Source organism: Plectropomus leopardus, chromosome 1, assembly GCF_008729295.1.
Source record: "Plectropomus leopardus isolate mb chromosome 1, YSFRI_Pleo_2.0, whole genome shotgun sequence".
Taxonomy (NCBI): Eukaryota; Metazoa; Chordata; class Actinopteri; order Perciformes; family Serranidae; genus Plectropomus; species Plectropomus leopardus.
The window spans coordinates 11767479-11908783 of NC_056463.1; the positions used below are offsets into that span (position 1 = coordinate 11767479).

Sequence of the window (141305 nt, forward strand, 5' to 3'; positions counted from 1 at the left end):
CACACTTATAACTAACCCTTTCTATTGTGGCTTGTGCTATTTTTCAAGTACAAGCACACACCGTCACATACAATGTACATATGTGTATGGATATATATGATAGAGACAGAGAGCACTGAGTTGAGCAGATGGCGGATTGACATGTGCGAAGTTAATCCTGGTATTATGGGAAAAGAATACAATCTCTATGAGTAGTACATGAATCAAATTTTAGAAGAATGCATATGATTCTGTGTGTGGAAAGAACATCAATTCAACTTTATCTTTAATATATTCAACTCACATAACCTCCATGTTGATCCGATTTGTTATTTTTGAGTTGATTGTTTCCACCCTCCATTCTCAACACTGCATCTGTAGAAAATAAAAACACAGAGCATCAGAAATCATGCTGTAGGCTCGTAGTGGGGTTACAGAGACACTAATGAACAACACATGCAGGGAGTGCTTTCTCTATCTTTTCAGTGACACGAAAAACACAAACATTTATCCAAATTCTTTGATAATAAATGAGAAAAAAGACAACAAATTGATTATAGTTTATTCATTTTTTATGTTGAGACTCAGTTAAAATCTAGGGTTAGAGTTGATCTGCAGTTTCAATAATAATAGAAAATAGAATATATGTGTACTTAGCACTAGCACAGCCAAAATGAGACAGATATGAGCTAAAAAAAACTGCTTTTTGCCAGCAGGTGAAGCCACAAACCAGTAAAATACACAGCACAGTTTAGATGCAAAATCGGACACTAAGAAAACATTCTTGATTATGTTTGCTTGTTTTATTATCCAGACAGTCTGAAAGGAATTATGTGCCTACCAGGCTCTTTATGTGTCTTGTTTCATGGAGGATGACATATAATCATTCAAACCACTTGAATACATGGAAAAAAGAGCAATATTTTACAAAACAGATTCAAATGCGAGGTAGGTGTGACTGGTGCAAGCATCTACTCTTCAAAGGATGGATGTTTGCATGAAGACTTGTTTTGATAAACGTGTTTTAAAGGTAAATCATTAAACATATATGTCCATTATATTGTCCCTAAATATGATACAGAATCCATTAAGCAGCATTACAAACTTTGCTATGAATGACTTCAGATTAGTCAGCCCCAAAAAGCAAATGGCACATAGTCTGAGCTGGAGCAATGACACTAATTTTAGAATTATAGCACCACCTAGTGCGAGCTGATGGGACCCCAAGATTTACAGCATTTATATGGAGATAGTATTTTAGACCTGTCTATCGATTTATGCCAATCCTATTTCACTCTTAGACTAGTCTAATGCAAGTCAGAACTGTGAGCCATGTTTCTATGGTAACAGTCAGTGACATCTGTTGTCTGGTGACACCACATAAGAAGCACTTAGAGGAACATGAGAATTTCTGCCCCTTGATAAAAAAAACACTGAAGTAGCAAAGGACTTTTATTTTAATGAAATGTAACACATTTCTTCCACAACTAATGCATAAAAATTCCCCAAAATTCAGGAAATTAAGTATTTGATGCTCAAAAACGTTGTGTAGCAGGATCCCAAACCTAAACACAAACACAACACAACATATGCCACTGTTAAGAGGCATGGCAAGATATACGCCTTTTTTTTTTTTTTTTCTTGGTGAAAGTTTCACATTAAATTGTCCTTGTAACTGTTTATTCTTCCAGAAGGGGGCTTCAGTAAACGAAGCTCAGACTTTTTACATGGCTGTTCAGTCAGCAATGGTTTTCAGACAAAAAGTTTTAATTTATCCAGATACCATAGAAAATCAATTCTACTTAATCAAGATTTAAAAAAAAAAAAAAGATTAGAAAAAATAGACAGCTTTGTGCATCCAAAGAATTTAGATGGTTGCATGAAGTCTAACTATTAGAGCTATGCTGTGAATTAAGTTGATGTCAACAATTCCAAAAATATTGAAAATATAGACTAAGTTTCTTCTCTTTAACCATTTACAGTAACAGGTGAAGCTAAGCTAACAAGGAGAAATCAAACAATGTAAATGCTGACACTTAATCAGTCAGTGAAGTAAATCAGCTGTGTGTGCATTATCAAAAATGTGTAATGAGCAAACATTGCTTTCTAGGCTCTGATTATGTGCAAAGGATATCAGATTTACTGAACCCAAACACTGCTCTTTACATCTTCTTCATCTTCTTGCTTATTTTGTTCTTGAAGTTCAAAGACAGCAGACAGTGCATAATAGTGATTGATATCATGCAAATTGTGGGCAACAATTTAACAAGACAAGTTATTGACACATGGCCCTAACCTTTGATTAAATGCAGCGCTGCTTAAAGCAGGCATGTCCAGAGTTTGGTGCGAGGGCCAATCGTAGCCTTCCAGCCGATTTTAAACAGCCCCCCGGCTTGTCTCTTAAAATATACTAGCCTATATGTGGCTAACCACACAATTTTGTTTAATCAAGCGAGATCATTTTGCATTTTTTCCTTTCAGCTCATGTTGGCAAGACATGTACCGAGTAGGCACTGCACAGGCGAACTGATGTGTTTTCACAAACAAACTAATGGATCTAGCAGCAGAAGCCTAAAGGCAGCTTGAGTAGTGCCAGAGTACATTAAACAGCATCAAAATAGAGCTTGTTTATCAAAAAAAGGTACCAGCAGCGGATCCCCTGCACCCCCCGACAGAGGTCCTAAGTATGCCCCTAAAGTTCTAAAATCCTAGAAATGTCCTGAATTCCTAGAAACATCCTAAAATCCAACAAACTTCGTAAAATACTAGAAACATCCTAAAATTCAACAAACTTCCTAAATTCCTATAAAATGTCCTAAGATCCTAGAAAAGTGCTAAAATCCCAGAAAAATACTTAATCCTAGAAACGTCCTAAAATCCTGAAAACATCTTAAAATCCTAGAAACGTGCTCAAATCCCAGAAACACGCTACAATCCTAGAAATGTCCAAAATTCCAAAAAATGTCCTAAAATCCTAGAAATGTTCTAAAATCCTACCAACGTCCTAAAAAGAAACATGCATGTTTAAAAAAAAAACATGTTTGTGGCTGCTGCAACTGTCATTTTGGAAAAGTGGCCCCCAAGCAAAGCAAACTGAGTAACTGTGGTAAAGGACAACTTAGAGTCAGGCTTTTACTGATAGATAAGGCAGCCTGACAGGTATGATCAACAAAACTAAGTGATGATATGGTAGCTTAAACATCTTATACATAATACATCGTGTTAAATGGCCCGTTAAGTAACAGTTAGACGTGTCTTGCACTGCCCCTTTAAAGCGCTCTCCTCCCCGTCCCTCTCACCGTGTTGCTCTCTTCCCCATTTCGCTGCTTTGTTTTCATTGTCGCTCTTTTGATCATGGCTGCCCATTCTACCGAAGAACCGTTCCCCTTCCACGGGCTGCTCCCCAAAAAAGAAACTGGCGCCGCGTCTTATCTCACCAGGTTCCCCGAGTACGATGGCCGAGGAGTGCTCATCGCTATCCTCGACACCGGCGTGGATCCCGGGGCCCCCGGCATGCAGGTAAACCTTACCGGCTGTCTCACTGTTAGCTAGGAGCTAGCTGCTGTGAGCTAGCGAAGCTAAAGGCCCGACTCATTCACATTAACAAGTGACATAACGGCTAAACTAGCTACACTACAAGCATCGATAGATACACACAATAACTGTGACATTTATATGACAACCAAATTAACTCAAAGGATTTGGCAGCAAGTATTTTCTCCTGCTACCAAATTGTGTTTCGGTGCCAGACTGGTTAACTTATAAGTGACTAACGTTAGCTAGTTACTTGCTAGCATGTTAGCCTGGCAGCTAACAGCTGTCTGCTTCAGTTTTCCTTCAGTCTCTTTAGTACAGTTTGTCCTCTCAGTTGGTTTGGCTAAATACGCTTTGGTTGTGTCGACCTGTTAAGTAGTAGCAAAAACATTTGAGTATAATTAGTAAGTAAGTAAGTAAGTTAAGTTAACCGTAACTACATGTTTACTGTCAAGTCACACCGGAATTTAACGTTAGCTTATTTAATGTTAGCTAGCTACAAAGAGTTAACTCAGAGCTGTCACTTTTCATGCAGTTTTAAATATGTGACTATGTTATATGACAGACATTTATACTAACTTAAGTTCAACCATTTTTAACCACATGTCACCTTATTTCAGTCGTGCTTTTAAAGAACGCAGTCTGAATCTGATCCCTGTAATGTGTGTAAACAAATGTGTAAAAGGGACTGATTGCTGTTGCAAGGCATTGCAAGTTTATTTAACCAATCAATCAATCAAATTTTATTTAAATACGCTGCTTTGTTTTCATTTAAGCAAATCAAATGCAAGTCAAAGTGCTTTACAGTTTGTTTGAAGAAACAAAAACAAGAACTACATATGAAATCAGCAAAAATGGATCTTAAAAATGGATATTAAAGAAACAAGAAAAAAACAGAATGATAGTAAAATTCTACATAAAAGCAAGACTAAGAAGATGGGTTTGTAGTTTATGTTTGAAAGTATCATTAACTCATGGTGTGGTGGTTTTTATGTTACTCAGATTGAAGTTAAAATGTCCACAGTCCTCCCTGGTCAGGATTGTTACTAACTATGTACATCATTTTTTTCCCTTAATTTCCTCATTGATTGGTGATTGATTTCTTCATTACTGCTTCTTTAGGTCACAACTGAGGGGAAGCCAAAGATTGTCGACATCATTGATACAACAGGCAGCGGTGACGTGAACATGACCACAGTGGCAGAACCTAAAGATGGGACAGTCACTGGCCTCTCTGGTCGAACACTTAAGGTCAGTTGACGTCCCAAAACCTAAAAAAAAGAATGAATAACAGCTGTTACGGGGGAATATTCCATCACAGGTTTTGCCCTACATCTGAAATATTTTCTTTCATCTGCACATTTTTTGATAATCTGACTAGACTTTACTAGATTAACAGACCTACACTATGAAATTTTCTTCACATTTGTCTTACCCTGTGTCTTTTTATGTCCTCCAGATCCCTCCTGCCTGGGTCAATCCATCAGGGAAGTATCGCATTGGAGTTAAAAATGGCTATGAGTTCTTCCCTAAGGCTCTCAAAGAAAGAATACAGGTAGGAAGACATGGAATATTGCTGTGCTAGATCTGTCATGGGTTTGATTTTTGCAAAACTACGGTCAAGCACAGAGCTTAGTGCTCTGTTGACATATGCACAGGAAAGATAACCCAAACAAAAGCTTTAGAGATTTATTCCAGACTAGTTTAATTTGATGCATATTGTCAGAACTCTGTTGATAACTTGAATGGAAATTTGTTGGCTTGCAATTCTCTGTGTATGTTTTAAAGACACTTTTGTGGTTATTGTCCACTAGAAAGAGCGAAAGGAGAAGTTGTGGGACCCACCACACCGAGCAGCACTAGCAGAGGTGTCTCGCAAGACAGAAGAGTTTGACCTCTCTCATCCAACACCCTCACAGGTCAGATCTACAAATTTAAGGTCTTTGTATACTCATCAGTGTTCCTGTGTAGTTGCTAGCCACAGTAATGTGGTGTTTCCTAATCCAATTTCTTTCTGCTGTCACTCTCACACCTATCCCTTCCTCTGCTCCCCATCTATAGGTAGAGAAGTTGCAGAAAGAAGAGCTGCAGAGCCAGTCAGAGCTGCTGGCATCACTAGAAAAGAAGTACAGTGATCCTGGTCCTGTATATGATTGTGTGCTTTGGCACGATGGAGTCACATGGAGGCAAGCCATACTAACTTTTCTGGTCTTAATACATATCTTTTTTAACCTTTCATTTTCACTATCTTCTAGTGCTTACCGGTATTATTTTTATCCCTCACAATGTCTTGTTTGTTTTCTTTAGGGCTGTGGTCGACACTTCAGAAAGTGGAGAGCTGTCCCAGTGCACTGTGCTGAGCTCCTACAAAGAGTCACAAGAGTATGCCACATTAGGAAATGCTGAAATGCTTAACTACTCTGTTAATATTTACGATGAAGGAAACACACTCTGCATCGTCACGAGTGGAGGTGAGATCTCTTCAAAGCACCTCATCCATCTTCTCTGGAATGAAGCCTTCATTTGATTCAGTCAGTTAACACAAGAATATGCTCAGTGTAACAGTCAGTCATAGCAGGTTCACAGGTTAAGGCTGCATAATCTGTCAAAGTGTATTCTCCAGTCTAATTTGCTTGTGTGCTTTTAAAGGGGCTCATGGGACACACGTGGCAAGCATTGCAGCAGGTTACTTCCCAGAAGAGCCCGAGCGCAATGGTGTGGCCCCTGGTGCCCAAATCCTGGCTGTGAAGATTGGAGACACCCGCCTAAGCACCATGGAAACAGGCACAGGACTCATCCGCGCGGTATATTGCCTTGACAAATTTAGATTAACAATTTGCCTACTCTGTCTTTCATTTTTTCCATCATTTAATTTTTCCTGTCCCTTGTCTCTCAAAGATGATTGAAGTCATCAACTACAAGTGTGACCTGGTTAACTATAGCTATGGGGAAGCCACCCACTGGCCCAATACAGGGTAAGTATTTTAACAGTGGGTGTGATTATATCAGTTTGTTTTGGTTGCACACTGTCACTGATTTATGTCACTGATTTATGTCACTTTGTCTCTCAGGAGGATTTGTGAGGTGATCACAGAGGCTGTGCAGAAGCACAATGTAATATTTGTGTCAAGTGCAGGAAACAACGGCCCATGCCTCTCCACAGTCGGCTGCCCGGGGGGAACCACCAGCAGTGTCATAGGTACATTTAGGCTGATTACTTGAGTTTTTTTAATTAAACTTCCAATCAAGTGCTTGTCCTTCAAGTCTACATCTTTAGATTGCATTTAATCTAAAGAATGTAAAAAAAACAATATAGCAAAAACAAATTAAATATGTACAATGTTCTAACACCAACATTTTCTGGAAAACAGATACATGTAGCCATTATCACACAGGATCATCAAAACATGTGCTACAGTAAAAGGTCCAGTGTGTTGGGTGTGGGGGGATATATGGACACAAGTGCAATATAATATTCAGAATTATGGCTTTATTCACAACAAAAATATATAATCACATCTCATTTTTTAAAGAGCAGATAAAGCAAGTCTGTAAACTGTAGAGACAGATAGATATATTTAAGGTCCTGTGTTTAGGATTTAAAGGGGTATATTAGCAGAAATTGTATACATTATGTTTTCGTTTCTGGTGCTGTAACAAAGCTCACACTTGGCACATGAGAAAAGTTCCTGTTGCAATCTGAAACCTTAGTGCAAGATGCCACTAAATCCTACATGCTAGACTTTTAACAGTATAGTGTGTAAGTTAAAGGTTAATAACTACTTGTGTTAGTCAAGATGGCTGGATCATTTTTATTATTCACAGCAGGAAAGGTGGAAACACTTCGGCTTTAGGAATTGTTTGTAATGATTATGATGTTGCAGTATTTGCAGTATGTTATCAATGAAATCATCTGAATTCCCGCTTCCTTCTCGCCGTAGGAGTTGGAGCATATGTGACCCCGGACATGATGGTGGCAGAGTATTCCCTGAGGGAGAAGCTGCCTCCTAATCAGTACACCTGGTCGTCCAGAGGCCCCAGCACAGACGGGGCCCTGGGGGTCAGCATCAGTGCGCCTGGCGGTGCCATTGCGTCCGTACCCAACTGGACTCTTCGTGGCACCCAGCTGATGAACGGCACATCTATGTCATCCCCTAATGCCTGTGGAGGCATCGCACTAATCCTCTCAGGTGTGTTCAGAGTCATGGACTGATACAAGATGTGGGAATATCATGCATGTATGAAAGTGTGCATGAATGCAAATGTGATACTAGTGTGTGATTTAATGTGATCACAGGACTAAAGCAGAGTGGGATCCCTCCCTCTGTTCCTGCGGTGAGGAGGGCGCTGGAGCACACAGCTCTGAAGGTTGATGACATCGAGGTGTTTGCGCAGGGCCATGGAATAATCCAGGTAATTATAGCATAGCTGGTGTAGGGGATACCTTTCTTTTCTGTCTGTTGTAACAGCATGTTCTTTCAGTTTTATATTGTTTCTGTGTGCCATCCAGTAATCTGCTCTCTTTGTTCCTCTCAGGTGGACAAGGCATTAGACTACCTCATTCAACACGCCTCTTTACCCACAAGCCACCTAGGCTTCCAAGTAACTGTGGGATCACAGAGAGGCATCTACCTCAGGGACCCAGCCCACGTTCTTGCACCTTCAGATCACGGAGTAGGAATTGAACCCATCTTCCCGGAGAACACAGGTATTGTTCATACTTAGTAGCACAATCATCACATACAATCATCACGTACTTTTTTAATCTTTTACACCATTTTTCTTCTTCTGACGTCCACCACAGGAAACTCCGAGCGAATCTCCTTGCAGCTACACTTGGCGCTCACGTGTGCCGCCCCGTGGGTCCAGTGCCCCTCCCATCTAGAGCTGATGAACCAGTGTCGTCATGTCAATGTCCGCATCGATCCTGTGGGACTGAGAGAGGGTGTGCACTACACAGAGGTAGGAATTAGAGTTTGAAGACAAGATGGACTTTGTTTTGGTGTCCATTAATATTAATCTGGTCATTGTTAATGCATGTTTTTTTTTTCTGTTGTTTGTTGCCCTACCTCCCCCTTATTAGGTGTGTGGGTATGATACATCAGCACCGACCTGTGGCCCCCTATTCAGAGTTCCAATCACAGTTATTGTCCCCACCAAGTAAGTTCTTACATCATGTTGGGATTTTGTTTTTCTGTCAGAGTTTGTGTGTTTGTGTGTGTCTGACAGCTCTCTCTCTTCAATCTGACAGAGTGACAGACAGTCGGAATCAGGAGGTGAGTTTCACAGACGTCCACTTCAGACCAGGACAAATCAGACGCCACTTCATCACTGTTCCTCAGGGAGCCTCCTGGGCAGGTCTGTAAAGCATGTGCTTGAGAAAGTACCTCACATTTCCATTTTTATTTATCCAGCATTCAGCTTTAGTAAATTGCATTGTATTTTGCTTTCACGTTTGATCTCATGTATTTGTTAAGTTGGTTCTCTGTGGGGCTCAACACCAGTCTGTACCGGTAAATTAGGACCATTTTGGCCCTTCGGTTACGCTTGTTTGAAACCTCTATTCTTGAGTTTTAAAAAAACGTTTACGCTGCATCCATCAGTGGTAGTGTTGGTTGTTCCTCCCATGCTCCACCTGCCTTTATGACTGTCGACTGTCGAGACTGTCATTATGAAATTGATTTAATGCATTATGGCAAATTTTGAAGGTGATCTACTGTAACTTCTAAGTATTTTACACCCCTGTCCAGTAAGTGGTGTGTGCTTATTTATTATAAAATGTCTAGTCTTGTTTATGATCTCACTTGCAGGCCCTTATTGTCTTGCTGGCCATCGCATTAGGCTGTATCGCTACATGTCATTGCAAAATATCATAGCAGCTGAGTGTCTGAGGTTTCCTTGCACAGTCTGTTCATCTCCGCCACTGCACGCAAGAAAACATGCCACCTTAAAAGTAGCTGCTTGTGGTAGCCTTTGAGTGGCACAGTGAATTAAATTATTTTTTCTCAGTCTGTGGTTAAATGTTAAACCAGGAAGGATGAAAGGGCAGCAAAGGACAGTTTAATTTTCATAGTCACAGTTGACTCATATATGTAAACTTGCCATGGTAGGAACAGTGGCTACATGACCTTTTTAAATAAGCCACAACTTAACCACATGCTTGTTATAAGTATGTCACGACAAACAGTAAACAAACATGCTTTCTGTTGTCGTTCTGACTTGGCCAGCTGAATCACTAGAAGAGGACTGGCCGTTGAAAGAAGTGACAGGCCTTTTATTCCAAAACTAGCCGTGACAATTTTACAAGCTGAGTTACAGATGACACCATCAGTCAGCTTGAATTGAGCTTAGACCAGCTAGTTTGCACCACTTCCACTTTACTCTGCAACGTTTTAAAACCGGCTCATCTCGTCGCAAATCTTTGGTCTGAGCTGGGCATAACACAACCTCTGGTCCATACTCCTAATGCAATCTTTAACTCTATTTCTCTTCTCGTTATCATCTGTATTCTTTCCTCTCCTTGTTTTTCTGTTTCTTACCTCTCTGTCCACATCTCTCTCCTGCAGAGATCACGCTGACCTCTCATTCAGGAGATGTGTCGTCGAAGTTTGTTCTCCATGCGGTGCACCTGGTCAAACAGAGAGCGTACAGAGCGAATGAATTCTACAAGTTCTCTTCACTGTTGGAAAGAGGCTCGCTAACAGAGGCTTTCCCTGTGCTGGTACATAAATTTCATTCATAATATGGATTTATTTACCTGGGATATTGCACACAAGTCACTCTGTAAATATACCAGTATGCTAAAAAAGAAAAAGAAAAACTCCATAAGTACCTACTTAATTTCAAAGCTGTATACATATAACAGTGGACTAATTTCATGGTTTTTTTTTTGTCTCCTGTCCAGTCAGGAAGGGTAGTAGAGTTGTGCATTGCACGCTGGTGGGCGAGCCTGGGTGACGTCACAGTGGACTACAACATCTCGTTCCACGGACTCAACATTTCCCCTTCACCCCTGCACATAGTAAGAGGAGAGAAAACTTACAGATGAGAAACGCTGACAAGTAAGCTGCAATTCAGACCCTATCAGTTCTATTTTTGTGACTCTCTTTGTCTCTACCCAGCACGCCTCAGAGGGAGTGACGAGTTTTGACGTGTCGTCGCCTCTGAGGTACGAGGAGGTGTCCCCCACTATTACCCTCAAGTCGTGGGTTCAGCCTCTTAGGTAACGGCACACACACACACACACGTGTATTTTATTGTTTCACATCTGTGCAGTTCATTGTTTCACACCCATAATGTTGCTTTAGGCCCTTAAGTTCTAAGATAAAGGCTCTGGGACTGAGGGACGTTTTGCCGAACAACAGACAACTCTATGAGATTGTCCTCACCTACAGCTTTCACCAGGTACTGCCAACACGGTCAGCACTTTATATGAGAGATTTTTTTTTTCTTGTTTTTATCTGTGTGTATGATCTTCTTGTGCTTTGTCCTCAGCCTAAGAGCGGAGAGGTCACCCCCAGCTGTCCCATGCTGTGTGAGCTTCTGTATGAGTCTGAGTTTGACAGTCAGCTCTGGATGCTGTTTGATCAAAACAAGAGACTGCTGGGCTCAGGGGATGCCTACCCACACCAGGTACGCTTAGAGAATTAGCAGTGTTTTAGGAAAAGGTCACTTTTTAAGCAAAATGTTTGTATATGACAGATGTCCTCATTGGCTTTCTGTACATCTCGTGGGTCAGAAACTTACTTGCCCAAAGCAAATTTTTACTTGCCACTATACAAATTCTTTTATTTATCAGTGGTTATCAGATAACAACAAAAACCAGTCAACTGTCATAATAAAATGACCTTGTTTTATCCGCCTTGCTCTCAAACTTGCAGCAAACTGCACAATACAGTACTGAAATTTTGCCCACATCCTCTAACGCCACCCAGCTAATCTCCTGTTTCCAGAATAATTGAAATGCTGGCATGTACTTCAGCTCATGAACTTTGTCTTTACTGACATTTTCTCACGACTGCTCGATTAGCACTGCACCTGTACAAATCCTGATAGAGATGGGAAGGAAGTGAGATGGCTCACTCCTTAGCTGTTCCATTTAAAAAACAATGTGTTTAATTCCTTTTTAACACTTTCGACTAGTTTTAAGCTGAGTTATAAAAACTCACGGCATTGGTTGTTAGTTCATTATTTGATGCTCCAAAATCTAAACAAGGTCCGAGCAGGAGTGTCAGAGCACTTGTATCACTTTTGTTGAATGTTTTGCCATTTAAAATAAAAAAATGCATACATTTTGACCTAAAGATCGCATGCTGTTTTGTATCCTAGATGTTCATTTGTATCTGTAGTTGATAGATTTTTCAGAAAGAATGATTGTAGATCAAAGGAAAACCTGGTGGTGTGCAAGCCATAAGCTAACACATGCCCCATGTCTGTTTTATTCCTCCAGTATTCTCTGAAGCTGGAAAAGGGAGACTACACTGTGCGTCTGCAGGTCCGCCACGAGCAGTCCAGCGAGCTAGAGCGCCTCAAGGACCTACCGTTTGTGGTGTCACACCGTCTGTCCACCACACTCAGTCTTGATGTATACGAGTCGCACCGTGCTGCCCTCATGGCTAAGAAGAAGGCGAACTCTATCACCTTGTGCCCGGGTGCCACCCAGCCCTTTTACATAACAGCCCTGCCAGACGACAAGTGAGTTAGCTTGGGAGGAACTTTTAATTTGTATTGTACGATCTTAGAGAAAGACTTAACGTGCAAAAAAACAAAAAGCCTTACTTTTTTAAGAGTCAGTCAGCTAAACTTGATTAGTAGCTCTGTGTGGCTAAAAGTTGCATAATAGGTGGATGTTTTGATATTATATATTTTTATATTATATTATTTTTGTAGTTTTTTGGCATATATGGCTACATACTGTAGGTGTACAACATGGCTAGACACATGATTTGAAATGGTTAAAAGGGCATTTTTCATCTCTTGTTGACTTTCAACCTCAAAGTAGTCGAGGGTGGACGCTCAGACTTGAGAACACCTCTTATATAAGTGCACCTGTGGTCAGAAAAAGGCTTATATGAATAAATATTTCAATGTTCGTTATGTTATTGTGATGTCAGATTTAGTTTTATGTTCCTGTCTTTGTTCTTTCTATCACTGTCTTTCTGCCCCTGTTTTTCCTTTCTTTTCAGGATCCCAAAGGGGACGAGTCCAGGATGCTATCTTTCAGGCTCCCTGGTTGTTCCCAAGAGCGAGTATGGCAAGAAAGCAGTAAGTGACTGTATTTTTTTCACCTTCTGTCCTTGAGAGCAGTCATCAGTCCTGCCCCTCGGCATCTAAAGTCATGGGACTTCAAATCAAAGAGTTTTTCACATTGTTGAACTTAAAACAAACTACACAGCAGAATAATATGTGGTTATGATGGCCAGTCTGCTTATACTTTAGGTTAATCTAAAAAATGATGAAAATCTGAGATTCACTCATTAAATCTGTGATGCCCAAAAGTACTCATGGTCCTGAGGATCAGGGGTGATGACCACTGCTCTGATGCTTATTGCTTTTCCCTTTGTAAGGTTTGGCACAGTTTGTCTGTCATCACTTTCAGACTGATCGGAGTCTGGTGTGCTGCTTCTTAAATTGGTTTGGTTGCTGTCCTTTTGGTCAATGCATGCCTTTTTTTTTTCTTTTTCTCACTCATCGACTTTGCTTGTGCTTCTGCTGTCAGTCCAAAAACACAGTTATATGTTGCTTCTGCAGTCACCTCTGTCAGATCTGGACACGCTGGATCTGACTGTTGGCTCATTAGATTGCAGATTAGTAAGAATATTTTTAGTTGCAAACATGATCGGGTTAAAATAGCGATCAGTCTGTCTGCCAGTCTGCAGCCTCTGAGCTTTAGTTTTTACTTTGGGCCTTCAGGGACAATTTGAAAATGCAAAACAAAATAAATAAATAAAATGGTAATGATAGAAAGAAATCTTTCTAAAATGTGTTTGCCTCAGGTAATGTGCTCTATGTTTTCTAAGGCTGTGTATTAACTGCCATTTTTAAATATTAGTGCAGATATGATGCCTCAGTTTGCGCACCAGTACTTAAATTATTCATCTTTATAAGGCTGTTGCAGTAACCTCAATCTTGCAATACATTGAAAAGCCAACCACAGTGGGTGGCAAACAACTGCCATATTCATGTTTTTTTGTTGTTGCTTTTTCATGGGAGGCCGCGTACTTTCACTCTGCTACTGCGATCAGGCACAGAGCATATACTCTGCGCTGAGCACTGCACATTTGCCATTTTTTACTGGTCGCCAAAAGTTGAAAACTATTCAACTTTTAGTAAAATGCTGCAGGCGCTCGTCACTTTCACTTTTTACCCAGCTGCCCAATCACAGTGGATGGGGATTGGAGCAAATAACACAAAGACCAACCGTCACATTGTTGAACAACAACAACAATGAAGGAGAAATTGATACTGAATCACACAGACCGGCAGGTTAATTTCCCTCTCCCATCATGCTTTAGCCTTTCCTTCGTCCAGAGCAAGTACGTTTCGCAGACGGTTGTACTTGCATGGATATTCCTTATTACACTGACTGACGCAATGAACAAGTATTAAATTTGTTTAAAAACTGAGTAATCTTTGTCATTTACAAAGAAACAATGTATCTAATAATATGTATATTTTTTTTACATACAACATAAGTTCTGAAATGTTAAATGTATTAACACAAGCCGAAAATAAAGCAGCCAAAAAGGGGCAAAATTTTGATTTAATTGACAAACAGTCTGATGAGATATTGAGTGAATGAGATTACAAATCTGATTCGCCTCCTGTACTTGAACAATATTCAATATTTTGTGCTACAAAATACTCAGCCCTAATTATTTACGTGTTGTCCAAAAAACTGCACAAGAGAAAAAAGATTTTTACACAGTCAGCACAGCTAGTATGTGCTACTTACTGCTTTCTGTTGAGCCCACTCAGAGGAACATGTGCAAAAAGATGAGTGAAATATATTTTAAAGGGAATAAAAAAATATATTGGCCATATATACTGTGATATGTGCTGTACACTGGCAAACGTTTAATTTCTGGAGCTTATTTTCACTATCTCTGTGGGCTGCAGGTGCTCCTTCTTACACCACCAAAGGGCTGTTTCATCATACACACACATACACACATCTGAATACTTTGTCTGCACAGCTTTCGTGTGTCTTTGGCTGAACTCAGTGGCTCCAATGCGAAGATCTTCCTGCACCCATTTACAAATGCATATTTTTTTCAATGTTTTTCATATTGTTCCACATTGCATTGCATCTGTTTATATCAAGATTCACTGTGAACGCGCTTAATATTTTACTGCAGTTTTCAGTTCTGTGTGATGATGCAGTGCTTAACTCTTGTGGCAGAGCAGATGTAAGAAGAACAAGTCAATCAGATCTGTAAGATATTAACACAATATAGAAATCTGAACTTTTCAGCAACAAGGATTACACCACTGTTTATTTGAGTGTGAAAGGTAGGTGGATTAGACTCTGAATCTCTGAGTGAGTATGAAAGTCAAAACAAAACATGAAGACAGAGAGAATCCTTTTTGGTGTGTTTGTGTTGTCTCTTCCTTACTGTGTGTTATTCTGACCACCAGGGGCAGGCCTCTGCAAAACGACAAGGAAAGTTTAAAAAGGTACTGGATGAGCTAGAAACACTGTGCAACAGAGCGTCCACTGCTCTCCTACCATCAGGAAATGGCTTATTCCTTACCTTCAGATGGAATTTGTTATATTTGTATTAATTATGTCGAAGCATGTCATTATTGCTAGATTTAAATTAGGCTTGGGTGGTATCTGTTTTTCATACCATGTTCTCTACAGCTCGCGAGCTCTCTTAGCTTTTTTGTTTTTTAAACTCAATCACAGTCAAGAAAGGAAATATAGTTAGACCTGTTGTCCTTATTAAACAGAGAAATACAACAGTACACCTTTAGAATCCCAGTTTCTCTCACTGAACCAAGACTAGCTCAACTGCCTTGTTACTCATTGTAAAACACACGCCATTTAACCTTGACAGAAACTAAATAAAATTCACAAAAAACGGCTTATTTTGTGTTCCAACAATCAATATAGTCTCTGAATTCACTGAGTTAGATGCAAAAATATGCAGTTTATACCCACTTTTTTGCTCTCTGCTGCTAGTCGGCAAATCTCAAAAACATCTCAAATCCAATAATCTGAATTTTAGGCCTTAAAATGTCTTAAATATCCTTTTTACAGGTCTTATAGATTGGATTGTGAAGTTAATGTTACATTTATAAAGTTTCATTACCATAACAAAACCAAACAAACATGGAACCAGTAACAACTAATACAAACTATGAGCCCAGTCAGAATTTAATAAAGCACACTCAGCTAGTGTGATGTGTGGGCTGACAAGTGACAACCTCAGTGGGTGGAAATTGCAGTCAACACAGGAGTGCAAAAAACTGCAATTTGGCTCCAGAAGCCACTTAACCTCCATAGACCCCCACGTTAAAATGCACAAATGCACTTTACAGCAGAGATAAACGTGTTTACTGCCTGGTACAAAAAAACCCATTTTGGTCCCTATATAATAATTTCAACACTCATGTTAAATTCCTGGGGCCTATGGGTGAATTTTATATAACTCATCCATTTTTTTTAAATTAAGATTGAAAGTTACCCGTAATTAAGGGCGGGGCCGCTTTGAGTGACAGGCTGTCTGCGGGTAGTGTCCGCCGCTTCCAGTCAGATCCACCCCTTGCTCCTTCACAGCACCACCCTCTTGTCCAAATATGGTCACTTCTGGCTCCAAAAAAACAAGATGGTGACAGCCAAAATGACGAATTTTAGCCCTCAAAACGAAATCGCACAAAACAAGGGGTGAAGTCACAGTACCTACAGCCAGTCTTTGTGGCTAATGTAATGCCTTCTCTCATAAAAAAAGCTTCTTGGTAATACATCCAAACTGTTTCTTTCAACTTTCACTCTATTTTAATTCATAGCCTCTGAAGGAGCCTGCTGAGGAGCAAATACTCTGATGTACTATATTGTTGTGATACCACCCAAGCCTATTTGAAATATGCAGCAGGCATTTATTTTGTTTTAGAGTAGTTCAAGTTTTCTGGTGGTCAGTAAAATTACTAATAATTATCAACATCAAGTGATAATGAGTATTATTTTGACCTTGTGTCACGGGGTATTAAAAAGCATTTGTTAAATTTGATTTAAATTAGAGATCATCAGAAGGAGTTTGGCGTCTTAGGACATGATTTTAGTAAGAGAAGGGTGAGAGTTTGGGATGCTGATTCAGAGTAGTAAAAGAGGTCATGGATTTTATTGAATGTGTCAGTTATTAGTTTTTGACTAAACTATGTTTTTTTTGTGTTCACACAGGATATCGTTTCAGTCATCTACCACTTAATTCCCGCTCCCAACAAAACAAAGAACGGAGGGAAGGAGAAGGACAAGGAAGCAGACAAAGAGAAAGACATGAAGGAGGAGTTTGCAGAAGCCATGAGAGACTTAAAGATTCAGTGGATGACAAAGTGTGCACAGTTACACTTCTGTTTTTTTGCTCAGCATTTCCACTGCTAACTTTTCCTCATTTTTATTAAACCATTTGTCATGCTCTGTTTTTGCTGTTCAGATTGGACTCCAGCTCCATCTATGATGAACTGAGGGAGAACTACCAAGATTACCTCCCGCTACATGTGCAAAGACTGCACCAGCTGGACTCTGAAAAGGTAACGGTACACAGCTGCAAGAGGAAATGGTGGAAGCTTTGACGGGATTTAATCCCAGGAGAAATTAATTGACTTGCTCCAGATATTGGCTCTGCTCACAGTCATACTTTTTTCCTTCCATTTGTGTTCAGGAGCGTGTAAAACGTCTCAGGGAGGTGGCGTCAGCAGCCGACATTGTCATCTCCCACATCGACCAGACGGCCTTGGCGGTTTACCTCACCATGAAGACAGACCCTCGCCCTGATGCCGCCTCAATCAAGACGTATGTCACACTGAAGAATATTATCAGTAACAGAAATACAATAAAAGTGACTGTGTAATGGGGTGACTGTGTCTGCTAGTTTCAGGATACTTGGATGTGTATTCTAGCCATTTTTAAGTCCTGCGATTCTACAAGTATTGCAGTTAATAGAGATTTTTGTTTACTTTTTAAACACTAGACCAAGGGAAAAAGTTGAATTATCCACCTCTAGAGACTGTTTGACATACCATGCATTTCAATGTCTGTTCTTTAGTGACATGGAGAAGCAAAAGTCGTCTCTGCTGGACGCTCTGTGCAGAAAGGGCTCCGCTCTCGCCGACCAGCTCCTGCTGCCCCCGGCGCCGCAGGACGGCGCTGGTGCTGTCTCCACAGGACAATCTGCAGAGGAGGAAGTTGGAGAACAGGTGGCCAGCAGTTCTGACGACACCGTGCACAACGTGGTTAAAGCCCTGGCGGATACGTTTTGGGAGGTGCAGAAGTGGGCGGAGCTAACTGACTCCAAGGTGAACAAAAAGATCATCTCCTGTTTCATGCAGGAATTAAAAAGTACAGAATGTATATCACGGGACATATAATTTGTTTCTTTATTAGCATCCCCATTAGCTTCTGTATTAAATGGCCGAAGGTAGCTATATTAGTAATTTTTTAAACAAAGTTAAAAAAACGAAATTAGATTTGTCTTTGATCCTGCTACATCTTTAGAGTTGAAAGATGAGTTTATTAAAAACAGAAGCTACTATGAAGATTCCATCTTGTTGTTTGGGCATCATACAACTCCTGCAGTGCATTTATTTGAATTTGCATCAAAGTCTTGTGTCTTTACGGCACCCAACAAGGTCCGCCCATCCAGTGCAACAGCTTGATCCAGGATGGTAGGGGTTAACCATGTCTCTGTGAAGATGTGAGTAACTACTCTTCCTGGGGTTTCCATTATTTTTATCAACAATATTTCATAAACTAGATTACAAAAATAAACATCCGTAACATTACGGTCGGTAAGACTAAACACGTTACAACACACAACAATCAACACAAACTCAAATATTCACTGATACAAACAGAAGCTCTGCATAATGATTTTTCTCTTCAGTAGTTGAGAAAAGAAAGTTCCTGGAAACGTATTCACTAAATTACAAGAAAAATTGGATAGATAGCTTAAATCCATTTCATATCTGTAAGACCATCAAAAGTCTTTATCACATATAGTGTTCGACACTGTTCCTTGTGTTGTCACTCTCTTACCTGTGATATTTTTTTTCACTGTTTTTTACACTTTTGGAAGGTTGTACCCAAAAAATGTGCTTTTCTCTGGTTTCTGCCTGGAAACTGAATTTGTGTGGATGCAGTGTGTGTTTCCTTAAAGCTAGCTGCTTTGCTTTAATCTGGTAAACGTTAAGCTAATTTTGTTTGTCTTTTGTCCGTTTCACTGTGCAGGTGTTGATGTTTTCATACAAACACGCTCTCGTGAACAAGATGTATGGCCGAGCCTTAAAATACGCCTCAAAGATGCTGGAGGAGAAGCCCAGCAAAGACAACATGAAGAACTGCATCCAGGTATAAGACCAGCGACGGCTGATATCTGTTTCATTTAATAAGATGTGTACTAGATATTTTCTACAGCGCACTCTGCAGAAACTGAGCAGAATAATTTTTTAAAAATATGTTTATGATTAAACAAATGTATCTGAATGTCAGTTTCATTCCCTTGGAATCACTTTCTGTTTATTTTTTTGTGTTCCAGCTCATGCGACACCTCCGATGGACACACTGCGCCACCTTCAGTGAGAACTGGCTCCCCGTCATGTACCCTGCAGAATACACTCCATTCTAGGCACAGACGCACATGCATGCATGAGCAGCATGGCCGTACGTGGTTCATTACATGGTAACTTCGATATCATGTCCCTCAGGGTCACATGGTCTATGCATCTGGTTTTTCAAATTTCGATGTAGGTGGACACCAACATGGAGGACGATGCTTAGTGTGAGCAGTTTGAGGCACTCGACACCTTCAAAGATGAGAAGGGATCGTGTTCGTCTTTAAATGAACACGATGGTTCATTTGAATGCCGCCAACAGAAAACAAGTTTAAATTTTAAAATGATTCAGACTTTTGCCAAGGCTCGCTGACTGCAGCTCACTGCTTTCTTAGCTGGGTGTTGTCCTTTATTTTGGTGTCATCTACAAATTTGGACGCTTTCACATCTCCACTCACCCTCAGCTGTACAGACTCCATATCACAAAAATAACGTCCTTCTATCCTGTAAATACTCTAAAATGGCCAGTGCTCACTCCAGGGATTCAATGCATCCCAAGTCTTTGAAAAACAAACTGTGGCCCCATCTACTCACTTAAAAAAAAAAAACTGTCATGATGCTTCGGTGAGAAGACAGGAGGACTTGCTGCTGCACGATGTTCGGACACCCGAAGGCACGCAGAGTCTGCCTGATCCCTAAATTAAAAAAGGAGACAGAACTTAATATCTTTTTCTCTTTGTTTTTATGATTGTTCCAGCCAGGCCGGGTTTGTCTGTCGTTTGAGGCTCTGACTCGTGTACGCAGAACACAAAACAGTATTGAGGTGCCTTCCTACATGTACCTTACCTTTTTCTGATGGGATGAAAACCAGTGCGAGGCTGCAGAATCAGTAGTGTCAGCCAACATTGCGGTCATTTCACCCATCATCAGCCTTTGGTGTCAAATGTTGCTAAAAAGCTGGTATCTGCAGTATGACGTGTCCTACACTGTATGCAGGCCGTCAGTGATTTGTCAGGTAATAGTAAGCCACATACACACTTGCTCGGCTTCTGCTTACCTCCAGAGGTGTTGGCCACCCGCCTCATACTGCAGTTACCCATGCAGCACATTTGACGACCATCTCAACAGACCTCACTTACATACCAGATGCAGTCGTGGGCAGTGGAAGGATGTTCAGTTTTCATTGTAAAATGTTCGCGCAGTATTAGACGTCTCTCTGCAGCATTTAAAAATGCTGCGTTTGTACACAGTGTCATAAAATGTACATACACACATAACATAAAAGATATTAAGATGCAATAGGTATATAATACAAATATTATTCGAATTGATGTATTTTGCATATATGCATGTCTTTTAGGATGTAAGGAAGAGCAGTTTTATTTGGAAGCAGATTTTAGTGTGTTTCAATTTGAAAGATTTTTAATCCCAAACAAGATTATGACGATGATCCACTGTTGTTCTTTTCATGAGTGTGTGTTTGTGAACGACTTTAAGTGTCACTTGTGAGCATATTGTGTGTACGTGAACATTTTCTCCCTATAGAACTGAAACGAGAGCCAACTAGAGAGGGTTAAGCATGATTTATGTTTTCTTCTATACTTTTATTTACTTTAAAGGACCGTGCCAGTGGTTTTGTATTTTTATCTGATAAATCGAAAGAACTTTACAACAGCTAATCTTTTTGCATATGATGTTATTTTTTAATAGATTTTTCTAGGCAACTGTTTCATTTCAATAGAATATAAAGAAAGACCTCAATGGTGAACACCAAGTCTGAGAAATGTGTAAGGGCCTTTAATGTACTCATGTTTAAATATGGTAAAACTGTGGTTCTATATCAACACTTATTTCGGTTTGTGCAGTCTCAGTGAGTTGAGGTTGTACGGCACATTATTTCTGAGCACTAATCAGGATTAAACAATATTTCAGTCAAAAGGCAATGACAGTTTTGGGGTTGTATGTTGATGCTGCGACTGTCTATTAAAATCGACTGACTAAACAGCACCCTCACAGTCCAGACGAAGCAGGTTAGCTGAATTTTTTAAACTGGTAATAAATGATAAATAACATTTTCCAAAACTTAATTTTGATTAGTGCTTGTTTAGTCATGAATATTAAATGTCATAGATGTACCTCAGATTTGAAAGAATTTTCCTTTAATGTGGAAACAGTTAACTTCTCAGCGTCCCTGCCATGGCGTTTCTAAGTGGTATTATTGTTCACAAAGACAACCGGCTTGCTTTTTGTTTTCCTCAGAGCCAAACAGTTACCATAATTTCCACAGAAACTCCGGTTGTTCCACCATCAGCCTTTTCCACCACTGGGGACAGTAACCACAAAGAAAATAACTTGCATTGATACTCTTTTTAGGTAACTGGAGATAAAATGCTCCTCCTTTGTGCTTTGAATCTAGCTGTAATTTTCCCAGTGGCAGACAGAATTGCACAGTGAAAGGAAGGCTTAGAAGAAACCAATCTTAACACAGATAGTGTCTTTATTTTACAGTGTGCAAGCAGCATTTACTTCATAATGATAAGTTGAAGTAAAAAACTTTATTTTCACTTTAATCAGAATTGCAGCCTTGCAGTTTAGCGATGGGCCTTTCTCACAGCGAACATTTTGACTTGTAGGAAAAGCACAGGTGTTGCCAATAATGATAACAATGGCTCTGTTTAGTTCAAGTGCTTCAGTGAGAGAGACGCTGAGCCAGCATGCACAATACCTGGATCCTGAAATCAAAGGAGCCAAATGGAAGTAAGCCATCATTCATTTATTTATTTACACCTTTGTGTTTCCTTCTGTGACAAGTCAAAATGTACTCTGTGAAAAAGACCTACGCAGAGTAATTGCACATTCATGTTAAGTCTTTAATGCTTTACTCTGCAAAGATAATGCAACTTTGACAAAAATCAATGCAGACTTGATGTTCACTTTGACTTTATTTTATAATTTAGCATTGCACTCCTGTAGTATTGCAGATTTCATGATAAGCAGTTTTTCAAAAGTAAAAGAACAAAATCGATGTGGCAGCACCACAGACATCTGGTGCTTCTTTTATTTATTTATTTTTTTGACTTGTGAAGCCCCAACTCACAAAGACAGTTTATCAGACTTGGTACAGATCCCTGTGGAGCTACAAATGGCTTTATACGTTTTTTTTTCACATGTGCAGTAGTAGTTACTCTTTGAACAAGCCTGAAAGGTCAACCATTCTTTTCATGTATATGGAAATTAATGCAAAATGATGACTATACAGAACTAGGAAAAAATGCATCAATCTGTTGAACATAAAACTGCACTGCATGCATTTATAAATGGTTTAAAAAAAATTTGGTTCACAAAAATGTGCAAAAACACTGGTATTGTCCTTTAAAATGCCTCACCTGAATCATGCTGCTGTTTGTTTTCACAAACCACTGCAAGAGAGGAGAATGCTGAAGATAAAAACTACAGATTCACTTTTTATATTTATCAGTCTCAACCTTTCTAACTTGTAGACCTGTAAAAAAGTGGCTTCCTGTTACAGTTTGTAGTATTTCAGTTTAATCAAAGAATGATCTCCCCCATGTTAAGCTGGTTTAACTGTCAAAGAAAACAAGGCTGAAAATTGTACAATTGGACATAGTAATAACGAATAGAAGAAGGAAAAAGACTTATCCCTTTAACACCCTGTGTGAGGACCAGTGGTCTACATATCACGTCTCTAAATTATGTTTTACCTCCTCTCACAAGCAGAAGGTGCATGCCTAAGTGTAAAAGCAGCTGCTTTCAAGCCGAGGCCTTTTTTTCCTCCTGGGAGTAAACAATCTTTTATAGGATTGTGCAAACAGCGAATCAGTGGTCACAGCCCATGTTGACCCAGGGGTGAAGATGCCTTGTTTTTCTGTTTTTAGCTGTGACTCATATTCACCTTCTGCAGAGGCCTCTACAAACACACAGGGCTCTACTCGACTGGAGTCGTTTGGGTTTAACTGTATTAGAGCTCATCGTCTTTACATTTAGCATCTTTTGTTTTATTCTTCTTTGTCCTTTTTCTCCTTTTTCCTGTGTTTGGGGTTTTTGTTCAGGCGGATGTTGCGTTCAGGGTTCAGCTGTCAACAGTACGCGTTTGCCAATGACAGTCTCTCCAAAAATGGCCTTAACTTTCACCACAGGACTGTACCGTCCATTTCTGGCACCAAACAGACGTCTCTGTATCTGTTGCTCTCACTCTGCTGGTGTCAGGAAAGACTTCAGAAATGCTTCTTCTGGATGTGGAGTGTTTATATTTGTAGTCATAAAATCTAGTAAATGCCAATATTTTACAGAATGTTACAAGATAAGGTTGTATGCTCTTAGTATTATTTTATACCCATTCTTCCTCAATGAAGTGGGAAAGACCGGAGCTTCCGTCACACTATTTTGTGGTCACGTGGAATTAAGTCACAAACAAGGAAACCGACACTGAATAAAATGATTTGGAAGAATTCAAATGTGCTCTGGTCATCACTTTTACATACGTTAACAGGGTGCAAATTTCATTTTTTATTTTGGTTTTTTTAAGTGAACAATTTCACTCTTTTTAGTGCCCTCTACAGTTTAAATAGCCAGACAAGAAAAAAAGGAAAGAATTTAAGGAATAAAGGGGTTTTGTTCCATTGTCATTTTACTGTATTAAACAATAGAAATGTTTAAAAAATATTACAATTCATATGCCAGCAAAAACAGGACATTTCATGACTGTGAAAAGAACAGAGAGAAATACAGAGAAAAGGCTGCCACTAACAATAATTCTCTCAATTAACTGATCATCGTTTTTGTCTTTAAAGGTTGTGTATGCAACATTCAGAGCTTCGATAATTCAGCAACCTACAAGTATTTGCTATGTGAAGATATGGTGGCAGAGACTAAACTCACGCTACCTGTGTGTCTGTTGTAATCTGAGCTTCTCTGTGGTTTGTTGGGAAAAGCCGGTCTGGGTACGAGTGCATGTTAGTGGCTAGTTCATTACTGTCGCTTTGCACGCCACTCATACGGCAGTAGAATCTGATATTGAGACAGCGTTGTCGCAGAAGTGTAGCACCCAGCCTTCCCTGAGTTACACCATTAGCTATGTCAGCACTTTTGCAATTGTTTAGCGCAGCTTATGAAGTAAGCAACGCCTGCTGCTAGTCGCCGGCTCATTCACATTCATGTTGAGATATATAGAATAGTGAAACGCCCTGAATTTCTCATTAAAAATGTGATAAAGTCAAATTGCTCATTTTGTCCCACAGCTGTACAAAATGTAATGACTGTCAGGTTGCTATCATATATGACAATAAAAATCAGCACATTTGAGAGGCTCAGCCACCAAACGTTTGGCATTTGTTCCTTACGAAACTACTGTAAAGATCGTTTGAGTGCTGAGATATATTTGATTAGATTCTAATGAACTATCCTTGAAACTATTCTCATTTGACTTTTTCAGGCTAATTATGATGTTTCATAAAGTCATAAATATGGTATCAGAGTGTCCAGATAAGAACTAAACTAGAGCTGATGTTGTGCTGCCCTTCTTACTATTTTTTGTGTTGACAGGTTTAAAAAGTGCTGAGTGCATAATAACACAATGGGCCCCTGAGCGCTCACTGGTAAAGACCCTCATTTCTACATCGCATCAGTCCAGTAGAGAAATGTGGTTGTTCTTATCTTTAAAGAATTTTTTTTAGGGTTAATCATAACTCTACAGTTCTGATGATGGTTAAAATTCAGTATTTTGTTCATGCTTGACGTAAGGAGTAGCTATGGAAAAACTTCACCACAAATCCTGCTACTACAGATCCAGACTCCTCACTGATATTTTACAAATGAATACACAAAATATAGGAATTCAAAGGAAAGCTGTGATGTAGGATCAATTTTCTTAAAGCTGAGCTATTGTACTGCTGCTGTATTAAAAAATTAAACAGGGTAAAAGTCAAAAGTGGCAGATACTGACCTCCTAAAGAGCAATATTAATTAGTCACTTTTAACAGATACTCAGAGGCCCCTGGTCTGGTTGGGGCCATTGAATAATCCTTCCATATCTTTTCTGTCTCTCAGTGTTTGAACGTTCCCATGAAGATCTTCATCTCTGCATCTTCAGCCAGCAGACTCGTGTGAAAAGCCTTTTTAAAGTTCTCAGTGAAGGTCAGATCAGTCTCAAACCTCACCTTGTTGGCCCAGATCACCGTCGTTCCTCGTTTGCAAAAGTGCTTCATGGTGACCAGGAGCTCGTCCAGGTAGTCGTGATGGTAGACCACATCAGCAGCGAGCACATAGTCGTACCGGTAAAGGGACGGAGGGTACTTACGCTCCAGGTCGTGGCCCCAGGACAGAGCCTCCACCTGAGGTGTGTATTTGCATCGTCCCCTGGTGTTCCTCATCACGTTGGACCGGAGGTTACCCAACACGTCAGGTAAGTCTGTGGCTGTGACTGAAGCTCCTGAGGATGCAGAAACAGGAAGCCTGTCATTTACGAAACTACAATAACAGTAAAAAGACTAGTGGTGACCTTTGTTGAGGAGTTTTTGCTAAAGGTTATTGCTAAAGTAGGTACTGCAGTGTTTCACTTTTTCACATGTTGGGGTCATTCTAGGAATAGTCATCGAATTTCAAGGTGAGAAAAGATCATTCAGGGGGTTTTCTAGGCTGTTAAACATAGCAGCGGGTCATTTTTGACCCTTAAGATGACATAAGGGTTAAATGATTCCCAGCCCTTACTTACTTATACTTTGTGTTCTGTTTCAAAGTTTGTGCATTATATCATGGTGACTAACTCTTTTCAAACTTTTCATAACTATGATTGATTGTGATTTTTGTGTTTGTGCTCATGTGCATGTTATTGGAGACTACTCACCCAGCAGACTGGCCACAATGGTTACCAGTCCAGTTCCTGCACCCAGCTCCAGCACCTCCTTTCCCTGCAGGTTCACCCTCTTCCTGTTGTTTTCCAGGTAGGAGCAAAGAGCCAACGCCTGCAAAAAGATACATATCTCTTACGCTTCTCAAGAAAATAGTGGGAAACTTTAATCATGTATACATTTAGTGTTTTCTGTGGTACTCACTGCCGGCCACATCACTGCTCCAAAGGAGTCTATGGACTCGTGAATGACAATCTCGTGCCCTGCGTAATAGTAGACATCTTTACCAAAGTAGTTTTTAATGCTGGGAATCCAGGCTGCTGTCCTGTCCTGCTGTTCAGCTGTTTGGATGTACGCCTGATCTGTGAAGAAAGGGAGGATCCAAACTTTAACAGAAGTGAGTTTCCAGAAAGTGATGAGTCAGTAGTTTGATATGATGCACATAAAAAGACTCACATCATGTTGGATGTGAAATAACGATTCCTTGCTTCTCCTCCTTATAAGTTCAGACATTTTACACCGGAGTGCATCAGCGCCTCTGGTTTCACTGACGGCAGCTGGTAATAGTTTTGGCCTAACTACTTCCTGGTTTCACCACATTTTGGTTTTACCACGTCTCAAATGTTACTCTTGCTGCTGATCTTGCTAGATATATTAAAGTCCCAAAGCTGTTTGTTCACTTAAGAGAAAGCTGCCAAAACACAAGATGCCCCTCCCAATGTTCAGGAGGTCGTCCTGACTAATCTCAGCAGTCAGCTGACGGACATACTGTGAGGGTCGTTGGCTTGATGTAGTTCACCTGGGCTTTCCAGGCTATAAAAGGTGGTCCATGCGCTCACTCTGTCTCTCCTCTTCTGCAGCCGGCATCCACTCTGTATAACTGTCTGTTTCTCTGCACTGCAGCACCGCTGCAGCACACATTCATGCACTGCTTTCATTGCTGACCTCCCCCTCCACTCTTTCTTTTTAAATAACCTCAGAGGGAAACACCTCCTAAATTAGAATTACAATATGTTATTTCAATGGCCTCAGAAAGTTCAGCCAGTATTTGTGAACATGAGCTACCTCCTCTCAGAGCAAGAAACCTGAGAAGTAAGTTGCAAACTAGTGATGTCACAAAGTATAAAGTCTGGAGCTGCTCCAAAGACAATATAATGTGAGGAGGGATTCATGTCTGAACCAACTTTTTATAGACGCTTCACTCAAAACCATAAATGTCAACCGTATGCTGGTCCTGGAGTTTAAGTCAGGGGATCACCAAAGTTATTAGGATTCATTACCTGGGCACGATGATTGTGCAAAATCCTATCATAAACTCTATAAAGTCTATGGTTAAGATATTTCAGTCTGGAGCATATAGACTTTATATGAATGCAGTCTATGGTCTGGACCAACAGCCGTAATTGGCAGAATAATCGCATTGTACATTTCTGCATAAGTGGATATGTTACATTTGTATGTTTCATATGTATGCAGATATGTTGAAACCGAATGTTTCTTAACATTTTAATTGTATGTTGTGACAATGCTGTGGTTAATGTGTGGCTAGGTTTAGGCAAAAAAAAACCCCATTTGGTTAGGGGTAGAAAAATACGTTTTGGCTTAAAATACCTGCTTATGTCACAACAAACAGCTAGAAATGTCCTGAGACTAGGTTAAAAAGTACCTTCTTTAGCTGCAATAAAAGCAGCTGAAAATGTCCAGACATGTTGATAAAAAATACCAATTTTTTCACAACTAACCTGGATGGAAATGTCTCCTGTTGTTTGAAATAAACTGGCTCGAAATGTCACAATCTCTCAAAAAAAACCCCGCCTCCTTTTATTGCAGGAAAAGCAGCTGAAAATGTACATACTTGTCACAAAAAAATACTTGCAGTTGCAAAAAAAAACATGTTCAAATTTCCCCACGTCACATAAAAATATGTTAACTTTGGTTGCAACACAGCCAAAAAATTTCACCATGTTTTGTTAAAAAAATACCTGCTTTTGTTGCTACAAAGAACTGGAAATATCCCAAACTCTCATTAAAAGGCCAGCTTTTGTTGATTTCTAAACAGTGGTCTGCATTGCAAAAAATTCAATAACTCTTTTCTGAATCAGTTTTCCCATTACTCTAAATAATCCACAAACTGTTTTCATTCGAACTATTTTGTTCCAAAAAAAAAAGGTTCCTATGCTATTGAGGCAGATATCTAAAACCTGAGCAAACAAAAGTAAAACTGTCTACATTAGTATAAGAAAGTGAGATTCCTGTTTGTAATTTGGGTGAACTGACCCTTTAAACAGAAGGAAGTTTTGATTGTAGATTGATTTAACAGATATGTTTGATATTCATGTGTTGTTGTTCAGACTCACCTGTGACGTCTTCATCACTGGCTCTGCTGCTACAACTTGAATCTGGTTTATCCTCCTCATCCTCTTTATAGTCGTCATCTTTGTGGACCATCATCTGCTCCATCTCTTCCTCTCCATTATACTTTTCTTTTTCTTCCTTATCTTCACCTCTTTCAGGCTCTGACACCTGAGGTTCTTCTGTTACATTGTTTTCTTTCCTTTTTTCTAAACTGACGAGGTGAAGTTCAACATGTTTGTGTTTCTCCTCTACAAGCTCGTCTTTGCTCTCTGTCTCTTCCTCCCTTCCTTCTTCCTCCTCTCTCAGCAGATCTTGAATTTCCAGATCACCTTCTCCCTTGACTTGTTCTCTACACGTCGCCATGAAGATCTTCATCTCTGCATCTTCAGCCAACAGACTCGTGTGAAAAGCCTTTTTAAAGTTCTCAGTGAAGGTCAGATCAGTCTCAAACCTCACCTTGTTGGCCCAGATCACTGCCGTTCCCGGTTTGCAGAAATGCTTCATGGTGACCAGGAGCTCGTCCAGATAGTCATGATGGTAGACCACATCAGTTGCCAGCACGTAGTCGTACCGGTAGACGGACGTAGGGTAGGTGTGCTCCAGGTCGTAGCCCCAGGACAGAGCTGCCACCTGTGGTGTATATTTGCATTTCCCCCTGGTGTTTCTGAACAGGTTGGCTCTCAGGTTGTTAAGCTCCTCTGGGAGGTCTGTGGACGTCACCCAGGCACCTGAGGACAGTGAGACGTTCATGTTTGTTTTCATGCTTCATGTTTGTTTTCTTTCATGCTGAATAAAGACCCTGGGCCCACAGCCCACCTGTGTTTCACCTGACCCCCTAATACACACTGGGAAGAACTTGTAAATTACATAAATAAGGAATATTCTTACTTTGCTTGGGGGGAACTTTTGCAAAATGACAGGAGGCCAGGGGCCAGTTGCAGCAGCCTCCTAAACGTTTCAGGACATTTCTTTTTTGATGTTGTTTTATGCACTCTGACACTACTACAAATACAAAAATATTTCCCACTGTGAGACACTTTAGACACTGTGAGACACGCTATTGGGGGCCAGATTTGGCCCGTAAGTTGAGTATCACTGACCTAAAACACACGCACGTATAGATAATGCACTCTCTTAAAGTAAGTAAGAAAATTGATAAATTAATTGAGTTTCAATAAATTACAATATGGACCACAGTACCATCAGGGACAGACAAGACCAAAACAAAGACAAACATAACACATAGAGTTGTTATGAGAAGGTTTGCCTATAAAGGTGAGTTTTTAGTAGACGTTTAAAACAGTCCAAGGACTTTTAGACCTGCTGGTTTTTATACATTTATCTCAGTAGAGATTTACATCTATATTAAATTGTTTTTTATATTTTTTTCATTTGTCTGGTACTTATTTTTACCCTTTGTGTTTCTTCTCAGAGGGGGACTTTCACTCAGGATGTCATCCACTAATCTTAGGATCAGCGGTTTGATACCTGGCTCCTCCAGGCTGCATGTTGAAGTTCGCTTAGGCAAGATACCGAACCCCAAATTGCATCGGTGTGTAACTTTACATGAATGTTAGCCCTCGGGCACCTGCGTATGAATGTGTGTGTGACTGGGTGACTGTGACATCTAGTATAAAATCACTTTGAGTGGTCAAAAGACTAGAAAGGCGCTACACAAGTGCAAATCCATTTACTTGTCACTCCCCCATCCTATTTTTGTTTCTTATTTTCGGACTAACTTGAACCCTGTATGTGTGCAAATGACAAAGCTAAATGTGAACTTCTTACCAAGGAGCACAGCGACAATAGACACGAGGCCCGTTCCTGCCCCGATCTCCAGCACCGCCTTGTCCACGAGATTCAACTCTTCACGATGAGTATCCAAGTAGTGACAGAGAGACACAGCCTGTGAGGAATCAGCAAGACTTAGAGTTACAGGTGGGTAAAGATCATTTCGAGGCTTATTTCGGTTGCTCGGTTGTTCCATTTGGACTTCTGCTTCAGCCAGTACTGCATGAAAACAGAATATGATCACGCTGAACCTTCTGTAGACGGTTTTGTAGTTCTCATTTGCCAACAGTCTACAGAAGGATGGAGGAGTATTTGCATTTGTGTGTACTGTATGTCTTCGTTGTCCAAAAATTGCTGCACTTACTGATAATGGAATGAGTGCTATAGACACTAGAGTTTTCCAGTTCTTTGGTTCGTACCTTGTCAAAAGGAAAAACCTAGCATTGAGCAGCAAAGTCCTGAAACTAATTTAGCGACCTTTTAAAAATGTGTATTTCACTTCAGGAGGACTACAATTCAGTGTTTCATTTGCTGTTTTCGTGTGGGACTGGCTGTACTAAAAGTCTATTAGGAACAATGACATTGTTTCCTCGCAACCAAAAGACTCCTTAAAGTGGTCTATATATTGTTTTTCTAGACCAGTTCTGGGTCAGGGCTAATGAAGCATCACTGGAGCAGACTAAGTACTGTATGGGCCAAAGGGTCAGAGCAGCAAGGATGGGACATAAAATGGCAATTTACCAACAAGGCGTTTGTCGATGAATAAGTAGCAGTGGTTATATGGAGGCTCAGAATGGAGGCAGCAGCATGTCAATATCACACACACACACACACACACACACATAATCTAAAACTAACACTAATGCTGTTACATGTGATTGCATCAGTAAACAGAGCAATCCTACAAAATACAGTACTGACAAGTGATATGGTGCACACAGGTACTGTTGGTCATATTTTGCTTGATGAGGATGCAAAGCTATAAAAAAAGAGTGTTACTCACCGCCGGCCATATCATGCCAGCATATGAGTCAAGAGCACCTTCAATAACAATCTTCTGTCCGACAAAGCAGAACATCTCTCTATCTGTTTTGCAGAGAAACATGGAGTCCAGGCCGGTTTCTGCTGCTTCTGGACGACTGATTTATCTAATGGATACAAAAGTCAGACGCTCAGATCTCTGTGTTTTCTGCTCAGTGTGAATTTTGAAGTGTTTCCCTTCTTTTTATTCATCTTACCTTTGTTCTCCTTCTTTCTTTCTTCATGTCCATCTTCCTCCTCTTCCTCCTCCTCCTCCTCCTCCTCCTCCTCCCACCTCTCATATAACTGGTTTCCTCCACACAGCATGTGGACAGAGTATCCATATAAAATCTTGTGTTGGACCTGGACTCACAGATATATGAATTAGAGTAGAAATGTCCAGAGATGTCATTATTTATATCTTTTCAACCAACTTAATTGTCTGTCTCTGTAATTGGAGGTAGACATGGTTTATACAGGGAGTCACACTAAAGGTTCACTCACTTAATGCTCATTGGCAATGAAATTCAAATTGATTTAATAAGGCAGCTAATGAAATCCAAATCCTCATACTTTCCTTTCTCCTCTCTCTTCCTCACTCTTTTTCAGTTGTCTGAAAACCTACTACCTATGAAATACCACTTAAGTAATTACATAATTAATTAAATGTATTAAATGTAATTGTATGTCAGTGCATAAATATATATATATACCCATGAAATAACCCTTGAAATAAATAAATGGGGAAATAATGAATAAACAAGTTTAAATACAAATTTAGAAGCATCAGCATATTTTATAAATAAATTAACTTAAATTAAAAGACTTTTTATATTTTTGACATTTTACTTGAGAAAGCAATGCAACATTGCAGATACCGGCTGCCAGTAAACCCCAAAGAAGACGAAGAAGAAGATATTCTGCTTACTCATTTGCTACTGTAGTTTCAGCCTGTCTCTTCACAATTTTGCTGTTTATATATATATATATATATATATATATATATATGAGATATTGTAACTATAACAGCAATTATACAGTCTAGTCAGGCAAAATGAATCTTCCAATGTGATGTCACATATTTGACCATAAACAGATCACAATGGACATGTAGAAATCACTTTCAGTCAGACTATATAAGAGACACCATAACATACTTTCCAAATTCTTGTTAAAAAACCCTCTCTGTAAGTACTTCCCTCATATCATTTCTAAAACACAGTCAAAACCTCACATTCAAAGAGCCTACCTGTGACCTTTGACCTGCCTGCTGCTGCTTTGTGTTCCAGTGAAGGATCTCGGGAGCCGTCGCACTGCATCTGGAGACCTCTGACTTTGAGGTTATAGAGATTCAGCATCCTGTGGGTTACACCCATCACCATCACAAGGGCAGCGGGGTATTTTTAGAGCGGTGCCCAGGAGAGACGAACACAAGCAAGATACAAGATCAGTGTGCACGCTCTGCACATGCAAATGCACGTACACACACAACAACAACAAAGATGGGTCAGTGAGGTAGCCAAAAGGAGGGCGAGACTGACGGGAATGTCATGATACCAAGAGCCACGGATATTTGCTTCCAGTGTTGCTGATGGACTTCTCTGCTGGTGCTTTTTTGAAGGCTGCATGGTCTGTAACCTCATACTGGATATCATTTGAATGGATATAATTTGAAGGAATACTGTTTTAACTTTGCTGAGTGATTTCCAGCTGCTTGATAGTCTACAAATAGTTAGGAAAACAAGACAAATGCATGATTTGTGTCCAGCATGAGTGTCTTGGCTGAAAGCCTTTAAGTGTGTGTGTGTTTATTTGCTGTTAAGTTGCTTTCACTTCTTCTGCAACATTTTTATCAGACAGTAAAGATATCAGAAGATGAAAGTTTCATGCAAAAGTCTTTAAAGAGGGCACGCATAGTTTGGAAAGCCTCCATGCTGTCCTTGCTTGCACGTTTTTCCTGCAACGACCTCAATTGCTTCACCAAAGATGGGAGGTAACAGGATCAGGCTGGCATGCAACTCCTGCCACCCCCTTGAGAGAAGGAGTGGGCTCCTGTAATAGAAACCCCAATTAGACTTGCCTTGGTTACATTTTAACAGCGTTCAGTCATTACGTATTATCTCCTACTTTCAGATATCGTCAAACAAAATCCACTCATATCCCAAAATTTGAAATCCATCCAGGAATTGAGCATGGATGAAGAGTGCACAGTGGTTAGGTCATTGCTCAGCTGCGTGTTGTTGGTGTGGAGCAGCCTTATTTGGATTAAAAGATGAGTTTTTTAAGCTTGATGACAGGAGTTGTGTCTCTCAGTTTATCAAGAGACTGTTGAAAGAGTGATAAAGCTAACCGATACCTCTTCAAGGCCGCGGATAGTCTTCAGCTGTTGAGTATTTGTTTGTCTTGACAATGATACACGGTGCTTCGATAGCCTCTCTTGTTCCTCTTTAATTCGGCTTGTGTTACTGCAGCCAAACTCATATCCATTACACGGGCAAAAAGACAAAGAATGACCGGATAGGAAATGTTGGAGGATTTGGATTCATGAATCAGATATCAGATTTAATAGGTCACTTTAATAAGCAGTTGACTTTAACTCGATCTTTCCAAGATAATAAAGCTTAAGTGGTGGGTTTCCAAAACATGCAAAGTTTGTGTGTGACTCATTTTACTAAAGCAGTGCATACTGCCCAATATGGATGTGACCTTTAATTTGACCTCTTTCACTCCTTGAACCCTGAGTAAATCAATCTCAATTGTTACAAAACCATGGGGGGAAAAGGCATTGACCAAAATGGCAAGAAATGGTTTGGGGGCATGACATTGTGTAACAACAATGTATAAAAAACAACTGCATTTGGTGCCTCAAAAGCCATAGGAGAACCACGGTGGTTTGCAAAGAAAATGGAAACACAGTGATGATTCACCAAAAACACAACCAGCTTTGTTGTTTGTTGGTCTTCAACAGTGAGCTGCAGCTAGGCAGCTGTCTCGCCTAGGTGGCGTGCCACTCACCCTTCTTTCCTTCCACCTAAAATGCAGAGTATTAGTGGTTTGCAGAAATACCGCCATTTTCCTTTCCTTTCCTTTCCTTTGGTGACTGGGCTGTCATATTGTCCATGTGAAGTCACACAGCAACAGACCTCCCAAATAAAATCCACAGGGTCATCAGAATTCCACTGGAAAAATCCAGAGCCGTGTTTGCATCATCTGTGCTGTGTGAGCTGACCGGACCAAAACAACACCGGCAGCCAAGATTTGAAGTATGAGAATGTGTGACTGATGGATGACAACAAGCTTGTAAAAAAAATCCCTGAAAGTGATTCTGCAGCAGCGGCTCTCGAATAATGTGACCCAAAATGCCCACTTTCTAAATGCCCAACTAATAAAAGTTTTTTTCTGTATAGAATTGAATGTAATGTAAATTTTTTAAAGGTTCAGTGTCATTACATAGTACAGCATCACATGTAAATGATTCTAGTAGATAGACACCATTACTTACTGTGAATAATTTAATAAAATCTTGATATTGTGATATTATTGGCATATAAAACTACAAACATCATAAAGTCTTTATGTAGAAGACATTTGCATATTTGCAGCAGATTGATGAAAACATTTGACATTGCAGAATAAATAACAAATGTGACCTAATTCTCTCTCTCTCTCACACACACACACACACACTGACAGTTCTCTGGTCCTAGGTCCTTGTGTCCCTCCTCCAGGCTCGGTACAATTTGATACTGAGACTGGGGAGGTCGTACAGCTCCTCCAGGTTGAAGCGTTGTCGAAAGCGGTCAACAAAGCTATTCTCCGGGTCCAGGCGAAAGCGCATGGCCCACAGGATCTGTGTGTTTTCCTGGCACAGGTGGTCAAAGGTGTCCATCAGCTGCTCTAGATAAGGATGGGCGTACACCACGTCAGCTGCCATGATGTAGTCGAAACAATGTGTGTCACAAGGGAAACGCTTTTCTACATCCGGTCCCCAGATGAGTTCTGTGACCTAGAAACAGGGACGATATCTGGGTGATTAATACAATTTAAAACAATTTAGCATATTCCTTTCTTTTAAAAAGTTAAAGTTCACTTTTGCATACTTTTCTGGGTGTTTCATATCATCAGTTGATGATAGCTGCATAAGAAATATGATGGGATGATACAGCTGATTTTATAACTCATCCATGTCCCAAATATAGACCCCAGAAAGAAATCAAAATGCAATGCAACTAACATTGCTGACAGTTATTGTGTCAACAGTGCCTTGTCTGAATTTTTGAATATATCAGAATATATTTCATATGTTATCAACATGGGTGGATTGTGAGACAATAGGCTCTGATATGCAAAGGGCCCCACCAGCTCTCCTCCACAGAAGCAAGACACACAGACTTTATGGTGGTTTAAGTCACTTTGCAGTAGTTATGCGTCTTTTTGTGGTTTTTGTGTCTCTTTGTGGTCATTTTATGTGTTCTTATGTTTGTTTTGTGTCTTCTTATAGTTGTTTGTGTCTCTTCTACTTGTGTATTATCTGACTTGTGTTTCACTTATAGTCATTTTGTGCCTCTTGGTGGTTGTTTTGCCCATTTTTGTATTTATTTTGTGTCACTTTGCAGTACCTTTGCATCTGTTTCTGGTAATTTGTTTGTCCTTGTGGTTGTTTTGTGTCTTTTTGTTATTATTTGGGTCTCTTTAAATTAATGTTCTGTCTCTTTGGGGTAATATTGTTTCCTTTTTAACATTTTGTTTCATTTTGTGTTTGCTTTTGGTTGTTTTGTTAGTCTTCGTGGTTGTTTTGCCCATTCTTATAGTTATTTTGTGTCAGTTTGCAGTACCTTTGCAACTCTTTGTGGTGTTTTTCTGTGTCTTTGTGGTTATTTTGAATCCCTTTCCTGGTCAGTACATGTTAATTCAACATTTTATGTAAAGGCCAGGAGGGCCCCCAGTTACTTTGGGCCCTTGAGCCTGTGCCCAGTAGGCTTGTTCAGTAATCCATCCATGGTAACCGTTTGAAATCTCAATATAAAAACCTACCAGAGGGATGTACTTGCATCTGCCTTTGGTGTTGCGCAAAATATTGTACTGGAGGTTCCCCAACACATCTGGCAGGTCAGTGGATGTCACCTTAGCACCTGGAGAGAGGCAGTGCAGCTCAGCATTTTAGGAAATTGGATACAAACAGCAACAGAGAGAGAAAAAATGAAAAGATTAGGAGACTTGTGAGAGCTAATCACTGAGTGGTTTTGTTTCCGTACCCAACAGGCTGGACACGATTGAGACCAGCCCAGTTCCAGCACCCAGTTCAATCACATTTTTGTCCATCAAGTTGTGTTTGTCTCGGTTAGTCTCTAAGAAATAACACAACACCATCGCCTGTTGGGGAAACAGAAGTGTAAAATTCACTGGTAAAATAAAGAGGACAGCTCAGCGGCTAAATATCTGGGGTAATGTATAAGTTTGGGTGTACCGAGGGCCAGAGCACAGCGCCGTAGAGGTCTGTGGACTCTTTGATACGGATCTCCAGATCAGAAAAGAGGTATCCCTCCCAGGTCTCTGCGCCCAGCACAGAAGGGTGGACACACCGAGACATTATGGCTTTGGCCAGCTCTGCGTCCACAGAAGCACCTGGTAAAAAAATAACATGTTTACATAAAGCTTAATGAGTTAATGAGGAGAATGTAAAACCCTAAAATAACTCAAAAGAGACAAACAGACCTTTTTCAAATTTTTGAATTGCACATAGCATCACAAATAACCAGTCAGCTCTGAGCATTTATGAGTTATGCTGTGATGTATATAAAAAAAAAAGTAAACTATCTCTTCTGCTTAAGGACTCCTTTTCGGCTGCGTTCATTTTCAGTAAATTAACAAGGTTGCACAGACAATGTGAAATCAATTTTTTAAAATTTAAAAAAAATATTTTTTGGTTCTTATTTGTTAAAGAGACATATGGGCTAACAATAATAAAATGTTATTTTTTTCAGTATGTTCATCTCTCTACGCAAGAATGGACTTAACAATGCAAATGCTAATTCTCCATGGGCTGCTGTTGTGTGTCAAATATGATCAGAAAAATCTACCAAGAATATATTTAATGGAAAATGTGTAGGAACCCTGGTCAAAGCCGGAGATGCACAGGTGTAATTAATTAACATCATTAGTTGCATCTGTGCTTTTTTCCTGCTGGGTTGAATCACAATTTCTGCTGTGAAAAAGGTAATTAGAGTCTTCTAAACAGTATTCAAGCTCATTTTCTCATCATGATGTTTTTATTTTAGTTTTATGTTGGTGTTATATGTTGGTATGGCAGAGATGTTGAGTCAGGTCTATGTTCATTTTTGGGGCCACAGTGTGTAGTTTTTATTGTCTCCACCCATCGGTAGATGACAGTCTGTTGTGAGCACTGTTTGGTATGTACCATTTTTCAGATTTCTTGCCACACTATATTATTTTGAGGTGTATAATGTTACAACGACTCAAGTAGCAACAATATTAAGTTTAGGATGAAATGCAGTTCTACTTAATTCTGTAGCTTAATATGAGCCACCAGTGCATCTGTCTTGGTGCTTATGATTTACAGAAGTTGCTGACTGAACTGCTGGTGCATCAAAATTGTGTAACATAGCAAGTAGAAGACCAGCCGACTGAAAGACACTTAATTTCTTAACTTTTGTTCCTATGTGAAAATTGGTCACATTGAGAGTTGTGGATTTTTCTTTTCTATTTTTTTTTTCTTTTTTTTTGGCTTATTTTCATGTATTTCACTTGTAACTGTTTGCTAATTTCTTGCATTTTTTGGCCATGTGTTAAGTTCCTCATTGCCTTCTCTCCATGTTTTTGAAAGTTAAGTCAAGTCAGTCAAATTTATTTATAAAGCCCATTTTCACAAAACATGGTTCGCCTCAGAGGGCTTTACAGTGTACGATATCCCTCTGCCCTTAAAAAGAAATCTAACCAATTTGCTCAAAGACTTAAACTTGGCCAAATACAACCCAAACTATCATATAGCTAAATACCACCATGTAAGAAAATAAGTAATTTGGGTGAAGCAATCCAAAAATGAGCTGGAGAAAAAAAAAACACTTTTAGGAAAAAATTGTAAAGTACTGAATGATGATCTCACTGTGCAGGATTGTGTTTATTTCATTTTGTTCATCACTGCTCAATGCCTAAAAGTAGCACTGACATACACCAGCTTTAAATCAAACAGATGTTGTTTTCCTCTCATATCACATTACAGATATTGTTTGATTCTCTGCTCTATAAATGAATCATATTTAGCCTCATAATACCTCTTTGATCCAGCTCTGTTAGTTTGTAACATCACGCCAGTGTGTCAGACTCCAGCTATGTGTCAGTGCTAGTTAGTCGGAGCATCTGACACACAACTTCAGTTATGCAACGCTGGTTTAGAGAAAAGGTCAGGGGAGTCCACGCAGGGATAATGCAAAGGTTGGGGAGAGCTTGATTTATCACCTCTGTGTGTGTATAAATATCTGGTGGATGTATAAGTATCTGGGTGCAGTTGTTTGGAATACATTTTGAAGAAAGCCACGTCTTACAAGCTCTGACATGTGACTGATACGCAGCTGGTTTATGGGTTTTAAATTTAACTATGCATTAGGCGTCCACAAAATCAATACAGCGTTGTATTGTGATATTTTGTGTGGTGATATTGTATCGATACACAGATGCCAAGTATCAGTTTTATATTTATCAATATTTCAAAACAAATACAATTTTTGGTAGCCTACTAGAAAAATAAAATCAATCCATTTTTCGATCCACTGGATACATTTTACTGCAATAAAAATGATTGAAGTGAGAAACTTTGTCTTTAAAACTCATTAGATAAAAACAGATGTTGACATTTGTTTTGTTTGAGGACATAATTTACAGTTGAAAAAGTTTAATTAATGCAATATTTATTATTACGATGCTCAGTATATTGCAATTAATATTGTATAGTGATAATATCGTATTGTGATTCACACCCCTACTGTGCATGCATGCTACCTTTGAAATGTTTAAGACATAAGACTGTTTCAGAGAGGAAAATACTTCCTTAAAAACTTGACTTTGTTTCACAAGAAAGAAAAAACTGCCAGCACTAATGCAACTGAAATCTGAAATAAAAATCTTAAGTCTTCTGCTGTGTGTTACAAATGCTCACCTTCATCTTTGGTCTTAGTGTCCTCCTTCATGGTCTTGGACTGTTGAGTCTCCATGTTTGAAGGAGTCCAAGCACGAGGGCCCCAAAATCTATAGCTGCCAGCTGCTGCTGTTGGTTTTATGGTCCTAAAGTGTTTTGGATTTGAATCACTCTTGATCCCGATATAGAGCAGGCTAACAGCCTTCACCTTCTGTAGTTTTCAGTTACACACAATAACAGTGATTCCCAAGTTCTTGTCCAGCCACTTCAACTTCACCGCACATTTCTAGCTCTCTCTGGGCATGCTTAAACTCCTCTCTGAGGCGGTGTGACTGACGGACAGCCACAGGTGTTCAGTACGGCTGCTGAACTGCAGCTGAGGAGTAAAGAGAGGGGTAATGTTTTCAATAAAAAAAAACCTTATTTCACCATCACGTTTAAGTAGTGCTTGTTGCAAGTGATAGAAACATCACATTCACTAGAATTCAGACACACTTGAATTTTTTCCACATCTGCAAAAGCCTCATTGTTTGTGTGTGTTCGAGAAAGAGGGAGGAAGAGGGGGGAGTGTATGCCGAAGCAGAAGGCGACTGAAATACTGCCTGTAAGAAATGTAAGGGATGTATTGCACTGAAGACCTGCACCTGTCAGTCTTACTGTTACCACATCAGAACAACAAACGAAGGCAGTCTGAGCCAAACTGACATCTGCTGTGGAAATTCAATTAAAACTCTAGTTAGAGAATATAATGACTTGCCTGTGGTCACAAAACAATGTTTAATCAATCTATAATCTCTCTTCGTCATTTACGACTGTCTTCTCTTTTTAGGCTAGATTAAAAGAGCTGGGGCTCAAGCTGGATGATAACTGGTGGAAGGATGCACTGCTCAGGATCTACTCCACTTGTGCATGCACTTGGATGAGTTTTCTACAGTTTACAGTGGTTTACAGCAGTGGATCCCAACTGATGGGTCATGGTCCAAAAGTGGGTTATGGGTCCATTCTGAATGGACCACAAGTAACTTTTAAACATGTAAAGTTTGTAAAAAAAAGACACTTTTTTTGGAAGTACAGACTTTGTTAAGGGACTCACTGATTATGCCATCCTTTTTTTCCCAGTATGACAATGATTTTATCGCCCTGTTCTTGGTATTATTTGGCCCATTAGCATTGGCGTGTGCTTTTGCAGCATCACTGGCCTCAAAGCAATTACATGTAAGTTTTTGGTTGTAGTGCTATTAATACACTGAGTCAAGTAATTGTACTTTATTCTTACAGTATGCTTTATTTCATTGTGTTCTAAGTGCAGGTACTGTTTACGTGTTGTGAAATAAAATGAGATGTGTGGTCATTTATCTTAGGTGTGGATCCTGAACTAATGACTGAGGAGAAATGTGGACCTTAAGACTGGACCAGTTGGGGTTTACAGGATCAACTATACTAGGACCAAGAGATTGTTTCCCATGAACTATATCAGGTGCACTCTCTCCCCAGCCTACACACACACACACACACACACACACACCTCTATGAGGTTCTTCAGATTTTTCTACTGCAATGTCTCCCAATTACTTTGGTGTATCTCTGCTGTAAGGTAGATTAGCTAAATACCAAACTGACCTTGCTGCGTTCAGTCCCCTCATAGCCAGTATATTGTTACAGTGGAAGAGCCCTAACCCTCCTGGCAAAAAATCAAGCACACATTAAGAGGATCTTTGAAAAGATTCCACAGAATTTGGGATCCCTCTCTCTCCTATCCTAACTGTCTAATTTCAATAGACATTTAATCTGATCAGTAGCTGTCTTCATCCCCTCATCCCCTTCCTTTCCTATTTTTTATCTTCTCTTCTTTCTGTTACTATAAATATGTTATGTGCCTACTAGGACATGTCGGGTGTGTGTGGGTGGGAGGGTGATTCCAAGGTAATGTGTGTGTAATGTGTTTGTGTCTATGTTTGTTTATGGGTTGAAAAAAAGTAACATATTAGAAAACTTCTGTTTTGCAATTAGTAATCCATACTGTCTGAAACAGCGGTACTCAATTTACTGCACGAGGGCCAAATCTGGCCCCCAATAGGGTGCCGGGTTAACCCCAAACGTTTTCTAATTCACAATAAATTAAATAGATTCACACTGGGAATTGTGTTTGTGCACATTTAGTATACATAAGCTGCCAGAGTGCTTAAATGGCATCAAAATAGAGGTTGTTTGCCACGCATCCCCCAACAGAGGTCTGACCTAAGCTCCTCATGTCCTACAATAAAAAAATTCTAGAAATGTCCAACAATGCTAAAAATGTCTTAAAATTGGATAAACATCCTAAAGTCCTAGAAACATCTCTCTGGCCTCCTATCATAATGCAAATCATGCAAAAGTGGCCCCAAAGCAAATTGAGTATCCGTGGTTTATAGCATGCTTTGAAATCTGTTTAATAAATATAGATGTTTTTTTTCCTTAAAAAAGGAAATGCCTCGACAACAAAAAATGTACTTCAAAGATTTAATGCAAAATATTGTTATTCCTTTCACAGATATACTTCTGAACAGGTTAAAAAAATATTTTCAGGCACATCAGCAGTTTACAAAACGAGCTTAATTCATCAGAGTTCATTGACACATTTAGCTTATAAATATCAAATATAATATCACAGATATTATTTGAGAGTTTGTGACCATGTTTCAAGGTTTATATAAAAACTGTTTGGATAATTCATGAAAACTGTGTGTTTGAAGTTCACTTTTTCTTTCCCCGTCCCTTTCCTCTCATGCTTCCGCTCCCTCTTGTGTTTTTCGCTCCACGACCTCGTCTGCTGCCCTCGAACACAGATCGGGCTGTAACCATAGCAACATCCATACCATCATCGCTGTCCTCACCAGAGCTGCTGCTGCTCCTCTTCGCCCTCTGAGGTACAGTTTGAGTGGACGGAGGGACGGCCTTTACTGAGGGAGATTCCCGGCTGCTCACATCCTTCAGAGATGTAAGAGGAGGCTCAGCGATCACCTCCGACCCCAGAAACCCTCCTCCTACCACACGCCTCTCCTCCGTTCTCTCTCCTCCTTTCTTCGGACTCTTGTTCGCTGCTTTGCCTTTCTTAGGGGATGGCATTTCCTCCTCACTGTCCTCCTCTTCCTCCTCTCCTCCTTCTCTCTCCTTTCTCTTCATGCAGGTGACGGCTCTGCGGAGTCGCTGGCTGTGGATCGTCTGCTTGTCCTGCTGCTCCATGCGGAAGAACGAGTCGATTCGCAGCTGAGTCTAAACCAAAACGGTAAGATGATGTAAGTGTTTCAAACTTACACAATCAAACTGGAGACATTCAAGAGAGTGTGACTAAAAACAAGACACAGGGATGCTCTTCAAAGAAAATACTTGTAAGATAGTCAAGATAAAATAAAATAGAAATCACACCTCAGCCACACCACCTCTTCTGATAAATAAAGTCCCTCCTTTGTGATCTTATGTGGCTGTTCATTTTCTGAAATTTGTGGATGCATTTATTTACTTAAATATTCATTTCTATGTTTTACTATTAGTTTTGTTAATTAGTTAGACTTTCCCCATATTATTTCCTCTGCAATTAATTGTAAAAGTTTGCCTTGGGGAGCATGTACCGCAGGTTACCTGCTGGGTGTTGAGCTGCTTGATCACAGGCTGAAGAGTCTCCTCCGTCCTCCGACTGCTCCACCCAAAACGATTCAGACAAAATGTAAAAGGCTGGTTAAGGAAACTTTACACATTAATAAAAACAAACACACACACAGAAACAAGGTTCCCACACTTTTTCATGGACAATATTTCAAAACTTTTCCATGACTTTTCAAGAATCCTTTAAAATAAAAAAGATTTTCTCGCCCCACTTGCCGGGCGTTATTCCAATATATCGGAGTCAAACTAGCTGGCAGACATTCAGACAGAAATGTAACATGGAGAGAAAATGTAGAAACATAAGTGATGGTAAACCAAACATTGTCAAAAATACAAAAACAGTCCACAGTAGATAAGAGCATCATCTAGTGTGCAGACTCTATTTTTGTATTTTTCCAAACCAAACGTTGTCACACATCAACATATCAGCGCTACTTTACGTCAACAGCTACAGGAGATAAATTAGCGGTTCCGTTATCTTACTTGGACGGTTATCCACGGAAGATTACAAACAACAAAAATTCCATGACGTTTCTAAAACTTTGAATGATTTTCACTAATTCCACAACTTTTTCAGGTTTTCCAGGACCATGGGAACCCTGGAGAAAGGATATTCTTTGATCATGTCGAGTTGCGGGCGCCCCCAGCTGAAGAAGCTGTCTGACTGGTCCACAGCAGGATTCAGGTAAGCCTCAGCCACAGCAGGGTTCGGGAACCCAGGATGCAGTTTCAGGTCCCTCAATTTCTTCTTAACCTTTGTGTCGCGAGGATCAGCCACCAGCCGCTTTTTCTGCTGAGCCTCTGCCCACCATTCACTGGAAGACAGAAACAATAACCAGGCTAATCATGTTTAAAAAATGCAATATCTTACTAAAACTAGTAATTGAATAGAATCATGCGTAGAATACTTTTATAGTAAATGTTTAAGCCCAAGCAGTACGGTGTATTTTTTTTTAAAAAACTAAGGAAACAAACAAGATATTGCATTAAATAAGGATTTTTTTGTCCAGGACAGTTCATTCAGTTCAGCTGTGAGTTTATTGTTAGTATTATATTAGGTGCTATTTTTCTATGGTTTTTCCCAGAGAGCTTCATCGAGGTGTCAGAAGAATTTAAAGAGGATGCAGATGATTCACTGACAGAAGAAAAAAAATCTCCAGATGATATTTGATGAAGAGAAAGAAGAGATGTAAGTTTATTTTAATCATTTTTCCTGAAGTTCACGGTGAAAATAAAGAAAGACTTAATGGATTAAGCATGACAGGAGAGAAGTTTTACAAATTTATGAAAAAGAGAAAAAAGGTGCTAGCAACTACAAGCTGCAGGACGAACGAAAATCCACCAACTTTTGAATCTCCTGGACTACAGAAGCAAAACACTGAAGCACACCTGAACTGTGTGAGCGACTCCAAGCCCGGCCCTGGGAACTCGTTCAGTATCTCCATGCCAGTGACATATCCCACCCCCGGCACGCCCTCTGTGTAGTCACTTCCGAGCAAGTAAGCCAGGTTTATCAGTTTAGTCCTGTCCAGACCTGAGACAGAGAGAGAGGAGAAATTTTAAAAAGTGGGGGGAGAAGTGTTGCCTTATGCTCTCCGCCTTTGCTGACAGCCCATCAAAACACGACCACGTGTCTCTGATATGTGCAACATAAGCTCATCGGATTAGCGCAGTAATGTGTTAACCTCACACAATTTCAACACCTTACCTTTTAATTTCAGCAGGCCACAAAACAGCCCAACAACATCTCCTGCTGTTGTATTTTCACGAAAGTCAGAATGCAACTAAATTATATGAGCACCTTCAAAAACATATACAAAAATCGGGGTATCTGCAGGTTTCAAAGGAAAAACATCCAATGAAATAGCAACATAAATTTAATCAGTGTCCATTGTTTGGTTTGTTTCTCCATCAAACTGGACATTGACATGTTACCTAATTTGACTGAAAGTTGGCTGGATTGGCCCTAAAACTAAGATCTAAGCAATTTTTATGCACTTAAAAATAGAAGAGTTAAGTGGGAAAATGTAGACTTAATAGGAAGAGAAAATGGCAAATTATATCTAAAAATATAAAAAAATATTTCTTTGTGAATGTATTTGGCATCTTGAATCTACAAGTAAAATACATTTTTGCTGTTATTAACCTTTAGACTCCAAAATAAAGCTAAAACAAAGTCAACTTTAAAAAAAAAGAAATGGGCACAATAAAGTGAAATATTAAGGATAAATACTTAAAAAGGACCAAACATTAAATAGATGACGGGGAGCACTGACCCAGCTGGTTCTGTAGGTCACTGTACTGGTAGTGCTCTACATATTTGTTCTGGCTGAAGAAGTTCTTGTAGACGTGGCGCCCTCCAAACAGCCACACGTCTGAGTCATCCGTTATGGTCCCGTTTGTGTGGTCGGCGCGGTCGAGAGCTGCACACTGAGCCTCAGCCTCCATCGGTGCCACCAGGTACGGCACGCCAAACAGCCGCAGCAGCTCCTGGTATCAAAGAATAGACATGTCAGTGCATACACACACACACACACAAAGAGTCTGAAGTAACACTGACAGCGTGGCTCTGAAATTGTTTAGCAGAGTTGCAAAGAAATGTATACCCCAAGTTAACCTCCTGCCCTCTCTGGATTATTCGGTTTGGTTACTATCAGGCTATTAAATGGCCATTACCAGTGGTTTTAGGCATCTGAGATATGCATATGAAATGGTCGCTTAGGTTTATTAATAGGAGGCGACCTCTCGTGGCTGTAATAATTAGAACAGAGCAAAGGAGCACATAGGAGAGAGGTGACGGACTGGCCAATCAAATGCAGGACTTTAGCCTAGGAGAGCAGCGTTTGTGTCCCGTGTGAAACCAAAAGTCAGCGTTGAATAATTTTAACTGATTAATTTTACCGAAGTACCATGATATGACATTTTCCAAATTTGCTTTTCACCCAAACCTAACGAGGCTCCGACCGTTCAACAACGTGGGATATGCAGACTGCCACCTTCACCCTTGCACCCTTTTATCACCCTTGTGATAAAAACAGTCTGGAAGTAGATTTGTAAATTTTTCTGTAAACTGTTTTCTAATAAATGAGGAATATAGTAACTTCAAATCAACCTGTGATAATATCAGGTTAAAAATAAAAATAAAAATAACAGCACTGGGTTAAGTCCAATGCATTTCCAGTTTAAGCCACACCCATTCCCAGTACAAATACGTATAGAGAAAACTTAGTTGGTTGAACAGATAAAAGATACAGATAATGGCGTACTTGCTCATCCCTTGCCGTCATATCTCATGCATAAATATTTACATTTTTATTCTATTTTCCCAATCATGATTCTTTGATAAAAGCTGCGATTGATTGTGCTTTATGTGATTTGAAGTGTCTTTAGTTCACCTGGCTCTCCAGCTGCATCTGTCCAGTGACTGTGTTCGCCATGCGCTCCTGCTGCTGCTTCAGCTCCCTCAGGCTGCTCTGCTCCACCTGCAGGGAGCTCTCCAGAGCCTCCAGCTCCTCCTGCAGCACAGCACACACAGCCACTGCATCAGTCCCGTCCCACACACATTAACCTGCTGAACTCACCAGCCTAAAGCACAGCGGTTTGGTTCAAACACGTCATTTGTGGGGTTTTTTAAAAGTTATTAGCATTAAATCTTGTATTTCTAACACTGACAGGAATGCGTACCATATCAAAGTGTTCCCATTCACTGATCGCTGGAGTCGAGCTGGATTCTGTCTGTGTTCCCTCCTTTGACTCTTTCTCTCCAGTCTGTGTGTTTTTGTTGTCTTCCTCCTCTGATTTGGAAGCAGCAGGTGGAGCTTCTGTCAAACCTTCACCTGGTTTTTCTTCCTGCTCAGTCTCTTCTTTACGGACCTCATCTGGAGATCCTTTCTCTTCTGTCGCTACAAGTGAATCATCTTCATCCTCTTCTTTAAGTTCTTCCTCTGACACCTCGATGAAGCTCTCTGGGAAAATCATACAAAAGTAGCATTTATTATCTGCTAGTTTCAGAAAGTAGCAGTGCGATCCTACCCGACGATTACTGTACCTTCTGACTCGCTCTCCTCACTGCCCTCCGACTTCACATCATCTCTACTTGTCTCCTCTAGAGCTCCAGTCGCCTGGTTATGAATTTCAGTCTCTGCAGGTTTTCCACGTAGCTGAGCAGCGAGATTAGTGGATAATATGTTTCGGATGGAAGCAGGAGCCTCCTGTGAGTTTGTGATCGCTCCATGCTCTGATTCTCTTCCCCTCAGCTCTTCCTGTTTCTCCGTCAGTCCTTCACTGCCTGTCCTCTCATCCTCCGTCAGCTGTCCTCTCTTTCTCTCCTCCTCTGACCTTATCTCTGTCTCATGAGGTTTCTGAATTGCAGCAAAGCGAAGTGCTTTATTTCTCTGACCGATCACGTCCTCCAGCTCATCTTCAGAACTACTTGCAAACAAACTGTCTTTTACATGAAAACTTTGACCTGTTTGGTTTCTCTTAAAATCAGAGTTTTCACGAGGCAAAGAATTCACATGAACGTGATCTGTCTCTTCCTCTGAGCTGCTGATGACCACTTGTGGAACAGGATGGCGAATATCTGCCTGCGGTTTGGTGGGCGACCTGCTGATTAGAGATATGTGTTCAGCAGCGCCGTCTTCCTCTTCAGCTAGAGCTCGCTGGATTGCCAGCAGAGTGCGAGGGGACACACTGCCGTCCGTCTTATCCTGGTCCACCTTCTCCTCGTCTGAGCTGTCATTCATCGCAGCCTGGATCGCCTTGAGTGTCCGAGGCGAGGGTGGTGATGCGTCTTGCAGAGACGGTTTTGAGACAGAGGGTTTGGAGACTTTTGAGGAGGGACTTTGCACTTCTGACTCTTCGTCACAAGGACGCCACAGGGGCTCGGGTCTGTCCGCTGCTCGTCTTCTGCAGCCTGTCAGGGAGCTGCCGGACCAGGGAGCAGCTGCAGGTTGGCTGTCTGGGGCGGTCTCACTCTTTTTGGAGCCTTTGTGGGAAAAGCGGAGCAATTTTTTTTCTTTGTTAAGAACTTCATTAGTACAGACAAAGAAGTCAAGTCTTATCCAACAAATGACTTCTGTCTCAAGCTGAATAAGATCACAACTACATCACAAAAAATGATTTAAAAACATACAAAAATAAAATACAAACAGAAATTAGTGCTATATCAAATAAACTTGAACATATTCGGAAGTGAAAACAAAATAAAGGAAAATGTCTGCATTTTCAAACCTGGGCCCTGTTTTCCCATGTTTATGTGTCTAAGAGATGATGATGTCAACAATTTTTGAAATTGTTCTACATTTAAATGAAGACAGGTTCGCATTTTTAGATCCAAATGATGCGGTCTATGTTACCAAAGACACTCAGTTACAGGCCCATTCCAAAAAGCATGTAACTTTTACTTTACCACAACCGCTGTCTAAAGCACATCATAATCTTAACGTTCAAGGCAACCATAGATTTAAATATAGCATCAAAATTTTCTTGCAAAGATTTAAAGTTGGATGGACAGTAATCTGTCAAACCGATGTGATTTATGTGCTGTATGTTTTGAATCAAAGTGACACTGTGTGATAATGCAGTTACGAGCAGTAACTATTTTGGAAACTCTTTGATTTTGATTGATTATCAGTTGAAATTGTCCAACTGATAATTGACACTTTTCCTGTAAAATGCTGACAAACTGTCCTTTGACTGTACAAACAACCCATTACAGCTGTCCTCACCTTTGATAAGGATGTAGTGGGAATAGTCTTCTGAAACCAGTCGCTGTGACTCCACGCTGTGACTTTGCTGCTCCCCGTCCTCCTGGTAGAGCTGAGGAGCGCCGCCGGCACTCCGCTGGCTCATCTCTTTCTCCACACCCTCCAGACGCTGATTCAGCTGGTTCCTCTGCAGAAGCCCCGCCAGCTGGTACTGCGAAAAGTCTCCTGACCGCTAAGAGAAATTACAGAGGAGTCCGTGTGAGAGAGCAGAAGATGGGTCAGTGTGTGTGAGTGTAAGTGAGTGTGAGTGTAAGTGAGTGTGAATAGCACCTCTGGGGGTTTGTGGTACATGGTCCGACGTCTTTTTGAGAACTCTTTCATGTCTTTGAGTATCTCGTGTTTCATTTCAGGAGGCAGGCTGGCAAACTCCTCAGAGTTGATGTCCACAGAGTTGGGGTCTTCATACGCTTCTCCCTGAGACACAGTGAGCAGCGTGGCTTCAAATGTCAGGCATCAAACACGACATTCATGACGAAAAAGGCTTTGGGTTAACTCATCCAACCAACCAACAAACTGTAAGAACATAGCAATAATGTCATGATTTTTCTGATATAAGTTACTTTCAGATGATACTGACACATAAGAGTTTAATGAAACAATCGAGAGATATGATGGGAAATTTGAGCTCTTTAATTTCAGTCAGCAAAAACACTTCATTGTAACACAGCCAGGATCAGACCAGAGCCTAACAACAACCTAACCATATTCAAATCTTATAAAAACCAAAAGACCAGATATATCAGCGCCTGCCATCAATATTCACTTAAACAAAAGCTATTCCAGGCTTTATCCTTTGGTGGCGGTGATCTGAAATGTGATGCTCTTGAGCGTGATAATTTTACCTGATACATGTAATAACCATCATCCGTCTCCTCCATCTCTTTCTCCTCCTGCTCCTCCTCTGAACTGCAACAACGAAACACATTCAGATTACAGTACCTCTATTATAGGTGATATGACTGTAAAAATAAAACATTTTGCTGATTGTCATGGATTAACCTGACTCTCCTGGCTTACGCATGTGAAGATGAGCTTTCCGTCCTCCGTGTTTGGCAAACAATCGAGGTAAAACTCTGGAGTGTACTGCAGATATTCTGACTGCATTACTCACAATTACTTACAATATCTGTATTAAACTATAATACTCTGTACCTCTAAGGAAAAAAGTCCTTTGCACACATTATAGGATTTATTTGTATTTTAAATTAACAACTTGCACACACCAGAAAAAGTGACTGAACACTCGCTTCCAGGCATGTAATGGGTTCGTTAAGAGAGTCCAACAGCCACATTTCAGTTGATTTTCTTGCCTGTTGTTTCATCTGTGCAGCTAAATGTCTTTGTGAATCTGTTTTTTTGTAAAGTTTCAGTACTTTCAATACAATTGAATGTAAAATTAACGTAGATTGTATCATTTTTATCACCTGGAATCGAAAAAGCATCATATTTTCGACAGTCTTTCTTTATTCGCAGTGACTCGTGATGTCTGACCTGCTTTTGTCTTTGTCTTCTGCAGCTGGCAGGGCCGGCAGGACATACATGTCGTCCACCTCATCTCTCCTCACGGTGGAGAGGCTGGGTAGAGGATCTTTACTGTGGCAGGAGAAAAAAGGATACTTCAGACTCCATGTGAGTGAACAGCTCATCTTGTAGTTTTTCTTGATGATTTATTTAGACAGCAAGAGAGAGAGAAGAGAAGCATTGGGGTGTTTTTCTTTTCAATCCGTCCACCTGTAAACTTTCACTGTCGCTTACCTGCGGTCTCCAAGAGCAGCTTTGATAGCTTGTCTCTTCAGGAAAGTCTTGAGGAGTTTCTCATTGGTCTGTTTGGACTCCTGATTCAGCTCCTCTTTCCTCTGCCTCCTCAGAGCCTGCAGGAGAGAGCCACAGCAAAGTTACATGAGAGAACAGGTGGGAATCACGCAGAAATATCCAAAATCATTGCACAGACGGCTTATTCTGTTCTTACGGAGGCACAGAACGTTTTATTTTGTTATAACTTTGTTTGGAAAAGGTTACATTCAGTGGTCAATACAATAATTCTCAAATTAAAATAATGAGACAAGGAGGTACAAACTAGACAGGCTAAAATAAAATAAAATAAAATAAAATAGACACAAGTATGACCAAATAGAGGGGTTTACCTCCTTAGTTATGTAATAAAGCTGCAAGATTTGCCTAAACTATTAGTTTTGGTTAATGTTTTATTACATATGATATGTATCTATATCTGATTTTCTAACAGTGGTATATAAGGGCAATTTCTTTACAAATTTTATTTATGAATGTAATCTTTAGCTAAAATAATGGGCAAATATACTGTTCATTTTTGGATTTTTTTTTTTTAACATAAATGACAAATCGGGTTCTTCGAGTGGTGCTATTCAGAATTAATGAATTTATATTTTAATTTTTTTTTTGTTGGGGGGCGGTGTCAAAAATGGAGATTCCATCCACAGTAATGCTGTAACTGGCTATAGTGATATCGTCCTGTATGTTTGAGCTGCAGTGTGATAAGAATGTAATGACAGTTGGAGGTGCATTCACTGCAGTGTTATGCTTGTGTTGGGAGACAGGAAATACTCTGTCACCGTCACTGCTTCACAGGCTGAATATTGTTGTCAAACCAGACTTATTTCTATATGTAATATTGGCATTGCTCCAAGGACTGATCGTACCAGAGTCTGTCTCTTCAGCAGCGGGGCATCTCCATCAAACACAAACACTGGCCTGATGCGGAAGAAGAGCAGCTTGCAGATGCGGTGGAAGAGAGTGAGGAGGTGGGCGTTCTGGACACTGTTACCGTCCCGGTCCCTGACCCCCTTCACTGCCTGGTTCAGCCATATACTGATGTCTGGGGGTGCCTGGTTAAGGTTAATGTTTTAGCTTCACAGAGGAGAGTCAGCAGCATCAACACATCTGACAAAGACATGAAAGAAGGTATGGAAGCATATACTGATCACAACTAAAATGAAAAAGCAAATGTGAAAATTAAAGTGGCACTGTTATTTCTCCATACTCAAGAACATTGATTTGGGTTCAATTTTAGAGTAACTTTAATGGATAAACCAGCTAGAGTGACCATCACAAGCTGGTATGACCAAATAAACCATCAAAAACTATTTAAAAACATACCTCAAACTGGTCAAAAGAGCTGGTCGACCGGTTTCACCATATTTAACAAGTCCAGCTTGTTTTTTCAGCAATTTGCTTTTTAATTTTCATCCTCATGAATGCACATTCTTTCACATAATTAAAATGACAAGGACACAAAGGACACAGTTACATCAAAACATCTGACAGAGACAGAAAGAAAAGAGGGTGAGTCTGTTCAAACAATGACAGACAGACAGATAGATGAATAGATAGATGTATAAATCACAGGTCAGGATACCGACAGCGAGGATCTTCCCCTCCAGGGTCTCGGGGTTGATGGGTCGTCCTGTGCTCTCCAGCAGCCTCCACAGTCCGTGAACTCCCATAACTGCATCTGTGAATATCACAGTCTAACACAAAATTAACAGCGATTGAATGATCGGAACATTTTCCGCGTTACTGAGGTGGAAAAAAGAAGAAAGCAGCGGCACTTTGCAACCAACGCTTGTTTGTCACACTATTTTTGTCCGTGGAGCAATAACTTGCTACGCACGAAGGTTCCGCGTTATTACGTCGGGTCATATTTAGCCGTTACACACCGGCTTCGGGCAGCACCCATTTTCTGATCTCTGATCAGTTTTATGGTAAATTTCTATATAAGAATTTCAGTGAAACAACACAGTAACCGATCACGGGTCAGTGTTGTGAGGAGGGGACGGGACGGAACGTTTACTGACTTTGGTAATATTTCCTGAACTTCGCCTGACAGGATTTTTGTTTTTCGCTGCTTCGAAAAAAATGTGTCACGTTGTCAGAAATAATGAGGGTAATGTTAGGATAATAACAAAGTATTTATCTTTGCACAGTGCCAAACATTAAAATACAGTGGTGGAAGAAGTATTGAAATCCTCTACTTAAGTTAAAGTACGAAGATCACCCTGTTAAGTAAAAAGCTCTGTGTTGGAAACAGCATTTGGGTAAAAGTAATCAGATAATCAGTTAATCGGCTACTTAAAGCAGAAATCTCATCATTTACTGGGAAACACAATAAGATTATTAAAATAGGAACATTTTCTGTTAAATTCCATCTTTATAGCGGACACTGTTTTGTTTTATTTATTTATCTGCCTATTTATTTATTTATTTATATTGTTCTTAATTTCCTCTACATTTTATTTATAATGAAATTGAATTTATTTTTTAATAATCAAGTGATCTTTTTTCCGTTTATTGCTGACCCCGTCGTTTACTGCTTGTATCGAACTATTGCATATTATTGTATTATTTGTAATTTATTGTATTATTATTTGGTTGTTTTTTTTTTTTTTTAACCTATTTTCTGTTTTTAATTTAATTAGTGCTAATAAATAAAGTTAAAAAAAGATGAAGATTCTTATACAACATTTATTTTAAAATGTTGCATGTATAAATTTTATGTTGATTTTTTAACATGTTTTTTGAAGAATTTAACAGAAAAAAAAAGAAGAGGTATTTCTTGGTGGAGTTTGTTGCCTGAGAGGCTTCGCTCAGGGCAAAAATCGCCACCGTATTCCTCAAAGGCCAACTGTGTCCGGTGACAAGATTACAGATTGATGGTATTAACAGAGGACCCATTGTTACCCGGTATGTAATCCAACAATTTGTATCTTAATCCCAAAAATGTAGCTCCCATGACTTGTCTTTCCGTCATCGTTAGTAGTTTTCCTCATACTTTAACGGGTGTTAAACTTCCGGGTAAGTGTTTACGTTGTCAAACAGCTAGCGTTAGCACGTTAGCTCGCCGGCTAAATTAGCTGCCGTTATCGTGTAACGTTATCAGGATCTCAGCTGTTAATCCTGAACTTTTGACCGGCGGCCGTCTTTGATTGTCGTAATATACACTGATCACAATTGTTAACAACAAAAACACTTTCTCTCAATTGTTGATTGTCACAGGACGCCGAGTCAGCTGGCTCTCACCTGATCTGATCTAAGAGATTTCCTTCTCTCCACCATGACTGCTGCTGTCAGAGGTATGCTGCGTTTTAACTGGATTTACAGCTCATTTGTTTACATTTGCTGCCTGTTAAGCCCGTTTTGAGACCACTTTAGTTCAATATTTATCCTTAGTAATCAATTTGTAGAGTTAGGTAAATATTATTACGCAGGTAAATGAATTCTTATCCAGCCTGCACAGATGGCTCTTTGATCGATGATTCTGATCGTGTTTTATTACATTTGTAAATTCAGACCCTTAAAGTGATAGTTCAGGGTTTTTTAAGTGAGGTTGTATGGACTAGTTATTAGTGATCGGCCGATTATCGTCCTGGTTCATTATTGGGGCCGATTATTGGCATATTGCCGATAATCTGTGTCTGCATTTTATTTTAATGACCGCCAATAACATCAATCAATAAAAAAGTGCAAAGAATATTTGTTTAATCTTTTTTTTTTTCTTTTTAGAATTTTCACTTGACTTTAGAAAAAAAAAGTTGCTGGGATTTTGCTGTATATGATTTTGAAGTTTCAGTTTTGGTTCAACATTTGCTAAAGGCATTTAAACAAAGTTTGTTATATTTCAATTCAATTCAATTTTAAATATTGACAGAAAAATTCTCAGTTTAATTGTAAATGATTCCAAATATCGGTTAGTAGTCTTATTATCTAATAATATGGGTCGACCCCTACTATTTAGCCATAGTCAGATTATAATATACAGTAGATGTCAGTCAACAAGTCCTCAGTTTGGACAAGCAGCTGAGCAATGTATTGCTGTGGAGGGTCAGCAATAAAAGGTATTTCACCACCAAAAAAAGTTTTAAAAAATCAAAATCAGCTTAAGTGTACTCTATAACCTTTCCTTCAGACCGCCTGTTTTGATGGCAAAACCATTACTGGCTTCAGTTCCCCATCTGTGCTCTCGTCAAAGCCGCCAGACTCCAGTAAGAAAAACAGTCACTTTAACTGCCTAACGTCAGAGCTGCTGGTCTTGTGCTGCTTCCGTCAGTCAGTTGGTTTGTGTTACTGTGTATCTTTGGTGAATCCGAACTCAGCCTTTAAATCGCCAAAGTCACACACTAACACAAAGCAACTAACTGATGGGAGCCAGCAGCTCCTGTGTTCAACTATGTTAAATCACTGTTTCTCTCAATGGAATCTGGCTGTGAAGAGAACGCTATAACAGCTTTATTTTCCCATTTGAAAACACAGTCTGACATCAAGGTAAAACAGTGAAATACTCTGTGAACAGTGAAAAACTTTGTTTTTAGTTGATTTTAAATATATTTTGTTGCTGACCCTCATCCACAGCAGTGCATTGATTAACTCAGACTCCAGCCTTCTTCTTCGAACTGGGGGCGTGCTGACGGCCAGCTACTGTTCACAATATATCTCTCTGGATAAGTTCCTCATACAAACCTCAAACTCTTTTAGTCATTTGACACGAGAAGACCGATTTCTCCAAAGTTTAATAATGTCTAAAAATAGACAGCTGCACAAAAAGTAGCCTGGGTAAGAGAGTAGTTAAAGAAAGGGTTGCAGCGGCCGCCGGTTTGATTCCAGCCTCTTTGCTGCATGTCACCCCCTCTCTCTCCCCCTTTGACATTTATATTGTCTTGGCCATTAAAGGCTTAAAAAAGCCCCCAAAAAATCTAGGAAAAAAAGGTTATGAGTCTGACTAGTTTTCAGTGCTTGGTACAACAGACACATCTTGGTGGGAACCAAAAAACTATTGAGGTTCAATACCCAGCCTTACATGCAGCTTGAGAGAGATTGTATCTTGGCAACTTTGATGACATTTAAAATCTTTGCCTGTGTTGTCTGGCATCAGCAAATCAGTTATTTTATCGTGCAGGTTAAGCGCTATGTGTTGGAGTCAGGGGAACACATTTAAGTTCAAAATGTAAACTTAACCTTATTTTTCTTCCAGGTTCTGCCTCTGTGCCTATCCGAGGCGCTGGCGATGGCATGGAAACTGAAAAACCGCCTCTCATCCTGGAGATAAACACAGATACACTGCCTCCAGGTCCGCCTGCACCTCCTCTCCTTAAGGTGGCAAGCCCAAAACACAGCCCCAAATCTACCCATCCTGCCCCCCCTGCTGCCCCCCAGCCTCTCGGGGTGCTCCACCTGGGCAAGGTGAGTCGGGAGGCCTGCATAGAGGTGGAGGCTGTAAGGATCGTCGTCCCACGTGCTGCTATTAGCCGGAGTAGTCGAACAGGAGCCGCCGAGGGGAAGGGGGAGGCTGGGCAGCAGACTGAGGAGCAGGGCTCTCCCCCGCTGCCTCTGGTGGAGGACTGGAGAGGACAGCTGGAGAAGCTGCAGAACTCTGAACGCAGGCTGCTGCAGGACAAGGAGGGACTCTGCAATCAGCTGCGTGTGCAGACAGAGGTAAGGCCCCGAATAAAACATTTTATTTTGACATACAAGGCTTTTACATTCAGGTTTAGTGCTGTTTCACGTATCAAAACATGCTAGAAGTATGGACAAACAGAACTGTACAGGGATCAGTAACATTATCCATGAATTTCAATGTTTAAGTCCAAATAGTCCAAATATTTAACACAATGTCATCATACTGTTTTTTGTCTCTTTGAGTAGCGTTAGAAATGAGATCACTTATTTTTTTATCTTTCCAGTAATTAAGTGCATGTAAGTGAATAAAAAAGACAAAGTGAATTTCCTCGTGCCTGTTTACAGCTGTAAAATGAATTTGGTGACTGTGTCTCATTCTTTTCACCAGGTGAACCGTGAGCTAAAGAAACTGCTGGTGGCGTCGGTGGGCGATGACCTCCAGTACCACTTTGAGCGTCTGTCACGGGAGAAGAACCAGCTGATTCTGGAGAATGAGGCTCTAGGCCGGAGTCTGGCACACACCGCAGAGCAGCTGGAGCGGATGAGTATCCAGTGTGACGTTTGGAGGAGCAAGTTCCTCGCCAGCAGGTAATGAAATAGACAAAATAATTGTGTGACAAAAAGAAATAGTTGGATATTAAGAAAAGGAAATGATAGAGGGGATGGGGAATTTTATTTCAAGGCAGTTGTTGCTCTCCTCTTTCTCTTCTCATTCTGCAAGAATCCATCAAGGACACTTCAGCATTGTTGGAGGAGGACAGATAAAAAAAAAGGCTTTTCTTCTACATAATTAAGATTGCAATGCTGAATAAAGCCTTGCATGAACGTTGTCTCCACAGAGTCATGGCAGAGGAGCTGACGAATGCCAGAGCAGCTCTGCAGAGACAGACCAGAGAGGCACAAGGAGCCATTCAGGACCTGCTGTTAGAGAGAGAGGAGTTCTCCAGAGACATGGTGCTCACTCACAGGTAACACGCAGTCAATCCGTAATTACTAAATGAAGTGAGTTGCTCATTAGCTCCCAACTTAAAAATACTGAAAATGAAGAAAAGAGAACACAAACTGTTAAATTCAGCGTGCCGGGACTGCCTGCAGGCTAACGTTGCGTCAGTGTAACTTTGGATTCAGCTACCAGATAAATAATAAATAAAGTCGTAGCTCCAGATGTTGTTCTATTTTATATGTACAGACTGTAGAGATCAGCTATGATACAAAGTTTAACATGGCATGGCTTGCAATGCTCATTTTTTATATTTCATTGAAATACTTCAAACATCACCCTTTGTACTTGGTTGCCATTCCACATGCAACATTTATAAAGCAGCAAAAGCAATTACTCTAAAGACTGAACAAACACTGACATTCAAATTTAGTATTCGAGTCCTCACACCCAACCCTAATCACTTGTTGAACCTGGTAAACATTTATGCTTTTAGTCATTTCTATTCTGTGACCTCTTTATTATTCTCCTGCATCACAAATCACTTTTGTCACATGCAGTGATTTAACTTCACTGAATTAACGTTATTGGAAAAAGTGTACAAAGGACTTGACTTGCACCTTGATACATTATAGTTCACTTCGAGACACCTATGTAAAAAAAAATCGACCACTTATAGCAAATTAATGTAAAGACCTGATGAATCTGTGCAGAGTCCTGCTGTGAGACGTTATCCTACTGCATAACTATACATGCTACACACAACATTCAGCGATAGCAGTGTGAACACTACCGAACATTATCTGAGTCAAAGATAAGAACAGTGTTGAACAAATAAGGTTCAAGGTTCACGGCAGATTCACCGATAGTGAATTGTGTGTGCCGGCGGTTGTTGGCCGCCGCTCAGGTACAATCGAAGGGCCAGAGGTTCGAGAGTTTGCGCACACGTGCAGTATTTTGTTAGGAGAGGTGATGATCTTTTTGCTGACGTTGCTTTCTGTCCCGTGGTCAGATCTCTGGAGCAGCTCCTGGTGTCTCTGCAGTGGGGCCGACAGCAGACGTACTACCCCAGTGCACAGCCCCTCAGCACAGGAGAGCTGGCAGCAGCCAATCACAAACTGGCGGACGCCATCAACTCCCACCTGCTGGGAAACACAACCAGCAGCAGCGGCAGCGGCAGTGTTGTGAAGAGCAGCAGCGCAACAGCTGAGCAGCTCTGCAGCACTCCGGCTGAGAAAATGGCTGAGAAGGTCTGAATTTTACATCCTTATACAAATCTGACCAACATTTGTCATAAAGAGCTTCATGAATGTGTTGTTTTCTGTCTCAGGTGCTGAAGATTTTAGATCCAATCTCCTGTTCAGAAAGCAAGGCAGATCCTCCGCTCAGTGACTCCAGCCCCTCAAATTTTCTCAGCAATAAGAAGAGCATCGGCAGATTTCACCCGTACACCCGCTACGAGAACATTACTTTTAACTGCTGCGAGCGCTGCAGTGGAGACATCCTGGTGCTCTAGAGAGGTCATAGTGCGACAAAGTGTCGCCATCTGACTCCGACGCTGCATCAGAGCGTGTTTTATATGACTGAGACTGGAACAGAACTGCTCTCTGGAGAATTGCTGCTCTGTGTTGTGATTTCTTCAGTCTACATCAAAAGTCAGCTGCTCTAGAAGACTGTTTCGGTTATGTGGTACTCATTTTAGTGCATTTCCAAAGTTTCAGATGCTTTTTATTTTATCATCCTGCTGATTATTTTTGCTCTCTTTAACTTGAAAAAGAAATATGAAAAAGGAGTTGCTCCTTCAGGGTTTATGATGTGAAAGTGGTGAAAACAGAGTGCATTTCAGAGTCTGGTTTAAAATAGAGAAAGTGTTATTTATTGCCGATGTGTGAGGTAGAAATGAGTCAGTGTTACACGTTGAACAGACACTGTTGGTGTGTCTGCTGATCAAACTCAAACATTAGGCTAGTTATTTAAGTAATAATAACATGGTGAACCTATAATATGTCAATGTGCAAATAATGGAGCAAACAGGCTGCAATGTGTGTGTGTGTGTGTGTGTTCACCTGAGGCTCGAAGGGGCAGCCTGTTGTGGAAACACCCTCCAGGAAGTTAAACAATTGAAAATGAACTATTTACCCAAAACAGTAACAAAAAAGTGATGATGTGTCTTTTACTGCAGGGGTCTCCCCAGTTTCTCAATATGATGGTGCTATTAATTTTTAAAAAAAATGTATTAATAGTTTGTATAATGCATGCTGAAAAGGCTGTTATACATTCAATATTTATAAGCGGTGGGACTGTAAAAAACTATATTATGGTGCCGCAGTTCAACCACACGTCCAGTTATTTGCAAAGATTTTGACTTTTGTGGTCGTACAAAGAAAGTTTTTCATTTGTCTTAATATTTTACTATAAGATTTCGAATTATTATGTTTGATTTTGTTTCAATGAGTCATGTTAGCTTCATTCTTTGTAAGTAATGATTTAAAAAAAAAAAGATTTTTTTTGCCTCAGAGTACACTACTATGAAATGACAAGTAATATATTGTACATGTACGGAGCTAGAACAGCGATGGCAAGTTTTGGCATCAAAAGTAAAATGTACTGTTGAAAAAGGACATGTTGGTGATGGAAAAAAAATTGAAAATTAAAATGCAGGCATTAAAAATGATTATTTTATGTAATAGTAATTTTATTTTTTCCTCCATGCAAAAACAGTAACAGAAGTTGAAACTGAGAAAAAGGACATTTTGAGAGACAAAACAAAATGCTTGTGTTTTATTTTTCACTATCAATGTTCTCTTTTACAAATCCAAATTTTGTTTTCAGTACCAAAACTTGCAGTGACTTATGAAGCTCCACACACATGCCTTTTTGCAATTTTCTAAACTCAATCTGTATATTTTGGTAACGTTCATCTGCATGAAAAAAGTCTTGATTATTGTTGATGCTATTATTTGCATTGAAAGCCTCCAGAGAAAAGAAACTGACATATTTTGTTTTCCATGTCATACAAAAATAAAGACCAAAGTAGTTTCTACTTTTTTGTAAAACAAAAAATGTCGTTTATTTCCCTGAAGTATAAAAGCAGCAGGTAAATGACCACTATGACTTACAGCAACACTTTATTCCCCACTTGTCTCAGTTATTGACATTTCCTCAGACACATCCTTATAATAACAAACTGCAAATGTTGTTTACTTCACTCATCAGTCCACCACATCTTGCCTTTGCCTGCAATTTTTCCTCCCTCCAAGTTGCTCCTTAACGATGTCCGTACTCTGGTTGCAGCTCTGTCACTGCTCAGTCCGGCCTTTCTGTCTCTGCCACTGAACCCAAAGCCTTTTTCAGACCTGAACAGGCCTTCATTTTTAAATGTCCTCTCAATTTTTGCAGACCCTAACGGCCTGACAGCATCCTGACAGGTGAACTTGTCGTTTGCGTTACTCTTCTCTGTCAGTTCTTGATGAAAGCCATCGTGCTTCCTCTGGGGCACGAACTTCAACGCCTCGTCCCACTTCCCCGTGTCCTTCATGCAGAGCATGATGCGGATCATCTGGTCCAGGGTCAAAGTTTTGGCTCCAATATCCCATTGGAGGAACTCATCAAGCGGTAAACGTGCCGTGGCCAGATTCAGACGCTTGGCGTTGGCCAACGTCACTCCTTTCTGGATCGTCCGATCCACCAGAGCTCCGATGATGTAGACCTTGTCGTGGTCGTACTTGCGGAGAACATTGGGGGAGTCTGCGGTGAGGTACACGAGCTGTTCGCGGGGGAACAGATCCACGTGCTGTTTCTCAGAGTCGGTGATGAGCAGGTGTTCCCACGCTTCAGCACCATATCGCCTGATCAGCTCCTTCTTGTAGGCCCCGTTTGCCTCAAGGTTGCAAAAATGGATGTGGTAGGGCTCGATGGCACGTCGATTCCACCCTTCGGCCTCCATCAGCTGGGACACCGCGTTCACCAACTCACGTCTGCCCATGTTGGAATCGTAGCTCATGTCAAACACTAGCGGTTGGCCGAATAGCATGGACCGGGCGCTGTTCCAGGCCATGTGCTTGTCCACTGTGCGGCCCCATAGATTGAGGAACATCGTGTTTTTGAGCGCAGGCTTTTTCCAATCCTCCGCATCGCCGTCCTGTTGTCTTAAAGCTTCCCTATCTGCCTTCTTCTGCTGCTGCTTCTCCTTCCAGGACCTTTTGCGGCCCTCCTTTATTGCCAGGTACTTCAGATACTTCTTCCTGGAGGACTTGGTGGTGAGGTCCGCCAGCGCCTGAAGCTCTGCATCAGTAATTTCTTTAGGCACAAACTTCCCAGCCAGCTGCCACATTGCAACCAGGTCTCGGGTTGCCTCCAGAGAAGAACCACCTGAGGGGATTTCTTGATCATCACTTACTTCCTCGTCGTCCTCATTGACTTGTTTCTCTTGTGAAGCCACTTGTACTCTCATTACGGATTTCCACTTGTCCACATCTACTGTGTGTATGTCCTCAGTATTATCCGTTTTTGTCTGGATGGCGTCATTCCACACCTGGATCCCAGTGTTAAAGTGGCGAGCAGGGATGAGACCAGTGCTGCATACTGGGAGGAAACTTGTGACTTGCCTCTTGGTGACAAAGGATGCCACAAAATGACTGCATTTCCAGAGTTCATTAAAACCTTGATTAGCGAAGAGCCGTAACATCGCGATAAAATAGCCAAAACTGTCAAAAGTGAGCTACTAAAACGAGGAAACACAGACTGTCACCGTGTCTTTCAGGATCCAAGCGGAACAAAAAGCTTTAGCAACGCAGTTCTCTCCGTTTTCCACCTTCATGAAGCTGTAACATCTAACATCTGAATCTTGTGTGCTAAATATTCCCGAAGTTGTGTTAATACCCCGCAGCTTGTCAAATATTAGGAGAAGGTCACGTTGTTTGAACGGTGTCACATATATAATATGTCCCCCGCCATATGCATGGTATGACCACACAGCTTGTCTAACCCTAAATGTTTATCGATCTTACCATAACAAAAAAAATAAAACCAGTACTAATTTAGTTTATTTCACCCCAATATGAATTATATTAATCACGTTCAGACTAACTTTAATTGTAGCTTCCGGGCGGATATTTTTCAGTGTCGCACAGCATCAATGACGTAGTTTCCTCTTGTTAGCACAACAAGAGAAACCAGCTTGTTAGCATCGAAAATGAGTTTGTTTTTACCAAAATTAACTTGCAAAAAGGACATAGACGATGTTATCAAAGGAGTGGCAGAAAAGGTCGTAGTTCTGAGGTTTGGGAGGGACGAAGACCTGGTTTGTCTCCAGCTCGATGAGATTGTAAGAAGCAGATTATTAATGCTAATTCATAAACAGCTGTTTCATGTTAATGTGACGACTGTTTCGCTTTTGCTAATCTGTCACTTTAATCCCAGCTGTCAAAAACTGCCCATGACCTGAGTAACATGGCATCCATCTACATCGTCGATGTGGATAAAGCTCCCATCTACACGAGATACTTTGACATCAGTTACATCCCCTCCACCGTTTTCTTTTTCAATGGACAGCACATGAAGGTGGACTATGGGTGAGTTACTGAGGCTGTGACTGCCTGATAGCCTCTGATAGATAGATAGATAGATAGATAGATAGATAGATAGATAGATAGATAGATAGATAGATAGATAGATATTTATAAATCCCATATGGAAATTTAAGGTTCCAGTAGCTCAGTGCCTTGTTATACACAATAAAATAGCAATTGAATGGGTATTGAAGTGAAGATTAAAAACCATGTGTCAAATTAATGATAATATATGTATTACTGTTTAAAATTCACAGTGCGCACAACCTGAATTAACAGATTTAAGTGCAAACAGAGCACCTGTATTAGGTAAATAATGAAGTCTGGTTTATGCATCACGTGCATGATCAGGCCTCATAGTCCTCGGCATCAGTCCTCCCTCAGTCAGTCCTTGATGAAGATGAAGTATCTTCAAGTCAATCTAAGAGTAAAAGTACAGATATATCACCAGAAAATGACTTTGGGAGAAGTTAAAGTTACCCATTAGAATATCACTGGAGTAAAATTCTGTCAACAAAAAAAAACAAGCAGTCAGAATTCTGAGAATTATAAAGTTTACTTCTTTTTAACTTGCACCACCTTGAAAATCGGGCCAATGTTAGACTTGAAGAAAAACGAGACTTTTTTTTCACAACTGAAAGGATTTCAAGACAAAAACTTTTTTTTCTTCCCTCCTATTCCTTCACTCATCCATCTGCCCCTTACTTCCTCCTTTCTTCCTCGCTTCATCCCTTATTTTATAGTGAGTAACTAAAATGCCAAGGGGAAATGTAGTGGAGTTAACGGGAAAGCTGATTTAAATACAAAAACTCAAGTAAAGTACACATACTCCCTTAAAACTATATTTACTTAATGACATTATAACACTTCTGATAGCTAACATAAATTTAAGATTTTCCAAACAAAATGTTTTGAAATTGGGCTGGAACCAACGATTTTTATCATCAATTTATATGACAATCATTTCTCACTGTTTGGTCTGTAAAGTCATAGAATAGGAGAAAAAGATCAGCATAATTTGCAGAGCGCATTGACATGTTCACCCCCCACCCCCATCCCCCCAAAAAATATTCAATTTATGTGAATTTGTGTGCATTTTTGCCCAGAGAATTACTTAAACAATTAATTGATTATCAAAATAGCTGCAGATTAATTTTCTGTTGATGGACTGATCGATCAATTGAATAATTTCTATAACTCATCAATTAAATAAAATAGAGCTGCAATGATTAACCAATTAAATGATTAGTTTCAAACCATTAATTTAACATCAACAGATTAATTGATAATGAAAATAGTCATAGGTGGCAGCCCCACTGTTAAACACTGTAGTATTTCAAAGGGCCATCACTATTCCCAATAGCCAACAGACCAACAGTACACATCCCTAAGCTATGTGGTTTAAAAAAAGCATCAGGTGTTTACATTTGAGAAGCTGACATATGCAGATTTACCTCAGTTACCACCGATATTCAAAATGTAGGGAAAAAGAAGCAGTTTGACTCTTTTTGGTTGATAATTATTTTACTTATTTGTCTCTCAGCTCTCCAGATCACACCAAGTTTGTCGGCAGCTTCAAGACCAAACAAGATTTCATGGATCTGATTGAGGTGATATACAGAGGAGCCATGCGTGGGAAGATGATTGTCCAGAGTCCCATAGACCCTCAAAATATTCCCAAATATGATCTCCTTTACCATGGAATTTAAAGTCAACACCTCAACTGTGCAGCCTTATTGTCATAATGATTTCTCACTGTGTGGCATCAACCCGGCTGGTTAACCCTTTAAAACCTGAGCAAATTGGTTTGAATTCTTTCAAAAGCAAGGGTACGAAGCAATGTGCAACTCAACAAAACATTGCCTGAAAATTAGCAGGAAGTTAGTAGAAAAAAAGTTACAAGAAAATGACCTGAAGATAAATAAAAGTAAAAACAAAACACAAAAGAAATAAAACTGACTAAAATAATCCTTTAAAAATGGGGGGAAAAAAATATGTATGCATTTTTCTGTAACATCATTTTAAATATATAGTTATAATAATAACTATATATTATTATAATAAGTTTTCTTGACATTTTTCCCTAGAATTTTGAAATTCTCCTCTTTAAAAAAAAAAATCATTTTCTTGCACCTTTTACTAATTTCTAATTTCTAGTTTTTAGGACATTTCTCAAGTTTCTCATTGCCTTTTTTCTCATGTTTTTGAAGAAAATCAAACCCATTTGCTTAGGTTTCAAAGTAACTTGTAAAATGCATCCCAACATTTCACAGGAAAACTGATGTCAATCCAGGTTTCAAGGGGTTAACTGACTAAAATTAGTTTGACTTATGAACAACCATCTGAAGAGGTTTTCATACAGGGGAAGATATCTCTGTACTCCTTGTGTTTAAAGGTTTCTTGTGGAGTTTTTGACCACGATTAACACCGTAGAGCTGTCTTTATGTGTGAATCCTTTTGGCCTCGGCTCTTGTGCAAGTGTCGTGTTTCACATTTCAGTTGTTATCATATTGATCAACAGGTAACAAGTCAGGAAACTCATTAATGTGAAGGCACTGTGTGAGAGCGGAGAAGAAGCTTGTAAACAGGGACCTGCATTCAACACGTCCGTTAGACCTCAAGGATACACACAATTTGTCTTGGAAAAGACACACTGTAAACAGCAACTTTGTTTGTTTGTTTGAAATAAACCTCCACAGGGCACCTTTTAATGCACATATGTACACAAGAGCACCGTTTACCCAAACCCCCTGAAAATACAGTTACTGTCAGTACTAGTTTGATTGGTTGCAGAGGCCAAAATGTATTGAAAAAAAATCCAGTGGGCTTTGTTAAGGTTCCCATTAGTCATTTTTTAAACAGCAGGACATTTAATCAATGAAAATAACTGATGTTTCCATAATCTATCCTGTCAGCCTTTCTCATATTCTATTTGTCTCAGAGAATGTGTGCATTTTGATAAATGAGGTTCTGCAACTTTATTTTGATTTATTTATTGTGAAAATGCAGTGTCATTTTGATGTTTCCCATGGAAAAGAGCTGTATATCAGCAGAGATACAATTCATTTATCCGATGTACTTTATTTTTTTAAAATAAAATTTTATATTATATCTTGCACCATTTATCTGGCTCTTTTTCGCACCAGCCACTATCAGGTTCCCGCGGACCCTTAAAAAGTATTTAAACGCATTAAATTCATTTATCTGAAAATAAGGCCTCTATTGGCAATCCTTCAGTTTTGGTTATTGTAATATTGTTCTTAAATTTAATTGCGAGTGTTATTAAAAATGTCTTTAAAAAGTCTTAAATCGAATTTGCCTTAAGCTGTAGGAACCCTGCACTGTGGTTCTCCTACATGTTTGGTGCACAGAATAAGTTTTAAATCTTCCGCCTCACTGCTAGATGCTAATAAATCCTTTGCGGCCCTTTAACAGCTCTGTTCCTAAAGTATGTGAAGAAAAACAATTTGACAAAAACAGCACATCACACACATTAACAGATTCCACTAACAAACAACCAGAGTGCAGACCATAGAAATAGAATGAACAGATCAGGGGATATAAAAATCACTTAACAAAACTTCACACTACAGGACGCACTGGCAAGATGATCTTTAAAGCCGTCACAAAATCACAAAATAACTGCGACAGTCAGCTTTGCTGCTGACTGTTAGACAGCATGACTATTGTGTTGTGTATTCCCAACTAGACAATACCACCAATGATATATGTTATTTTCGTTGTTTGGTGGCCTATACACTGATCAGGCTTTTTTTAATTTGCATCTGATTGACTCTCCTTCCCTGTGAATCTAAAGATGTATTTCCACAGTTGACTCCTCGCTGTCTCCTCTCCCCTCTGGTGGAGCTGCTGATGACTTGTCGATGTTCCTCTCTTTAACCCAGACTGCATACAGAGAGTTGGACCTGTAGTCAAGCTGCACTCAAGGAAAGGGCATGGGAGGACATCAAAAGTGGTGCAGTTCAGTTTAGTCTCCACTTCTGTGAGTAATCAAAAATACATACGACATATGAAAAATGACGGCTCACCTCTGACTCTTTCTCCTCTGTCGCAGTGTCTTGTGTGCTCCGTATTTTGTCTAAATAGAGATAATATGGTTAGACAAATATTCTGCACAGCCTTCACAATCTCTCTGAATTTTCTTTAAATCCATTAACTAGCCATCAATAATAATTCTTACCTTTGCATTTATAAGCAGCTCCAACACCAACACAGAGCAATGCAACGCTGAATACAACCACAACAGGCCACTGCCACTGGACCCCGCTGGCTGCAGATTCCTCTACAAACCCTGATAATGAGGGAAAACATTTTTATTTTATTTATTTATAGTTTTACTTTTATTTATTTTATTTTTTTATGTCCAGCACCATACAGGCACGAGTTATCATCAGCTCTTACATTGGTTTTACAATCATCTCTACCTGTGGCCTGTTTGACGATGCTGCTAACAGCTCCAGAGCGACGGAGGCTATGTTCCCTGTAGCTGTATCCCAGGCTCTGGATGTCCCGGCCCCAGTAGTAGTTGTTGGTGCGTAGAGGGAAGAAGGGGGCCATGTAGGCCTGCGCTCTCTGTGCTGGATAGACCTGGTCACTGTCAGGGTAGCTCGCTTCACTGTGGTTCTGCAGCCACTTCTCAAGAAGCCTGACACCCATTAACACAACACAGGGAATAAAAATCCTGATTTGGAGCAGAGCACAAGGTAGAAATCCACAACTGGATCTTTGTTTCCAAAGATTAACCCTTCAAAACCTGAGCAAATTTGCTTGATTTCTTCCAAAAACATGGGGAGAATGAGCAGGAAAAAAGAAATGAGCCAAAAATTAGCAATAAATTAGTTAGAAGTACAAGAAAATGACCGGAAAATTAGTAAAAGATAAATACATAAATGAAAATTTAAAAAGGACAAAGGTAGAAGAAAGTTTAAAAAAGGAAATGGACTGGAAAAATGCTTAGAATACTATAATTTTGAATATTTATTCATGATAATAATCAAAAAATAGTTTTAAATTAGACATTTTTCCCTAGCTTATTTTTTGAATCTACTAATTTGTTTATTGCCAAGTTGCCCAGTGGGTTATGGGGGTTAATGAGGAGCTAGAGGTGTGAATAACAGATGATTATTTAATTCCAACAAAGGCACAGGAAGAAACTGTTTTCATTTTACAATAAAAGCTCCAGTTTAACTTGCACAAAGAAACAAATTTATCTGTACGAATAACCTTTTTACTGTACTGCATGAAAGTACTGTTTTCAAATAAACTAAAAATGTCAGCCTATGCTTTAATGCAAATTTGATAAAGACTTAAAATTCATGACCTACTTGTCAATGAAGCTGTGATGAAGCATGAAAATGGGGTCATTGGCTGCAGTGGGCACCAGAGACATGGTGCCGTTGAGGTATCTGTGGACCAGGTTGTGCATAGAGGCATTCAGGTGTCGAGAATCATTGGGAATATCAAAACCTGCAAGGGCAGCGGGACACCTTTTACTACTGCTCACTACTCCTTTATTGCTTTTTATTTTAGAATTTTCACTCACATAAATTATAGATTGTTGAAATTCTTGTTGCAGAAATTTGAAGTAAAAGTCACCTGTCCCTAATAACAAATATAAGATACGTATTAGACATTTAATCCACCTTCTAGTTTGCTCCTGAAGCTTGTCCTTGATGTTTTGTCAAATGGAGGGGTGTCAAAAAGGGTCTCTGCCATTGTGTCTTCAACATCCTCAGCGGTTGGCAGTGTTTTGTACATTGGATCTTTTCCGGGGTTGCGGATCAGATGTGCAGGATCAGACACATCGGTGTGGATGCAGATTATGCCAAGACTTTGCTGAAACGGACATATCGTCTGCAAAGAAAAAAAATGAGGAGGTTGCGAGGTTAATGAAGAGAAATCAGGAGCATTGGGTAAAGAATGAGAGCAATATCTCACCTTCCACTTTGAGAAAAGGGAAGCACTGTCTATGCGACCATCTCGGCCAACTCCCCCAAAGTACTGGTTGGTGCAGATGTTGCAGTGGTTGGTTCTGGTCCAGTCCCAGTATGGGATGTAGAAGTCTTGGTTCCCAGTGAGCTCCCTGATTTCTCTCTCGATAAAGAGGAGAAACACTCGGTGCCAGAAGATAAAAGCAGGGCCCCGGTGTGCAGCATTATTTTCAGATCCAGCGTAGCTCTTAGCTGAGTAGTAGTGCATCCATACGTACAGATTGTAGACACTTGTGTTTTGAAATTCATAATTCCCATCCACTGTTGTGTCATTGCTTGTTAAAATCATATATCTGCTGCTGAGGCTTTGTTTTGCCTGGTGCAAGCTTGAGATGAATGTCTCTCTCTCAGGATCAGTCAGATCAGTTATCTCCTTCCTCTCCACATGATGCCGTTGCAGACATTGGGGTCCTCTCCAGCCCGGGAGGCACTGACCACAGTCGAATCCATCATAGTTCCCCCAGCATGTACACACCGAATCATAGAAGGCCCGAGGCCAGCTCACCCTGTAGTCCACTGGTTTTGGGAGGTCTCTTGCAGGATGTGGCGCACAAACTCCTCTCCCTGAGCTAAACCCACAAGGAGAGCCATTCCAGATGGGGCAACACATCCGGGTCTGCAGAGCCTCTGGTGTGGTACAGGGACGTGGAAACTGAGCCTCTACAGCTCCAAGGCCCGTCAGATATAGCAAAAGGACCAGCCGAATCCAATGCAGCAGCATGTTGGAGATGGAGACAGATCACTGGACTTCATAAAACACCAGACAGATACAGCAAACTCACCAGCTCATCACTGGCAACTTCCTTTTAAAGGGCAAAGTTCATAAGGCTCTTATAGTTTGATTTTCATGCTGCAATATTTGCACAGGTGATACGCAACCATTTCTGTGAAGTCTCCAGACGGATGTACCTTTACATTGCTTTAGCTCTTACATAAGATTGTGTGTTACATCACTTGACCAGTCACATAGGCTCATCACACTCTTTCTGTCCTACTACATATATGGTTCATTTCTAAAAAGTATTAAAAGTGAATGGCATGGCTGTTGTTGAATCAGCTGTGTCAACAGAAGACCCAGGAGTTAATCTGGTTTGATCAGCTGCTCAGTGTGTGTGTGTGTGTGTGTGTGTGTCAAAAAAACAAACCCTTATAACACAGGGTTGTACCATGCCCTTTAGAGGTATTGATCACATGTGGTACTGTATAGCTGTCCTTTTTGTGAGCAAATCTATGCTGTGCAATATCCACCATTCAACAGAAGAGGCCCATTAAGGGTTAACTTGATGTTTTTCAACCTGGACCCTTTTTTCTTTTTTTGTGTGTGTCCAAATGAGTAATGGTGATAACAACTTTTGGACTTGCAAGAACAGGTTATGAGACAATGGGCCCCTGGGCATAGTTGTGGTGGTTTGCCCCCTTTTTTAATGCATCTTTTTATAGTTTTGCATTTCTGTGAAATTGTTGAAATTGTGGTTTATTAGAGTAAACAACTAGGACAGCATGTAAATATTTTTAATAAAGTATGTAAATATGCTGAGTATGTAAGAGTGCAAAAATATACATGTTAAAAACAGTAATAGTCAATTGCCACTAATCTGTGAATATTTAAATCATAATATGTGCAATGTGCAGAGACTGCAAAATGTGTAAAATAAAAAACTGTGCCTTAAACTACAATGCAATGTATCAAACTTGTATGTAGTCAAAACTATTAAAAAATATGTGTGCAAAAAAATAATAATAATGATGATGATGATTACTACTTCATATATATATATTCATTCATTATTCTTTTTTTTTTTTTTTTTGCTCTATTTTTTTGTTTTTACATTTTTTCTTTTCTTTTTTGCTCAGTTTCAGGTAATATTCTTGTAATTTCTTCCCATGCTTTTAAAAGACATCAAGCCAATTTGCTCAGGTGTTTAACGGTTAAATAAGAAAATATTTATGCGAACAGTAAGGGACTGGCTCCAGAGGGTGGCAGCACTGTAAAATAGCTGATGCCAGCTGCCTTAAACCCCCCAAAAGAAGAAGCTCTCCTCCGGCTCTGTGCGGTGGCGCCCCCTGCAGACGGTTCTCTGTCGCTGCAGCCCGGCCAGCTCACTGACTGCTCAGCAAAACAAACGCCATCTTTATTTGACAGGCAAACTACTGAGGCAGAGTTGTGGAGCAAAAACTAGGTCAGGCAGGCGCCAGGAAAACGAAACCACTTTGAGAAATTTCTGCTCTCTGTGCCCCCCGCCGGTGTTAGCAAACCTCCCGACACACCGGGCTGTCCTATGGTCCAATGTGTTTGATCGGTCCGCCAGCTTTAACGCAGTTTTCTGGTGTCGGTCCCGGTTGACGTTGAGTGATCGCCTTTTCTGACAAACTGCCGACGGAGGTGAAAGCCAGGTAAATGGGGGACGGGGTGGGCATCTGCGGAGCAGCTAAGTTACCGTTTATGTTTATCTCAAGTGTATTTAAGTGTAACTTTATATTAAGTGCAACTTGTTTGCTGAGTAACGTCAGTTAGCATGATGCGGGGCTCAGTTCGGCTAAGCTAACTCTGGTCCCGGTTGGGTTGTGTTGTACACTGCCATTCCGTGTTCACATTTAACGTCGCAGATATAATTATCTGAAAAATGTAAAACTAAATACAGATTCTGGGGACTTTTTTTTATTATGAATTTAATACCATAGTGATCAGACGGTGGTGTTGTTTGAACCAGAGGGAGGCGTGTCCTCGTTTACAATGTTTTCACTCTCAGGTGGCCCAAAGATGTAGAGTCAGCGGAAACAGACCAACATCTGGTTATTGACATTTTACACAGGAAATATTTTACTTTTTTACAGTTTTGCAGGTTAGTCAGTAGTGTGCCAGGTTAGTCTGGATATTCCACATAAAATAAACGCCACAATGATCACAGGATCTTCTTCCAAACTAGGGGTCGACAGATTATCGGCCTGGCCAGTTATTTGGGCCGATATTTGGCATTTTGCATATTATCTGTATTGGCATTTTATTTTATGATCGCCAATAGAAACTAATCTATTATAAAATGCGAAGGAACTTTCACTCTGTAAAACCTCAAGGAGCTATTTTTATTTACTCTTTTTTGAATTTCACTTGACTATAATTAATAATAAAAAAATCATTGCTGGGAACTTGCTGTATATGATGTTGAAAGTCTCAGTTTTAATAAAACATTTGCTAAAGGCATTTAAATAGAGTTTTGGTGTTGGAGTTTGTTATATTCCAAATTCTAAATATTGATGCAGAGAGTTTCAGTTTATTGTAAATGCATATTGGTTCGAGTTATCAGTTATCGATCTCATTACTACTCATCACACTACTAATATTCATAGGTATCGGTATATGGTTTCGGCCCTGAAAAAATTAACATATTTCACAGTATCATGCTGGCATGTATGACAATGGGAAAATAACCAGGAAACCTAATTTTCAGCTGGTGGTTCTCTCAAATAAACACACAGATTTATCATTTGATCATTAAAGATAAAAAAGTCCAATTTAAAATTCTTATCTGACAAATTGTAAGGCATGCTGAATAAATACGCATATTGCTTTTAACCATTAAAATATCAAATATTCCCCGTCTTTATAGAGGCAAAACATCCAGAGAAACATCTCAAATAACCATTGCAACATAATTCATATTCATACGTCATAGTGCCCAACCCTTGTCAGCAGGTGCTTTCAGTGTTGTATTGATCTAATTTTATGCCTACTGCTGATATTTGGCCAAGTGTAGATTAGTCGTTTGCATTATCTTCTTTCCTAGGAGTATCCAAGTATCACAGCTGCATGTTCTGTAATTATGAATCTCTTTGTTGCATAAAAATAAGCTTGTCAGATCCTGCTTTAAACTTGGATATGTGGAAAGACTTCTGCATAAGTGTTTATGGGTCTCACAGTTAAAACAACATTGCTGCATCCCAATCTCCTGTTTCAGCTACCACTGTGGGAGAAATCTGACCTCCCTCTCGGTAGTGTTAATTTGATAGCAAATTATGTGTGATGCAAAAATATGATGAGACTGATAAGTGCTGAATATGAATACAAAGTGACAAATACTCCTAGGTGATGTAGGGAGTGGGTTTTTGTGTAACAACTGTGAAGTGCTTTAACAATTAAATGATTATCAGAAGATTAATGCGCATTTTTTAAAGTCTGTTAATTTGTTATTGATCAAATAAAAAAAGTATTGGTTACAGAAACGTGATGATTTGCTGTTACTGTGTTTCTCATCCCTGTGAATAAAATGTATTATTGTGAATATTTCATAGGCTAAGACATTAATTGATACCTAATGAAAAGATAAACTGACAATGAAAGTAGCTGCTGCCCATTTATCATTTCAAAATTATTTATTCAAGATGTACCAGTATGTCTCAATAGACATGCACGCTTGTTAATAACAGGATAAGTGGAATAAGATTAAGTCTGCCAAGCGTGATTTAAGACGCCCTTCCTAAAAGTACTGCTAGTAAAGAGTTTCTTAATGTTAACTCAGCCCAACCATCTGGATTTTGTTAATTCCTCTTGTGTTTACACAGGATGAAACGAGGTCTGCAAGGGAGTGAACAGGAGGATGGAGGTGGCACCAGCAGTGGGTCTCAGGAGACTCTTAAACGGTCCCGCAAGCAGAGGAGGGAGAAAGATCTGGAGGAGGAGGGAGCCCGCTGGGGGTGTCTGCCTCAGGAGATTCTGCTCCACATCTTCCAGTACCTGCCTCTGCTGGATAGGGCTTATGCTTCTCAGGTACCCTTGTGATAATGAGCCGTCAGCCGCGACACAAGAAGCAGTACTGGTTGTGCGGATGTATAATTATGTCTTCTCTTGATTTCATACTCCCAGCTCAAAACTTATACGGAAGGATGTTTTTTCTTTCTGTATGTGGGTGTGCTAGTTTATTTAAAGTACCCCATCACTCAGAAATTAGTTTTAATGTTTATGTCCCCTAAACTGTCTGAGCTTTACTATATTCACTTTTATCTGTGCAAAAAAAAAATCTGACATCCAAACATACACTAGGCAAGCTAGATTTGCTGAGTCACTTATGCCGCGTTCACATGGAATCCGACAGACGGTAGACAGCAAACCACATTTGCCATTTTAGTGAACACACCAACATCACATTACCATAGCAACATATTGCCATGTGAATCTTATTTTGCCGTCCTGCAATTCCGTCAGATTTTTTTTTTCTCGTGCCGTCCAGGAGGTGTCGCTGGTCTCAGTCCACCATCTGCTGGTTTCCATGTGAACGCAGCATAAAACAGAAGCCAATCACTGTCTAATGCAGAAAACACATACCAGTGTGACTTCAATACAACACCTGATAAGCGTGGAGCGGACTTGTCAGTAAAGAGAGGATAGTTAGTGTTAACATAGTGAAAGTTTTGACAGCAACCATTTGGAGAGTATGTAGATTTTGAATGTAAACTAAACCCAGGAGCTTCTTTCCGCTACCTACCAAAAAGCTCATTCTAGCAGATACTGTTGTCAGTCCCTGCCAGTTAGCCCACAAGCTAACAAGATAACAAACAACATAAAGAAAAGTTACTGGCAACAATAAACACTCTTATACGTCTGCTAGTCCCTAATTTTGGTGCCTGGGTCTAACATGTATGTCTGAATTTCTTGAATGTTTCCTGTTTACTAGCCACATTGATGCACACTGTTCTTTCATCAGTAAACCAAACGCAAGCAACGCTGGAAAAAAAGGGCAAGCATAAGCAAAACTTCCCACAAGAAATGTATCACTGAGGGAGAACAAGTAGATCTGCTTTCAGCCCCTTTTCAGGCTTTGTTTCAACTATTATGTGAGAAAACCACATTAAGCAGAATATTAGTCTTAGTATACTTTAAAAAGTGTCTGGAGAGGGACTTTAATATCAAATGCTGAGTATAAGTGACTACTTGACAGATGAATCAACCCAGTGGCATTATTGCCCCAAAGTATAATCAATCAGTCAGACTTCATTCGTACGGCACTTTTCATACAAGAAAAATTGCAACACAAAGTGTTTTAAACAATAAAACCAGAAGTCTGCCCCTCCCACACACACACACACACACACACACACACACACACACACACACACACACGCAGGGACACAAGCACATGGGTAAAAGGGAAAGACTTTGTAATTAATTAAAGCACTAAAGTAAGAGTTCTCATTAAAACCAGGAACTAAGGAAATGCTACCATAAGTGAGGAAACACCAGAGGCAGGATAAAACCTACAGATAAAAGATGGAAATAAACAAAGATAATAGAATATTATTAAGTAAAATAAATAAATAAAAGAAAGAAAAGGTTAACATAAAGAAATGCAAGATTTTCAGAACAGGTAGTTGTAACCAATTCATTATTCATCCTTAGATTGTCATTATATAATGTAATTATTACATAATAATTGTGTTTTTTATGCTTTCAGTTATTGCTAAGGGCGAATTTAGTCAATATTTTCATGATAACACTATCCAAGGGAATCATGTTAACGGTGTGAAAATGTGAAAGGACTTCAGGGAGGCTTGTGAGAAGTTTCAGCTCTTGTCTAGCTGTTCGACCCACAGCAGCTGCTGTTTGGTACATTCCCACCGCTGTCAGAAAAGCTGTTTTTGGACACAGCCCCCAAGTTTTTTTTTAGCCAAAAGGCTCTAGAACCCCACTGAACACGACCTGCTCAGCACCTAACAGCAAACAGACACAGCGTGTATCTGCTGCCCTCAAGTGGCCCCAAAAATAACCCACTGCAGGTTTAGTCAACTGGACTGAACCAGAGAGGGATGAGCACACAAACATACACTCATACCTGTTTTTCTGTTCCAACAAGTCTTGTACTCTTGGCTTGTGTCAGGGTGAGAGCCACATAACTCAAAGTTAAATGAATGCTTTCCGTGAGTCACATTTTGTCAGCTTGGCTCGGGATAAAAAAAAACATTGTTGTTGTCCAGAAGTTATTTTGTGGAAAATAATGCTTATTTCAAACAAAATTCAGTTTTATCTGTTTTATTTTGTTACTTGGCATGTCCCAGAAGTATTCAGTTTGTCACTAGCAGGTTCTTTTTGCTGCTGATGTTAACTGAATCAAAAATTTAGACATTTAAAACAAAAATATTACAGAGGTTTAGAAAATGAATGAATGAATGAATTTAAAAAATTGCTACTTCCCTCTAGAAAGTCTGAATAGAGGGACAAGTTGTTGTACAAGTTTATTCATCAGGATAAACTCCTTGAGATGAACCATCTCATTTTTGAGGTTATTGTATATACAAACAAAAATGAACAGCAAGAAACAAAACAAAGACTTTAAGGAAATGAAAAGACAAAACACAAAATAAACAGTTCAACCGACACACTGCGATAATCAACACAAAATCACCGGAAAGAAGAATAAATGTACACAACCCCCAACAAAAAGGCCAAGGACAAATGTTTGACCAGCAAAATATATAATAGAGTAATATATGTGTGTATATATATATATACACACACACACATATACCTACACACATATATACCTACACGCATACATTTAAACACACATATATACTGTATATGCACATGTATGCATACATATAAACATAGACTATACAGTGTGTTGTGAGTTAAGTATAATTCATCTGAAACATGAACAATTTCATTTAAAGTAAGAAGACCTTTTTTGAACATGTGAAATTATGTTAAAGACCGAATATTTGAAAGCAAAGTATTCCAACCTGAGGGAGCCTTATACTTGAATGCTCTCTTGCCAGTTGTTTTTCTGACTGTATGGATGGAGAAGAAAAATTGTGTACAATGCCTTAAATGATAACATGCAGAATATGGTACAAAAATTGTTGCAGATAATAAGTCCAGAAGATATGAGCATGATCAACCATGCTTTCTCTGCACTCCCTCCATCTGCATAGCTGAGTGCCGGTCTGCTCAGATTTCTTTTTGGGCGTGATGAAAAAGCCAATCAAGTTTTTCCAACAGAAATCTCTCCAGGTCTGTGAGTTAGTGGAGTTTGACAGTGTTTCCCAGGCATTCAGCTACATGTCCTCATTAATTTTAGCATCCAGCTCTTTTTACCCATCGTTGTTTGACATAATCTGTACTGCCCTTATTCACATTAATCATCTGTTAATACATCAGTTTTAAATAACCAAAAACTGCTCCTTTAAGGTGAACCAACAAAAAAAAGAATATTTGTGAGGCAGTCAGATCACTTGATTCTTGTTTTGATTTTGTTTGTGTCACCACAGGTGTGCCGCAGCTGGAACCAGGCTTTTCACATGCCAGAGCTGTGGCGCTGCTTTGAGTTCGAGTTGAACCAACCAGCCAGCTCTTACCTGAAGGCCACACACCCAGAACTCATCAAGCAGATAATCAAAAGGCACTCCAACCACCTGCAGTATGTCAGCTTCAAGGTAAGAACTCACAGCGAGGAGCTGTGTGAGGTTAGAGTGATTAAAGTGATGAAGAGAAAGGTTGTAGTGAGGTGAATTCCTATATTCTCTTCAAGGTAAAGTGTTTATTTTCTCCCTCCACACTGCTCAGGTGGACAGCAGCAGAGAGTCCGCAGAGGCAGCGTGCGACATCCTCTCTCAGCTCGTGAATTGTTCTTTGAAAACTCTGGGGCTCATCTCCACAGCCAGACCCAGCTTCATGGAGCTGCCCAAGGTACGCCTCAGCAAGAGACGCTGAGATACTGTTGTCCTAACAGTCATCTGGTGGCACAAGTTTTATATTACTGTTACAACTGTAGTCTTATCATGGATAAAAAAACTCGCACGACCCCTGCGTCTTCGGCTCGGCATATCTCTTGTAACTTTATTTACTATAAAAAAAACATTTAATTTAAGTTTTTCCTTTTTCTTTTCTTTTCTTTTTTTATTTAAATGTAAATAATCATGTCTCTTTTTTCCCTGATAATTTCTTTATCTTCATTTTCAGTAGATTCTAAGTGTCATTGAAAACCTGGAAAAGTCATGGAATTTCACAATCTCATATTCCAGACCTGAAAAAGTCATGGAATTTGTTGTGTGTAGCTTAATGAAATAAAATGTTACAGTAATCTTCCATGTATGTGACATTATGGCATTTTTATTATCTGAGGCTTCTGACATAAAATAGCTCTAAATTATGTTTTAAAGGATTATATTTTGTCGACTTTCACATACATTTCTTCATTTTCTCCTCACATTCTGTCTTCCTTCACGTTTTCCAACTAGCTGAAATCGTGTTTGATCATAAAACTTTTATTTTAAATTATTGAAAGGGCATATTCAATGTGCCTGTAGTTTGAAATATTTAAAGTGAATATAAATGAAAACCAACAGCCAGATATTTGACAAAGTTGCTGTTTAATTTTCATACATTAATTACAATTTCTTAGTAAAGTTAACTATACATTTCTGTTAGTGTTACTTGTTGTGAATGGTCATTGAAATTTTATGATGGGTACTTGAAAAGTTATGGAAAAGTTTTGAAATCTTATCCATGACAATGCATGGGAACCCTGTGTCCAATTTGTCAGCTGAAAATACCGCAGTCATCTCATTTTTTTTTTGACAGTTAATCTTTGAAGACAGATCATAGTATATAGCTGGTATAGCTGCACATTTGTCTTTTGTTTTTAATGTATGCACCTAATTTTAAAGAGCCGTTTTTGATGAGCTGGTAATGCTTTACAAGCACATGCACAATGATGCGCATACATCCAGAGAAAGATGAATATGGTAAACATTTCTGCCAACTGCAGAGGGCGGTGATGCAGATGTATAGTGGAGCTTGATGACAGTTGCCTGAATGTCTGCTTGTCAAACTGCATGATGTCTTGGTGAATAAAACTAGTATTTAGAGCTGCCATAAAGAAAAGCGATGATTAAATGTTTCTCTTTCACTCTGTTCAACAGTCTCACTTCATCTCAGCGCTGACGGTGGTTTTTGTCAACTCCAAATCTCTGTCCTCCCTGAAGATTGATGACACGCCTGTAGACGACCCCTCCCTCAAAGTCCTGGTTGCCAATAACAGCGACACCCTCAAACTGCTGAAAATGAGCAGTTGCCCTCATGTGTCACCTGCAGGTAAATGAGGAATGATAATGATTAGGGATGTTAATGGTTAATAATGATTGTATGAATGACATTGGTGCAAAGCTTTTGTACATCTCTGGAACAATAGCCCGCCCCCGTGGATGTGTTTAACAGCAGGATGGCAATTATATATTATTATTATTATATATTATTATATGTGGGTTACTGTCTGTAAACACGCTGGCCAGGTTAAGTAAAAGCAAACCTCAGATTCACTCTTGTTTGGCGTTTTTTGCCTAGCTATATTTTAGTTGCTTCTGGTGTTTTCATGGATGTCTGCTGCTTACAGTCTGGCAGCTAGTTGCTACCTTTTGTTTCATTGTTTCACATGCCACCTGCCGCCCCATACACAGTACTATTGAGAGGTGTTCACATTCAAACATCTCTTTTTTTTAAATTGTTGTATGTGAGCTTGTATAAAGCCTGCTATTATTCAATATAAAAATTTTCATTCATAGTAATTAACCTTGATGCGTGCCTCAAACTAAGTCGCATTGGGTCAGTGTCTTTGAGGTAATTGGGGCTGGAGAGTCCTTGAAAAGTCTTTGTATTTGATGTTAAAGAACGTTGTGGGAACCGTGATGAAAGCATATTATTAGCAGTTGAGAGTTTAATTGGGCAGAAGTGACTTGGAAGAGATAAATGTAGATGGCAAGGCGACACTGATATTAAAATATAGACATTTGAGGGTGATACTCATATCAAATAAATCTCTCTAATGAAATGTTGTAATAAAAACAATCATTTGTAAGTCTCAAAGCCACTGGGAGATAGAACGGCGTTGGTCGATATTACTTCTCCTTATGTTCTCCTGTGCAGATCTATACTCTCCCCTTTTATTTTCCTCTCCACCTCAGGCATCCTGTGTGTGGCTGATCAGTGCCACGGCCTGAGAGAACTGGCGCTCAACTACCATTTGTTGAGTGATGACCTTCTCATCGCCCTTTCTTCGGAGAAACATGTTCACCTTGAGCACCTTCGCATCGACGTGGTCAGTGAGAACCCTGGCCAACAGTTCCACACCATCAAGAAGAGCAGCTGGGACGCCATGGTGCGCCACTCTCCTAAATTCAATCTGGTCATGTACTTCTTCCTCTATGAGGAGGAGTTCGGCCCTTTCTTCCGCGATGAAATCCCTGTCACGCATCTGTACTTTGGCCGCTCCGTCAGTAAAGACGTGCTCGGCCGTGTTGGGCTCAACTGTCCGCGTCTGGTCGAGCTGGTGGTGTGCGCCAACGGGCTGCGGCCGCTGGATGAGGAGCTGATCCGCATTGCCCAGCGCTGCACGCAGCTGTCGGCCATCGGATTGGGAGAGTGCGAAGTGTCGTGTAGCGCCTTCGTGGAGTTTGTCAAGATGTGTGGCGGCAGACTGACGCAGCTATCCATCATGGAGGAGGTACTGGTTCCAGATCACCGCTATGGGCTGGATGATATCCACTGGGAGGTGTCAAAGCATTTGGGTCGCGTCTGGTTCCCAGACATGATGCCCACCTGGTAGAGGTCTGGGAGAAGACTTAAGTTTTGTCTAGGTTTTTGTGGGTTTGTGTGCATCCCTTGAAGAACTTCGTTTTTTGGGGATGCCTGTCATCTTTCTCCTGTTTTTGAGAAAGGCTTTCCCAGGCACCATATGTGGTTTTTCTCCCTAAATACATGAAGAAGTTGCATCACTTTGCATTCTGATGTGATGAAATGTTTTACATTAATTTCAACGTCACCATGCTGTTCTGTTCTGTGTATACAGTCTTTATTTATATGTATATTTATTTAATAATAATAATAGTACATTTTATTGAGAGAGCGCATTTCAGGGTACTCAAAGACATTTTGCATTTGTTAAAATGATCATAACACAACAGTTATTTCACATTAAAAGCAGAAATTTAATTAGTGATTTGGACTGGAACAGATTGGTGCAGTCTTAGATGTGTGTGTGTGTGGGGGGGGTGCTGCGTGGGGGGGAAAGGAGGCCTCAGAAAGTTGTGTGGTGGTGGAGCAGGTCAGGGAGGGAGGAGGGAGCCAGGTTATGGAGGGCTTAGTAAGTGCAGAGAGGGAGTTTTGTCTGTTTTTGTCTACTTGTCTTGTTGACACTCATAGCATTTAGCACCTTGTTCTCTGAGCCCTCTCTTAAAGAAATACTTCACCTGCAAAATGACCATTTGTATATTAACTACTCAATATGAACCTTCAAATTTGTAAAGAAAATAACATAAAAAATCCAGCATGCCTCCAGGGTAAACAGAGAGTACATAAGACATCAGAAATTGAAGTGAACAGTCTCATTTATGCAGTCTTTTCCTCACTACTTTTTTTTTTTTTTTACATTTTTGCTAAAACATTACTGTTTTTAGAATGTCTATTCATTGTGGAGGCACGCAAGAAAAACTGGTAGAAAAAAATGTCGTCTTCACGAATTCAGTGTAATTGATAATCAAATTTTTTTTTTTTTGTGGGTGAAGTATTCTGCTCAGGACTTAAACCCAGTGATTTGTTTTCCATGGGAATTAACAGCAGTGTCGGGATTACTGGGAATGAATGGAAAATTGTGAGGATTATTTAATGTATGGCACCTCTTTACTGCATTTTATGCAGGCAGATGTATAAAATTTTTGTTATATCACAAGTGGGCATAACCCTTCTAATAGAAATCAGAATCTTAAAGTTGTCTGATTTCCGGAAAATAACTCAACATACGGAGGTTTTCCAACAGATGTCGTCACCGAACTGAAACCAAAACGTCATGTGTGAAGGGTGAAATGCACTGCATGCATCAGATGGCCAGTTTAAGTCACAAAAAGTTCCAATCTTTACCTTTCATGGAAGGTTTCAGTTTTCTTTTTTGTTTTTTTTTAAGTTTCTGACACTTTACTTCCCAATAGTGACACATAATGACCGTGCATTTCATTATGAAGGGACAGATAACTTGAGTGTGAAGCTTTTTATAGACCAGATGGCTGATCACAAGACTATGGTCAGGTAGGCTTACTGTAGCACATAGCAATTACACATTGGACTCCTAAGTTTTGGTCTCCATGCTTCTCCTCCTGTCATTGTGTCTTTATTTGATGTCTTTGAATGTGTTTCTGAGTCACTGCAACTCATGTAGAAAAATAGCGCAGTCTCTGTCTCTGCTCCGATTTGATTTAAACAGAGCTGAAGACTGTTTCATCTCCCTGTTTCTGAGAACAGCAGTTTGTAAAGGTGGTGCTCTTCAGTGACGCTGGCCATAATCATCTGTACGTACTGTATATATGTAGGGAGAATGTGATGTTTGAACATATTTTTGTTTGTAATGTACAGTAGCAATTATTTCTGCTCACCTGACTCATGCTCCTATTGAAACTGTAAATATCAAAATGTTATACTGAAAAACAAATGAGAGGGAGAAATTTTAATTGTGGACATCATATATTTGTACATTTACTGAATCCTACTGATGCACTTTTACTCTAATGAAGCGTAGTAAGATGAGCTGCGGTGTCGTTATAGGGCATGACATTAACAGATTTTGCAGCCATATGACGGTAAATATTGATAGTGGTCAGTATATCTGTCAGTTCTATGAGACACCCTTTGTGGTTTACTTGCTTTGTGTGGAGTTATTTTCAATACTCACAGACATTGTAGGGCCTAGGAAATTAAATGAGCGTGAGGAATTGTTTTGATTGTTGACAGATGATGCACAAAAATAATTGTGGTAAAATTCTGGGAAAGGGACAAACCAAATCTGCTTGAAAGCACAAGTATGCATCATGCAAATAGTCTATACAATCAGTAAGATATAGGCTTAGTAATTGTAAAACATATTATAGAGGTAAATATATTAATGTTAACAACTCCTTGCAGGGAGCTGTCAAATGTTTACTAATGCAGTGAAAAGTTGAAGATCATTCATGTTTGTAACAGCAGAGAAAAAGCCCATATTTCCAATAATGATCAATTGACAAACATGCATTAAATATTTCTATCTTCAGTTTTTCTTGATGTGAATTTAGCCCAAATTTATGGAGTAACATAATTGCTCCAATTTTTAGAACAGGGCTGCACAATTATGACAAATTCTGTACTTTTTGGGATACATTTTACCAGCTGTTCTACAGAAACGATGCACACACAATTAGTGCCACATCATCGAGAAACTAGTGCTTATGTATAATTGATTAAAAAAATGCTTCTAATGAGGTAATTGTGCAGCCCTGAAGACAGGACAATGTGACGGCTGAATGTTGATGTAACTGAATTTTTGCCTGAATGTGTAAGAGTGAAATATTTATGTCTCACTGTTGTTTTGTTGCAATAGAGTGAATAATAATGAGTGGGAAGATGTCTTAAGGTGGTGGACTCATCAAGGATGTTGTCGTCTGTGGACGCTCTTGGACTGTGCAATGAAAGAGATCTGTAAATCATGTTCAGTTAAATATTGATACTTGTTTTACAGGATTGATATTTTTCTTTTTTGTGTATTTTGTTTGTAAATGGAAAAAAAAATCTTCACATTAATATTTCTTCAATTTTTGCTCTCTAATAGGGACCAATCATGTCTTAATTTTCTGTTTCTGAGGGACAGCAAGGCCTGGCAATGGACTTCATCCATTATTGACTTATAGTACATTTTGTTGTGTATTTATAAAACGAAGCCATCTGCTGGGTAATATTAACTACATTTGTATTCAATGCTTATAGAAGATTATTGTCATATTCAATGATAGGCCGAGTAAGGGCTGCAGTTTTTTTATAGTGTACAGTGACAGTGTATTGTTTGTATTGTAGTTGGACAAGTACCGAGAAGATTTATTGGAAGATGACCTGTTGTACTTCTCCCAAAGACTTGTAATATTTGAGTTAAGTTCATAGCCACATTAAAAATGCCTGTTTGAATACGTACTCCATGTCTGAAATATAAAAAAGCAACATTGTTGCTTTGAATAGTTTGTAGTGTTTGTAGGTCTGCGGATTATTTTGAGTAACTGGGTCATGATTTCAGGAAAGACACATTAATGTTGAGTTTTTTAATTGTATTTTTTGGGCATTTTGAACACCACAAGCCAGTTCCATAATATCTGATAGAAAGCAGGCATCTCTATGGCTGATATCTCCAACACTCTGCAACTCACACCAAAACAATATAGACTGATGAGTAACACTACAGTTCATCAGGAAAATATGTTTTTGATTTTGGAGTGAAATGTCCCTTTAAGCTCGTGTCACGCAGTTATCTTGTGTCAAGACGATACAGGTCTGAGGGGAGCAAACTGAGTTTGATGTGTGTCTTCTAAGATGCTCCACAAAGTTTAGTATTTTTAGTATTTAGTAAAACAGTCACACACTATTCTGAAGAGTGGAAAACATCAAATTATGTTAACTCACCCTCAGTGTTTTGGTCCACAGTGAACCTTAATGAATTCTGTCAGATGTGCAGTGGACTCAGTTTTTGAGTATTTGCACTCAAATCGTTTCAATGTGTGAGTGACCACCTGCTCAAATTACAAACCTATATAATTAAAACAATTTATATGTGTTTGTCTGACTTACCGTGAAATTGCAGTTTTATTTGAGAGGATGTAAAACCAATCCACAAACTGATTTGTTTCCTTTTAAGGAGCGAGGTTGCTTTTGGTGGAAAAGGTAGATATTTTATAATGCTTTTTAGCCCTTTATAACTCCTGTGCCTCCTGCAGAGCTCTTATCCTCTGTCCCTAATGGGTTGCAGAGAACAATTTTATTGGTTAAACACTGTGCAAAATACATTGTCTAATGCACAGATACTATGTGTTTACAGTGAAAAATGGGCAAAATACTCATCACTTTACTTGGTTAGGCTTCTCAGAGTAGTAGAGAACCTACTTGTTTTTACTTGTTTGACATATTCCTGATTTTTAAACTCCCTTTTTTCTCACTACCTTGACAGATTACACTTTTTTGATTGAGCTTAGCAACTTCAGCAAACTCCCATCACAGAGCTCTAACTTTAACTGACTCACCCACGTAATGTGAAAGTCTGATATATGGTCATAAACATACATACATATACTGTGTATGATAAGTAGATTTATACATGTTTACATATAAAGCTGTATTGATAAACTATATTCATACATTCATACATACAATTCATGGCAATATTTACTATATGGATTACAATATAATTATTCAGAAGCCCTGACAGGCAAATAATTTTTAAGGATTATATATATATATAAATTTATTTTAGGATAAAATACATTCAGATAGTGTTAGTCTACTTAAATACACATTATTCCACAATTATTCCAAACAGTTTTGTATGTTTTATTAAGAATGTTAGCTATCTAGATTTTAAAGCTTTATATGTAACACAGAAACATGCTTTTTTTTAATCATCTTTTTTAAAACCTCATGGACACAAATTTTTGGTATCTTTGTCAGTGAAGATTAGCAGTTAAATTGCTAGGTGGAAAATAGCATGACTTTGGCTCTTTTGTACTCTACACTGAGCATAGATGACACAGAGCAGGAACAAAATACAATTTGTATCACCTGCACACCCTCACACATATTTTTTCTCTCAGTTTTGATTAAATGTCTTGACTGTGCAGTTCATGATGTGTTAACTTGATATGCAGGAATGTTTCATCTATTTGATGCAGTTTGTCAGGTCATCACTTTACTTGGTTAGGCTTCTCAGAGTAGTAGAGAACCTACTTGTTTTTACTTGTTTGACATATTCCTGATTTTTAAACTCCCTTTTTTCTCACTACCTTGACAGATTACACTTTTTTGATTGAGCTTAGCAACTTCAGCAAACTCCCATCACAGAGCTCTAACTTTAACTGACTCACCCACGTAATGTGAAAGTCTGATATATGGTCATAAACATACATACATATACTGTGTATGATAAGTAGATTTATACATGTTTACATATAAAGCTGTATTGATAAACTATATTCATACATTCATACATACAATTCATGGCAATATTTACTATATGGATTACAATATAATTATTCAGAAGCCCTGACAGGCAAATAATTTTTAAGGATTATATATATATATATAAAAATTATTCGCCGAGCCTCTTTATATATTCATCTGCAAGAACAGCAAAAACATATTTATACATTTTGATTATTTTTTAAATATGTGAAAGTAGGTGAAAAATGCAAAAATGCTATTTTTGTTGGGTATAATATAAAAATATTTTTTATCTGTTTTCACAGATAAAAAACAAAGAAAAGTTCACAACAGATTGGGGGAAAAAATCATATAAAAACAACTTTTAAAAGTTTTTTGTTATGAAAATTATTGATTTACACAAAAGAAGGCATAGAAATATGACCACAAAGAACAATTCTCTACATACAAGGCACATCAAATAGATAGATAGGTATAGATAGATAGACAAAAAACAATTTTAGAAAAAAAAGGTAAAATAAAGTAAAATTGGAATAACTAGTAGTCTGCAATCTTCTACAGTTACTACCCGACTTACTTGCCTCTCTAGGCTTCCATAATTTTCCATATACTATATATATCTATATATCTACATTTTGCACGGGACTATTTCAGGAATGATGAGGCTATTTGAAGTCCTTGCTGAGGGCAGTTTGGTGCAGCAGATATAGAAAGCTGACGGTGTTTAACTCGCGTCGACACTCCCCAAGTGGGTGGCCTGAAGCGGCTGCCAGCTCAGCTCGGCTCTGCTGGGAGGGGACGACACGGCGCAACGCGAGTCTGCTTCCCCCTTTAAACTCTGCAAACTCGGTGTAAAGAATTAGCGCACCACTTTTGGCAGTTTATAAGCTCCGTGTCTAAAACTGTCGTGCTGAGAGGTGATGCTGGGAGTGGCGGGCATGACGGGCAGGTAGGACTGGTCGTTAGCTTGTTTAGCTCGTAGCAAACAAACATAACCGCTAACTTCAGCTAGCAAGCTAAAGCTAATGTCAGATTAGCTTGCCAGCGGGCCGTTAGGATAGTTAACCATTATGATACAACTGGAGCTCTATTTTTAAAGCACCGGATAAAATGTCGTTATCAACACATTTGCTTCAGAGTAACAGTTTAAATATAATAATAACTGTAGGCTATATAACAGCAGTGTGCCCCTCATTGGAGCTAACTGAAAGACTAGCATGCTAGTTAACGTTAACGGTCAGCTGTTAATGGCTTTAATTCTCGGTATAATGTGAAGTAACAGCATTCACCATCCCTGAACTCAAGTGTCATTCATGAGTATTTAGTTGTCATCATAACTGACTTGGAAGTATTTAAAATCAGCAATCAGTGCATGGCACTGAAGTAACTGATAAACTAACATAAATTACTTTTGATTGGGTTAGCTTCCGTTGTTTTAGTTTGCAGCTTCATTTTAACATCTTTATGTTTCACACAAAGACTTACAGAACTACTGACAGACTCATATCTGAGTCTGATGGTTAGTGGCCAGTGTTGGGAATTTCATGTGATTTATTTTTACTTAAAATGACAACACACAACAATGAACCTTTCTTTAAATGTGCCGGTGTTAGCCAGCTGGCTGCTTTTCAACCATAGTCCTCTGGCAAGAATATGCAAGTGGCTGTTAAATTTGCTTCACTTACCAGCAGAAAAAACAATGGTAACCCACTGGGTGGCTGATAGATCTTGGAATCCACCAGCCACAGTGGCAAAAAAGTTATTTTCCAAGCCTTTTCGTTGTCTGTTTATTCATAATTGTGTGTGTGTGTGTGTGTGTGTGTGTGTGTGTGTGTGTGTGTAGGTTTCAGTACCTCTATTCCTTTACCAAATTAGGCCATGGCTGTGCAGTGAGTAACAGTGTTAGTGAGTTCTCCAACTGATTCACATATTATTTTCCACTCTCCATGGTGACAGCTGCTGAAACAAGCCCAGCAGTTAATGTAGGAGCTATGTGAGAAATGATAAACATTGGTCCAGCCTTCCATCCCCGTGATTTGTCAGCCTAATGTGTCACAGGGGACTCTGGGGAAGTAAATGTACTAATATGTATTTTCTTGTCTCCTGCAACAGCATTGCTAATGCCCTGGCCAGTGCGGCCTGTGAGCGATGTAAGAGTGGCTTTGCTCCGACTGAGAAGATTGTGAACAGTAATGGAGAGCTCTACCATGAGCAGTGCTTTGTGTGTGCCCAGTGTTTCCAGCAGTTCCCCGAGGGACTCTTCTATGAGGTAGTGCACTAAAATAATCACCATAAATCATTTTACAAATAAACACAATGATGAGCCGTGCTTTGTGTGTGCTGCATGTGATGTGGCTGTGATTTCTCTGGTTCTCCTGCATACAGAGAATGTTTTTGTTTGTTTTGAGTGAAGGAATCTCGGTCTTCTTCTCTTCACAGTTTGAAGGGAGAAAATATTGCGAACATGACTTCCAGATGCTCTTTGCCCCATGCTGTCACCAGTGTGGTGAGTGTTTTAGGTCCTCATTTTTTTATGGTCTGTACAGATCTGTTGTTTGCGGGGTTGTGTGGAGCCTTGAAAGACCAGCTACCACTTTGTATAAAAAAAGTATCTTGTATTCAAATACGTTCTGATTATATATTGATCTAATTGGGGTAAACCTGGTACCAGAATGCAACTCAGGTTTGCTTCAATTGACTATTTTATGCAATTACATTGGCAGCATTTGTTGTTGCGCTGCTGCAGCAGAGCTGCCTACTGTTATAAATACTGTATTTTAACAATTAAAAGCACATACTCCGCTCATTTATGAAGCCATGCATGCTACTGCATTGTCAACCCCAGGGTCCTACAAATGTTTCACAATAAAATGCCTCCTGTCAACAACTGATGGGATTCAGTTGACTGAGGGCTTTTTTTTTTTTTACACGGATACAGTGCTGCACACTGATACCATCGTAAACCGTATACCCTTGTGAAATTTCAGGAAGGTATGAAAAAAATAGATTCTACCCAAGCCTTGTCTGAAGATCGACAGAAAAAAAGACATTTGCACTTCGCAAAATGACAAGAAAAGAGATTGTTTAGCTTTTTGGGGGATCTCTTGTAAGGTTACACTTGAAAACCTTGCCTAGTTATGGCACTGGAATATCAGTCTTGTGTGGAAGGTTTGCCATGACATAATCATAGGTATACATTTATCAAGAATTAATGTATTACTGTCACAGACACATTGTTGTTCATGCCGCACCAGTAGTAACAAAATCATTTCTGTCAGTTGCAGAGTTGTTCCGATACTGATACAATATTGGAAATGCCTCCGATACTGTTTGAAATTGTGCATCAGGTGTTGGCTAATATGTGAGTCCATGCACCGATCTGATACCACATGATTTATTAATAAACTTTAAAATAGTTTTACACCTGGATAAAATGGCAGTTTTTCCAGAAATAAATTAATCTTTGCTGCTTTAAAACAGTAGCCTTCACAGAAAATTGTGCTGTGCAGCCTCTGGCAACTACTGATTTAGAGTGGCGAAGAAGAATTGATTTGCGATATATAGTGTAATGCCAGTCATAGCAAAATGTCAGTAATCGGGCAGTATTTTACACTGGAGAGTCCTATTATTAATCGGATATTTTTTATGACAGTCAAATAAGATTGAAGTTTGGTATTTATTCGCTGTATACATGTTTTACAAAAGCTACACCATACAGCAGTGACTGAGAATAATTCACAGTTATTCATGGTTAGTAGTATACAGCTGTTTTATAATGTACTGGTATTGGATCAGTGGTTGGTACCAGCTGATCTGTAAGTTTAGGTCTCACAATTTTTATTGGGAAGGAAAAAACAGTATTGAAACATCTCTAGTTGGTCCACCTTTTGCTCTTGGAAAGTGTTCTGCTCAGCATTTATTTGACAGACCTTTCACAAACTCCTCAGCGTACGCAGTGTACAGTGAAGAATTCAGCCCTCACCACATCTCCCTACACAGTTTGGGAACCAGTGCACTGCTGTACATATGTGCATGTAAGCATCCCTGACTGAGAGATCGGATCTCTGTGTTTCTCACTGATCTTTAAATTCTATTCAACTTTTTATAGAACTTCCCACTCATTTTAGATGACCCAAGATGCATTTTTATGCTATGTCAGATTAATTTAAAGATACTCGACTTTGTCCAGGGAGAAATAGACATGCTCTAATTAAATTAAATGGACAATTAAAATGCATTCAGCCTTAAAGTGTCACTTTGAGAACACTACAGGAAGCACTGCAGTGCATTTTAGTAACACTAGGAGTCTGTAATAGAGTGCTCATTATGAACTGCTGTACAGTACCCGAAAAATAGCATCCAGTCCCAAAAAATATTAGAGAAGTCAAACTTAGACTTACCTCAAATTGATCTCTCACTTATGGTTTTCCCTCAGGGGAGTTCATCATTGGTCGTGTCATTAAGGCCATGAACAATAGTTGGCACCCCGACTGCTTCCGCTGTGACATTTGCCAGGCTGTGCTCGCAGACGTGGGGTTTGTCAAAAATGCTGGCAGGTGCGTATCCCATCTTATTACAGTCTTAATTTAACACTGTGGCAGCCTGTAAAACAGGTGGTTACACACACGTCAAGATGCTGACTCGCTCACTTTTGCGCTCTAACAAATAATGGAATTTTGAGCAGCTGTGACAGAATGTGTCAAAAGATTATATTATACTTATTTTACTTTCTTGACACCCCTAACTTTTGTTCTGCTCCATTTCTCTCAGGCATCTGTGTCGCCCGTGCCATAACCGCGAAAAAGCCCGTGGCCTGGGCAAGTATATCTGCCAGAAGTGCCACGCCATTATTGAAGAGCAGCCGCTGATCTTTAAGAATGACCCCTATCACCCAGACCACTTCAACTGCAACAACTGTGGGTCAGTGTCATCGCTTAACCACACTACAGAAAACAGAACGCTCTCAGCTTTCGAATCTATTTTAAGACCACATGAAAAATGTTTTTTTAATGTGTTTTAATATTCCTCTGTGCTCAGGAAGGAATTGACAGCTGAAGCCAGGGAGCTGAAGGGAGAGCTCTACTGTTTGCCCTGCCACGACAAGATGGGCGTACCAATCTGTGGTGCCTGTAGGAGACCCATCGAGGGGCGTGTTGTCAATGCCATGGGCAAGCAGTGGCATGTGGAGGTTTGTCAACAAGAATGACATCATTGATAATACACTGCATTCAGTGTTTGATGTTTTGATAACCAGTTTACTTCAGGAGGTTTTTTTCTCCTTAAAAAAGCAAGCCCTTCAGGAGTAGAATTTAGGATTCTAGATGGATTAGATGACCATGTTTACTGTGTTTGATAGGATATTTGTTTGGAGGAAGTAAGGACTTGTGAATGTAAATTATTAAGAAAATATGTTTGAATTGCGTTGCCAACTTGATGTGTCCGAATTCTGAGAGAGAGGTACACAAAATGTGCCATTAAACACACAAACTAATTAGGTAACAAAATCATGTGGCAATTTATTCACAACTAAAATTCAGCTTTTGCTCATAAATATCCAAACACACCTCTCTTATATTGCTCTGTTAGCTACTACAACCCACAAACACTAAAGTGCGCTTTTATGTGACTGGTGTGGCTTTCAAGTCACTCAAAGTCACATTTGATTGCATGAAAGTTTGAAAAAGTCTCTGAGTGCAGGCAGAGTCATCAAACATTTGAAACAGAAAGAGAGCAGAAAGGAATTTCAATATGAAAATACTCTGTTACAGAATTTATTTAACCTACATTTGGCATATACCAAGAAATAAATGATTCAATAACACATGGGCACAGGATTAAAATGGGGAAATACATGTTTTTTTGTTCCGCGTCGCCTTAAAGTAAAAATCTTATGCACATTGCAAGTTGGAGTGAAGGGAGTGGACTTCCGAGGTTTAAATAGTGGGCACATGTCGTGCTGACGTCCTTTTTATGGTTAATTATATGTATTGCCTTTACACAGAAGCAGAACATATTTTTAAAATGAGTCTCGCATTTAGTTGTTTTTACTTTTACACAGGAACATTTAATTCATTAAATGAACCAGTTAATTACCAAAACACTGTTAATGAGCTTATTGGAGGCAGTAGGAGAGATGTGAGCACTTGTAAAAAGATGATTTCTCCTGAGGCAGAGCACAGCACATCAAGTTGTGTGTTCATCTGTCTGGAGGCTACTGAGTTTCATACTGTTCAAAAATCTCAACACTGTCAACAGTATATAGCATTCAATTTAATGTTAAAAGACACTCGTTAGCTGAAATAAATTTTGCTTTTATCTGGCAGGCACCAGAAAAGTAGGACTATTTAAAATCACTGTGGGAACACTCAATATTACAGTGGCGTCTTCATAGCACTGGTGGGCTAAATGTGATTTAAAAACAAAACAAAAACAACACTAAAGGATTAATAAAGTACAATTTTTCCATAGGTTGAGTCTGTAACTCTATAAAAACATTTCTAAGTGAGCAAACATTCATGTAATATTCATGTTTTGTTGGCACCTGCTCCTCTTGTCAATTTCACATGCCTTCATTAGGAGTGTTTCTACCACTCCCTCAGCAACATTTGTTTTTGTTTACAGCATTTTGTGTGTGCCAAGTGTGAGAAGCCGTTCCTCGGTCATCGGCATTATGAGAGGAAGGGGTTGGCATACTGTGAGACTCATTATAACCAGGTAAGAAATAAAAGAGCCAAGTAAAATAATGCTTTTTGAGTTCATGACAGACATCATAATGTTAGAAATGGTTGCTGTATAAAAACCCAAACTCCTTGTTTCTGTGTTATCAAGCTCTTCGGCGATGTGTGCTATCACTGCAACCGTGTGATTGAAGGTGATGGTGAGTATTAATATAATAGAAATCACTCAGTGCAGTGTTTTTATGGCTTTATATAAGATGTCAATTGAACACACAATCGTTGAATGTTCATGATTTCCTTTTTTTCTCCCTCAGTGGTGTCTGCTCTCAACAAGGCCTGGTGTGTCAGCTGTTTCTCGTGCTCCACCTGCAACACAAAACTCACTCTCAAGTAAGTGATGTTCCAGAATAATAGCTTCTTCTAATTGTCTACAGTACTACCAGCTGATTTCCGCTCTGTTTTCTCTAACACTCCTGAAGTCTTAACACTTGTTTTTGTGTATTTCACTTTCCTGCTACAACTCCGTTCCTGCTCCTTCCCTTTCCTCCAATTTCTTCTCTCACATGCTTCACTTCATCTCTATGGTATCAGAGATAAGTTTGTTGAAATTGACCTGAAGCCGGTGTGCAAGCACTGCTATGAGCGCATGCCCGAGGAGCTGAAACGCCGCCTGGCTCGACGTGAGCGCGATGCCAAAGAGCGCAAGAAAAAACCTGCTGTCTGTCTGTAGAGTTATTATTCTTTACGCCTCACCACTCAACCCGTTGGTTGGTGTTTTCTCTTTCTTACACTTTTTCTGTGTTGTTCCTTGTTTGACAGAATGACATGATTTTATTTGTTATTTATTTTGGAAAGTAAAACCAACATCCTGCAATCACGCTGTTTTGTGTTAATGGCATTTAACAATTACTTTTATAATTAATTAGTCTGCTTACTATTTTCTCAATTAATTGATAAGTTTGGTCTTAAAAATGTTAGAAAATAGCAAAATAATGATATTTTCCAGAGTCCAAAGTGACATCATGGTGTGTCATTCAGTCAATAGTCTAAAACCCAGTAATATTCTGCAAATATTCTTTCAAATTGGTGAAGTTGTTTCTGCATTTGCTTGTTTTTTTGGTCAGTTGCATGTGTTTTCTTCAGTCATAGCATGTTGAGCACTCAGGACACTGAATCTTTTTGTCATTTTTACTTGAAAATCAATTTAAACAGGACCTTTCATGATCATTTTCAGGTTTATAATGTTTTATGATTTCAAACAGAACATGTTTAAATTATTGAATGTTCAAAACCTTTCATTTTCCTGTATGGAACACCTTTTTGAGTCTTTTGTGTCTTGATGTCTTAGTGCCATTATTGCAGCTGGGGAATTACTATTACAGAGGTAACAGCACTTTTTATTGTGAAAAATCACCAACAATCACCAATAATAATATGTTCCAGCACGAATATGATCCAAAATAGTGGAAAAATTTACAAAATTCACAACCAAGTTTACATGTTTCCCTGACGTTATGTCATTTTATTTAGCAGTGTAAGCTACGTAATGTAAACACTTGCAAGAGCGTGTCTCTAGCAAATGACCATCTAAAGAGATTCGTCACAAGGTGATGTCAGTTTATATCAAAAGGCAGAACAAATGTTGGAAACAAAGTATTCAGAACAGTCTGAATCTTAAGGTTTTTACTCACAGAGATTACGTTTACATGCTGTTAGCTCATTATTTGAAACTTTGGCTACATTTAATATGATTACCCTTCTTTTTAACACTATATGTCAGACACAAAATATAGAAAAAGCATAATAGGTCCCCTTTAAAGGAGTGTTTGAACTGTCCTTACGATAAACTCAAGCTTTATTTTCATTTTGTTTTGCTGAGATACTTGCTGCCTTGCACTGAAAGATGTAACTGCATGACTATTTCAATGGTTTCCAAGAGCATTACAGATCAGCAGATTAAGTGCTACCTCCTTAAAAAAATATGGCTTTAATACTTATATATTTTGAGGAGATTGTGATTTCAAGTGAATTTTACTCTGCATTGATAATATTCAGAGAGAATAATGCTGGTGGGATGAACATAAATGAAAGGCTAGCTCGAGAAAAATCACTGACTTACATATGTAGCACTGAGATCCTGTGTATTTGCTGCTTTGCAGGAACAAGTTTGTCGAGTTTGACATGAAGCCTGTTTGTAAAAAGTGTTATGAGAAGTTTCCTCTGGAGCTGAAGAAGAGGCTCAAGAAGCTGGCCGAAGCCTTGGGGCGCAAGTGAGCCCCTTCCAGCCGAAGAAGCTGGAAATATTTCCACTGTGGCTGTGAAGGTAAAATATCCAGGAGAACTGCTGCATAACAAGATAAGGACCCAGCAGTACGCCAATATTAGTAACATAAATCTGGGATCTGTTAAAAATCTAAATATATCACCGTGGTGTTGTCATATAGGTGCCTATTTGCAGATATCAGTTTTTCTTGCCTTTTTTTATACGCAAATGCTATTTTATTTTTTTTAACATTCCTAAATTGTCCAAATTTGTTTTCCTCTCCTTGAAAAGACATGGTGTCTCAGTTTATTATGACTTAACCCTGAGCATGATTGCTAACTGCTATGGCTAAAATGTTCTTTGATTTCAAAAGATTGTTTGACATTATATCGAATTACCCATGTGCCTTGAGTATATGAACTGTGTGTCTTAAAATGCAAATGATGGTTAAAATGTGACTTACATACAATTATAACGCAGTTATGCCTTAGTACGTGTATCTTAATTAGCCTATCTACTGAAAAACTTTTCACCTTGTAAGCTTTTATACCTCAGTATGAACCATTACAAAGCAACCACTGTGTTATTAAGAGTACTGTAATGATCGCTCCGCTTGTTAAAAAAATGTTTCAAGAAAATGTGCATCCATTATCATCGAGCATGGCTCGTATGCAAACCATTAGGTGTTAATGAATCCACTGGATATGGTTAAGATAATAAATACAAAATAGTGATGAACTGGTGCATCCTGTCACTTTTCTATGAGCCTTACTCAACAACTCCACAACACTCCATGAATGTTTGGTCCAGTTGGTCCCTCAACTTTGAATGAAATCCAATCAGAGGATGCAGCTGTATTTCTAAAAGATTACAAAATCATCAAGTTAAGACCTTTGGTGTGTACTGTATGCTATCAAGTGTGTACGGCAGTGAAATGATATTGCTTGTACTGTAAATGCCCGCAGTTTGTTTGCCTGATATTTTTAGTCACTTTAACGTTTGCAGCTTTCTGAGGGGAAAAGGTTCAAAGGAACCCAGATGAAGTGAACCTTCAGCTGATTATTTAACACAAGAACACTTTGATGTAAAAATATCATTAATGAGTCAGCACATTGCCGGGGCTGTTTGTAAACTAGCAAATGTATTTGAACGAGAAACGAGAAGTGCTTGGGTGAGCATTTTTATTATGAACACTTGAACATGCATTTCATTCGTCAGAAGTTAAATTTTATGGATTCACATGAAATGTAGGATATCCGTTTACACATACAGTATTGAGAAGTACTTTTTTTCAAGGATCGAAATATTCCTAAACATACACTGCCTTTCAATCAATAAAATACCAAAAATACTTTGTTAAAGCCTGTTCTGGCTCTGAAATACATGCATACCTACTACTACTACTACTACTGCTACTACTACAAACCTATCTCTGTTATTTCCAATAACCTAAACATTCCATTAATACTCTCTGACTTCATTAAAGTTCAAATTTAAAAAATTGCAGCATGCATTCATGATGTATGGCACAGACACATCATGCACCTCGATATAAACATGCATTTGTTCCAGAATAAAGTTACAGTGAAACTCACAGTACAAACAAAATAAAATAAAAAAATCCAAAACAATAAAAAAATAGCATATGCAAAACCTACAATCAAGTTGCAATTTTATGTGTGAAAGAGTGTCCTGTTAACAGTGAACAGAGGCCTGTCTTTAATGAGATATCCCTCAATCTGAGATATTTTCATGTGCATGTCACACTTTTGTGTGATATAGTGGCAAAGAATGACTGAAAGACTGAGAATAGAGCTGTTCAGCCTCTTATTTTTCAACAGAAAAGTCAAGCAATCTTTAATAATATATCATAATACATTCTAGTAGGAGTGAAAATTATTTTAAAAGAAATGTTGAAACATTAGTTGGTCTGTTTTTTAGGTAGGATGTTTCCCAGCTTTTTATCTTCCTGAACTTTTTTAATTTGCGAACTCTCCTTCACACATCGACAGGAAAAACAACAACAGTGTTGTCTCCTAACAGGTCTCTTTGTTATTAGTGACATTACCAGTAGCTCCTTTTTATTCTAGTGTCAGAGTAAAGCCATTAAAGTGTGACAGTGAGGCAGCATACACAATACCAGGGCCCTGAAACTGAAGCAGCTAATGACATTTAGCCATCACAACAGTGCTTTTCCTACTGTGACATGCCAAAATATCTGCTGTGAAATACCTATTACAGAAAAATGTGATCCATGAAAAACACAAACGCACATCAGGACAACTAAGGTTGATTTCTACATGACTGACATCAAGGCAACATGACAGCTGTCCTTGATGCTTTTCCCCTTTAAGTTATTTGACAAAGTTGAAGGAAATTAATCATTTTTGCAAGCATGAAGAGTTTATCACAAGTTCCTGTAGCTAGACAAGGTGAATGTAATTCAGACTAAAATAAACTCCCAAACTCTGCACAAGTTGTGTATCGTTACTGTAAAGATCGCTGATAAATGTCACACATGCAGAGAATTTTTGGGATATCACCCTCACTGGAGATGGATTGGATTCTTACATGTAGTTGTTAACCACACCAGGATTAGTCATGTAATGATGTCGAACATGGAGGGGAAATCCCGACAACTGAGGATGAGAAGGAAACGTTGACGTGTTCCGGTACTGTGGTCGGAGACGTGGTGAACCCTGGAAGTGGAGTTTGAAAGTTGCCCATTCCCCAAAGGTCATATCTAGGAGGGCTTTAAGGTCATCAACATCCCCAAAAATCAGTGCTGAACCGTTGAGGTCATTTCTTCTTACAATATCAATGTACTTACTTGGGTATTCCATCCTCTCCAGCTAGGAAAAAAGAAGAAAATGTAAGAATTATATACAAAAAGGAGTGATAATATATTATTAATCCTAATCCACCCTGATATGAATGAATTGATCTAAACATCCTTTTTGTTACATTTGAGGACGTGCAGACATAGTTTTTATATTGTGTGAGGTGAATTAACACATTTATTTCAATACTGCTTTGTAAAGAAGGTACATTAAAGCTACACTCAAATTTTGCATCCACAGTGGGGTTAAATTTCAGATTTAGCCCCACTGTGGAATACTTTTTATTGTGATGATTTTTCAAAAAGGCCATTCAATATATTTACATTCAGTGTATGCCTCTCTGTAAAGTAATTTTCATTGATAGTGGTGAGGTCCTCCAGTTTCTTGCTTGATTAAAACTGCCTGTCTGGGCACAACATTTTTCAAGGAGGCTGGGAAACGCTCTGTGACCCTATGGGAGCTATGCAGCATGACATGCGTAATGAAACTAGAGCTGTGGTGTTGGTGGGTTACAGTAGACGGCCCTGGTAACAGTGTTACTGTGTCCCTTCGGGTGTTCTTTGGATGCACAGAGCATTACAGAACTTTTGGGTACACTCAAACTAATGGGAGCCGATATACAATAGTGTTTGCACAAAAAAGTATTTTTTATGGTCTTTTTTTACAGACATATTTGTTCTATGATAGTGCGCCAGCCATCGAGCAGCACAGAAACTGCAAACCAGGTTTCACTGCGCATGTGTTGTATCCCATTGATATGATGTCATATGGCGCTGTAGCTTCTCTTTTTAACATTTCTTGGAATTCATAGGCAATGTTGCGGCACGTAATTCAGCGTAACTGTTTGTAATTTTGGGTAAGCACTGTTGCTCCACAGCAAGAGGGTTATGAGTTTAAACCCTCCAGCTGGCCTGGGCCCCTATGTGTGAAATTTGCATATTCTCCCTGTGTCAGCACAGGGTTTCTCCTGCTTCCTCCAACAGCGAAAAGACATGCAGTTTAGGAACTGTTGACTTCAAATTGCCTGTAGGTGTAAACATGACTGTGAATGGTTGCCTGTGATAGTCTGGCGACCTGTCCAGGGTGTACCCCGTCACTTGCCCAGTGTCAGCTGGGATAGGCTCCAGGCCCCCCCCGCTACCCTGAATAGGGTTACAAATAATGAATCAATGTATGTCATTTTATCTCACTGACAGAGAACTCACTATTGACTGCTCACTCAACTAACTCTGCATCTGCAGCTGTATTACTGATGATACAAACTGAACATGTTCTACTTCTGCTGCATTCAACTGGTGATACATATGGTAGCTTTAGTTGTAATACCATCACAGTAAATGTGATGTATTTTGTCACAAAGGTTAGCTCTGGCAGTGATAATTCATCAGAAATGTCTCAACAAAACATATTCATTGGTTGTATTTTTTGACAGCGGATCACTTTATTTATTTCTTCATATTTTTTTGGGGGAAGGAGTGGGGTTCCTTAATTTGACAGCACACAATGTAAGCATGAAAGGGGGGAAAAGAGGGGATAACATGCAGCAAAGGGCCACACACTGAAAGCGAACCTGCAGCTGCTGCAGCAGAGTCATTGCCTTTATACATGGGGCACTCGCACTATCCAGTGAGCAACTGGGCACCCAAACAGCAAATCAGTTTTGAACTCAAGAAAGTAATGGAACAAGAAGGAGCAGCCACCATGAGTTGCAGGTGACTGGCTGCACACCCCAACTTCTCCTGCCATATAAAAATCAGATTGTTTATGCTCGTGGCATTATGGATAAAGGCCAATTATTGACTGACATCTTCAATAAAACATCATGAATTTGTTTGGCTAAACTTCAAACAGTAAAATCAGTTGTTCTACTATTGTATTTTTGATGAAATAGCTACTCAAAGTGTAAAGAGTCCCCATCCAGGGATCACAAGACTTTGCCTGAAAAGGGGAAAACAGATCAAGTGCTCCTGCCTGTGGAAGGACACTCCCCTCTCAGGTGGAACCCCTTCAGCTGAGTCAGAGACTTTAAATCCTGCCTTCCACCCATTGTTCTGTCTTTTCCACCCCAGCCATGCTGTGTGTGTCCTTTAAATTGAAGTGAATTTGTTTACTGCTATTTCTGTTGAGATTATTTGATGTTATACTGAGTTTTCTGTTACCACCAGTAACCATGGGTGTTACAAAATCAACCCAGACCAAAGTCTTAAAGATTCCATCTTACCTCTTTACATACATCCTCTGTAGTCATTTTGATGATAGTTGCGATTGACAGAGGAGCTAGGTTCCTCATCCAGCCAGAATCTTTCAGCCTGGATGTCCCTCTGATGTGAGCCAGCTCCCTTCTAATTGAATGATCGAGGTTCACTGTCACCACTTCAAGTGTCTTCAAGTCCCTTATGGTGAATTGGAAATCTACCATGAGAAATCTTTCAAACATCTCAGGATCTCCATCCTGCTCGAGGAGCTCCTCAATCTGTGCACTCATCACGTACAACTCTGCCCTGGACTCACTGAAGACTTTCCACAAGGTCTTTGAATCATCAACATTTGTCTGATTGATACTATCACTTTCTACACTCTGCTCAGCGTCTTCCACACACTGGATGATCCAGCTGAGGCGGCAAGGCCACTGATTAGCCAAGACTACCCATGCTGCGATGAATTCTGGTTGAGGAAGCTCTTTCTTCAAGGCCTTCATGATTGTCACAGTCACTCGAAAAGTGTTGATCGCCCTCCTCATAGACATGGCATCCTCTATCATGTACTTGTTAAGACTGGTTTCAGTGTTGGTCAGGATGCTCCTGAGCAACTTCTCTACCTCCTCCTCCTTTACATCTAGTGCTTCTGTATTTTTATCTATCAGTGGATATGCCTCCTTAGTTTCAAATGCAATCTCCACTGCATATAAATCTGGAGAAGGGGTCTTTTTGAGACTCCCAGTTTGACGATTATCTTCACTCATGCCTATATCCTCAGGGATTTTTGAATTCCCAGTAAGTTTGCAAAATATACTATGCTTTGAATCATTGCACAGCGGTGGGACCGTGAAAGGCAGAGTTACGATGTGGTTCAGCAGTGCATAAGCTCTGTCCTCTTTGCTGAAGCAGCCATCTGCAAAGTTCACTTTCTTCACAACAACATCTGGGTTGATGGCCAGAATGGAAATATATGGACTTTCCTCATTTGAAAGCAGAATGTTGATGGCATCCAGAACTGCAACTATTTTCTCGGGGGAGCAGCGGTCCAGATTGGTGATCTTCAGCATCACCCGGATCCTCCTCCTCTCAAACACCTCCATAAACTGGATAAACTGAGACAGAAACCACATTTCCTTCCTCACTTCGTTCATGAAGCCCAGTTGTTTGCTTACCCGCTCATTGTCCATCCCCTTCATGATGTTCAGATCCAAGGTGAAGATGAGGTTCTTACACATTGAAAAGATAAACTTCAATGCACTTGCTGCAGGGACCCCTAATGCAGCAATGAGCAGGCCCTCCCCTACACCCACATGGCTTTTTGTTCCATTCACCGCCCCTGGTTTCATCTCAGGTTGGGGAAAGCCAATGATCAACCAGAATAGTAGGATGGAAATTGGTATCACAAGAATGGTAAGGACGAGAAACCACAGAGGGCAGCAGCAAATCTTTTTGGACCTCCAATCGCTAGGACCATCTTCCACAATCTGATTTTTCAAAACAAAACAGAACAAACAAGAGGCGGGTTAGATTCCAAGGCTGTGTTTTTAGTCATATTCTCTAGAAATGGCAATGTTAGCTGCCAGTTTGTTGGTTGGTCCCAGTCAACATTTATATGTGGGGCCCATGTGGGTAGTAAATGGACTGAAAAACTGACCCTATATGAGATTGTCCACAGTTTCCATAATGGCCCCATGCAAATTGCCCACATTAGTGGGTTTACTCAAGTGGGCCCCACATGGGTTATGCTAGGGCTACCTGGGTACCAAGTGGGTGTGGGGCCACATGGGCAAACCCACCCATGTGGATTATTGGCACAGGGGCATCATGGAATCTATGGACAGTCCCATGTAGGACCCATTTTTCTGTCCATTTACTACCCACATGGGCCCCACATATCAATGTTTGCTGGGGGCTGCGACTTTTGCACGGATTGAGTTATCAATGACAACTATAAGATAGCTCATAGATTGCCATAAAATTTGGTACATATGTTTATTGTGCCCAGACGACGAGTCATAATTGACCCTGATTTTTTTACAACACCATCAGCAAGTCAATTGTATCACTTAACCAGCGGCATCTGCCGGATTGGCATATACAGAGATTCATAGTAAACCCTGTAGATTTTAATCTAGTCCCATCAAAAGAATTACATTTTGTTTATGAGTGAAATATCTCCACAACTGTTGGTTAGATTTTTGATTATGACACCCCCTACCCCCAAGATAAATTGTAATAACTTAAGTGAAACTGTGACTTTTTTTGTGATCTACTACTTTAATTTTCAAAATCAGAAAATGTTACACTGCTGGCTATGCAGTTGAAAGGTGCACATACTTTTGAAATTGGTGCTATATGATCAGAGAAAAATATCAAAGGGGCTATGGCATTCGGTTTTGCTCAAAAGGCAGAAAACCTACATCTACCAGAAGATATTGAATGGTTCTGCTGTTAGGTGAAGGAATTTATCTTGGCTGCTCTGATCTTTGACAAAGGACATAATTGCAGGTGGTTGGTAAATCAAATTAGAATCAAACAGCAAGTTAAAATAGGTTTCTGGATGTATTTGAGACGAGAAATAGGCAATGCAGTAAGATATTCTTGGTTCAATTTAATCAGCACTGCTTATTTTAACTGTTTCATCTAACTTTTACAATACAGGAAACAGTATGATGCCCACTTCCTGCTCAAAAAGTAGTGTATTACAGCCCAACAGTGTATTACAGCCCAACAGTGTGCTTAAATGTGTTTCTAAAGACATTTTAGGTGATAAATAGGCAATATAGTAACATACTCTTGATTTTATTTGTTCATCACTTCTCATTTTACAGCTTGATCGAGTTTAGTCTAAGTTTTGCAAAGAGAGAAGGGCGGGTTTCTCTCTTGAACCATCATACTCTTTGTGTCCGCTCATGGCGCGTCTTCTACATTTAACAATACGTTCATGAGCAACTTTACCGGACAGAGTGACTGGGGCTGATGGTTAAAATGGGATAAAGAGGAGGCGAGTGGAGATGGATTAACGAGCAGAGTAGAAGCTGGTGCAAAGTGAGGAGGACTTCGCGGTGCACGAGATTTACAGATGTAACGACCAGACAGGTGAGTGCAAAGTGGCGTGGCGTTCACCTGTGATTGTACACTGTAGGCTAACCGTTGTGCAAAAACCGAGTTTTTAGGCCTAATTCTTTCCGCATGTCCATGCTGTTTAACAGAGAGACTGGGGCTGGTGGTCAAAATGGAGACGGATTAATGAGCAGAGTTGAAGCTGATGCAAAGCGAGGAGGACTTTCTGGTGCACGAGATTTACAGTAGGACATCCAGACAGGTGAGTACAGCAAACTCATAAAGTGGCGCGGTGTTCACGTTGTGCACCTTAGGCTACATGTTGTGCAAAAACTTAGCAGCTTTCCTGGCTTTGATGTGCGTGTTTGTGGCTGCAGCAGCAGTTTTTAGGCCAATTTATTTCTACATGTCCATGCTATCTACCTAAGTGATGTTTTATCTTGCTGTTGATATTACACATTCTGCAAAGCAATGTATGTACTGAATATATGTTATGTTATATTACTTTATGCAGCCGCTGTGTCATCTGTAGCTCTTTTTATTTGTTGTCTGTCATGTTTGTGTAATTGTCTGGCTCCCTCTGGGCTGTTCATTTGAGCTGTGTGCAAAAGTTGCAAAGTACTTTCTATCCATGGTCTATGGTTTGGGCAAAGAGCCTCTGTGCTGTGATGTGTGTGTTGACATGTTGATGCACCTTTTGTGGTCTTTTGATGAGTTTTTTGATTTGATAATGGCCATATTACTATATACGTCATATAATCTTAGGTTTTTTCCTCATCCACTACCCTTACTGTGTAAAATGTAATGCAATAACATCTATCTAGAGTACATTTTAACTTATTTTTCTTATTTTTACTCTGCTCCAAGTACTCTTTACATCCCTGCATATCTTGTAATAGTAGGCCCATACCGAGGGCTGCATGCAATGCAGAAAGAATCATATTGCAATTATTTTGATAAATACTGTGATATAAGATACACTTTTAGTGGGAATGGTAGCTTTTGCATTTCACTTTTTTCTAAGGAAAACTAAAACATAAAAAAGATGATGAATTGATCTTTGCTAGGGTCTGTACCAAAAAAAAAGCATGTTTCCTGACGTCTGAAATATGATTTGTAGATCGGGGCCTCTCTGTAGCACCAAAATACTTAATTTGACATGTATGTTGTGACACATTTTGCCTTCATTAAAAATTGTAGCTCCTGTGATTTGAATAGTTTAATAAATGTGGCCATATTGCAATTTTTTATAATATTCTGGTTAATTGTGCAGACCTAATATCTTTGCCAAGCATAAAGGTAATGTAAAAATTTAAAACAAAACAAACAAACAAAAAAAATCCTGTAAAACTCATCTCACTAAAAACAAGCTTTGGAGGTGCTGTCTCCAAAACCAAAGTGAATTTGACCTATTTCAACTAATTAAAGTGGCATAATTAAAGTGTCATCATATGACCTGACATATTGGCAGAAATGTTCATATGAAACAGATACCAATATTTTATTTGAAAGCTAATTTTTGCAGATACTCTATTGTGCATCCCTACAACAGACATTGACCTGACATGAGATCTCACTGGGAACGATTGTCTGCCAAAAGTCAAAACTGAGGCTAGATAAAATACTTTGTTTTACGTCCAAATATGTGTAAAACTACTGACAGGCTTATCATCCTGTTAAGTGCAAAGTAGCAAATGTTGACATCTCACTTAACATGCTAAATGAAGGCAGTGAGCATGGTAAACATAACCTACCAAACATCAGTATGTTAACTTTGCCATTTTGAGCATGAATGCAGCTCGAAGCACAGCTGCACCTGAGTGCAGCCACACTGAGCCACTAGCATGACTTGAGAAAAGTTAGGGAAATACACGAACCTTCCTCTTGACTTCGTCTTCTTCATCATATTGCGCCACACGGTAGAGAGCAAGGTGCAATTTCCCAAAGTTCATCTGCATGGCTTGAAACAGCCGTATGGCTAGCCCCGCCCAAAGCAGGTCACTGCCTGCAAAATGCCAGGCACTGAAATGTACATAAATAAACCTGACGTTATGGTGATGCTGGTTCTCCATGGTCAGAATGGGTCTATAGAAGAGCATTCGGCCAATGAGTGCTAGAAAGCCACAAATTGATGGAGTAGCTGAGCGAGGCCTGTATCTTCCTTTGTCTTCCTTCTCTATCCTTGAAGCCTCCCGCTTCATGTACACTGAAAACACAATAAAGTGATAAAATTTACTTTTAGGACACAGTATTTACCTGGTTGGAGTGCATGCAAAGAATATAAATCAATGAAGACACGTGTTGTTGGCTTGGATATAAAAAAGAAAACAAAGAGAAGCTTTTTAAATGTTATAGCAACAAGTTGAATTTAACTTATTTTGATCTCTCCAACTCTTGATATAATGCCATGGCCATGGCACTAAGCCTACAACCTATTCCAAGAAACATAATCAACCTGGCTTTTCTGCAGAAATACTTGCAAAGGATTGTGCTTTTTCCGTAATTCAAGTCTCAAGGCAAGAAGCATGATTAAAAAACAACAACATCTAAACAAATGTAGAGTCATTGAATGACTATTCATTTTGCAACATTTCTAACCTTTATTATTGTATGGGCACATGTGAACATAAAACCTGGTCCACCTGTCTGACAAGGTTGAAAACAAATCATCATCCTTCACTGCAAAAACTGATAACACAAAGAAACGACCTTAAACTTGTCTTTTGTGTTGGAGCCCTTTCACAAGAGCTGCACATGTCCCATTCAGTCTGTTCAAAGTCACTTGTCTATAAAATATAAACCTGTATTTTTCCTGTTTGAATCTTCACATATTTCATGTCAAAGGTCACTACGTGCTCATCTGTGGAATTGGATGTCTTGTGATATTGGATTGGTTGCTTTTTTAGGTGGTTCTTTTTAAAATGTGCTTTGTAGCTTAAAGTTCAACATGAAGTTAAAATGTAGTTTTGCAGACATTGGTATAAGTGATAGAGGGATTGTTGGGTACTGTACATAGCATGTTGAGCCTCTTAAAGGAGCACACTGTCTTTTTAAGGCAGCCCTTTTATTTGCTATACATTCTTTATGACATAAAACAGTTGCAAATATTTGAGGTGTGTGATTAAGGGAAAACCTTTCCCCCTCATCGATCTACACTCATTCCCTGCAATGACAAAATGAAAGCTGTATCTTCAGAAATGTTTATATTTGTAAATGTAAATGTTTGAAATGTCAAATAAGTATTCAGACTCTTTATATGACACTTGAAATTTAGCTCAGGCGCCTTACAATTCTCTTGATCATCTCTGAGATGATTCTACACCTTAATTGAAGTCCACATATCTAGACTGTATATGAGGTCTCCCTATCGAGCACAGGTTCAGGGGCCCAAAGTGTCTGGCCCTGCACTCCCAAGCCTTCACCTGCAAAATGTTGACCAACAAGGAAGAGACACAAATACCACTTTCCCACCAAAATTAATGTGTGCATGAGTTTTTTTTTTTTTTTAAACATGGGTAAACCTGCGAAAAAAAGGCCATAGACTGTTTTCCCCTTGCGCAGAGAGCAGTGCTGTGTACACGGTGCTGCAGTACATGAGTAGTTGTGTGGGTTTTTGATGTTTTGTTGAGTCTACTCACGGTACAGGCTGGAGAACAGGCAAACAGTCGACAACAGCACGTACAGAGGTCGGGGAATACTTAACAATGATTACTTCTCTATTTACATCTCTTACTTATTCAGTCTCTCTTTCAAACTTGGTGCAGACTCATTTGGATTGATGTTTTGCTTAGGAGTTGACAGATGGTAATTAGTGGCAGTGCGTCATTGCATCTGGCCGGTTAAGGAGCTAAAATTAGCATGTTTAAAATTAGCACGTTCATCTGGGTATTTTGTTCCTATTAATGCCGATTGGAGCTGGAGTTGATAAATACCGGCGACTACTGCAAAATCATTTGACCTGGGTGTGAACGATTGTACAAATTCCCATTGCATTAAAAAGCCACATTAGTGTTTTGGGTTTTTTTTTTTTGCAGTGGCAATGAGATTTAAGAGACATAAAACAACAAAAAGATGCATAATGACAACAAAGAGGCAGAAAACATCAACAGAGAAAAAAACACCACAAATTTTGTGTCTTGCTGTTATGTAGGAGAAATGATGGGGCCTTTAGCATATATGTGCCCAGGAGCCCATTTCCTCCTAATCTGCCCATGCTCACAGCTGACAATGCATTTCAGACTGAGAGGCAAGTCATGAGGTTGAATAAACCGCCAGCAGAGCTTAGTGACAGGTTTGTGTCAAGGCACACATTGGGGCAAGGCTACAAAAAATCTCCTTCATTGAAAGTTTCAAGGAGCACAGTAGCCTCCGTATTTCTTAAATGGAACACGTTTGAAACAACTGAGCAATAGTGGCAAGGAAAGTACTTGGTGAGTGAGGTGACTAAGATCCTGATGGTCACTCTGGCTGAGCTCCATGAGAGAGACTACAGCACTTCACCAATCTTGGCTTTATGGATGACACTTGAAAGTCTGCTTGGAGTTTGCAAAAAAAAAAAAAAACACCTAAAGGACTCTCAGACTTTGAGAAATACGATTCACTGGCCTGATGAAACCTAGATTAAACGGTTTGGCCTCAGTTCTAAGCGTCATATCTGGATGAAGAAGACTTGAGGCTGTAATCGCTGCCAAAGGTGCTTTAACTAAGTACTGAGTTAAAGGTCTAAATACATTTGGCTGGAAAGTGAGTCATCATGATCTAAGTGTATACAGAATTTTAAATAGATTTCAGAGATAACAGCGCCAGTCCAGTAACAATCAGTGCTTTGAAGGCATAGCGATCAACCTGACATCTTCTGTTTTCACCCCAATAATAACAAAACCTGTAGTACTGGATCCTGCCTCCAGTCACTGGAATAGCAAAGGTATCAAATTGGGAGACTTATTTAAAAAAAAAAAAAACAGCTCCCCAAAACATGATTTTATTTTGATATCATTTAAATAAAACATTATATTGGAAAGAGCACAAACTTTATAGATCACCCTGGTATATTTGGAGATGGGATGTTGATCTGTTTCAGCAGCGAGGGAGGGCGTCTCTCCGTTTGTTTTATGATGTAATGTGTGGCATTTCTAATACACAGAGGATTAAAGGTTTATGGAAGAAGGAGTTTTTGGTGACTAATAAAGAGGAGGTAAGGGAGGATATTCGGAGTTATGTCAAAAAGGTCTCCATCTGTACTCAAACAAAAGTTCTGAATTAAATTTAGAAAACATAATTCCCCCTAATCCAAGGCATTCTTTTAACCCCTTACCTTCTGAGATAGGTACCCAACTCCTATTGCCTACGGTCATTAATTACAGAACTGTTTGTCAAAAATACTACGTGAAATGCAGAAAACATTTGACAAAGATTTAAAAAGGATTCAGTGTCTTCCGAGCTTGGGCTTCTCGCTGTTTGTAGAAAAAGGTTATATACCATTCTTACTTTAGCTGCTAGAAAGAAATATCATTACAGTGGACTAGTGATAAGGGACTTCTGGTAAGGGAAGGTGCAGAGTTATATTTGAGCTGACTCTTTGGAATATTTTATTTTACATACCAAAGCAAATCAGTTCTACAGTGTCAGGCAGCCCTATCTGAATTATCTTTACTATTATTTTACAAGGAGTTTCCTGAATCTGTGATTTACCTGCAACAAACACTATTTTCTGTAGCTTCCTTTATATGTTTGTTGAGCTTAGCAGTTTTTTTTTACTGTTAGTGCTTATGTTTTGCTCTTGTTGAAAATAGGAACATTTAATAAATATATTGTTCAAACTTCTATATGTAATTTTAATAAAATCCTTGTTATTTGTGACACCTCTCTCCTGAGAAAGTCAATATGCTGTTGCTTGTGCTTGCAATCTGTATAGCTGCAAACCTGCAGCTGCTCCACCTTAGAGTTTAGCAATACCCCAAAACAACATTTGATCTGGATAAGATTTGGCTAGGAGTAGATTAGCAATGTATGGGATTAGGATCACATCTTCAGGTTTTGAAATATCTAATTTTGAGATTTATTCCTACCTGTATAAACTCTAAACTGGATTAAATATATTGAAATATGGGCGCATCTGCCAAAACAGCGCCAACCATTGAAGGAACATGAATAAAAGTCTGGGAAGGTCTCCGTGTTTTTAAGTTATGCTACAATTTGTTCGGCCATTAGCAATAAAGAATAAAAAAATTTATTACGGCTAAAAAGTTAGACACAGATCCTAAAAAAAAGATAAGATTGATTTTTCAGGGTTTTTTTTTTAAAAAAAGGGAGAGATGACTGGTTGCTCCGTCGGCTATGATTAAACGTCGGTCAAAAACTTTCGTTGGGTGCTTATGGAAAACAGGAACCAATAGGATAATCAGGAACTTACAAAATGTAAAAAAAAAAAAAAAGTGAAGAACAAGGAGGAATTACTTTAAAAAGCTGTTATTATAGTGGCTTAATCATTGAAAAAGCCAACATGTTTTGACCACCACTGTCTTCTTCAGGGCTTTAAAAGCAGTTGTTTCAGTGTTTTTTGTTTTAACAAATCTGGAATTAATCTAAAATCCTTTTTGTTGCTTTGCCATTATTTAGTGTAGATTGAAGAGGGGGTACAATTATTTATTATTTCTGATTTTTAGCATAAAGGTACAGCATGACAAAATGCAAGTCAAGGGATCTTAAGACTTTCTGAAAGCACTATGCTGTATGGAGAATTAGGGTATGTGTACTTAAGGACAAAGAGATGCCCTGGAGGCCTGCAGAGCAGAAATACAAAGTCCACTTTTCAGTCAGTGAGTTGTGAAAAAGTCATTAAAGCACGAGCCAGCTCTGAGGTGCTGCACAGCTCATTCAAATGCCAAGAAGTAGCTCTCATTTTCTGACTGCAGCGGCTAAGAGCATGCAAGAATTAAACATTGAGTTTATTTACTATGATGTAATCATATTGTGCTGCCAAAGTCTATTAACAGGTGCAGTTTCTACAGTTAACAGATGATTGTTTCACACACTCCAGTGGACACTGAAAGCAGAGATGGTCTGTTTGCATGTAAATTATTTGTAGTTTGAATTCACTTCTGAGAATTTGGCACAGGCTATGTCTGTGCCAAAGCCAGCTGCTGATCTGGCCAATCATAAGTTGGCGATGGTGACTGAGAGGCTGAAGGTGGGAAATGAGAAGCCGACTTTTCAATCAACCAACGTGGTAACTCGTGTCGAACCCAGCAACCCACTGGAGCGGCTACTGGAGCAGCTAGTCATTAGCTTCTGAAGCTGCTAACTAGCATGCTGAGGCTAGCAATATACTGGAGATGCTATGGGAGCAGCTGGTCATTAGCGACCAGGGCAGACAGGGACTTCATGATGCTTTCAGGTGTGCCTCGTAAACTCTGAAATCTGTACTGGAATGGCCACAAAGACAGTGGTGTGTGCAGACTCTTCTTACTGGAGTGGCCAAAGTGGGGCACTGACTTATGCAGGGATGGCATGAAGTATGAGCGCTGCTGCGGGTGTCGACATAACTTTAATGTACCATTTTTGTCTCCACTACCCAAACCCATTTTACTTTAATTATTTCGCAGTGTCTTACACTCCTGTTCATAGTATAGTTTAAAAGATTAATAGACCTACCAATTATAACACGACAGATGGACACAGAACAAAGGTAAAATTAAAAGTCCCAAACTTTAGTAAAGAAATTGCTCCTCCAAAAGTAAATAGTACAAAAGCAACTATAAAGTACCAACAAAATTAAGAAAAATAAGCTTGTGTGGGTCAGGGTTACTTTATAACAGTTATATCAGTTTATTTGTATATATAATTAGTCAGGCTAGACACTACTCTGGCACATTACTGCGTCTCAAGTTTAAGAATGAATTGCACTTATAAATGAAAATTCACTCTTTAAACAAGAACACAGCTTCTGCAGGCGTACATTGAAATGTTTTAAGACCTTATAATATGCTTAACTTTTTACCCACAGACTGTAGACACTTTGTCATCAGACTTTGAGTGTTTACTTACCTTCCATTTGTTCGAGGATCATATTAATTCGATTCTGACATGAAGAGTAGAGTCCCACAGTTGCAGGTGATGAAACTTTTGTCAGGGTCTTGGACAGCGCATATGCGTAAATATCATCTGAAAGGAGATTTCAAACAACAAATCATTAATTTTACATTTCATTTTGTATTCAAGTAAACTTAGCTGATACTTTTATCCACAAAGTTTTCTCTTAACAAAGAAACATTAAAGCGACCTGAAGTTAAAAGATTATTTGTCATACCCGTTCAAAGAATCACTGAGAAAACTGGATCTATGGTCGACACGCTCTAACTGACAATGTTTTTGATTAAAGTCAAACAGTTTTTTTTTTTTTTTTAACTTCAGCTCAGTAATGCTAAACTAAACTGAAACAATGGTGTAGGTGAAAAACACTTATTCATATTAGCACTAATAAGGTGAGCTCATTACAGGAAAACAGCAATTACAGATTCAGAGGAAAAGAAGAAATAAAAATAGAGCCCCTGAACGAGAGTGGAGTAGCCACTAGGCTATAAAACAGGTGGCATTAAACTTTAAACTGTAAAGTCGGTAGATACGAAGGCTTGTCACTTTGGAAATCACAGTTGTCATCAAGTTATCAAAACAAACTGCTAGATGAAGAGTCACTGGCAACGTAACAGTCAAAACAGTAGCAACAAATGAAAAGAAAAACACTTAATTCGTCTCTTTTCCAGTTATAATGATATCCTTGTCATCACCCGGTTTAACAGTAAGATACAGCCTGTTATCTCTTCAGCACGAAGAGAAAAAAACCTGTTGACAGCCAGTTACAGAGTTAGGTAATTGTGAAGTGTAAATTCAGTGTGATTAAATCAGTGAAATGATTTTTTTATAGTATGAACAGAAATACCATTTAAGAAATTATATCAACAGTAAAACAGAAGTACATCCTCCATGCTGTGCGCTCCTTGCAAATTGATTAATGACAACCAATTAAGAAGTAAACTGTCATAGCGAAGGAGCTTAAAGCAGCACAAATCATCCGTTACCGCTGGCTGAATTATCTCCGTTATGATAAAAAACAGCATAACTGAGCTTTTACTACTATAACTACTACTACTACTACTACCACTACCAGTATTACTTCTCCTAATAATAATTATAGTTGCTTTGCAGCAATGAGAGGGGACCGATATTTCCAGGAGGAAGATGATAAAAGGTAGAGTAAGAAGACAGTGAGAAGCACGGGGAGGTCCATCAGCAGAACTGCCCAGACCACGGCTATTTAAAACATCTTAAAATAAAAAAATAGCCTAGAAGTCACGTGTCTCTAATGCATGCAGCACAATATGCCTTATGGCACAGCTCGAATATAACAGGTGTAAGTACTGAAATGAATGATGGCTGAATTCTATTTAGCTGCGTTGGTTTCAGGATTGTTGTATCCTTCATGCTCGCTCACTGTCACTCTCACGGGAGCACTTGAATGATCAGAGTCATCATTAGTGTTATTAGTAACACCTGTGCTTTTCTTTCCATGACAAGACATAAATAACTGCTGTGAGAGAGGACTATGCCTGAATAGGCACCGGCTTGTTTATTCTAGTTCACTCAGGACTCAAATTCATAACCTCAGACACTAAGTGTGAGTCAGGATCTTGTTGAGCTCTCTGCCAGGTGAGAAGCCATAGATTAGCCTCACAGGATGACTTCAGCAATCAGCAACGTTTAATTTAACCCTTGTGTTTTCCTTGTGGTAAATCTGACCCCAAATGAAATCTTTTGCCATCAAAATATGTTCTTTATAATTATATAAACCTAGGGTCTATTGGCCCTAAATTCCAAAATGAAGGGGAAGTGGTAATGGGTTGGACTGAAGTAAGACTAAAGGTGTAACACAGAATTGATTGACAATTTATACAATATGCTTTAAATAACAGTGAAAACAGGGCGGGGTCAGAATGACTCCAGGTTACACAAATGAGGACATTACGAGGGCAGACTAAAAACCAGTGTTGGTTCAGACAGGCTAAGGAACAGAGACTGCAGATACCATGTGCACTTCCATCCTCATTCAGACATAACAAGCATTTGCACTAAATTCATGAAAACATTCATTCACAAAGTGAAACTGAAAGTGAAAATTGAACCCTTCTGAGCAGCAGAGGAGAAAGCAGTGCAGCATACATGTTATAATGTGCATATAACTCACCTGTTGTTGTCTTATACATGATGACTGTGTCGTGGGATGTGCAGCTTTCCACAGAAAACCCGTTTGACCTGTGGTGAATGAGAAACAGCAGGGAACTTAGTGCAGGCAGTGGAGGTCTGTGTGTGTGTGTGCTTTAAATGACTGCACTGTCAATGTTGCTTTTCGTCACCGGCGAGGGGAGTTCCAATGCAAAAACCAGCTGATTTGAACACCCTGAGTACACTTTGTTTATCTTCAGGATTTGGCGTGAAAGATGTTTGTTTGTATACTAAACACCAACAGCTAAATGAAAAGCACTACTATGTGGATTGAGCGTCCTTGAGAGTGCTTACATTGCAAAAACAGAAATACACAACCCTCTTTTTGTTCTTTTTTTCCCCGAGTTTTGAGTGACAGGCATTTAAGTGAATTGTTTTAAGATGATATTCTGACATTCATGCATGGCTGTGCACCCTCCCTGAGTTCAGGCTGTTCTTTTTTTATGTGCATTGAAATGTCAACAGTTTTGCTGTGTCAATGATTACCTGACATTACCTCGTCCCTTTACCTGCCGGCAACATATTTTGTTCTTGCCTGCACATGCCTAATGGACTTATAGACGCTTTCAGACCAAAGAGAAAACAGCGTAACTGACAGACTTATAGTTTTAAGAAAGTTTATGTTTAACTTCGATTGCATAACCTTTGATCAGTGTGCACAGAAGAATACACAATCATAACCATAAAAGTGCAATTATGCTCATCGAGTTTATAAAATAATGACCAAAGTGGTAGAAATGTTTCACCCATGGATCAAACTTACCTGGTTTAAGTTCCAAATGTCAGTTTTTATGTTGACTCATGTTTAAATCGCTACTTGTAACGTATCCAGAAAAGACAAGGACTATGCAGCTAAGGTGTACTGAGCCTTGCTCCCCTGGGACTTGAGTGTTGTAAAACTTTACAACACAGATAAGAGAGGGGGGGGGGGTGGGGGGGGAGTCACCTGATAACCACAGGCACTGACTGTGGGATGTACACTTTCCAGGAAGTGAGGTCACAAGCAGGATGAAATTACTTTTGATTGATGGAGCTGTACATTTCTTCCTTTCTCCTATTCCAATCTGTTACACCATACCCCTCCTGCTGCTCCCAATCTTCTCTCTATTCATAGAATCGGAGTGAAGTGGGTAGTTCCTGAAAGCATTACGAGGTAGAAAAATCCCCTTTTTTTTCCCGATAGCTTCTGGCATTCGCCGTCCAACTTTTTCAGTCCCCGGAAAAATCGAACAAATGAGTGATTTTCATGCTGGAGCCTTGGGTGTGCATGATTCATGAACTGGATTCCTAGTTTGGAGTCCCTCAGGTTGGGAATGGCTGGATTGCTCTTCTTGGCCTGAACTGATGTGCAGAGCAGTTAAGATGCCAAAGCAGCAGCACCAAAGCCCTTTTTTGCCCAGAGCAGGATATGTTGTGACATAACTGGTTAGTCAAGCTTTGACAAACAAGCTAGCAGCCTAATTTCCCTTGGCATTTCCTTGTTTTTTTGCATTAGCCTACGTTTCCCATCTGGTGTCGCAGTGTACCTCACAACATGAGTCCTTCACAAGCCACTGCAAATACATTTTGTGAAGTAAATCAGGTCAAAGTGGCTTTTTTAATACAGAAATTCCCAATGTAACATTTAAAGCCATTTTTTCATGCATGTCGTGGCTGAAATAAAAAGATTTTCCATCTGCACTAGGAGACATCAATTGGTGGCTTCTATTGCATAAACAAATGCATTTAATCATGGTGTAAATAAATAAATACATTTACAGGTGTAAAAAAATATGTATTAATCCAGAGCCCTGCATGTGCACACATACAGGACCATAATCATTCGCTGTAGAGGCAGCCAGGTTTCATTTTAAATTTAATTTAGGTGAAATTAAAGATTCATTATACAACAAGTAGGTCCAACCAGATGATTTGATAGGAACTTTAGTTTCACTTTCACTTGAGGCCAAGGGGACATAAAATAGCAACTTAAAGTTACACATGAAAATATAAATAAAGTAATAGTTCAAGTGCTACTTATAATGATAGGAATGATTGCTTTATGTTATTATACAAAGTAACTTTTCAAGTCAAAAATAACAATGTTGAATGCTTCCTGGTGAAATATTCATCTTTCCATAGTATCCTGTAAAACATGAAGTATGGTGGCTTAATAAAATAACCACAAAATAAAATGCGTACAGTAACTAAGCAAACATTGTTTGTTTGTTTCCCTAATTATTTTTTATTTCTTGCTTCATACTCTTCATACTTTGAAAATGAAGGTCTTCCAAATAGATTTCCAGAGTCTTAAATAAATGTTTGAACATTACACTCGAGGGGAAACTTTACCGTCATTATTGACAGTGATAATTTAGGATCTTGGTGCTGAATTTGATTTAGGAAGGAAACTTTTATTCGTTAAGCCCGACATAGAGGACAGAATCTTGTGTTTGCAGTTTTAATGTTATATGTCAGAAGTTGCATTCTTGTTCGATAAACGTTTCACCGCTGCAGCAGTAACTTTTGGGTGTTATAAGTCAGCATGGCCTGGGCACTTTTATTCATGGCACAAATAACGTAATACCTGTAACAGGGTTGCAGCAGATGGTGCCCTGGTACGAGCATTGAAATTTTCCTACTGTGTCCATTTGCTTATCTACGATATTGGGGAAAAAAATACGACTGGATGGAGAATCTCACAATTACTTTAGCTATTTTCAAAAGGGAGACTTTTCACATATACTGTCATCTGGTTTCAGGTTTTAATTGTAGCTATAAAATGTTTAAATTAAAAAAAAAAACCCTTGTTGATGATAATAATAATAACACTAATTCTGCGATGCCGTGACACTGCACTATTTTCGGAGACTGTTATCATTCTCTGAAAGTGTCATTGCACCTGTAAACTGTAACTAACTCTGCTGTGTGAAAACATTCAAGCACCACGAGCACATGGTGTCAATATTGTATACAACCTCACACATACGCATTAACGAGCAAAACTCTCCATTTTTCGGCTATATCGCTGACATTAAGTTTAATTAGTGTACGTCTGATTAAGATTTAAAGTGCTCAGCCTGAGGGTGACAAATTCTGCCTTTACTCCGAGTACCTGATTGTTCAACTTCTTTAATTAACTTGATTGTCATAGTGAGAGTTAGAGTGTGTGTGTGCATATGTGTGTGTGTGTCTGAGAAGGAGAGAGGCTCTCAGTTATTGCTTGGCCAGAAGTCTTTTGCCAACCAATACTGAATTAATTGGATTGTATCTCCCCTCCTGTGAACCCTCACCACACCTCGCCCTTTCACCACATAAACCTTGCAGTTAAGTTAATGAATTCATCTTCATGATTAATCCAAGATAGGTATCAGACACAGAGACACAGATAAATTGTGTTTCAGGATTGGGCAGACTTTGAGTAATTTTTTTTTTTGCCGAAGGCGAGGCGAAATTAAACTAATATTGTAATATTTTAGGTTCAGGGGGATGGCAATTGTTTTCTGTCAGGAGCTGGTTGAAAATGTGCCCACTTAGGATCGTTTGCATCAACCGTGATGCATGAACAAGTCAGATGTGTTTTTTGAGAAAGATGTGTTGTGATCCAACACACCAACAGAGGGTGCTAAAGTATTGTGCATGAAAGTGGGACAATGACATTTCATCAGGCGCCCTTCATCACACTTCTCTGCTCTATTTGGTATGTAGGAGCAGACCTGATGGTGAAGGAGGCATTTACTGAAAATGGGGAGCGGTCAAGAGCTTAAGATGTGCTAGAACTTCTCTTGGATGGGCTGATGATCATTTAATGTAAATCAGTAACTGCAGAGCACACACACACACACAGACACACACATTCAGTAATGTCTATCTGCTTTTATTCCTTATCCATTGTTCCTAAGGGCAGACAAGCCTCAGTATTGACACGGAGCCTGACACCAGCTTGCCTGGCCTAATTGGCCTCAAGACCTCTTGTTGGTGTGATCTATTGATCAGTCTCTCTGCAGATGCTGCTAAGTCACAGGGAGAGGACAGAGAAATAGCCAGATATACTGAAAGTAAGCACCGCCAAATCTGGGCATGATGTCTTAAGCCTTGCTGCTCCCTCGGCAGAGCTGTGCAGCAAGCAAAGATGATGATAGGGTCTTCACCCTGAGGTGCAGGGGGTCCAGATCCTTGCCACAAGCTGATTCACACACACCGATTGTCCTTTATTGTTACCATGGGGATGATGGCACCAACAAATGGAGGTTTCTGAATGCTGTGACCCCCAAAGATCTATAGACACTGTCTGCTTTAACAATCCCACCAGAGAGAGGGAGATGAAAACTCCTCTACGCTCGCAACTTTGATACCTCTGCGGCAAATATTAGAAGGGAAAAAAAAGAGGCAGCTATGAGATTGCCACCAAAGAGCTCTTCTGGGGCAGGGGTGAGCGAAATGGTATGCATGCTGATCTTGTATCCATCAGCACAAACATCCTATACGTGATTATTTTTGCCTGCACCTTCAACCTCCTTCCCATTCACATTCAGATCCCCAGATCACATCATCTCATCTATTTCCATTTCTTCTGCTCATCCTCTCTCTTCTCAAACAGTACAGCCATTTCAGTGGAAAAAAAAAAGTGTCTTTGCTTTTCTGCCTCTTAATCCTGCTCTCTCATTCTGTACAGCCTTCCCTCAAATCTCCGAAAACTCATAAGAGAAACATGCGTATGTTTATGAGGCCTGCCACACAATATGTCCTTCGCTGCCTCGTAAAAGGCAATACATTCTTCTTTATGGGGCGCACAAATTTCCTATTCTCTTCTGCGTGTGAGAGCTACATTCCCATATGGTATTACATTTATGATGCATGACAAGGCTTACAATTCTCCATCTCCTCTGTAGCACACTGCGAGTAACCAGAGCTGTCCAAAAGTCATGGCTGTGACAACGGGGATCATTATACATTTTTCTTTCTGTGCGGCTGCCTCTCTGTATTCCTCCCCACGCTTCCATGAAATCTGTCTTTATCCCGCCGTGTGAGAGTATAGCTACCAGGTGCACAGCGAGCTCCTCTCTGGCTGGTGATGGAGCGAGTGCTCACTCTCGGACCTTTTTCTTGCCAACACGCAAACTTACACGCACGTGGGCACATATTCACGCCAACTGGCTGATCCTGCCTCCTGTTTTATTGTCAATATCAGTCGGTTCAGGGGTTGATGGCTGTTGACAGGGGCTGGATTGTCGAGGTAAAGATGATGGCAGCTCTTGCAGAGATAGATAGCTGAGGTTGAGACCCCTTGGAGGGTGTTATTAGGCTGTTATGAAATCTGATCCCTATCAGACCTGCACTGAAGCATGGGGGTGTGTATAGCCAGATGCAGTGCAAAGTACAAGTGTTGAGTCTCTCCCTTCCTCCTATAGCTTCCTCTTATCTACTTCCTTCCCTCACACACAATCGCACGTATTCCTCTTTAGTATTGGACCACCTGCACCTGCCTTTCAGTCAACACAGCCTGCAGACTCCCTCCGTATGTGCACGGATTGCTTTATCATATAAGAAAGGGCCCTAATCTTGTTTGTTTTATATTTCATGAACATTTACACCTCAAGGCACGCAGCATGCAGTGCATCTTGACGCCAAAACCTGCTGGTAGGTTGCTCCAAAGCTCCTGACAAGATTGCTGAAAGCACACGGATCATTCCAGCACATTAGTGAGAGAACTGCCTTAAAAACATTTGAATGCACCAGCCATTAGTACAAACAAAGCAGGGTTCCCGCAGATCCTTAAAAAGTCTTAAAAGGCATTGAATTCATTAAACTCAAAATAAGGCCTTAGTTGGTATTAAAATTTCTTGAATTAATCTTTCAAAAGTTCAAATTTAGGGCTGAGATCTCTGCAAATTATCCTCATCGAAGCTTCATTGAATCCATGTTACTATGAACAGCATACTGTGTTTCGCAAGGATGATTATAACGCTCATGGCGTGGCACGATACGTCAAAAATCATACATCCAAAATAAAAGACCTGATTTGAGAATGAGAAACACAAAATCACAAAAAGAACTATATATAGAAGAACTATACCCATAAACTATATGGGTATTTCCCAGTTGTGTTCTCCCCTTGTCTCCACCATAAGATAAAAAAAATTATGTTTTATGTTACAATAAACATTTTGGCAAAATTTAAATCTGACTGTGGCAATTTTCTACCTGGTCACCCCTAACCCTCTTCTCAAAAAATCCTCCTAACCCTACATAAATGTCAGTTAAATTCAAACATTTTTCTCCAATTTTTGTATCATAACGTTGATCTTAAATTTTATCCTGAGTGGCTTAACAACATCAAAGTGTATCTACAATAGAGTGGAACAAAAGCCAGCAATCAAGCTATTTTAGTTTTGCCTGCATGCTTTTGTTTGATGGTGTTTAATGTAAAAACCTTTTGCTCTGGTTGTGATCACACGTCTCTGGAGGTTTTTTTTCGCCATGGTGGTGGGGCTCAGGATGGCAATGTTGGTCTGTCAGTTGGTCCACACCTTTGATTCAGACTGAAATATCTCAACAACTGTTTGATGCATTACCATGGAATTATATACAGTGACTTGTTGTCAACATGTGATGAATTTCACTGACTTTGGTGATCCCCTGACTTTTAATTTAGCACCACCGTGAGGTTGACATTTGTGGATTGAGTGAAATATCAACAATTATTGAATGGAGTGCCTAGAAATTTGGTGCACACATTCATGTCCCCTTCAGAATAGACTGAACCAACTTTGATGAACCCTTAACTTCTCATCTAGCCCCATCATCTGATAAAAATATGAATTTCCCCAATACTTATGTCTGCAAAGCTAATGGCATTCCCAGCAGCCTTAGTTGCCGTTGTTCTGACGGCCCAAAATTCTGAAGCCCCGTTAGAACAAAAGCCGTCCCACTAGACAGAAGACCCATTTGTCCGACAACCGCTTATCCCAGAACTAACACCCATTCATCTGAAGTTGCTTTTCTCTGAAAATACACACTCCCTGCAGTTAGTTTCAGTTCCCAGTGGCGTCGGAACCACCGATCCCTGGCGGTTTTACCGACCATTTGCAGCCTTTGCCAGCGGCATTTTAGCACCTGAACCTGGCTGTTGTTTATTGACCTGTCCCTGCTTTTACTGCAAGTTTTGTGCCACCAAATTTGGCTGTTTTAAGCCAAAAGGGGTCTTTTTCTTATCATAAGAAAGTGATTTTTGTGCCTCAACCGAGCCATGCATTTGCCACAGTGTAACATGAGAAATGTAACATGTCAGTGGTTTACAGAAATGTAATGTTTTCATCCGTTTTGAATTGTCAGATTTGCTCCAGAGTTGTGGTGATTGGACAAAATTACAAGGTTGCACAGAATTCACATGGATTGGCTGAATTATTGCGATCGCACCATTCTGAGGGGACTGCATAAAGAACTTCAGAATATAAAAGTCAAAAATGTAAATGCCTCTGATGTGCACAGAGTATGTGTGGATGTCCAGTTTCTCAAGCCTCTCTGGACAGCCTAAATGCAAAATCAATGTACACACGGCAACAACATGACCTGAATAAATGGTCACACATTAAGTATATTCTGTTGCAGTGTTGGTGACAACTTTGACGTATTTTCTGTTTTTTTTACCCTCATTGCAATAAAACATACACCACAATACCACAATACCCATGTGTGATTAGTAACTTGATTGAAATTGACCAACTGGGGCCTGCGGTGTTTTCCTGACAAAGACACAATTTGAAATAAAAGTGCTGGCATTGTTATGGTCTCTGCAGAGCCTGTAATGTTTACAACAAAGAGTAACAATTTTGCATTAGTTTTATAAAAAAAAAAGATGTCAGGTTGGCAATTATATCAATTTGAATGGACGGATGGAGCGATTTCATGTGGTAAATTGCAGCTTTAATATAAATTGTTGGAGGCATATGGGTAATTCAAATAATACCATCCAGGTGTGGTATATAATAAGGTATAAATGAGAGTTGAAACAGTTGTAACATGTAGGACTGGCAAAGGTATGTGTGTTACGTGTGAAAGTGGGTGGCATCCACTCATAAAAAAGAATCTGTCACACCTTCACAAACAAGACACACACATGAACATGCATATGGAGATTTCTCTGTTGCAGAAGCGTCGAGATTTAATGATAACGTCTTTTTATTCCGTGCAAAGTTCCGTCTTTTCTTTTAACTGTTGCCTCTATTACAAAGTATGGAGATTTCAGGTCTGTTTACACGGTGCATGTATACATATACTCAAATAAGTGGGATGGAGAAAGGCAATAGGTGGACACAGAAATCTTTGCGTGAATGCGGATCTGATTTCTGAGACAAGAATCATTTAAAGTGACTCTCAGAGCTCATTCTAAACTCCTTCTGTCAGCTGTGAGAGAGCACGCTCTAATCCATTGTCACTGGGTGGATTAATTTGCATAATTCCACTATTGTGCAGTCCCAGATCTTTTTCTGTCTCCTCCTTCACATGTGAAAAGAGAGACAGAAAAAAAGAAGTCTCTCAAACCTTTGCTACTTGTTGCTTTGGAAACGGGGTGGGAAAAAAAATAAAGAGAAGTCTACTAGAGGAAGAACTGGCAGAGGAGAAAGGACTCAGTGGTGCAAAGGTGCAGAGATGAAGAGGGCGTGAGGGCGGCGATATGATGAGCAGGGAGCAGAGAAATGGAAGAAGAATGAGCGGAGGACAAGGGAAGGAAAGACGGAAGACAGATAGAGAGAAGAGAGGAAACTACTGTTCAGTGAATGCAATACAGAGCAATTTTCTGTTACTTAAAAAGCCATTTATCTATGTCGACAGTCTATTAGTCATGTATTCGAGTGTGACCCCCCCACTCCCCCCCACCTGACACACAAACACACACACACACACACTTCCCTCTATCACACCCACAGTGTGCGTTTTTGTACATGTGTGTGTCTGTTTGCGTGTTGTTGTGTGTCTGTGTGTATGATGAGGCTGTATTGCTTTTTCCTCCAGGGAGGGGAGCTGGAGGGGAGAGAGGCAGCGCTAAATTGAACAGATAAGATCAATATGTAGTTAAGGGGTGGGGCTGTGCCTTTCAGAGTGAACACTGTATAATATTGCATTAGCTCTACGCAGTGTTAAATGGATTATTCTTAAAAAGTGATGTGGAGAGCTTACTTGTCAAAGAATAACATTTTAGGAGGATTGCTCAGTGCTCTGTGATTACTTTTTTTTTTCTCCTTCAGGTTGCATGAAAGTGAGTTAGAATGAGATTTTCCCCCCAAGAAAAACAGTATCAGTAGTTTGAGCTAAGCATGTAATTTGTTAAACATTTAAGTGACAAAGGTAGCAGCCACAGTAATTATGAAAATGACGACTATTGTTCGTTGGGAGCAAAGGAGGAAGTAGTGTGTCGTTACAGAGCAGCAAAGTCCACAGAAGGAGGAGGTCATATTGTGAAAGGAAGTTTCAGGTGTGGAGATGAAGCAATCAGGCTTTGGAGGAATTCTTATATTTTGCCTTATACAGGCCCACGTGGTTAGATAAACAGAGCATAAAGTACGTCAGTGGATTTATAACAGGAATAGAGGAATGGACTTCTGTTTATAGAGAAGTTGATGGTGTGCTTGTAGATGGCTTTTTTATGTGTCCGTGTATATGAATGTGTCTAAATATTTTAGGATGAATGTGAGTATGTCTGCAAGATGGCGTGTGTGTCTGAGATTGTATGATGGTATTTATGTAGACTTTGCAAATGATAAAAGCCTTTCTCATCTCCTGTCAAATCAAAGCACTACGTTTCATATTCACTGACACTGGTGGCCATTCACCATTCACATGCACTTTCACATTTAACATGCAATTTGGGTTCTATATCTTATACTTCGACATGCAGACTTGTGGAGGCAGAGATCAAACTGCTGATCTTTCGATAAGTGGACGACCCACTCACATATGTGTAATGCAGATGTAGCAGAACCCCCTCCAAGAAAGCTTGAGAAATCTCTTTAAGATAAAATATCAACTTTGAACATTAGCACATTGAAAGGGAAGAAACCAGCTTCTTATATGATAATCTTAGGATTGATGAAAACCAGATTCGGATTTCCTAACTTGCTGTGAGCACAATGAGCCTGGAAACTTTTACATACATTGACACGGAAGTTCAAACTTGCAGAGTTCAAATGCACATTTGGTACAAGTTAGAATTTTTGTCATTTTACTTAAACATGGTTTAAGAAGAAATGAAATTAAAGTTGATCCATTCATATAGTGAAGTTCTAAAAGTTAACATAAAATTGATGTGTACTACAAAATATAAAATAAGATCAAAACATGTTAAAAATGATTAATACAGCGATTAATTTAATTTAGCATTCAAAAATCATCTGTCTAATGCATAGGTCAACAAAACACCAGATTTCAACACATTTTGCCATTTCAAGAGGAACTCAACATTACATATATATATATATATATATTTGTGCTGTAATCACATAGACTCTTTTTGGTGTCTTTATAGACTTGTCTTGCAGAGGCTACTGCTCAGCTGCGACATATCTGAAGAAACAGAGTCTTGCCATTTTTTTCTGCGTAACGCGTGCAGTTTTCAGCAAAAAAACTTTGTTTTGATAGTTCTATCGACTCCATGCCACCTTTATACTTCAGTTTCAATGTATTTATTTGTCACAGACATGACATCTGTTTCTGTGTCAAAATAAAAGCCCCCCGACAACGTTTCTGTCGACAGAATCCCTTCAGTTGTTGATGCAAGGCATTTTAATGTGAAACGTTTGCAGGACCGTGTTGCTGACGATGCAGTGGCTTGCACAGCTTCATAAATAAGTGGAACATGTGCTTTTAATTATGGAAATACAAGTTTAAGAAGTAGGCAGCTCTGCAGCAGTGACGCAACAGCAATCGCTGCCAATGCGAACACCCACTGCTCATGCATGTGGTATGACCCGGGCATTACCTCCGGGCGATGTGATGGGCACTGCATGCAAAACATCCTCAGTTCGTCTCCAGTATGAGGCCAAAAGGAAGATGAGGGTCTATATTTTTGTGGGTATTTAAAATTACACCGTCAAGATTTCTAAATACCCTGGTATACCATAATATCGTGATATTGCCCATTCTTAATGCATATTTCTTAAATGCAAATATCTCAAAACCTGGACAAATAAAATCAAAACTATTTGCTCAACTGATACCATGAATTGGTTATTTTGGGATATGAATGAAGAGAATGGATTCAGATCCAGTTAGACCAATGGGGAATAAGTATCTCTCGCCCTCAGCTGAGAGACTGCACGCTGTTAACCCTGCTGGCATGGGATGAAAACCCTGCAGAGCCGTGTCCTCTGTCTCCCTGGCTGCCTGTCTCTCTCTCAGCTCTCCCACTGCCTCGATAAGCAAAACAGCATGTCCCACTATAATCACCATGATATATTAAACATAATCAAGTGTACTAATGAGGTCATAATTAGGATAATTCATGCATTAATTAGCAAATCTTTCTCTGTCAACACACACCTCCAACCAACCAGTATGAGCTATAATGAATACTTGTGTACTCTAAAACAACAATAGGTGCTGCCTTGATTTGCTGTAGTGATTTCTATTGAATTTTTGAAGGTTTGCGTTGTTTGTGCAAATCAAGTTTGTGTTTTTTTTTTTTCTGTTATCACCATCACTTTGTTATCACCTAGTTGGCACCATTAAAAACAATGATCCAAAAGTAGTCTGACTCACCAGATGTAGACGGTAGCCATAAATTTGCCAAAGGCTGGCTTATTAAAAATTCCCTTCACTACGCTCTGGAGCTGATTTACCATATATTTCGAAACATCGCCAGTCAACGAATACCTACATTAACAAAAAAAAAAAATCAAATAAAAAAATAAATAAAATAAATAATAATAATAAATATGAATTAATAATAATAACTTTATTTGTGTAGAACCTTTCATACAAGAAATGCAGCCCAACGTGCTTAACAACAAAGAAAGTACTTCACATGAAAAGACAGAAGACATAAAGACATAATAAAACCTGCATGTAAAAGTAAGATAAGATCAGAATAGAATACATAGAATGATAAAACCCACCTAATAATACAAGTAAAAGTAAGATAAAAATAACGATAAAAATAGAATGCACGGAATGCATTACATAAGATGGAAAATAAAACCCACTGAGATAATGTTAATAAAATCAAGCTAAAAATAGGGTGTACAAAATGGATAGAATTAAAGAAAATACAACATTTTAAAGAGGTGCAGCAGTGCGTAAGTGCAAAGCAAAATGCTAAGCAGTTAAGTCAGAAGAAGTTCAAGGTTAAAGTAAAGACATAAGTTTGTAGTTTTCTTTTTAAAATATTTAGCGGCCTGCTAGAGTGGGCGCCCCATGTAGAAAAGGACCTTGCTGCAACTTGCGGCCCTTTGCTGTATGTCTTCCCTTCTCTCTCCCCCTTTCACTCTAAATGCTGTCCTGTAAAATAAAGGGAAAACCCCTAGAAAAAACCTGTAACATCAAAAAACAGCTGTGCACTACCTGCCCAGTACCAGACTGCTAAAAGGAAAGGAAAAGTTAGTAAATAGTTGGTGACACAGTGGAGCATTTGGTTGTTAATTAGCCAGATATTTCCCTGGAGTCAGTGAAGACTAAAACAAATCTGAAAAGAGAGTAAATATTTGACCACTAATACAAAATACTGCAGGTTTAAAATTTAGAAAATGTGTCACTCTACTAAGATAAATTCAGAAAAAAAAGTTTGCAATAGTTGTGCACTTGTTTTGGGAAACGGAACAACTAGGGAAGTCATGTGTAATGTCTCAGAAGGTTTTGCTAATGTTTATTCATCCAAAAATATGACTATGCATACTTGCTCATTTTTCAGCAATGCTTCACATTCAAATACTAATCCTCGCAAGCTGTTCAGTACAATGGCAGCCTTGAACTGTCGGCCAATAGTGGAACAGGATTGGGCCTCAGTGTAGGCCTTGCCTGGGGGAGATGGGAGAATAGCTAAACCAGAAAATCTATTCCTCATAATTATGAATGGAAAATTAATGTCCATAATTCACTGAGAAGAGCTGTAAGACACTGGAAAAAGGTTGGAGAAGGTTCTGCAGAGATGTCGATTGAAACCATCGATTATGTGATTACCTACATTTCACACCTACTCTGTCTTGTATAAGGTGCAAAACATAAAGCTGACAATAAAATGTAGGCTTTAAGAAAGGAAACATGCTGTAGTCACTTGTGGCATTCAATTTGTTTCCGGTTTGGAATGAAAAATCCATGTTTCAAAACTGTACCATAAAAAACATCATCGTAACAGTTCAGCTATAACTGAATCCCCCTTCAAGCCGTAGCTGTAATCAGATCGCAATTTTTCAATTACTTATTATTCAAAGGTTTGTTTCTGCAGCGAACACTGGCCCTATATGTTTATTCATGTGAGCTCTGAGCCAAACCGACTGGACCATCCATCAACGCGCTCCGGTTAGGAGTGACTTTCTCCCGCTTTCTTTTCTCGCGCTGTTCAACATCTCCTCCCTTTTGCCAGAGAGCGGAGCGTGTTTGCTGATGCGTGAAGGCAGTAGCCACAACGGAGCCCTGCAGAAAACAAATGCTGTCCCCGGCCCATGGCCGTCTCTGTCATGGATCATCAAAAGCAGTGCGTTGGTTTTACTTCCACTGTTACACTCAGCGATGGAAAAACAGACAGGGGGCCAGTTGTGATTGGTAGTTAAGACACATCACGCTAAGAACTCCTGCTGGTTGGTAATTGTCACAATGTAGCAAAGGGACACAATCAAGTGTCGTTATGTGCTGCATGCGGGTACTGACAAACATGCAGTCAGTCCCTATTATTACTCACTCACTCACACACACACACACACACACACACACATAAGCATACTGTAATGGGCCAGTGTGTGCTTTAAATTCTCTTTGATGCTGTGGATGCCCCCCGCTGTTCACCATATTACTCTGTTCACATCAAACAGGTTGTTCTGGGAAGAAAAAGGGACATGATGACAAGACTACGGCTCACTATTCTGTTCATCCTGATGCCAGGCTTTTTGTTCAAATGAAAAATAGGTTCCCCTACCTTTTTCTCCTCTCTCTTAGTCTCTTTTTCTCTCTCTGTTGCTCTGCCATAGCTTCTCTTTTTTGTGCCCCCTCCCCTTTTCAAATCCTTCCTCTTCCTCCTTGTTCTTCCTGCCTTTCTTCCTCTCGTAACTCTTGCATCTGTTTTCCTCACCCTGCTTTGCAAAAAAAACAACAACAAAAAAAAAAAAAAACTGGCGCTGTATAAATCTCCACACCATCCTGTTTTGCTGTTGTTTTTCTCTCATCTTTACTTTTCCCGTAAACTGCCGTCCCCCACCATTATCTTCTCGAGTCACCTGGAGCTTGTTGCAGCACGCCACCCCATCATAGCTGACCATCCAGACAATGTCAGTGTGAGACACAGTTCACAGATGATAATGACCCAGCCCAGCTGCTGTGTAACCAGGGATGCACTGGGCTCCTCTAACTGGCGGTCTGGCATGTGTGTGCCCATGCATGTCCATTTCAGTGTATGTGTAAATGTGCAAATTCCTTATGTGCAGGAAGGAAGCGAGGAAAAAATTCGCCCATTGTGTTGATTTTTGTTATGTGTGCAAATGCATCGTATTCACTGAACTGGAGGTCTGTATGGCGCTGTCTGTGCATGAGCCTATTGGTATGGATAGCATGCTGTCATCTAGAGCGTGATCTGTACTCGCCGCCCCTGAATCGCACCCCCCTTCCCTTCCCATAATTCCACCGCTACCTCCAAAGCCCCTCTAACCTTTCTCCCGCACACTCGTCTGTCAATCATGTTCATTGCAGCACAGCAACACAGGGACACTTGGTTCATTGTTAATTGAACCCTCACAGTTTACATTGGAATAAACCAACATCCCTTATCTGTTATTCCTGAGGTAACCCTTCGCGGAGCCATTATTAATCACTGCACACAGCTCCAGGAAACATCTATTGGCTGATAAAACATTTGGAAAAATGAGGTTGGAGCCGGTTGTAGTTACAGATATATTGGCTCAAAATTTACATACATTTATTAGTTTAAATTTTAAATGCAGGGCTCTTTTATAAATATTGAAATGTATCCTGTTGCCATGGTCTCAGATGATTCAGTGGGAATACTTTAAATAGGTGTGAAAGGAAAAAAAACACACTTCCCCATACTTTAAAGGTCACAACTATTTAAGGCAGAGGTGTAGGTGGTACATTTTGCGTCATAACAAAAATTGCATTAAACTTTTCAAAAGTGTTGTACATACAGATGGTCACTGAGGAGCTTGTTTTATGTGCACTTATGAAGAGGAAAATGTGTTCCCAGGATGTTTAGGGACTCATGATGTTTTTTTTTAAGCTTGTTCCTGCAGTCATCATGTTGGACATGTCCGCCATCACATGAAGGCCGTCAGTATGCTTCTGAAGAAGTGGCTGTTGGACCATTTAACAGCATTTTAAACCTTAAAAAACAGAATGTCGAGTTAATAGCGGTGAAACAAGGTGCTCTGTGGTGGGTTAAATGTTTGTTTGTCATAACGCCCTGACGAAGGCCACTATGCTGACATGTTTTGCTGTTTTTTTCCTTATCTTTCTATTCTTTCCTACTTCTTTTTCTCTCTGATAAGAGTGCCCCTGACAGCCCCAAAAGACCACTCCACCACTTTTGGCATTTTAAACCTCTTTTGCTTTTCAGCACTGGGAAATGTTGGGGAATCAAGGGAAGTCAAGTCAAGTCAAGTCAATCAAATCAGTTTAATTTATCAAGTCCATTTCCACAAATCACAATTGGCCTTAGATAACTTTATAGCACACAACAACCCTCTGTCTTTGGACCCTCACCGCAGATAAGGACAACACCCCCAAAACCCCTTCAATGGGGGAAAAAATGAAGAAACCTCCCAAGAGGAATCCCAACTGAGAAGGGATTCCTCTTTCAGGACGGACAATAGATGTCGTTTTACCACAACAATACAGTTACAGTAATATATGATGGACATGTTTCTAGTAGTTTGTCTCAAGAAAATTGAACCCTTGAAGCCCCTCTCCAGTGTCTTTTGGCAGTTTTTTATTTCATATTTTTCAGAATCATCTCCCGACAACGTTGATTTTCAACTGCATTCGCCAACGATATTTTAAGGAATAATTTTGTGCTTAAAGTTTAAAAAAAGATTGTAGCTTAAACAAGAAAGAAATGTATGACTATACTCGGAGCTGCACAAAATTCGTCTCTGATGATCAGCAGTGCTCAACAATGCTCTCTTTTAGGAAGCTAACCCAGTAGCAAAAAGCACACCTGCTTAGCTGATGAAAGATAGCCGATTAAAACTGATGGCTGTTTTGCAATTCTTTGTATAATCGTGGCATGTAACAGAGTTGCTTATGTAGTCTCACGTTACTGTAAAAGCTAAGCGAGCTTTTTAGCATGGCGTGGGGCAGGTTGAGGTGCTGCAGAGGAACTGGTTCCAAAATGTGAGCTCATAACTTATGTGCTATTGCTATTCATGCTAGAACCATTGACTTCATAAATAACGGACGTAGCTACCGTGATGTCACCCATTGGTTTGTGGACTACTATTTTGAAACCTCAAGCCCTGAATTTCAGCCGTCACTATGTTGTTTTTTTAGCTAGAAGTGACCATATTTGGACACAATGTTATATCTGTGAAGGAGTGAAGGGCGGCTCTTACTCACAGACTTTAGTGACACCTCACAGTCTGTCACGCAAATGGTCCTGCTTTCAAATATGTGTAAGTTTGACCCTAAATAAAATGTAAATGTGTGAGTTGCCAAAAAATGAACCCACTGTACCGTAAGTGTTGAAATTAGCGATAGAGACCAAAACAGTTTTTTGTACCAGGCTGTAAACATGTTTATTTCTGCTGTAAATTTGGGCATTTTATTATGCGATACTATGGGGATTGACTCGTTTTTAGAGCCAGCCTCAAGTGGCCATTTGATGGATTGCGTTTTTTGGCACTTCTGCATTGGCTTCATATTTCAGCCTAAGAGGTTGCCAACTGCAGTTGGTAGCCATGGTAACCTTGATGGGTTAAGTCAGTCTATTAACCACAACCCCAGTCTCTGTTTGAGAAAGACTATTAGCGGGGCTTTAAATGAAGCAGGGACAGAGTCTGTTTGAAAACTTGATTTCCACTGGTACTTTCTGCCTGAGTTTATAAATGTGTAAAATGTTGTTAAAATAATTTTGGCCTATTGATTGAATACCTATTGAATGCATGCAGTCTCGTGTGCTTGTTGTAGCTTGTAATCAAATTATTCCTGACATCTTTATTTCTTACCCTTATCAAATATTCAATTGCTTAAATTTTCAATTTTTGAACAGCGCTCTTGCAAATTAAGTCTTTGCTTGATAGATGATGTTCCCCCTGTCAGACTAGATCATTTCAGAGTGAGCCCACCCGCTTGGTTCTGCTGGAGAAATTCTCCTGAGTGATCCACATTAACAAAGGAATCTATTGACGTCAAAGTGATACGTAGTTTGGTTTTAAAAACGAGGAATAAGCTTTATTACTTTAAAGCAGAGCATTGCACGATATTGCATCATGCACAGAGCTGAAAATGAATGTATAACATAAATCATAACGGATATGTCTGATTCTTTTGTGACAGGAGTGTGTTTCTTGGAACATTTCTGCCTCGCTTCATGATCTCTAAACGAAATGACGGCACAACAGTGCAACGTCTGTGACAAAATGTCATGTCGGTAATTGTCTTCCTGCTGCTTATCCGCTCCGGAGCGAGGATGAACTTACAGTATTTCCTGCTCTGTCCCTTTCTCAATCAATCCACTGAGAGAAGGTTAAGTTCTCTTCTCACAAGCCACCACTTCCACCTTTAGGGGAGAGCCTTGGATAGAGATCAGACTGCAATCAATTGACCGTCTGTGTCATTACAGGATTAGCTCTACCTACAGCATGGTCACATACGTCTGGAAGCCTGCCCAATAATGGGCAGGTAATGGAGCAAGTGACTGCATGTCCCCTGGGGGAGATTAGTGCTCCATGTCCCATATTAAGTACAAGGCTGTGAGTTACAAACGGCATGTAACAGAAATAGAGTTCATTCCTTTACAGATGAATTTGTCACCATTTTTAGATACTTTCCAATAAGGAATAAGTCATGTCTTGTCAGATTACTTACAGATGGGACTGGAAAATAACTTCAGTTCAGGTGATAAAGAATACAAATCCCCATCTTTTTAGACTTTTTATACACGTTAAACAATATTTTATTATGTACAACAGAGTATAATTTCAGTTCAGCCTGCTGTCCGGTGTATTTTGGAGAAGTGTTGTCACAAATATCAATATATTAGTTAGTATTGACTAATATATTGAATATCAATATTTTTCAAGGCATTGTATCAAAGTTAGAAATTTCCAGTATTGTCTCAACACTATTTTGGAGGTACTGTATTAATAATACAGTGTATAGATGGGCTTAAATTACTCATTACCATTTTTAGCCATGTTAAGCGGTGTGGCTCTGTAGTTTTGAAATGTTGGTTGTTTGCTTTAGTTCATATAAAAAAAGGTGAAAGGACTACATTTTGTGCAAACATTCGTGGTCCCCAGAGTATGAAGCCATGAAGGTCAGTCATTTATGTTTCACATGAACATGTTTCAACTCCAGTGAAATGTGATCCTGTCAGCTCCTTTGACCTGTGCATTTTGAATTTGGTCCTTTTTTTTACATTGTATTCTGCTGCTTTACTATTGTCCATATTTCTAGACTGGCTGCTGTGTGTTCATGTCGTCACAGGTGGTTCTTGCAATTCATTGTTTCTGGTTATGATTTAACTGTAGTTTTGATGACAGCTGCTTCTTTATGAAATAAACCCACCACAGACTCAGTGAATTCATCGACAACATTGATGGCATTGAAGATGGTGTCCTGAAACAGGCTCCAGACCCTGATCGGCTCTTTCTTTCTTTTGTGTCCCTGAGAGCATGCATCGCAGTTTGTTTACATATCTTGACCTCAACACAAATTACACGTTTGATGCCATCAGGTCATATTTTTAATTCATGCAGCACTTTGGCTACAAAACTAATGACATTTTCATCAGTATTTTGTATTTTGTGCTAACAGGCTAAACTAATCTGGTGAACATGGTAACATTTCCACCTGCTAAACATGCAGATGGCATCTCGAAGCATCGTCGTGCTTAAATAGAGCCTCACAGAGCTGCTCAGTCTTTGTCTTGTTACCATTCAATAATCTGTAATGGATTGAAATGTGACTTACCCTCTCCGCCAACTGGCTTAATAAAGCTGTCATGGACACAACAGAGGACAAGTGTCACAATTGTAAGTGTAAACGGAACATTTTTTAAGTAATGTAGGCATGCAAATACATTGGCAATGACACACACACACACTCACACACAGGGACAGATTCAAACGAATGCACCTTCACAATAAGTGCAATGCCATGTTCAAGGTAGTTGGTAGAGAACGGCGTTTGTCCTACTCCACCCCTGAGCGTGAATAGGCCTCATTCTTCTCAATAGGTCCTCATTATCCAGCCTGCTGGTGTTTGAATTTGATTGATTGTTCATAAAACATGCATGACCCTCATGAATTATTGTGAGAGAACATCCAATAAATTGTTTTAGATGGCTTATTACAACAGTGTTACTGGCCTGGCATATTAAATTATTTGCAATCCTGTAAATCAGAGAGGCGATTTGAAAATAACCTATTAAAGGCATCATGGTGACATTTCTCCACTCAACAACATAACCATCTCCATCACAGCTCTTTTTTAATCATGGGGAAATTTTGTCATCAATCACATTGCATTAGGCCTTTAATAAGATACAGACAGAATGTGAGGAGATGAATCAGGAGGATTGGGTGGGGAGTTTTATGAATATTATCAGGTTAACAGTGATTAATGTTACCATGTTATAAAGACACAACTTCTTAACTTTTTTTTTACTTTACCCAAAATAAAATAATGCATTTTAGTGTAACAGGTAAGTGCAATAAAAGTAAGCAAAGTCAATGAAAATAACATAAAAAGCAATTAAATTCTGCAGTACAATCATTGTTTTCAACAATATTGCACTCTGAAAGATGCAAGAACACATCTGTAGGGACAAACAGTGAGTTATTAAATTCACCAAAAACATATATAAATCCTTTCTTGATAAGGGCTTCATTTTGGCCAGTTTCAACAGAATTATTGCTTTCATTCATCATTCAGCTTGCAGATACCTGTCTATGCCGAAAAGTTTGGACTGAGTATAGATTTTGATATTAACGCACCGTCGCTCTTTGCAAGTGGACACAGAGCTGGTCATGCGTTTGAGTTGTGTGACCCTCTTTCACCTTCCCTGTGTCCCATGGGTGAAGTGAGGAGACAGGACAGGAGAGGGGAGGGGGGGAGGAGGAGGAGGAGGAGGTGCAGAGGGGACAGAAGAGAAGGGAAAGCAGAAGGGACACTAACCCCGCCGCCTCCGACCTTCAGGTCCCAAAGGAACACAAGTCAAACTTCAAGAATAAACTTGAAGGACTGTGTGACTTGGGCAGCAGAGCAGCCACGGGGATTTCTAGCAACAGACTTAAGTGGGAGTTTTTAAGTGGCCTCTTCATGCAGGTTCTTAGGGAGTACTTGTCTCATCTCTGGCTTCAACTTCAAACATGGTAAATTGACGACTGAGGAGCAGATGCGGACGACTTTCCTGCTAAACAAGAGTCGTGTTTGTCGTTAACTTTCTCTTTCCAGAAGTTCTCTTGACAGGTTAAGTACAAATGTCTAATATTCACTGATAACAAAGAAATCTTTTGATGTGCAGCAAACTGATTTGTGGTGCATACAGTGAATAGGTACAGTTGTGGTTGTATAAGAGGCTATTCTGAAAGGCTGACAGCTTTGAAGGTCTACAGAGTTTTTACACACTTTGTCCAGCTCAGACCTTGAATTCAAATGACTTCCACGACCGAAGAGAACAGGGCCAAGCATCACTTTACACGTTCCAACATCTGATGTATTTGAACCACGATTTCATTTGTTTTGAGCTCATTTATTCACATAAAGATTCAAGTGTTGTAGTGAATGTGGCTCCTGCAAGCGCAGACATGAAAGGAGTCATAGATGAAGGGAGCGGAGCCATGGAGAGAGTTGTGTACATTCACCTCCTACCTACACCCACTGCGTTTGATCCAAACCCCACGCCTTTGAAGTGTGTATGCCTTTGTGCTGGGCCAAATAGGGCCATGTGCGGAAAAACCTTGCATGCAAGTGATGTCATCATTTCCACAAAGTCACACACACACACACACACAAATGTGCCACGTGCACATTCATGCGCACGTGCATCGACACACAGTGACACCCACACAGATGGGAAACTAAATGGGAAAATGTTTCTATCACCCACAGATATATGGCTTCAAAATTGTACCTCAGACCTTTTGCTTTTCTGACTCTGGACTATCTCAAATGGCAATGCAAATGTTCATTTTATCAGATTGCAATTTTCAAGATGGGAAAAGTAGAAAAGTCTCAAAATAACTGCTCACAAAAAAATGTGACTTTGCTAAATGAATAAAGTGACCCTGATGAATATTTAGAGTTGATTTTGTTATGGTGTTTTAGATTGCCTTCGTCAAAGAATAAATATATGAAATTATTTAATCTGAAAAGATTATCTTGGCTTTTTCCATGGCTGTCTGCACAACTTTAAACAACATATTTTCGCTGCCAGCTCATCACATATTGCCATGTGTTCATAGGTCATATGTAGCTGTGCTCCAGCTATTCCAAGTGCATCTGTTATTAACATTCTGTGACCCCATGTCAATTTACACCTGTTACATGCATTGTGTCTTTTCACACACACACACACACACACACACACTTTTCTGCTCGCCCAGTGGGGATCCTCCCACTGTTAAGTTGCATTGTTGTCTGGCGACATTTCACACTGACGCTGTTCTATGACATCATAAAGTGATGCCGCTTGAAACATGGCTTTTTCTGACGTGGACTGTCAAAGCGGCAGTACTTGATGACTTCAGAGAAAGAACAGGTTGTTTTAAGACTTCATGAATCTTGTTTTTTTGTGGCTGTAATGAATATTTTTATATTAATTGATCACATAAGTACTCATATGTGCAAGCAGTGCCTCGTAGTGATGAACCTGCATGAACTTATCAGCCAATTTTGCACCTCCTCTCACCTCCAGAGTGCATTTTGCTACTCATAGTTGTACTTTCCAGCTTGCATCTTTACAATGGTAAAGATTGTTTCACTATTACCAGGCTCAGAGAATTTTTTTGGGCTGCAGCAGACCCTTCCCAGCACCAGACAGACACAGTTGGTGACTTGCTTGTGATAGTGGAGCATTTAGCAGCTAAAGAGCCAAATATTTCCCTCAAGTGTTGTAGAAAAGCAAAGCAGCGCTAGTGAATATTGGACTAACATTAATCAGGTGTCCTTGATTCCAATGAATGCTAATGTTGCCCCGAAACTATGTTTAAATAACGAAATAGCTTTGCCCTAAGATGAGAAAAAAAAAACAGTATTACATTTAAGTAGAAAAAAAAGGAAACTAAAAATTAAAAGTATTTTATTTTCAAGAGAACTCACCACAAAAATGACAATTAATCAAGGCATGAAAGACCTGCTGCTAGTACTGCTGATTACACACATTGTTTTGTTTTGCCACAGTGTAGGAGTTGATACAAAAAGAAAGATAGACAAATGTAAAAGCCATTTAAATTGTATAATAAATTACGTAGCATGTTACCTACTGATACCAAAACAGTACAGATAAAAAAACATTTGTTCACACATGACAAAAATAGCGTTCATACAATATTCCTTGAAGTTAGTAATAAAGAAAGCTAATATATCAACCAGCCCAACTTAAAAGCAAAGCAAGGCTGGAACAATTTCAGCGAGGAGCAGACCTGCTGCACAGGCAAAAGGCTCAAATCACATACAATGAACAGATGACTCGCCCTTTTACTGATAATGAAATTAAGTAAATTTCTTATTTACTCAAAACACAGTGGACCCTGTCCATTTTGTGTGGACGACATGCAATAACAAGTAGGCCTGCCTATGCAATGAGTTCCCTCTCTGAACTTGTCAAATACAGCTCGGTCATTTTTTTTCACACTATGACGCTCTAGTTACCCCTCTAGCGTCAGTTTTGGACACTCAGGAATGATGACTTGATTTCTGCTCATTACATGCTGTAGTGTATCTTCAAAATAGTTTTAGGCAACAAAACTACCTTAGGTCTTGGTTTGGGTTCAAATATGGATGTTTGTTACGAAAACGACCTTACGTAAATACATTAATAAGTATGTGACATATGCCATTAAGCATTTAGCCTAATCTAGTTTACAATAATCTCCTCAGTGTTGACATTCTCGCTCTTCATACTACGTCATTGCCGCTGATCTGTTTACATTGGAGTTAGTTGGAAGCCTGGTGTGTCTAATACAGATGCTAAAAGGGTATGTTGTGCATCGTTATCAGACGCAGAGGGCTGCTGACCAAGCTGCCATATTTGACACCCTGAGGATAAGAATGGGTTGGTGTATAAAATGTTATAACATATAACATACGCTCTTATGCTCTACATGTCAATGCAGTTAAAATTTTTTTAAAAAAGATAAAGCTAACATCGTCAGGCTAAGCATTCTGATATTGCATTTCAGCAAATGCATTCCACCTTTCTACGTGAACTGTTTACTAGCCATTTAAATGTGATTGGTCGATACTACTCAAGACTGCAAACGCAAACCAAAACACTTCAAAATCTTGTCCCGTGGCCCCCAGATTCTACATACATATGCAAAATCTGTTAAGTAGAATTAACTACTGTATGTTCAGGCATGCGAGGCACATTAAATTTTACAGTGGACCGCATAAAGTAGCCACATAAACAGCCACATCATTAGCATGTTCATACATACTGGGAGGGAGAGAGAGAGAGGAAAAGAACTTGACCCTGTTTGAAGTGGATGACCTTTTGTCCTTCATTGCAGGGAAAAAAAACAGTCAATAACCCAGTCACATAATTTCCCAGTGGACTTCCCAGCACACAGGACTAATATTTTGTCTAAGTGGACGTGTCTCTCCTGTGCACACATGTTCAGACGTGCTCCTTTTTCTTATATTTGGCTACAGGTCCAGTTTTAAAGCAGGATATTGTTTGATCCCAAACAACAAATCTGCACTGCGGCTCATCTGACAAAGCACAACGTCTGATATCACAAGCCCTACCCTGTTTTTTTGTTGTTTTTTTCCGCTCAGTTTGTACTCTTCAGTGTAACGGTGGCATGAAGTGACCACATCTGCTTAATGCAGCAGTGCCAAAGATGCCAACTTTGATTTGCAAAGTGACATGATTGCATCAGAAGCAGACCAACATGGTAGACGTGACACAAACACAGCAACTGTTGTGACAAATGACAATGTTAATCTTCAAATACACCAACAAAAATAGTTTTAACAATAGATGAAGCCTGTTTTCTCTTTTATCCTGTAAAAAAAAACACAGCCGGCATGTGGCTTGGTAATGATGCTCTTCTGCAGCTTTAGGTTCCCGTAATGGAAAGAGTGTTTTATAAAGTGTTGCTTTCCTAATTGATACTTTCATACTGACTGATCTCTGCTATAAATTAAGAAAATACAAATACATTTGGTGGGTTATAAAGAAATTAAAAAGATTTAAGGGGTTTTATTCCCCACTACATCCCTGTCTGTGACCAGCTGTTACTGAATAAATCAATGTGAAGCGAGCTGAATTCCAATTAGCAGATCTACATTTCCAAAATAAGATGCTATTTGTTCTGCCGGCTAAGTTTCACTCAAGAAGAGCAAAAAAAAACAAACAAACAAAAAAGTCAAACCTGGCAGATGACTTAAGACACCCCCTGCTATTGATGTCTTTTGATCCAAAGCTCCCATTGGACGGAATCGTTAGAAATTTTGCATGCTTGATTGCTTGTGTAAACATGTACGTATGTTTTATGTAACTGTGCGCAAGAGCATTTGACTGCGGAGGCAAAAAAAAGCAATTTAATCGTAACCCCCTCAGTGGAGAGCTTCCTGTTGTGCAGCTAACTGTCAGATGACAGAGTGAGAAAGGAAAAACAACAAGGGAGGAGATGAGAACAGGAAACAAGAGGAGTGGAGAAGCTGTCAGTCGCACTCGGGGTTCTTAGGGTTTAATATCTCTTTCTCATGCACACATCTAAAACTCCTCCTCATCTGCTGTCAGCGAATGCCAGCTAGATGTCACTTTAACTCTGGATTTCCAGCTCATGACAGAGGAACTGAAGGTCAAATCACTAACAGTGAGCTCAGTTTAATGGGACTGAACATAAACCCCAGATAGTCTTAAAATACACTCAACAGCTGAGTCGTTTCAGGGGATTGATCACGTTTATCAGCATCTGCTGCACATCCTGCAGACCCCCTTTTATTCATTATGTATAATATAGTAGAAGATAAGCTTTATGAAAATTTACTCCTGGCTGACATTGTAGTTTAAATAGACAGCGCAGGTGAGATATGACAGACGGGCTGCACTACACTTTATCAAGTAATGAATAATACATACATATACATCCAAATGTGAGAAGACAGAATATTTGGGAGTTTATATTCTGTTGTGCAGGAACTGTTAACGCTCTCGTTTTGGTAAAAAATAGATAAGTAAAGGAAATGAAATTAAAACCGAGCAGAGTTTTCATGTAGGGTGAAAAAACACTTATAAAATGGAAGCACCCGGGGTAAATGGTACAAAGTCTTCATGGCTTTGACAGTGAAGACCAGGATTGGCATCCTTAGTCCAATGTCTGGTAAGGTTTAAACGACTCTGCTGAAAGTAAGAGAAATATTGTGGTTTTGGTTACAAGTTCACATATAAAATTTGCTTCAAGGCACTTTTGACTAACCAGGACCACAGTCTTTGCTGGGTAGGGTAGAAATCTCTCTCTCAAAAAAAAAGGGAACATTTTAAAATACACCCTGCTCCTGCAGCTCTCCCCTCTCTGTCCTAAGCCCCTCCTATCGGGCGACCATGGGCATATGCATGTGCTTCATACATTATCAGTGAGTCTTGTACTTTATTTAATCTTTTTTCATTGCACAGTTGTATTTTCTCAGACCACCGGGTGTCACAGCAGGCCGGTAGCCAGTGGCACCACCAGGTGGATCTCTGTAGCAGCAGCAACGGAAAGTTTGCTGATACGGTGGCGAGTCGGGGCTTTTTTTGGTCGTCTGGAGCTGGGTTTTGAGCTGGCTGGTTTCGAGTTGCTGCAGCTGCAAACTGGTGCTCCTTCTAAGCTGCTGCCTGCTTTTCCTCCCAGCGAGGTGGTTGGTTGTTTTGGTTTGCTTTGCCTTGTAGGCTGTTTTTTCCAATGCTGGAATAGCAACTCTCTCTGCAGAATTCTCCACCATTGAGAGTCAGGCTTTCACTGAAGGGATTTGCACATGCACCTGCATTAGTAGAGCAGCGAACAGAAACACCTTCTCTCTGAAATGACCTATGATTGGCCAAAGTCTCCTCTCACAGGCTAGATTTTCTAAAGCTTAAAAACAGTGCAGAAGTCTTGTTTCTTATCCTACCATTTGAACTACAATATGTTCAAAGTTTATGTTGGAATTTTAGCTCTTTAAATAGAAACTAAACTGCCTACCCCAGCTTTAACCAAGTACTGTGAGTACCTACACTTAATGATAAACAACAATGCTACAAAGAGCAGATAATGGAGAGAGAACACATTGAAAATGTGTCATTAGCAATGTTTTGTAGATATATTCTAATTATTGAAAGTGTAGAAGACAGTGTTAGGGAATCCTTTGCTCTGGGTGCATTCATTAAAATCATTTCCTCCTTATTTTGATAAAAGTAATGTCTAACTAATTTTGTGTTGCAAATTAGTATTATATAAACATAATTCCTAGGAAATAGGGCTCATTTTCAGTTTTGGCCTTCATTTCTATTTGCAGAAAGATTGGACTCACTAAATTAATTGTTGAGCTCTGAAAAGGCAGAAAAATAAATCAGACAAAGCAAGAAACACGAGCGCTTGGATGATCAGACAGGATTTATACAAACTTCCAGGTTTGTCTGACATAAATAGACGAGAAAATGATGGTTAACAGTAAAATTATCACCAAAATGATTAAACTACATCGTTAACATCCATCATAGACTTTATGGTGCAACTTTGACCCACCGTAATTACTGTAGCAGTTTTTCTGTAAAATAAGAGGTTATTACCACAGTGTGGGCCTCTTTCTTGCATTGGTGAATACAATGTTTTTATATATGACAGAAGAAAACAAAACTGAAGTTGTTAATAAACCAGACAGACCCTTTAAAGATGGCAGTAAGATCTGTCTGGTTACTTAAAGAAAAATCCATCTCCTTTCTACCCATAATTCTCCATTATCTGTCTTTCCTTTATTTCCACCATTAAATAAAGCAACAGCAATAAAGACGTCGTCATATTTTTAGTTGCTGCATCAACTTTAATTTTGAGCAGTTCCAGTTTGATCCTGGCTCTGTCTTTTAGTCTGATCAAAGAAACGCAGACTGAGTCGGTGTCGTAAAAACGATTCTTGTTGAGTGAGAATATTACATAATCATGATCATACCCATCAGCCAATTTTTATTGCTCCAGTCATTTATTAACTCACTATGATGCATTGATTTCTGATTTGGGCCTATTATGACTGATGACAAAATGAAACTAATAATGGATTTTTGATTTAGCCTGGAAGCTCACTGAGGACGAGCTGTATATCTGACATGACAGGGAGATATCTGTATTCATCTGTGTGCGTGTGTGTGTGTGTGTGTCCCATTTCTGCTTTGGAGTGGGTGAGTGAGTGTTTTTGTGAGGAAGGTCACACTTTGTGAGATATCAAAAAAGCAATTTTCCTTCAAGTTCAGCGGTATTTGGTGAAGAGAGGAAGACCACAGCAAGAAGAAAGGGATTGTGGGATGTGGCACTGATAGTCATCTGCTGTTCACTTGGACTACATGTATTGCTGCTGGCCTCTGTGTGTATGTGTGTGTGTGTGTGTGTGTGTGAGTATATTTGAATTTTTGCAGC

At 39.5% G+C, this 141305-nt stretch overlaps 11 protein-coding genes and 2 long non-coding RNA genes across 16 annotated transcripts; 7 read left to right on the top strand and 6 right to left on the bottom strand.

The window, feature by feature from the left end:
* Positions 1-3282: 3282 nt before the first annotated feature.
* Positions 3283-21222, top strand: tpp2 (tripeptidyl peptidase 2). Of its 2 annotated transcripts, XM_042492587.1 has the most exons (29): positions 3283-3498; positions 4636-4764; positions 4973-5068; positions 5328-5432; positions 5575-5699; positions 5821-5984; positions 6163-6317; positions 6412-6488; positions 6585-6712; positions 7455-7703; positions 7811-7926; positions 8050-8221; positions 8318-8475; positions 8597-8673; positions 8765-8871; positions 10080-10234; positions 10418-10534; positions 10635-10735; positions 10821-10917; positions 11008-11145; positions 11963-12207; positions 12699-12777; positions 15151-15189; positions 16916-17067; positions 17169-17265; positions 17397-17527; positions 17781-18030; positions 18962-19081; positions 19269-21222. In XM_042492587.1, exons 1-29 carry the CDS (start codon positions 3334-3336, stop codon positions 19356-19358), a joined length of 3834 nt encoding a protein of 1277 aa, XP_042348521.1. In that variant the 5' UTR covers positions 3283-3333; the 3' UTR covers positions 19359-21222. The 2 variants fall into 2 exon arrangements, with proteins under 2 accessions (XP_042348521.1, XP_042348527.1); XM_042492593.1 differs by lacking the exon at positions 15151-15189.
* LOC121947544 lies at positions 19949-32644 on the bottom strand. Its single transcript, XM_042492633.1, is given in 10 exon segments — positions 19949-25732; positions 26147-26264; positions 26355-26512; positions 28508-29233; positions 30294-30411; positions 31300-31394; positions 31397-31444; positions 31535-31606; positions 31609-31679; positions 32566-32644. Coding segments are annotated over 9 exon segments (1773 nt in total). The 5' UTR covers positions 31661-31679; positions 32566-32644; the 3' UTR covers positions 19949-25346.
* On the top strand, positions 25621-30388 carry LOC121947548. The gene is made up of 4 exons (XR_006106084.1): positions 25621-25705; positions 26138-26243; positions 29938-30057; positions 30298-30388. It is a non-coding gene; the product is annotated as an uncharacterized LOC121947548 (long non-coding RNA).
* Positions 32645-35019: 2375 nt separating the features above from the next.
* mettl21e (methyltransferase like 21e) lies at positions 35020-39559 on the bottom strand. The gene is made up of 5 exons (XM_042492620.1): positions 39490-39559; positions 36784-36941; positions 36572-36689; positions 36351-36448; positions 35020-35322 (listed from the first exon to the last, which is right to left on the bottom strand). The coding sequence occupies exons 1-5, from the start codon at positions 39542-39544 to the stop codon at positions 35020-35022; spliced, it is 732 nt and encodes a 243-aa protein (XP_042348554.1). The 5' UTR covers positions 39545-39559.
* A 2414-nt stretch (positions 39560-41973) lies between these two features.
* On the bottom strand, positions 41974-52672 carry ercc5 (excision repair cross-complementation group 5). The gene is made up of 15 exons (XM_042492654.1): positions 52273-52672; positions 51557-51732; positions 50634-50749; positions 50370-50471; positions 49721-49784; positions 49149-49292; positions 48840-49050; positions 47159-48097; positions 46795-47075; positions 46506-46625; positions 45387-45600; positions 44500-44644; positions 43725-43925; positions 43087-43171; positions 41974-42720 (listed from the first exon to the last, which is right to left on the bottom strand). The coding sequence occupies exons 1-15, from the start codon at positions 52358-52360 to the stop codon at positions 42202-42204; spliced, it is 3405 nt and encodes a 1134-aa protein (XP_042348588.1). The 5' UTR covers positions 52361-52672; the 3' UTR covers positions 41974-42201.
* On the top strand, positions 50434-51646 carry LOC121947559. Its single transcript, XR_006106085.1, has 3 exons — positions 50434-50507; positions 50747-50789; positions 51575-51646. It is a non-coding gene; the product is annotated as an uncharacterized LOC121947559 (long non-coding RNA).
* Positions 52673-53522: 850 nt separating the features above from the next.
* On the top strand, positions 53523-59945 carry blzf1 (basic leucine zipper nuclear factor 1). 2 transcript variants are annotated; one of them, XM_042492672.1, is made up of 7 exons: positions 53523-53597; positions 53910-53986; positions 55882-56342; positions 56695-56894; positions 57146-57274; positions 58259-58496; positions 58577-59945. In XM_042492672.1, the coding sequence occupies exons 2-7, from the start codon at positions 53968-53970 to the stop codon at positions 58760-58762; spliced, it is 1233 nt and encodes a 410-aa protein (XP_042348606.1). In that variant the 5' UTR covers positions 53523-53597; positions 53910-53967; the 3' UTR covers positions 58763-59945. The 2 variants fall into 2 exon arrangements, with proteins under 2 accessions (XP_042348606.1, XP_042348614.1); XM_042492680.1 differs by lacking the exon at positions 53523-53597 and adding an exon at positions 53606-53708.
* A 74-nt stretch (positions 59946-60019) lies between these two features.
* On the bottom strand, positions 60020-62306 carry trmt10c (tRNA methyltransferase 10C, mitochondrial RNase P subunit). Its single transcript, XM_042492691.1, has one exon. The coding sequence runs from the start codon at positions 61931-61933 to the stop codon at positions 60452-60454; it is 1482 nt and encodes a 493-aa protein (XP_042348625.1). The 5' UTR covers positions 61934-62306; the 3' UTR covers positions 60020-60451.
* Positions 62307-62395: 89 nt separating this feature from the next.
* On the top strand, positions 62396-64747 carry txnl4b (thioredoxin-like 4B). Its single transcript, XM_042489681.1, has 3 exons — positions 62396-62572; positions 62668-62819; positions 64360-64747. Exons 1-3 carry the CDS (start codon positions 62441-62443, stop codon positions 64523-64525), a joined length of 450 nt encoding a protein of 149 aa, XP_042345615.1. The 5' UTR covers positions 62396-62440; the 3' UTR covers positions 64526-64747.
* Positions 64748-66627: 1880 nt separating this feature from the next.
* Positions 66628-69548, bottom strand: LOC121943933 (tyrosinase-like). The gene is made up of 7 exons (XM_042487548.1): positions 68775-69548; positions 68480-68690; positions 68162-68303; positions 67262-67482; positions 67018-67128; positions 66866-66915; positions 66628-66753 (listed from the first exon to the last, which is right to left on the bottom strand). The coding sequence occupies exons 1-7, from the start codon at positions 69546-69548 to the stop codon at positions 66628-66630; spliced, it is 1635 nt and encodes a 544-aa protein (XP_042343482.1).
* A 1374-nt stretch (positions 69549-70922) lies between these two features.
* LOC121947588 (F-box/LRR-repeat protein 3-like) lies at positions 70923-80858 on the top strand. Its single transcript, XM_042492701.1, has 6 exons — positions 70923-71221; positions 73388-73592; positions 77087-77251; positions 77382-77504; positions 78740-78911; positions 79778-80858. The coding sequence occupies exons 2-6, from the start codon at positions 73389-73391 to the stop codon at positions 80416-80418; spliced, it is 1305 nt and encodes a 434-aa protein (XP_042348635.1). The 5' UTR covers positions 70923-71221; position 73388; the 3' UTR covers positions 80419-80858.
* A 5708-nt stretch (positions 80859-86566) lies between these two features.
* On the top strand, positions 86567-95489 carry LOC121947630 (LIM and senescent cell antigen-like-containing domain protein 1). 2 transcript variants are annotated; one of them, XM_042492711.1, is made up of 10 exons: positions 86567-86760; positions 87924-88080; positions 88251-88317; positions 90247-90367; positions 90582-90731; positions 90849-90999; positions 92433-92525; positions 92640-92688; positions 92803-92878; positions 94648-95489. In XM_042492711.1, exons 1-10 carry the CDS (start codon positions 86732-86734, stop codon positions 94760-94762), a joined length of 1008 nt encoding a protein of 335 aa, XP_042348645.1. In that variant the 5' UTR covers positions 86567-86731; the 3' UTR covers positions 94763-95489. The 2 variants fall into 2 exon arrangements, with proteins under 2 accessions (XP_042348645.1, XP_042348642.1); XM_042492708.1 differs by lacking the exon at positions 94648-95489 and adding an exon at positions 93080-94636.
* Positions 95490-95579: 90 nt separating this feature from the next.
* nkpd1 (NTPase, KAP family P-loop domain containing 1) lies at positions 95580-114059 on the bottom strand. The gene is made up of 6 exons (XM_042492707.1): positions 113894-114059; positions 113093-113160; positions 110899-111015; positions 104730-105058; positions 99813-101273; positions 95580-97603 (listed from the first exon to the last, which is right to left on the bottom strand). Exons 2-6 carry the CDS (start codon positions 113109-113111, stop codon positions 97319-97321), a joined length of 2211 nt encoding a protein of 736 aa, XP_042348641.1. The 5' UTR covers positions 113112-113160; positions 113894-114059; the 3' UTR covers positions 95580-97318.
* Positions 114060-141305: the final 27246 nt, after the last annotated feature.

What these genes read in the sequence shown, in the direction of transcription:
- txnl4b (XM_042489681.1), top strand. Translation starts at nt 62,441, where the DNA reads ATGAGTTTGTTTTTACCAAAATTAACTTGCAAAAAGGACATAGACGAT. An exon ending in GTCTCCAGCTCGATGAGATT is followed by an intron (nt 62,573 to 62,667) that starts GTAAGAAGCAGA and finishes CTTTAATCCCAG; the next exon opens with CTGTCAAAAACTGCCCATGA. An exon ending in CACATGAAGGTGGACTATGG is followed by an intron (nt 62,820 to 64,359) that starts GTGAGTTACTGA and finishes TTTGTCTCTCAG; the next exon opens with CTCTCCAGATCACACCAAGT.
- ercc5 (XM_042492654.1), bottom strand. Translation starts at nt 52,360, where the DNA reads ATGGGAGTTCACGGACTGTGGAGGCTGCTGGAGAGCACAGGACGACCC. An exon ending in CCACTACATCCTTATCAAAG is followed by an intron (nt 48,098 to 48,839) that starts GTGAGGACAGCT and finishes TTTCCCACAAAG; the next exon opens with GCTCCAAAAAGAGTGAGACC. An exon ending in TGACCTACAGAACCAGCTGG is followed by an intron (nt 44,645 to 45,386) that starts GTCAGTGCTCCC and finishes TCTCTGTCTCAG; the next exon opens with GTCTGGACAGGACTAAACTG.
- mettl21e (XM_042492620.1), bottom strand. Translation starts at nt 39,544, where the DNA reads ATGGAGACTCAACAGTCCAAGACCATGAAGGAGGACACTAAGACCAAA. An exon ending in CACTAAGACCAAAGATGAAG is followed by an intron (nt 36,942 to 39,489) that starts GTGAGCATTTGT and finishes TTTTTTTACCAG; the next exon opens with GTGCTTCTGTGGACGCAGAG. An exon ending in AATCGTGTCCAGCCTGTTGG is followed by an intron (nt 36,449 to 36,571) that starts GTACGGAAACAA and finishes GCCTCTCTCCAG; the next exon opens with GTGCTAAGGTGACATCCACT.
- nkpd1 (XM_042492707.1), bottom strand. An exon ending in AAGACGAAGTCAAGAGGAAG is followed by an intron (nt 101,274 to 104,729) that starts GTTCGTGTATTT and finishes TTGAAAAATCAG; the next exon opens with ATTGTGGAAGATGGTCCTAG. An exon ending in CAGAGGATGTATGTAAAGAG is followed by an intron (nt 97,604 to 99,812) that starts GTAAGATGGAAT and finishes CTTTTTTCCTAG; the next exon opens with CTGGAGAGGATGGAATACCC.
- LOC121947588 (XM_042492701.1), top strand. Translation starts at nt 73,389, where the DNA reads ATGAAACGAGGTCTGCAAGGGAGTGAACAGGAGGATGGAGGTGGCACC. An exon ending in ATAGGGCTTATGCTTCTCAG is followed by an intron (nt 73,593 to 77,086) that starts GTACCCTTGTGA and finishes GTGTCACCACAG; the next exon opens with GTGTGCCGCAGCTGGAACCA. An exon ending in TGCAGTATGTCAGCTTCAAG is followed by an intron (nt 77,252 to 77,381) that starts GTAAGAACTCAC and finishes CACACTGCTCAG; the next exon opens with GTGGACAGCAGCAGAGAGTC.
- blzf1 (XM_042492672.1), top strand. An exon ending in AGCTGCGTGTGCAGACAGAG is followed by an intron (nt 56,343 to 56,694) that starts GTAAGGCCCCGA and finishes TCTTTTCACCAG; the next exon opens with GTGAACCGTGAGCTAAAGAA. An exon ending in AGCAAGTTCCTCGCCAGCAG is followed by an intron (nt 56,895 to 57,145) that starts GTAATGAAATAG and finishes TTGTCTCCACAG; the next exon opens with AGTCATGGCAGAGGAGCTGA.
- LOC121943933 (XM_042487548.1), bottom strand. Translation starts at nt 69,548, where the DNA reads ATGCTGCTGCATTGGATTCGGCTGGTCCTTTTGCTATATCTGACGGGC. An exon ending in CATCGTCAAACAGGCCACAG is followed by an intron (nt 67,129 to 67,261) that starts GTAGAGATGATT and finishes CCTCATTATCAG; the next exon opens with GGTTTGTAGAGGAATCTGCA. An exon ending in AGCTGCTTATAAATGCAAAG is followed by an intron (nt 66,916 to 67,017) that starts GTAAGAATTATT and finishes ATCTCTATTTAG; the next exon opens with ACAAAATACGGAGCACACAA.
- tpp2 (XM_042492587.1), top strand. Translation starts at nt 3,334, where the DNA reads ATGGCTGCCCATTCTACCGAAGAACCGTTCCCCTTCCACGGGCTGCTC. An exon ending in ACAGTTATTGTCCCCACCAA is followed by an intron (nt 8,674 to 8,764) that starts GTAAGTTCTTAC and finishes TCAATCTGACAG; the next exon opens with AGTGACAGACAGTCGGAATC. An exon ending in GACAAGGAAAGTTTAAAAAG is followed by an intron (nt 15,190 to 16,915) that starts GTACTGGATGAG and finishes GTGTTCACACAG; the next exon opens with GATATCGTTTCAGTCATCTA.
- LOC121947630 (XM_042492708.1), top strand. Translation starts at nt 86,732, where the DNA reads ATGCTGGGAGTGGCGGGCATGACGGGCAG. An exon ending in GTGGCGGGCATGACGGGCAG is followed by an intron (nt 86,761 to 87,923) that starts GTAGGACTGGTC and finishes CTCCTGCAACAG; the next exon opens with CATTGCTAATGCCCTGGCCA. An exon ending in CCCATGCTGTCACCAGTGTG is followed by an intron (nt 88,318 to 90,246) that starts GTGAGTGTTTTA and finishes GTTTTCCCTCAG; the next exon opens with GGGAGTTCATCATTGGTCGT.
- trmt10c (XM_042492691.1), bottom strand. Translation starts at nt 61,933, where the DNA reads ATGTTACGGCTCTTCGCTAATCAAGGTTTTAATGAACTCTGGAAATGC.